This window comes from Mus caroli, unplaced genomic scaffold (genome assembly GCF_978045245.1).
Source record: "Mus caroli unplaced genomic scaffold, Mus_caroli_1 scaffold_13, whole genome shotgun sequence".
Taxonomy (NCBI): domain Eukaryota; kingdom Metazoa; phylum Chordata; class Mammalia; order Rodentia; family Muridae; genus Mus; species Mus caroli.
Window position 1 is genome coordinate 64,875,587 of NW_028227268.1, and position 136,402 is coordinate 65,011,988.

General features: G+C 46.0%; 5 protein-coding genes across 22 annotated transcripts; 2 read left to right on the plus strand and 3 right to left on the minus strand.

Annotated features, from left to right (window-relative positions):
• Nucleotides 1–9,380: 9,380 nt before the first annotated feature.
• On the minus strand, nucleotides 9,381–15,146 carry LOC110305662 (interferon-gamma-inducible GTPase 10). The gene is made up of 2 exons (XM_021177721.3): nucleotides 14,889–15,146; nucleotides 9,381–11,081 (listed from the first exon to the last, which is right to left on the minus strand). The coding sequence occupies exon 2, from the start codon at nucleotides 11,059–11,061 to the stop codon at nucleotides 9,808–9,810; it is 1,254 nt and encodes a 417-aa protein (XP_021033380.1). The 5' UTR covers nucleotides 11,062–11,081; nucleotides 14,889–15,146; the 3' UTR covers nucleotides 9,381–9,807.
• Nucleotides 15,147–19,450: 4,304 nt separating this feature from the next.
• Mrpl22 (mitochondrial ribosomal protein L22) lies at nucleotides 19,451–27,354 on the minus strand. 2 transcript variants are annotated; one of them, XM_021177598.3, is made up of 7 exons: nucleotides 27,273–27,354; nucleotides 27,144–27,192; nucleotides 25,784–25,901; nucleotides 23,643–23,708; nucleotides 22,903–22,980; nucleotides 21,773–21,842; nucleotides 19,451–19,753 (listed from the first exon to the last, which is right to left on the minus strand). In XM_021177598.3, exons 1-7 carry the CDS (start codon nucleotides 27,298–27,300, stop codon nucleotides 19,542–19,544), a joined length of 621 nt encoding a protein of 206 aa, XP_021033257.1. In that variant the 5' UTR covers nucleotides 27,301–27,354; the 3' UTR covers nucleotides 19,451–19,541. The 2 variants fall into 2 exon arrangements, with proteins under 2 accessions (XP_021033257.1, XP_029338910.1); XM_029483050.2 differs by lacking the exons at nucleotides 27,144–27,192; nucleotides 27,273–27,354 and adding an exon at nucleotides 26,932–27,118.
• Nucleotides 27,355–30,375: 3,021 nt separating this feature from the next.
• On the plus strand, nucleotides 30,376–80,812 carry Gemin5 (gem nuclear organelle associated protein 5). 11 transcript variants are annotated; one of them, XM_021175736.2, is made up of 28 exons: nucleotides 30,376–30,614; nucleotides 31,432–31,592; nucleotides 32,648–32,829; nucleotides 34,318–34,469; nucleotides 34,819–34,938; nucleotides 37,980–38,112; nucleotides 42,248–42,413; nucleotides 43,486–43,698; nucleotides 44,218–44,303; nucleotides 47,679–47,761; nucleotides 48,632–48,768; nucleotides 50,654–50,727; nucleotides 51,145–51,326; nucleotides 52,629–52,768; nucleotides 53,651–53,822; nucleotides 56,897–57,118; nucleotides 59,310–59,423; nucleotides 59,785–59,907; nucleotides 61,738–61,836; nucleotides 62,494–62,631; nucleotides 64,576–64,723; nucleotides 69,320–69,439; nucleotides 69,855–70,065; nucleotides 71,193–71,447; nucleotides 73,881–74,043; nucleotides 75,018–75,504; nucleotides 78,064–78,160; nucleotides 78,612–80,812. In XM_021175736.2, exons 1-28 carry the CDS (start codon nucleotides 30,449–30,451, stop codon nucleotides 78,777–78,779), a joined length of 4,512 nt encoding a protein of 1,503 aa, XP_021031395.1. In that variant the 5' UTR covers nucleotides 30,376–30,448; the 3' UTR covers nucleotides 78,780–80,812. The 11 variants fall into 11 exon arrangements, with proteins under 11 accessions (XP_021031395.1, XP_021031396.1, XP_021031398.1 ...); XM_021175737.2 differs by having other exon boundaries at nucleotides 78,067–78,160; XM_021175739.3 differs by having other exon boundaries at nucleotides 61,741–61,836.
• Cnot8 (CCR4-NOT transcription complex subunit 8) lies at nucleotides 73,084–96,517 on the minus strand. Of its 5 annotated transcripts, none has more exons than XM_085830000.1 (7): nucleotides 96,332–96,517; nucleotides 90,726–90,936; nucleotides 89,029–89,222; nucleotides 87,394–87,555; nucleotides 86,498–86,642; nucleotides 84,972–85,082; nucleotides 73,084–73,239 (listed from the first exon to the last, which is right to left on the minus strand). In XM_085830000.1, the coding sequence occupies exons 2-7, from the start codon at nucleotides 90,840–90,842 to the stop codon at nucleotides 73,120–73,122; spliced, it is 849 nt and encodes a 282-aa protein (XP_085686126.1). In that variant the 5' UTR covers nucleotides 90,843–90,936; nucleotides 96,332–96,517; the 3' UTR covers nucleotides 73,084–73,119. The 5 variants fall into 5 exon arrangements, with proteins under 5 accessions (XP_085686126.1, XP_021033595.1, XP_021033596.1 ...); XM_021177936.3 differs by lacking the exon at nucleotides 73,084–73,239 and adding an exon at nucleotides 81,737–82,900; XM_021177937.3 differs by lacking the exons at nucleotides 73,084–73,239; nucleotides 96,332–96,517 and adding exons at nucleotides 81,737–82,900; nucleotides 96,192–96,302.
• A 10,613-nt stretch (nucleotides 96,518–107,130) lies between these two features.
• Faxdc2 (fatty acid hydroxylase domain containing 2) lies at nucleotides 107,131–135,777 on the plus strand. 3 transcript variants are annotated; one of them, XM_085829291.1, is made up of 8 exons: nucleotides 107,131–107,384; nucleotides 126,096–126,187; nucleotides 126,468–126,571; nucleotides 128,816–128,937; nucleotides 132,902–133,107; nucleotides 133,513–133,618; nucleotides 133,898–134,064; nucleotides 135,585–135,777. In XM_085829291.1, the coding sequence occupies exons 2-8, from the start codon at nucleotides 126,117–126,119 to the stop codon at nucleotides 135,775–135,777; spliced, it is 969 nt and encodes a 322-aa protein (XP_085685417.1). In that variant the 5' UTR covers nucleotides 107,131–107,384; nucleotides 126,096–126,116. The 3 variants fall into 3 exon arrangements, with proteins under 3 accessions (XP_085685417.1, XP_021031573.2, XP_085685416.1); XM_021175914.2 differs by lacking the exon at nucleotides 107,131–107,384 and adding an exon at nucleotides 125,665–125,712; XM_085829290.1 differs by lacking the exons at nucleotides 107,131–107,384; nucleotides 132,902–133,107; nucleotides 133,513–133,618 and having other exon boundaries at nucleotides 126,117–126,187.
• The last annotated feature ends 625 nt before the right edge of the window (nucleotides 135,778–136,402 follow it).

Consider the following 136,402-nt stretch of genomic DNA (forward strand, 5'->3'; position numbering starts at 1 on the left):
GGAGTTACAGGACATTTCTCTGTATAGCCCTGACTGTCCTGGAACTCACTCTGTAGACCAGGCTGGCCTTGAGCTCAGAAATTCGCCTGCCTCTGCCTCCCAAGTGCTAGGATTAAAGGCGTGCTCCACCTCACCCACCTCAGATCTTAATATAGATGGTTGTGAGCCACCATGTGGTTGCTGGGATTTGAATTCAGAACCTTCGGAAGAGCAGTCAGTGCTTTTACCTGCTAAGCCATCTCATTTTTAAGTGTCTCTGCCACCTGTGACTTCTCTCGCTCAGAAAGTGACAGCAGGCAGCACTCTGCAAGATGCCCTTGCGCAGGAGTGTTCCTGATCGATGAACTTGGTCAATAGATGATTGACAGGCTGGGGAGATGAAGTCAGTAAGATGCTTACAGTGCACACTCAGGGACCTGAGTTCAATCCTCCAGATCCCACATCAAAAGTTAGGCGTGGTGATATGTACCTGTAACTCCAGTACAGAGATAGGCTGATGGCCAGCCAGCCTAGACTATTTGGTAAGCCCCAGTTACAGTGAGAGACTTTGCATCAATAAACAAGGTGGAGAACCTCTGAGGAAAGACAGCCAAAGTTGTCCTGTAGCCTCCATATGTGTGTGCATACACAGGTGATGATTTACAAAGAAGGTATAACAGACCCCTAGGACCAGGCTGTCTCTGTCCCTGAGACCCAAAGGTGACCGCTGTGCATGTGAACTTCCCAACGATCTCTCCTGTGTGAGGAACATTCGCCACACCAGAGGACATCAGCAGGATTGCCACTATCCACCTGTGTTCTTTTCTACCCTTTGCCTTTATAGCTGGCCTCTGCTTCCCGAATGTCACCAGAGCAAGAACAAGAAGCAGACTCCTATCCCTGCTGGGCTACAGGGAGATGTCAGTTTCGTAAGAATCTAAACAAACCAGGCACTCACGAGGCAGAGGCAGGAGGATCTCTTGAGTTCGAGGCCAGCCTGGTCTACAGATCAAGTTCCAGGACAGCTAGAGCTACATACACAAGGAAACCCTGTTTCAAAAACAAAAGAAGGAAAGAAAGAGGGAAAGAAAGAGAGAGTGAGAGAGAGAGAGAGAGAGAGAGAGAGGGAGGGAGGGAGGGAGGAAGGAAGGAAGGGAAGGAAGGAAGGAAGGGAGGAAGGGCGGGGAAAGAAGGAAGGAAGAAAAGAAGGATGGAAAGAAGAGAGAAAGGAAGGAAAGAAGAGAGGAAGGAAGGAAGGAAAGAAGGAAGGAAGGAAAGAAGGAAGAAGGGAGGGAGAGAGGAAGGGAGGGAGGAAAAAAGGGAACAATTGTGGCCCATGTTAACACCCCAATTCCTGTATATATGATTTTTTTTTAGAAACAACTAGAAGCCCTGCCCCCTCTCTTCCCCTCTCTGTTCCCCCTCAAAGCCTAAGGAAAGAATGCTGCTGTAAACAGTTACCCACACAGTTCCCTGGCACTAGGGGTTTCCATTTCCTGTTCTAAAGGTAGTGTCTGCATGAGCCAAGTGGAGTTGGTCCCCAAGTTCAGGAAGATGTTTTAGATTCTTACACTTTAATGATCCCAGCATTCCACCTTGGGAGCTATCGCCACTCAAGCATGCCTCCCATGAGTATAGCCAGTGATCTCTGGGAGGGACCCTGGCTGGCAGGGCAGCGTGTATTTATGGACTGGACACCAGATAAAAGTCCACGGCAAAGGGACTCAGCAGATGCAGCGTGTGGACACAGGATATGCAGAGCACATGTAGCCTGTTCTTGAAGAAGCCATTTACCCAGAACTCGGCTCCCAGCTGGGACAGTCTGAAGTTAGAGTTTCATCCTTGGACCAGGACTATGTACCTTCCTGGACATGGTTAACCTCATAGGAGCTATGTTTGTACATCATCTCCCCACAGAAGTACAGGAACTAGTCACCTCAAAATCCATCACCTCTTACTTGTTGCCTTCGCTCAGCAAGATGTGAAGAGGCTCGGGGGTGAATCCCTGTGTTACACACACTGAAGATCTGGCTTGTCAGCCCTACTATGTGCTCTGCTGTCCTGAGCATCGCTGACACTGTCCAGGGATGTGGGTGCTGTACCCACTCCCAGGTGTTTGCATGAAGCTACGTGCTGTGGGTCATGTGTCACACATGAAAGTAATGCACATATGCATACATGCATGTGCCTATATACAGGCAGACTTCGATAGAGCCTTCCCTTTCTGGTGGCCCATGTTAATGAAGTCACCTGTCATTTGCTTTGAAACTAAAGAAAGGATCCTGGTGTCTCTAAAAAATTGAGGTGAGGAAGGGAGGTCTTAGCTCCAGATCGGACAGATTTGGTGTCTCATTGGCATGGTTCCTACATCTGACCCCAACTCATACTCCAGTTGTCTCCCTGTGACACAGAAACGCTCTGTGGCTCTGAGGGCTCTTCTTGGGACAAATGTGGCTCTCTGCACGTCTTACCTCACAAAGTGCCAGAGTCAGGGTTCCAGTTATCATAAAGCTAGCTGCTGCCCAATTCAAAGTAAGGGAAAAGTTCATGGTGAGGTCCAAAGATGAGCTCTCCTCCTCCTCCTCCTCCTCCTCCTCCTCCTCCTCCTGCCTCTACTCTCAGATTATATAATGACCCAGATGTGTGTGCTGTAAAACTGGTGAACATGTCCCTACACCCTGACAGCCCCTTGGAGTAGTCAGCCCTATTCTCAATAATTTGGGATGTAAGTTAGCCAAAAGAAACTTGTTGTTGCTGTTGTTGAAAATAATAGGTCTGCATTTATCTACGTGCTGGTGACCAGGTGGCTTTCGGGAGCTAGAAGTCACACAGATTGGGTTAAGGGACACAGACTCTACTTCCTCCTAAGCTAAACCTCCCCTCAAACCTCAGGAATTCTCTGCCCGCCCGCATGGCCTTCATGAGTGCTAGTGTGGCATGCTGAAATGGAATTTACATTTTCAGAGGATTGTCCGGACGGCCAAAATGTAAGAGAGACAATGAGTCAGAGAAGCAAAGGCTCGGCCTCACCAGGCTGAGGCTGCTTATTGAACAGCAAGGAGCCCCAACCTTTCTGAGCGATGAATGTCAGGCAACTTTAGAGGGGCTGGGGGTGGGGTGGGGTGTGCTTAAGTTCTCTTAATCACTGAGCCATGTCCACAGCGGGGAATGGCAGCAGCTCTTCATAGTCTGTACTATCTTTAAATTTGCATATGTTTGTGTGTGTTCGTGTGCGTGTGAGCAGGTGCACACATGCCACAGTGTGTATATGGTGTTCATGATCACCTCTACCGTATTTTGAGACAGGATCTCATTGTTGTTTAACCTGTCTGTTCCCCAGGCTAGCCGGCCTTTGGTTTTTCTATGGCCTCTCCCATCTCTGCCTCTCATCTCTCAGTAGGAACTCTAGGATTACAGACAAGCACACTATTCCTTCTAAGTTTTATGTAGGTTCTGGGGTTTCAAGCTCAGGTCTGCCCACTTGTACAGCAAGTACTTTGCCCACGGAGCCATCTCTCCAGCCCTCACAATATTCTTTTAGTCCCATCTCTTGGCTTCTCCTGGTCACAGCCCCATCTTTAAATGTTCATCTACCTTTTCTGAGTGTCTTGAAAATTCACATCTGGGGTGTAGGCTCTTTATGTCATACAAGCAAAGTCTAAATTTCCACACAGGAAGTTTTTAGAAACCAATAGACCATGTTACTCTGACTGATAGATGGTACCAGGTTCCAAAACAGATTTTTCTGATCTGTGTTTGAGTTACTCACGCTGCTATCCATTCTAGTCACTTTTTGCTTGACCACATGCAAAACACTCAGTTAGAGACACTATATTTTTAAACCTTCTAAAATAATTTGGTCATGGATAGAGAGATGGCTCAGCTGTTAACATGTCTCTTGAGGAGCTCTGGAGTTGGGTTCCCAGCACCCACATCCTATAGTTTACAGCCACTTACAACTCCAGCTCCAAAGAATCCAATGGATTCTTTATTTTTAAAGATTTTATTAGCTAGGTGGTGGTGGCTCACGCCTTTAATCCCAGCACTAGGGAGGCAGAGGCAGGCAGATTTCTGAATTCGAGGCCAGCCTGGTCTACAAAGTGAGTTCCAGGACAGCCAGGGCTATACAGAGAAACCCTGTCTCAAAAAAACAAACAAACAAAAAAACAAACAAACAAAAAAACAATTTGCTAATAAAAGTGTTCAAGATAAAACAATGGCCCCTTTAAAAGTGAATAATACAAGCTTCCGAACAGGAACAACAACAACAACAACAACATCAAAAGACAACAAACCAACCCACAAACAAGGGCTTTCTGGTGTGCTCTGCTATCCTGTTTGCCTTTGTAAACCTGTTCTGCCATCGAGCATTGAAATCTCACCATGACTCAGGCTCTTAGTCCCTGCTATACAAATAGAGTCATGTTTCCCAAACTAAGGGGCAATCACTTTTTCTTTCTCTTGGGAAATAAGGGCTTAGTATGTAACACTAACCTCAGGCTGCTACTATGTGTGTATTTCACAGCAGAAAAAAATGTATCTCCCAAACTAGTCTGCAATTGTGACAGTTATCTATTCTTTCTTCATTCCCCCTCCCCTCCCCCCACAGTAAAGCCTGGACCACCCACATGCACTGTGGGTCAGGAAGGGTGAGCACAGGGGTGAAGGACAGTTGCCTAGCTACCAACAGGTGCATCCACTTGGAACACATTCCTTGCAAAGCATGTGCTATTTGTCCACAGCCTTCTTATAACTACTCTCAATCCAGTATCTTAGTTCCAGAGATCTAGAGGTGCTTTGCAGCCCTGTGAACAGTAATCAGCAACTCACCCTCCACCTTTGTCCCTCTAGTGTCCTGCTATCGCTTTGGGTGGTCCTTATCTTCCTGTAGGTTTGGTTTTGGTTTTGTGTTATGGCAGCTGTTCATTATTGAGGCTATGTGATTATGAATTATCCACATATGTTCCATTGTAGGTCTAGCTGCCCAGAAGTCCCAAGTTTGGGTCCTCCTCTAAGTCTTAGGGAGGGTGTCAAAAATCACAAAAACAGTTTTCTTTTCCTGGAAATGCTGGTGCTGCCCAGAAAGAAGCTAAAGCTTGCCAGCTTGGTTTCCTTTTTGATGTTTGTGACTGTGAGTCTCAACCAGCCAGCTCCTTCCTGACAGAAAGGCACAAGCCAGAGACTATTCCAGGGCTTTCTTCCAACCTCATTTCAGAAAAGCACACTCATGCTGACCCACTCATGCTTTTCTGAGATGGACATATCTTTGGGATATTTGTGGAGCCCTGTGCAGCAGTGGCCACTTCAAGAGGCTCAGCATTTTCCACTGTCAGGGTGATATTTTTAAATTTTGGATCAGAGGGTGCCAGAAGGTTTTTTTGGTTGGTTGGTTGGTTTTTTTTATTTTGTTTTTGGTTTTGTTTTCCTTTCCTCTTTTATGGATTTGGCCAGTGAGAACCCTTTGAAGGCCAAAGAGAAGGCTCAGGGTACAAAGATGATGGACAGATCCCTGGCTCAGGGTAAAAGCTGCCAAGCCTGGGGACCTGAGTTCAATTCCTGGGTCCCACAGAGAAAACAAACAAACAAACCCCAACAATTCCACAAAGTTGTTCTCTGACAAGTGCGTGGTGGCTTGTGCTCCCTACAGGGAGAGAAAAATAAATGAATAAAATGTAATAAAAAATACAAAAAAGTGGAAAAGAAAACCCTTGGGACCTGCAGGGAGAAAGGGTGGCATAATGTGCTTAGAGCACTGGGGGAGACATGATCGGACAGGCCCGGAGTCAAGCCGCCATCTTTCCATAGAGCCTGGCTCTGAAGATGCTTGCTGTTTTGCTAGAAAGTTAAAGGACTATTTAGATTGTTCAGGAGGCTTACAAAGCCTCACATGAAAAACCAGGCAGTGTTCACTGTAGACTGCTGGGTTGAAGACTCTGTATGTTTGTCATAGCTAATCACAAAGCAAATACCATGCGTTGAGATTAATATGACTCCACCCCTAAGGACTCCCTCCCCTGAGGAACCCTAGCACTGAAGACCTCTCCCCTGGGTACCCCATGTCTGAGAACCCTCCCACCTGGTGACCTCACCCTTGAGAACCTCACTCACCCCATGAATCCAAGGACCCCACTCCTGAATACCTCATCCCTGAGAACCTCCAACTCTGAGTTCCTGGGTGACCCCATTCCTGGTGACCTTACCGCTGAGGATCTACCTCCATTTGTGGTGACCTCACCCTGTCAACCCCCACCTCTGGTGACCCATACTACCAAGAACTCCAACAGAAAGCTAACACGAAGGCAAAGAATCACAATTCTAGACCCACTTCCTTTTTCTTGAACTTTATTGAGGCATAATTGACATAAAAAAAATTACAGGATTTGGTGGATACACACCTAAGTTTGTTCTTTAAGCTTTGCAAAATGCTAATATTTTAATTGCATCTCTTTTTCTGCAAAGTTATCATTGGTGGAATCCTTAGGGGTGGGACCCTCCGGGCGAGGGTTCATCAGGGGTGGGAGGCCTTGGGGTAGGGTCATCTAGACCTCAACAGACAGTATGTGACCAGCTATGGAAACCACACAGAGTCATGAACCCAAAGAACGTAAACTGAACAAACAGTGCATGGCTCTCCACAAAGGGTGGGACGATTAGGTCTCAAACCTGTGACCAATGGCTAAGTGAAGCGTACCTATTTAACATCTCAAAGTGAGCCTGGCTGCCAGGTTCTCCCAGCATCCCTTAGTCCATACTGGTTTCATGGTATAGCTGCCGTTCCCTATATACCCCAACTGCTAACCCAGTCTTTTTGTCTACCCTTTACCTTCCTGGCCTTTTGGTCTCCTGGTCTCCTGACTCTCCCCTCCCCCTCTCCTCCCAGCTCAGGGTCCTGTTCACTCTGGACTCTCCTAGATGTCCCTGCCTGGCTCTGCTCTCCCTCGCGTCTACAGTTAACCTTCTCCTCTACCATACCTAGGAGCAGCCATGGCTTGCTTTGTTTCTTTCTTTCTTTCTTTCTTTCTTTCTTTCTTTCTTTTTTTCTCCCCCATTCAGGGGTCTGAATGGTCTAAATTATTGATGGAAATTTCATACAAAGAAAAACCTCCCTTTGCCAGGGTAGTGGCAGCTTTTACTCCAACACCCAGGAGGCAAAGGCAGGCCTGTGAGTTCAAGGCTACATAGTGAGTTCCAGCGTTGGGTAGCCAGGGCTACACAATGAGACCCTATCTGAGAGAGAGAGAGAGAGAGAGAGAGAGAGAGAGAGAGAGAGAGAGAGAGAGAGAGAGAGAGAGAATATCTCCCTTCAACTTTAAAAACTTTTTTTTAATTTTATGAGTGCTCTAGCTGCATGCCAGAAGAGGGTACCAAGTCCCACTACAGATGGTTGTGAACCACCATGTGGTGGCTGGGAACTGAACTTAGGACCTCTGGAAGAGCAACCAGTGCTCTTAACCTCTGAGCCATCTCCCCAGCCCTTCCCTCCATCTTTTATTTTAGAGTGTAATCTGTATGAGCAAGGCATACTGAACACTCGTGACAGTGAGCAGTGCACACCGATTCCCTGAACACTCGTGACAGTGAGGAGTGCACACCGATTCCCTGAACACTCACGACAGTGAGCAGTGCACACCGATTCCCTGAACACTCGTGACAGTGAGCAGTGCACACCGATTCCCTCTCTCACAGTTTTCTTACTGTATCTCAGAGTTAACCATGCTGTCTTAGCTTTACTATGGCATCACTGGTTTTATCTCATGGTTTGGTTTCCCCACACTTGTCACACGCAAATCAGCCCCATGTTCGTTTGTTTAGCAGAAACAGTCTTAAGCTGTGTCCCACTTCCCTTGGCACAGCCCCAGCTGTGCCATGTGTTCAGTAAAATCTAGCATTTATTCTGTTCCTCTGTGCAGCACTATAACTCTACTTAAAAATAACTGAATTGTATTCTTTTTTTTTTTTTTTTTTTTGGTTTTTCGAGACAGGGTTTCTCTGTGTAGTCGTGGCTGTCCTGGAACTCACTCTGTAGACCAGGCTGGCCTCGAACTCAGAAATCCGCCTGCCTCTGCCTCCCGAGTGCTGGGATTAAAGGCTTGCGCCACCACTGCCCAGCCTGAATTGTATTCTTTAGGATATGTATGAAAATATGCTTTCATCTTGAGTTGACGTAGATCAGCAGTGACTCACTGGGTGCATTGTGTCTACATCTAGGGGTTTGCATCTAGGAAGGAGTCTACCGAGACATAGGTGCTATCCCTCATCTTCTGTCTGGTTGTCAGGCAACAGCTTGGGTGCCCCACCCCTATCAAGGAATGTTTGAATTGTTTATAGGCTTGTCCATGGTTTTTTTTGTTTGTTTGTTTGTTTGTTTTGTTTTGTTTTTTTGGTTTTTCGAGACAGGGTTTCTCTGTATAGCCTTGGCTGTCCTGGAACTCACTCTGTAGACCAGGCTGGCCTCGAACTCAGAAATCTGCCTGCCTCTGCCTCCTGAGTGCTGGGATTAAAGGCGTGAGCCACCACACCCAGCTCTTGTCCGTGTTTCTTAAGGATTTGTTTTCATGTTTAATTATGAGTCTGTGTGTCTGTGTGGGGTTATGTGCTTGTGAGTGCAAATGCCCTTGGTGGCCAGAAGAGGGCATCAGACCCCACACCACCTCTACCCCCACCCCAACCCCCCGGAGCTGGAGTTATAAGAGATTGTGAGTTGTCTGGCATGGGCGCTGAGAACCAAACTCTAGTCCTATATGAGGATAGTATGTGCTCTTAAACCTCTGAGCCGTCTCTCCAAGCCCTAGACACAATCAATCTTAAAAAGTCCCACAGCTGATAACCCAAAACCTAATATACCTGTTTGCACTGTCTGGCAATGTTTAAAGAGTGTCAAAGAGTAACTGCATGTGTAATTTCCTCCGAGGTCACACCACTTGCCCACATCACAGGCTATGTCATGATTTTGTGTTGACACCAACACTGCATCACAGAAACTGCTGATCTACAATCTCACATGCAAATTCAACTTCCCGAAAGTGGCATGGCTGCTAATTTACAACTCAGCCTTTGGATGGAAGACTGAGAATCTTTGTACATGATTAAGGAAATCCTGTATTTTTGGGTGAGGACTATCTCGTCGACCACTAGTTTCTTTCCTCTAATTTCCTCCCGTCATGATCCATGCACGAAGCATTGTCTGTTAACGTGTGAGGATTCTCCAGTGTGCAAACCTCAGACTGCTTCCCTGTCTTGGGTAATGGCACCTCTGCAGAAGTGTTGCAGCAAATACTGTGACTCAGGTGATGGGTCCTCACTGTTTTCTGTTACACTCTGTTATACGAACCATATATATGAAAACTGTAAATGATATCATCAGCCTGGGAGTGTTCTCAGCAGAGCAGCACAAAATCAAGTCATGTGGTGGATATATGTATTTTTCAAAAAAAAAAATCTTCCAAGTATGGTAGTGTATACCTTCAATCCCAGCACTCAAGAGGCAGAGGCAGAGGAAGGAGGATTTCTGTGTGAGTTCAAGGCCAGCCTGGTCTACTTCTGTAGAGAAGGAGATCCAAGAGAGCCATAGTAAGACCCTGTCTAAAAACAGTCATTTCTGAAAACTCCTTGCCCAGAGAGTTCACACTAGCACATTGTACAAGACTCCTGTTAGGAGGGACATAATGCTGATCCCTCTATTTCCCCCAAGAGTCACAAAGCCTATGAGATACCACAGCCTGACCAGGGTGCTTCAGGAATGCCCTCAGTCGTCTCTCCAGCATCCTGAAGACACTAAAGTCACCTAAGTCCCAAGCCAGCTGCCTCACTCTCTCCATCTTTAGAACCTTACTCAGAGTCCACACTGTCCTGCAAAAAGACTTTTTTCTTAAGTAGAACTTTAGCATCCTCTGTCACTGTGTCAAGAAAATAATTTTGCATATAGTAACTCTTTCTAAAGTAAAGGCCAGTGGCTACGAGTCCGCCGGTGACGGCAAAAATTTTCTCCATGGTTTTCACCAGCTTTTCCGCCACAGATTCATTCGGCTCACTTGACAGCAAATGGGGTGACTTAATGGTGGACTCCAGCTCTTCCACAGACATGGACCACTCCTTGGCCATGTTTTCCAGTGACTTGTCATCCAGCCCAAAGCAAGCCCTGTAGTGCGTCAGGATCTTCTCAAGTTCCTCAATGTCGTCATGGAAGAATGACATCATGGGGATGGTGGCCGACGCTCCAGCCTTCAGAGCCTCCAGCCAAATTGTCTGTTTCAGGACATCTCTCCTGCGATCAATAGCAGGCTCGGTAATGGTAGGGAGGCACTGCACGAAGATGTGGCGCTTGTGTGCTGGCAGCTCTTCCAAAAGGGTGGACTCCAGGCTAGGAAAATCAAACTGTGCTACGTCAAAGCTGGAGACTAAGAAGACACGAGTAGAGGCTGCCTTAGCACTCTGCAGATTCTTTACACAGTCACTTCGGATCACCTCCAGGGTTTTCTCCCTATTGTAGGAACTGGGCTTAGCTTTCTTCTCACTCCACAAATCACCGTCAATTTTGGTCCGAACAAAGTAGAACTTCTTTTTCATTTTTTTGATTGCTTCAGCCAGCTGGGCTTCATTCTCTCTAAAGCGAGTAGATGAGATGATCAGAAAAAAGTCATACTCCTGGAACTTCATTTCCTTCAGATATTTTTCTGGTTTGAAGGTAGTTGTCCCGACCCCAGGGAGATCCCAGATGGTCACGTTAGGGAACTTAGGGTGGGTGTATTTCTTCCTGTCCTTGGTTGTCTCCACCGCTCCACTCTCAGCTGACTCACTTTCCTCATGTCCTATTCCCCGAAGGGCATTAATGAACGTGGACTTCCCTGCCCCTGTCTCCCCTGTCACAGCGATGTTCAGGGGGGCTTTCTCGATGTCTGTCAAGGCAGCATTGATTATAGAAATCACCTTCTGGATGTCTCCTTCTTGGATACGTGACTGAATTGAATCGATGGTCTCCTCAGAAATGATTTTGCTTTCCATCTTGAAATTCTTGAAGAATTCATTAAAGCTGGAGGCCATATTGTGAGCCTTTGCATCGGGTTTAGAAGAAGACTGACCCATGGTTGTGGGCACACAGGACACTGGAGGGAAGGCAGAAGTGGGAAAGAAGGTCAAAGGTTAGGACATCACAGAAGCGCTCAACTCTGCAGGTGGGGCAAAAGCTGATCTCTAGGCCTGGGAGCATTTTTCTGCTCAGTTCACTGATATTTCTAGGACCTGGCTGCTTTGTTTCCTCGAGAGATTGCTCATTAATTGCAATATTTGATTTCTCACGCCAAGCTTTCTAGACTAGATAATTTTTCATCTTTTTAAATTTTCGTTATTTTGAAAAAAGAAAAAAGAAAAATTGGGACACAGCACCATCTAATAAGCAAAAGGAGAAATGCCACCATCCTGCAGTCCATTTGTGCTGTGACAGTCTCTGACTTTGAGACAATCCTGGAGAGGGAGGGTGTAACGCAGAGGCACACAGTTTGTCTAGCTTGCACCAGGTCCTAGGTTCAATCTCCACTACCACATACACACAACAGTCATGGCTTACTACAATAAGACAGTAAGACAGTGTGGGGTTGTGGAAAAAGTACACAAATACAACAGTGTAAAATAAGAGTCCCACTGGAGAGATGACTCAGCAGCTAAGGGTGCTTGCTGCTCTTGCATGGAACCAAGTTCAATTCCCAATACCCGGATCAAGTGGCTCCGAACCACCTGTGACTACAGCTGCAGGGGATCTGACGCCCTCTTCTGGACTCTGAGGGCATCTGCACTCACATGCACACATCCCCATGAATACAAACACACATATACATAAATTAAAAAATGAAATGAATCTTAGAACTAAATCCTACTTCTTCTCTATAAAAGCCTGTAGTACCAGGACACTGACAAGATTGGGAGAAAACATTTGCAAAAGCCACAGTCACATCTAGTAAAAGATTGTGACCCAAAAATATATAAATAACTCTTGAAACTGAACAATAAAAACAACACTGGGCTGTGCTGATTCACACCTTTAATTCCAGCATTTGGGAGGCAGAAGCAGGTGAACCTCTGAATCTGAGGTTAGCCTGGTCTACAGAGTGAGTTCCAGGACAGCCAGGGCTAACCCCAGGTACACTATCTCAAATAAAAAACAAACAAAAAAAAAACAACATAAAATGGACTTTGGAAGACTACATGGCAGTTTCTTTAGCAGTAAATTAAACACAGTCAACATACAGGCTTCTTGACAGTCATATGTTTGTTCCCTCATGGACCTGCAACTGAATGTTTCCAGAGGGTTTGTACATAATTACAAACCTTGGAAGTAGCCAAAGTGCCCCTTCGGTAAGTGAATGAACTAAACAGCTATGGAGTTGCCAAGACAACCACATACGATTCAGACGTATAAGAGCTTAGCTGTTAAGCCACGAAAAGACTGAGTGGAAGACATCACCTGCAGAGACAACATGACTCCGATTCACATGTGCTGAGTGACCATCTGTATACAGCAAAATTATGGAAAAAAAATCAAGTCAGTAATGCCCCAGCTTGTAGGAGCCTAAATGAAAAGACCAGGTGGAGGGCAGTGGTAATACTTATGTGACACCATAACTGAGTGTGTGCTGAGATGCATCTCGGATGGATACAATGTGGTAGAAATTGTCATGTAGTCTTTGGACCTTGCCTGAGCACATGTCACCATTCTGGTGGGGAATCCCGGTGATGGGCGAAAGAGACCATGCACATATAGGGTGGCAGTATAAGTCACTTCCTTTTCTTTTTCCTCTGTGGAACTAAAACTTCTCTTAAAGAGTAAAATCTTAATTAAAAAGAAAAGAAAACAAAACAAACACCAAACACTAAAGTAAAGACCTTTAAACCCTTTGGGATATTTAATGAAATTCTTTTAAATTACATTTTATTTATTTTGTGTGTGTATGGGGGTGTGGTGCACATGCAGGGGTGAAATAACTTGTGAGAGTCAGTCCTCTCTCTCTACCACGTGGGGCCTGGAGACTGAATTCAAGTCATCAGGCTGTGTCCAGTGCCTTCCTCTACTGAACCATCTCATCCCTCAGTGGGATTTTCTAAGAGTTAGTCTACCTGAGCTGAGACCCCAGTCCTCACCCTGTTCCATCTTGTGTCTAAAAGAGTTCAAACACATGCCAGGAAGTCACCTAGGGGACTGACTGCTGCAGAATGTGTTGCAGGTAGAAGAGACAGTGTGAATGATACACATAGGGGGTTGAAGAGGACATTTGCCAGTCACAAAAAGAAGATTCCTCTGCCACTTTGGAACTCACATGACTTGTCAGGACACAGAAGATTTTGACATAGGACACAAGAAAAAAATCGCACACTCAGGACTAAACATAATGAATGAGATGCAAATCCTCATAGAGAGAGGGGAAATTTGCTAGATCAGGAAACCAGACCACCCAAGTCAGAGTGGGTGTTGGGGCAGAAGGTGGGCAGAAGGAAGCTGTGAGGGAGCAGGTACTTTCACTGGGGCCTCCCTGGCAGCCAATGTTACAGAAAGAGAAGAAAGGAATAGGGTAGTTTGGGGAAGAAATCATCTGAGCATGTATACAGATCCAGTTGGGTGTGTGTATGATCAGAGATGGCAAAAATTGTCCTTAACAGAACTAGAGGGGCTGGAGAGATGGCTCAGCGGTTAAGAACACTGACTGCTCTTCCGAAGGACCTGAGTTCAAATCCCAGCAACCACATAGTGGCTCACAACCATCCGTACTGAGATCTGATGCCCTCTTCTGGTGTGTCTGAAGACAGCTACAGTGTATTTACATATAATAATAAATAAATCTTTAAAACAAAACAAAACAAAACTAGAGACATCTGGCCTGTCACTGGATAGGTGAGGGAGTTGTCAGACACCATGAGTATCGATGAGTATCCAGCATGAATACCCACACGCATACTCCTGTGTGGATACACACACAGAGCAGACACACACAGAGGAGAATTCTTAGGCACCTGACGTGTGCTGACAGCATCCCACCATGTGGCAACTCTGAGTAGAAGTGCTAAGTCTTAGAAGGAGCATGTCTGGGTACAAAAAGGGTGGACCCCTAGAACCTTGTCTTCTAACTGTTGAGAGTGCATCTATCCACTGAGAAGAGGCCAGGGCAAGAGGAGACAGAATGCTGGGAATGTGTCCCACGAACCTCAAGTGTGCTTCCGTACACCGCTTCACTTCATCCCGACAACCCTGCAAGCAAAGGGTAGTGATGCTCGCTTAAAATTAAGCACTTTTGTTTTGGTGGAGTCCTAAGGGTTGAACCCATGGCCTTGTGCATGCTAAACAAGTACTCTACCACCGAGCTGCACCCCCAGTCTTCTCCACTTTAAAATTAAGGATCAAAAAAACTGAAAAGTGAAGACACCTGTAGGAGGAAGTCCTACTGTTGACTAAGTTCAGTGCTGGGATCCAAGGCTGAGGTTTGGCCCTCTGAGCTCAGAGTCCTTTGTAGAGGCCAGGGCAAGCATACAGTTTGGTGGAGAAATCAAAGTTTAGGGAGACACGAGGACTCCAGAGTTTGTGCTTAGATAATGTCCCTTGTCTTCTGAGTAAAAGGTGTTTGGATATTAGATAGATGGTGTCTGGTGTCAGGTGATCTCCAATAAAATCCCTATTCATCAACACCCCTGTCTTTTCCATAGCCTGGATATGACTGCTTCCTAAAAATATCCCATATATTCAGTTCTCTGAATGGCTTTTAGCTGTCTTCCATCCATCCTGCCTCTTAGCCTAAGCCTATGGTACCCCAACCACACCAAGCATGCCTGCAGTTCCACCCCCAGACCTACAGCCTATCATCCTGTTTGTAGACCTATATTAATTAATATATATATATATATATATATATATATATCATCTCACTCACCAGCTCCTTTGAGAAAGAGAGGTTTTTGGCAGAAGCCTTGAGTCCAGTGAAGAGCTTCCGTCTGCACCAGGCACAGTAAACGCACACAGATCTGTACAGACCGTTGTTTGCTGCTTGGAAGTCCAAGTGTGCTGCGCTGTGTGACTACCACAGAAGAGACTGTGCTGTGTATAAAGAGCTCTGAGGTTTATCACTAGCTGCTGCCCTGTCCTCACAGGAATCAAGCCAACAGAGGGAGGAGAACGCTCTAACAGTGAAGAACAGGAACTGCCAAAAACATGAAACTGAAAGCAGATTTCTGAGAACATAGAAATTTCTAGGCATAGAAACCGAAAGCCACCGAGGCCATAGGTCGCAACGGTCAGCATGCTTTTGGCATGGTATAGAAGGGAGGGTGCAGGAATCCAGGCAGGAGGATGAAATGACTGAGGAGGAGAAGTTTTTTGTTTGTTTGTTTTTTAAGATTTATTTTATTTATTATATGTAAGTACACTGTAGCTGTCTCAGACAGCTCCAGAAGAGGGCATCAGATCTCATCACGGATGGTTGTGAGCCACCATGTGGTTGCCGGGATTTGAACTGAGAACCTTTGGAAGAGCAGTCAGTGCTCTTAACCACTGAGCCATCTCTCCAGCCCAGAGGAGAAGTTTTATCTAGACCCCAGACTGTATTCATGCCATCAGAGAGCTGAGCCAGAACTCAGAGCCCACAAACCCACTCATGGCCTTGCTCCCCCTGAACAACTAGTCTCCATGGTGATAATATAATGATGTGTTTGTTACACCCCTTGACCTGGGTGCAGACTTTCCGAAAGGCTGTTTCCTAACTCACTCACTATAGGTGCCCAGCAAACCTGGAGATCCCACATAGGAAATAAAAACAAATGTTTGCTCAGACTTGTTCTGGGTACTCAGAAAGTGCTAGATTTACAGCTTTAGTTTTATTGCAAAGAGAACATATACAGCAGGTCTAGGAGGGAGCACAGAGCATCCCTCTCTTCCTCCCTGGAATCAGGGTAAGTACTCAATCCAAGAATATTGATACGTTCATCACTCACGAGGCTCCACTGAGCTTTATAATCCAGGGATTATGCCAGACTATGTCTCTAGGTTCCTTTCCCCACCCAGGTGACACTCCGTATCTGCCCACTACATACCAGTGACACACGGGTTCTCTAAATAGGAATGGGGGACAGACCCAGTCAAGTTACGTTAATCCAGAAAAAGAAATTTTTCCAATATTGAAATAAAAACAATATCACTATATTAAACACTGAACAGCCTGTTGCTGCTGTAACAATCTGGATAGTGCAAACCCGTGATGGGGCTGCAGTTAAGAAGTTCAGGAATAGGGGCTGGTGAGATGGCTCAGTGGGTAAGAGCACCCGACTGCTCTTCTGAAGGTCCAGAGTTCAAATCCCAGAAACCACATGGTGGCTCACAACCATCTGTAATGAGATCTGACTCCCTCTTCTGGTGTGTCTGAAGACAGCTACAGTGTACTTACATATAATAAATAAATAAATCTTTAAAAAAAAAAAAAAAAGAAGTTCAGGAATAGTTCCAGCAGGCTACAATCAAGGCATCTGCAGGGCTGGCCTGAGAATGTAACCCAGTAGGGAGAGTGCTTGCCTGGCATTCTTAAAGCCACTGTTCTATCCACAGCATTGCTTAAAATGGGCACAGTGGTTCATACCTGTAATCCTAGCACTTGGGAGGAAGAGGCAGGAAGACCAAGGTCAAGGTAGTTCAAGGTTAGTCTGGGCTACATAAAAATCTTCTCAATTGGTACATAAGCATTTACTTTTCTCATAGTCTATAGTCAGAAATTACCTTTTCATTCTGTAGTCCTGTGTAGTTCATATAAACTGGATTCAGATTAAATATTAAATATTATTCTGGAAGCTGGCTAGACAGCTCAGAGGGACAGGAACACAGAATTCATTTGGAACTTTTGGAACTTTTGAGAGGATCCCTAGCATTCTGTACTCCTTGCTTTCACAACTGTTAAAACTGTAGAATGATGAGAGAGAGAGAGAGAGAGAGAGAGAGAGAGAGAGAGAGAACCATCTAAAGAAAGGAAGCCAGGCATGGTGGCACACGCCTTTAATCCCAGCACTTGGGATTAAGAGGCAGATGGATTTCTGAGTTCGAGGCCAGCCTGGTCTACAAAGTGAGTTCCAGGACAGCCAGGGCTACACAGAGAAACCCTGTCTCAGAAAAAAAAAAAAAAAAGAAAAAAAAAAGGAAGGAAGTGGGCAGGGGAGGAAGAAAGAAAAAACAAAGACACCTGCTGTATTGTTTTCTAGAGGCCACAGGAGAATGTTTTTGTTTTGCTAGTTCTAGAAGCTTCTCTGACTCCTTGGTTCTCTTCAAAGCCAGGAAAACTGCCTATCTCTGAGCAACCCCTCAGTGACTATGCCTCCCTGCGGTTTTTCCTTCTGCCTCCCTCTTCCGGTTTAAGAACTATGAAAAACAGGACAACTCTCCTAACGCAGTGCACTTTATTATCGCTGACAGGTTTACATCCCCTGTGTGACCCTGCACATTCCTAGGGCATTTGGTATTCTGGGGATGAGGATACACAGGTCTTTTGAAGGAAGGGCGTATTGCATTATCCCGACTACTGCAAACACAGGATGTTCACATAGATGCATGCTGGCAAACTTGCAGACAAAATGGGCAAACCCTTCAACAAAAGTAACTTTGAAATCATAAAACAAAACAAAGCAAAGCTCACCCTTTACCAAGGAAGCTTCGGACGTCACCCAGGCCAGGCAGTTTCTCGGAGAGCCTCAGAGCCGGTCAGCCCACCATGGAGCCTTTCTGAAAGCTCCAGCACTGGTTCTCATCTACCCCTGGGCTACTGGCATTTCTTGTTTTCCCAAAGGGATACTCACATCATCTGCTTATTTTAAACATTGGGTTTTTTGTTTTGCTTTTGAGGTAGAGTCTCACTGTGTAGCCCTGGTTAGCCTAGAACTCACTATGTAGACCAGGCTGGCCTCAGCCTCACAGAGGACCACTTGCCTCTGCCTCCTGAGTGCTGGGATTAAGGTACTCAGTGCCTCAATAGGCTGAAACTGGATTCCGTTCAGCTCCTGTGGATGTGGATCCTGCCCTTTGCTCTCGTTGGAGATTCTGCTCAGCCAGCAGCCTCTGCTGCCTGGATGCTATTAGCTAGACAGAAGCCATGTGTGGCCTCTTCTTTACCAGTGTCTTGAACTTTGTTTTTTCTTTCTCCCCATTTCTAGCTGTACTTGGGTCTTTGATCCATTCCGAGCTGCAGTTTGCAGAGGCAGAGAGATGGACATTTTATTCTTCTGTGTGTGCATACGCACACCCTGCCTGTCATTTCTCCTTGTTTCTTGCACCTTTGTCAAGAATATGCAGGCTGGAGAGAAAGCACAGCAGTTAAGAGCACTGGCTGCTCTTGAGGAGGACCCAGGTTCAATTCCCAGCATACACATGATAGCTGACCCCCATTTGTAACTCCAGTTCTAGGAGATTTGAAGTCCTCTTCTGGTGTCTGCAAACACTGCACATAGTGCACAGACACATATACAGACAAAACAGTCACACACATAAAATAACAACACTAAATGGAAAAAAAAAAACTGTGGTAGTTTGAATGTCTCCATAGGCTGGAGAAATGGCTCAGCGGTTAAGAGCACTGACTGCTCTTCCAAAGGTCCTGAGTTCAAATCCCAGCAACCACATGGCTCACAACCATCCGTAATGAGATCTGGCGCCCTCGTCTGGAGTGTCTGAAGACTGCTACAGTGTACTTATATGTAATAAATAAATCTTAAAAAAAAAAAAGAAATAAAACAAAAGAATGTCTCCATAGGCTCATACATTACATTATTCGACCCCCAGCTAGTTGAACTGTTTTAGAAGGATTAAGAAGTGTGGCAAGGGCTGGTGAGATGGCTCAGTGGGTAAGAGCACCCGACTGCTCTTCCAAAGGTCCAGAGTTCAAATCCCAGCAACCACATGGTGGCTCACAACCATCCGTAACGAGATCTGGCGCCCTCTTCTGGAGTGTCTGAAGACAGCTACAGTGTACTTACATATAATAAATAAATAAAAAAAAATCTTTAAAAAAAAAAAAAAAAAAAAAAAAAAAAAAAAAGAAGTGTGGCAAGTTCCAGGAAAAGCCAGGGCTACCCCGAGAAATCCTGTCTCAAGAATCCAAAAGCAAACACAACAACAAAAAAAGGAAGAGCCTGGAGTTGAGGATTTTGGTTAAAGTGTCCCTAGTATGAGTAACACAGAGATTCAAGCAATCTGCATCAAAACTCCAATGCCATTTTTCAGGGAGGGAGGGAGGAATCTGAGAGTCACAGTAGTACTTTGGTAACTGATTGTTGCCAGGAGGAGAGCGCCACCTACTGTCTAGTTTTAGAATGCAGTGGTAAGGCTGCTTCAAGTCCTCTTGAAAAATCCTCTGGCCTCTGCACATGCACACCAGGATACATACTGCACACCCGCCCCACCACACACACACACACACACACACACACACAAGAAACTTTGCAGTTATACACTACACTTCAATAATTCAATGAAACAGATAAAAATCACTTGTTTTTACTTTTTAAAATAAACATAAGCTATATACACCGTGGAGCCAGGATGACCGGCACAGATCTCATAGAGTATGGATGATGGTCCGGCTGCGAAGCTGCTGAATATAGTCCTTGGCGTGGTCAACTGCTGTCTTGGGTACTTCAGGTGGGGGTGGGGGTCCTTCCACCAGCTTTACAAAATAGTGGCAATAGACCTTCTCCATGATGCCAAAGCGACCTCGGCCATGGTAACGGATGCGCTTCAGGCACTGGCCTCTGCCTGAGGTAGACTCAGCTAGAGGAAGGAAAGAGAATTATGGGAAATGCCTGCTATCCATAGGACTACATCTGTACCAGCTGATAGGTTCTGACCCATCTTTTAGTAGATCATAAGCGTGCAGGAGCTTGGTGGTTGGCTAGCACACAGTCCTCTCAAACACAAGTCTCTTGAGCACTAACCAGGAACAATGCACTGCTCTAGAGGAGGCATGGACCCACTGCCAGATTACGTTGGACAGAAAGACAGAAAATACAGTAATAGCTTCAATTAATGGAAAGTTTCATGAATCAAACAAGTCTGACTAAGGCGACACAGATAGGATGGAAGAGATGCCAAGAGGCATCCCTGAGAGCAGGTGTGGTACTGGTGCATAATCCAGGAAGCAGAGGCAGGAGAATCAGGATTTCAAAATCATCCTTAACTATACAGCAAGTTTGAGGCCAGTCTTTTTTTTTTTTTTTTTTTTTTTTGGTTTTTCCAGACAGGGTTTCTCTGTATAGCCCTAGCTGTCCTGGAACTCACTCTGTAGAACCAGGCTGCCTCTGCCTCCTGTGTGATGGAATTAAAGGCATGTGCCACATGACATTAAGCCTCAGAAATAAAAATAAAAGAGTCATCCCAGAGAGAGAGAGAGAGAAACCTGACCTGAGACCAGAATCTCCCCTATCCCTGCTCCTAATGCAAGCACGCTCGGCTTGCTTAGGCAGATGCTGGGGCACACTGACACTGAGCATGATGTGTAAGAGGCACACAAACAAGAGATGAGCATGGGGGCAGGTTACATATGGTCCTACAGGCAAAGGAAAACTCCATTCCAGCACCCAGGCAGACAAGGCAGGGATGGGACCACCAACAGCTCAGTACAGAAAGCAGTGGCCATGCAAGCCTGACAACATGAGGTTGCCCTTGGAATCCACATAAAGGTGCAAAGAGATGTGACTCCACAGAACTGCCTTCTGACCCCACCTATGGTGCACACCGTGGCCTAGGCACATGTACTACCTTGGATATTCTCCACAGTGCCCCAGTCACATGGCTGTGCGGGTGTCTATGGCATGCTGGCTCAGGTGTGTGCTCAGGATGGTGCAGCTGCCAGGTGCTCGGCCTAGTCTCAGTTTCTGAGTGTTTAAGGTTCCCACTGCCCGACCTGGCTAAGGATGTTGAATTTGTTTCCATATATTTTATATTATTCTCTTAAGAATTATGTGATTCATTTGCTCAATCGTTGATTGGATGATCCAGTGGTTTTGGTCTGCCTGTGTTTCTCTCTCTTGTGCAGACCAGCAGGTCTTTCAGCCTGATTACTAGAAGGCTCCATCTCAGTCATTCTTATGACAGAGGCACATTATAAAAACGACCTTTAAGAGCTAGAGCAATGGCTCAGAAGTTAAGAACACTGGCTGCTCTTCCAGGGGTCCTGAGTTCAATTCCCAGCAACCATGTGGTGGCTCATAGCCAACTATAATGGAGTCTGATGCCCTCTTCTGGCCTGCAGGGATACATGCAGATAGAGCACTCATACACATAAAATAAATAAGTCTTTAAAACAAAACAAAAATGACCCTGAAGGTTTACATGTGAACCTTTATTCACCTCCTTCCACTTGACAATTCATCTATCTTTTCTGTCCACCACCCCTCTGCCCCCAATAATCTATGTAACTCTAGCTGTCCTAGAACTTGCTCTGTAGACCAGACTGGCCTTGAACTCACAGAGAGCCATCTGCTTCTGTCTCCTAGGTGTTGGCACTAAAACGTGTGCCCCACGATTAAAGATAAATCTATCTTCTAGGTAACTTGTGGTCATCCACAGTTTTATGGCAGCGCGAGCCACTCTGTGTGTACTAGTCACTGGTGCGGGACTTCACACTCTCAACCCCATTCAGAACAAGCACGGAGACGCTGGCAAGTCTCCCACTCATGACACAGTGGCACTGCGGTGCTAAGGACTACAGGAGGTCCTTGCCAATGGGCAACTGGCCTAATATACAGATACCAGAGACATCCCAGGTGCTGAAGATGGAAAGAGTCTTACCTATGTGTAAGTTGGATCTGAACTCCACATTATGGTCTCTCACTGCCATGTCTTGTGCTTCTAAGAGAACCTTAAATGACAGGAGAAGCCGGCTCATATGGTGGGATTAAATATCTCTCATCTTTTGTTGTCTAAAATATACTTTTTCAAGCCTATACTTCACAATGAACTTTTATTTGTTTATTTATTTATTTATTGGTGGGTTTTGTTTTGTTTTTTGAGACAAGTTATCACTTTGTAGCTCCTGATGCTTTGGAACTCACAGAGATTGGTCTGCCTCTGTATTCCAAGAGTGCATTTGTAACTACATCCAGCCACAATGAACTTCAATTGCTGGTTGTATCAAGGAAAATGGTACAGTGAGGATTCCTTCCTCAGAATGAATTAGGAGCCATCACCATCCTGCTGAGCCTTGGAGGCTCTGTAAGGGAAGGAGGACAGCCTATACCCGTAGGCCATGCCATTAGCAAAGAACACTGAATCTGAGTCAGGGAACAGCCACATGCCTGCACATTAGTACTGCACCCAGCGAGACACTGGAGACCCTAGGGACCACCTATGAACAAACACAAGCCCACGGCCAGAGGAGAAGTATTAGAGACAGCACACTTCCATGTTTCCTGGGTGGATGCCAAGGCTTCCTCTACGTAATTACTCACATTTAATCCTAAGCTCTCACTGTCGGCTCCCCAACCCTCAGAAAGGACTCTTTAAAACAGCAAAAACAAAAAAAACAAAACAAGACCATACCAAGTCTGGAATGGAAGTGCAGCTTATTGGTAGAGTTCCTCCCTGGCATACACTAGGCCCTGAGTTTTATCTTCAGTATCACCCTCAAAATAAGCCCCGAATCATGTTTTTTTAAAAGATTTCCAATCACTCCACCAACAATTTAAAACAAAACAACAACAAAAAAAAGTGTCTGGTGCAGGTAAAGGCTCCTGAGGAAACCCATGTGAAGAATGAAAAGCACCCATTCTCAGGAAGAACAAGGGATGTGAGAGACTTAATTAAACCAGGAACAGCAGGTCCTCATCTTATAAAAATACATGTGTACAGTAATTTCAGGAATCTAGGATTTAGGCTTAAAGATGACTGCATGCCCACCCCTCCCAACCATCAAGTCTTACCTCTTTAATGATCTGAGCCCCCTTTTTATCATTGAATTCCAGCTGCGCCAAAGCCTGATCAATGGACATGCCTCGTATCTAAAGAGGGACAAATGAATGAACAAACTCAAAAGCAATATTCACGGGGGCTGGCGAGATGGCTCAGTGGGTAGGAGAACTGACTGCTCTTCTGAGGGTCCTGAGTTCAATTCCCAGCAACCGCATGGTGGCTCACAACCACCCGTAATGAGATCTGAGTTAAACCCAAGCAAAATAGAAAAAAAAGAGGTTTGAACTGGATCCTGCCTCTTGGTTATAACCAAACTTAAGAGCTGCAAGATAAAACCAACAGCTTATGTGTAACACTTTCAGAACTATTAAGGCAGACATGACGGAGAGACAGGCTTACAGCAACCACACTCCTCCACCTTTCATGAGATAAATGATCCTGTATCTGCTGCATTCCTGCTCCTCACTAAGAATACACAAGAACCAACAGGATCCTGAGGTTAAACCTCTTTGTACAGATAAGTAAGCAAGTGTCCTGGGTTCTCTCTCCCTTCTTCACCAAGATAAACACTTAACCTACCGTGTCAGGATATGTTTAATTGTCTCTCTTGATAACCTGCCGGTCACTGACCATACAGTGACACTCCCTACTCCTTGGGGAGACTGGGATAATAATCATTCCTATTCCAGTCCTCAGGACGAAGCCACAGCTTCTTTCACTGTGTATCACGTGGGTAGGCATGTTAGCTTACCATCTTTGCCAGGTACCACATCTTGTCCTTGCTGTATTTTATTTGTCTCCGACAATGGTAAATTTCCTTGCGAGTAGGAAAAAAAGAAAAACATTGTTACAGCAGGTTCATTGAAGTGACAGTGGCACAGCCACTAGTACCCATACTCTATACCCAATGACAAAACTATTGTCACAGGAAATAAAACAAAATACTACAAAGATTCTAGGGAGTCTTTAGACAAATTTGCCTTTTTTCAATGTCTCATTATGTTAAAAAAAAAAGATTAGTAAGAAAGAAACAGAAACTATGATCTTTTCAAATTTACATACATTATATGTATGCATGTTTTGTCTGCATACATGTGCATCAGTGCATACCTGGTGCCCGTGGAGGTTAGAAGGCACTAGTTCCCCTGAAACTGGAGTTACATATGTGTGCTGAGAATTGAACTCGGCCCTCTGCAAGAACAAGTGTTCTTAACCACTGAGCGACCTCTCCAGCCCTTAAACTATAATTTTTTGACCAAGTAGATATTGAATAATTCACAAGTCACAAAGCGCTTTTTAGTAGGTTCAGTTGGGAGAGGAACCATCTTATAATCCTTTCGGAAACTGAAACTGACAAACCATGTGGCTTCTTCAAGACCTAAAACCCTGTGAGCAGGGGGAGCAGCCAGGCACGGGAGGGACCCAGAGACAGCATGGGCGCCTCCCGAGGTGGTCTGAATGAAAATGGCTGACAGGGAGTGGCATTATTTGAAAGGACTGGGCCACGATATGGCCTTGTTAGAGTGCCCTGTGGCCTTGGTGGAGGAAGTGTGTCAATGCAGGTGGCCTTTGAGGCTTCAGAAGCTCAGGTCAGGCCCAGTACTTCTTTCTCTCTCTGCTGTCTGCTGATCTGGATGGAGAACTCTCAGCTTCCTCTTCCACACCATGTCTGCCCGCATGCCACCACGCTGCCCACCATGGCAATAATGGACTAAACCTCTGAACCGTAAGCCAGCCCCAATTAAATATTTTCTTTTATAAGAGGTGTCATGGTCATGGTGTCTCTTCACAGCCATAGAAACCCTAAGACATTCCCAAAGTTCTCCAAAGACTCTAAAAGTCCACCTTCTTCCCACTATTTGCCCTCCTACCAGGCTGTCCTGTGTCCTGGAACTCACTCTGTTGACCAGACTGGCCTCGAATTCAGAAATCCACCTGCCTCTGCCTCCCAAGTGCTGGGATGCCTTTTTTTTAATTGATGGTTGAAGTTGTAACTCAGTTGTAAGAACGTTTCCCTGGCTTTGAGCCATGGCACTGCATACACAACATGTAGTAGTGCTCACGTGTAATTCCCGAACCTTATAGCAGATGCATGCCTCCACAAATTCACTTAAAGCTGGACTTTGCTTTACATGTCACTAGAATAATCTCTGACAGTCTGAAGTATGCAACACAATAATTTTATCGCTGAGCAGCTAATAAGAAGATACATCTTTGGTAGGCATCCAATGATTCAATACAAACCTGAAGTTTAAAGGTTTGCACATTATAGAAAGAAACAAAACTGTAATTGTGCCTAAATTCAAACACACAATGGTTAAAACAACATTTTCCAACTCATTATGCTTCCATCATCTGGGTATGCTGGCACACAACTTTAATCCCAGCACTCTGGATGCAGAGGCAGGCAGGTCTCTGTGACTTTGGGGGCAGCCTGGTCCATATAGTGAGAACAACCAGGGATACATGGATTCTGTCTCAAAAAAGCCCGATGATGATGATGATGATGACAACGACGATGACGACATTACCAACAAGCCTCACGTAGTCAAAATCAGCATCTCAAACCCTTACGTCAGTTTAGGAGGCTAGGTAAAGGCAATCTGGTACAGTTAGGTCAGTTAATTAGAACATGTAAATTACTTCACAAAGCCCCTTTAACCCGGAGAAAAACCTCACTGCTTGGCACATAAGAACACAAGTACTGATCAAGCAGGGCGTGGTGGTGCACACCGTCAATCCCAGCACTTGGGAGGCAGAGGCAAGCAGGGTTTTGTGAGTTCAAAACCAGCTTGGGCTAAGTGTTGAATTCAAAACCAGCATAAGACCTGACTCAAAAGAAATTAAAAATAGTTTTAAAAACTAGGGGATTACTTCTCCCTACAAACTTACTGCTGGTCTCCGAGGTTCGCCAGGCAGTTGAGGTGGGTAAACAATTTTATTCTTCTTCTCCCATTTTCGAGAAATGTCAAGAGAAGCACTCGTGTGGATGCACGACGGCGGTAAAACCCTGAAAGGAAGGAAGCCCATAAGACAACAGAAACTTGGACCTCTCTACAGTTCCGGGAGCCACGTCACCACCACCCTGACAACTTCAGGCTCTCAGTCAGAAGTTCATTAACAGAATGCGTTATCCAGACACTACAGAGCTGGCTCATCTCCCCTCCAGATACACCTGCAATCTCTAGGCCTTCAAACTTTCTTCTCCAGTTTGAATCACGGGTATTTACATTTCTACATAGTTAAAGCCAGCGGCACACTGTCACTTCACTGGGCCTTGGTTTTCATGTATGTAAGAAAGAGGAAAGAGGCAATGTCTCTAAGGCCTCTAACATCATTTTATATCATCACTCACAGCAGGGTGACAGAACCATAAGCTGCTCAACTCTGACTTCAATCTTTCTAAGAAGCCATTAGGATAAACTATTTAACAAGATTTTGTGAGCGTGAGGTACCTACTGTCTGCCATCCCTTAAGAACTGCCTTGCATTTCTCAAAACCTCAATACAGATTTGGCAATCAATATGGTGTCTGGCAAATTAAATATGCCATGAATTAACAGTGGCAAAGTTTCATGAATACTTACAGGTTTTATGAATACTCAGGACTGAAATGGGTTTTAAACAGAATCAAACAACTATAATTATATTAAGTCAAAATATTGCTCCAAAGAAGCGATTCATTTGCAAGTACTATATATGTAATCGAAACTTCGGATGTACCCTACGGATCCATGCCAGTGCTAACTCAACTGCATAGGGTTGCTTGTGTCCTAGCACGACAGCGCATGGCCTAGGATCCCAGCCTCTGACTGGTAAGCAGAAGCCAGACTGACTTATGGCGAGAGACTCAAACAAACAAACAAACAAAAGGCTTTCTCGAGAGGCTCCAGAATGTTCTGCAGAGCAAAAGGCTCAAACTCCAGTTGCTGAGAAACAACAGCGAACGAATGTACAATGTCAGGCAAGCCTCGAGTCTCCAAACAGTCCTTGCCTACGGCAAGTGAATAAAGAAATAGCCAGGAAAGTTTGTTGGTATACCACACAAGGTCGAAGAGTCGAATCGTGCCTACGGAATAGGAAGAGGCTGGTCAGAAAACACCGAGAGGAGCCCCGGGAGGCAACAGTCTCTACGGGGTTCCGGGTCGGGCCGCCCTCCACCTAAGGCCGAAAGTACTGCCTGGCACACAAGTGCACTGTGATCGATGCAGACCAGGCGCAGCCTGCTAGGATCTTCGTGGCAGGACTCTTACCGCAGCGTCTGCGTTGCCCAGATCCTCAGGTTAGGTAGCCGCAGTGCACCTGCAACGTGAATACGAGCTGTCAACTTCGATTCTCTTTATCTCCTCCTTCCCAAATTCTAAGAAAGACTCAAGCCTTACCCAACTCTCGCAGTAGTGCGGCCGCCATGCTGAGCCCTACGGAAGCCTCCGGGTTCAAACGCCGACTATACGCATGCGCAGTCCGAGACCGGCTTCCCGGACCCGAAAAGTCAGAGTGCGTTGTCATGGAGACCAGGAATGCGTCGTCCTTGTGAAAAGTCTGGTCAGAGCAGTCTTTCTTTGGAGTGAAAGACCTCATAAAGACTGAAAATCAGAAAAACTGTGACCTCACCTCATAACAGCCTGAAAAGGGCAGGGGAACCTTTTAATCCTAAATATTTAAGGCCAAAGATAGAAGAAAGACCACTGATCCAAATCATAATGGCCAAGTTAATTAAAGCAAGCAATTAATTAAAGCAAGCTTTTTTTATTTGCATACAGGAACTGCCTTCCCCTAAAGCAACGTTTGAGAAGGCAGCCTCGGACGTGAGGTAGACAAGGTTTCTATAGCTCAGGGGTTGGGTGTTTCCAAATGGATTTGCTAGGTGGAGGTTACAGGAGCAGAACTAGAACAGGAGCAGACTAATAAGTTAGTCCCATAAACAGAAACAGACTAGTAAATTGGTCATAACCACCTCCTGAAAGAAAGTTATGATCACAAGGTGGTCCTAAGAAGGTAGTCATAAAAACCTTTTTTTGTTTGTTTGTTTTGTTTTTTGTTTTTTGTTTTTTGAGACAGGGTTTCTCTATGTAGCCCTGGCTGTCCTGGAACTCACTTTGTAGACCAGGCTGGCCTTGAACTCAGAAATCCACCTGCCTCTGCCTCCCGAATGCTGGGATTAAAGGCTTCCGGCCATAAAAACCTTTTGAAACAAAGGTAGGGTTAACAAGATGGTTTTGAAACAAAGACACAGTTGCCATTTTCTGGAACCCACAGAACCATGTATAGTTAAGATTACAGGTGTGGCATAGCCCAATCAGTGAGAAAGGGAGGTTTAATCATAAACAGGAATGAATCTAGTTTGCCTCTACTATAAGATAGCTTTTAAGCCTAAGATGGAGGCAGGCTGGTTCATCAAACTCTGTCTTCAGTGGGCCTCAGGGTTCTTGTTAAAAATGACTGTAACATCAGCATGTGGGAGACTGGTGTTAAAGAACCACGGTGATACACAAGCTGGGCTCTGTCTCAGAGAAAAGGAGCCTGGCGTAGCGCCACATGCTTGTAATCCCAGCGTATGAGAGGCTGAAGCAGGAAGATCTCCACCAGTTTGATTGTCACCCTGGGCTGCAAATTCCAGGCCACTCAGAACTACACAGTGAGACTCTATCTCAAAGGAAAAGAAAGAGGAAGGAAAGATCACTCTACTTACACAAATTTGTGAACATTACTGAGAAAACTCTTTCAGAAACCAAATTGCCTGGCATAGGGGCCCACACATTTAATCCTAGCACTCAGGAGGGCAGAAGCAGGTAGATCTCTGTGAACTCAACACAGTCTGGTCTACAGAGCAAGTGCCAGGCTAGTCAGAGCTGTATAATGAGATCCTGTCTCAAAAAAAAAAAAAAAAAAAAAAGGCCAATGGGATGGGGTGTCATCGAGATGGTCCAGCTGACAAGCTGAAGTCAGTCAGTCTCTAGGCCCCATATCATGGAAAGAGAGCACCAACTCATCGACCTCTGACCTCCATACACACATTGTGAAATATGAGCACGCACACACACACGCTAAATAAATAATAAAGACTAAGAGACGAGCTAATGCATTTGTATGCTCCTGGCAAAACTAGTGATCAATGTGGAGCCTGGTAACCCTGAATTTAGTGCCCTTAGGCTATGCTAGCATAGGTAAGGGCTCTCTATTAATGATAGCCATTGCAAGTTTCCATATGCCACATTCAGGAAGGGCTAACAGCAGTACAGAAGTGCAGTCGAATCTGAGCAAGTTGCTTGGGTTTGAGTTGTAAGCAGAGTCCACTTCTTTTTTCCCTCCACACCACTAACCAGTTCTCACAGCATAGGCGCTCCATCAAGCAGGAGGCGGGATGTCAAACCTCTGCTCTTTCATCTTTGAATACCCCAGTGCCCGGAATCAGGAATCAGAATACCCCCCAACTACAGAGTCTCTTCCTGTCCTTTCTGCTTCCTGACTCATTTCATTTATATTGACAGGCTCTCACACTATAGCCCAGGCTGCCTGGCTTGGAGCACATGGCAATCCTCCTGCCTGAGTGCTGAGCCAGAACTCAGATTCATTCTTATAGTATTTCAGCTAAATACACTCTTGCAACTGTCTTTAAAACACCTCCCAAAAACTGGCAAAGTAAGCTGCTATGTAGCATTTTAAAAACAAAAAACAAAAAAATCCAAAGCCCGGCGGTGGTGGCGCACGCCTTTAATCCCAGCACTTGGGAGGCAGGGGCAGGTGGATTTCTTTAGTTCGAGGCCAGCCTGGTCTACAAAGTGAGTTCCAGGACAGTCAGGGCTATACAGAGAAACCCTGTCTCAAAAACAAACAAACAAACAAACAAACAAACAAAAAAACTTGCCGGGCGTGGTGGCGCACGCCTTTAATCCCAGCACTCCGGAGGCGGAGGCAGAGGCAGAGGCAGGCAGATTTCTGAGTTCGAGGCCAGCCTGGTTTACAAAGTGAGTTCCAGGATAGCCAGGGCTATACAGAGAAACCCTGTCTCGAAACTCGCCCCCCCCCCCAAAAAAAAAAAACAAAAACAAAACAACTTAATTGGGATACTGAACTGCCTTGTCCAATCTGTCCCAGATGTTTCTCACTTAATAATACTTGCCTTGCTGGATTGGACAAAATAAGGAGCTTTAGTTAAATACAGGTATATATGGAGGTAAATGAACACAAATGCATTAGCTCATCTCTTAGTCAACCTTGAGGTTGGTAGAAACAGGGTATTGCACATCATGTTGGTCTTTATTATTTATTTATCGCGTGCGCGCGCGCGCGTGTGTGTGTGTGTGTGTGTGCTCAGTGGCTGGTTGGCGGGTTCCATAGGTCTAAATCCTTAATTAAGGAAAATACGTAACCTCAGGACCTGGAATTTAGTCCCAGGCGGCACACGGGAGCGAGAGGCGCGGGTTGGGCCTCAACGCGCTCCGTAGCGCCCGCCTCCAGGGGCGGGGTTTAACTCGATCCCGCCCCCTCCCGCTCCACGCCGCGGTTGCGAACCACCGTACCGGAGCTCCTCCGCTGAGCTTGGGCAGCCGCGGAGATGAAGCCGGAGCCGCGGACGCTGCCGCCGTCCCCCAACTGGTACTGCTCACGCTGCAGCGACGCGGCGCCCGGAGGCATCTTTGGCTTCGCTGCGCGGACCTCCGTCTTCCTCGTCCGCGTGGGCCCGGGTGCGGGCGCGAGCCCAGGGGCGCCCCCGTTTCGAGGTGAGCCCCTCACGGGTCGGCGCAGTCCTTCCTGCCGCCCTCTTGGGGGAGTTCTGTAAGTCGCTGGGTCCGGCGGCGCGTGCACGTGGCCCCTCACGCTTGGAGGGACTGACCCAGCCTAGACCCGGCGTTTAGGGTGCTCCTGGCCTTCCTACTTGGCCAAGGCCCTGCCGGCCCCTAGTACGCCCCCTGGGGTGGGGGCTGTTCTCCCTTCTCTGCTCCCGCTGGGCAATTACTTGACGTTGAGGTCTGTAAGGTGAGTGGGGAGAGTCTGAATTGGCGCCAGAGGCGATGAAGCCTGTCTGACTTCCAGCTACTTGGGAGGCTGAGGCTGGAGGATTGCCGCGCGTTCATAGCCTAGGCTATGTAAAATGAGTTCCAGGCCAACCAATGGCTCCATAGCAAGATTCTAACTCAAAAGAAAACGAAACAAATACAAACCAAGGATTGATTTTTTTTTTCCTTGCGTTAAGAAATGCCAACTTATTGTATTCCTTTTGACCTATGGCAAAATTAAGTAAATATGGCTTTCACGTTCACCGGTGAGCCAGGACTGGACCTCAACCTGTAAACCTGGCTCGACAAAGGACGTGAGCATTGCTTTATAGATGAGAATACTGAGATTGAAAGAAAATGAACCCGAAGAAAGCCCCTAACTAAGTACAGGCATCACTGACACCCAGCGTTCCTGTCATTCGTCTGTAGATGTTTCTGTTCCATGTGTGTTAAATGTTTATCTGCTTGTTGTTTATCTAGCAACATGCAGTCTAACTGTCTGGATAGTGCTTTAGTTAACCAAGTCTGGTTTTGCTTGCAGTGGTAGGAGAGTTGGTGGGACACACTGAAAGAGTATCTGGTTTCACTTTTTCTCATCACCCTGGACAATACAACCTCTGTGCCACCAGCTCAGACGATGGGACTGTGAAGGTTTGGGATGTAGAGACCAGGACTGTAGTGACAGAACACACACTCCATCAGGTAATGTGCATCCTGAGGCCTCAGATTGTTTTAACATCTCATCCTTATGGAGGAGTGCTACTCATTTTTGTTGGTTACTTAGATATGTTGGAAAGTCTCTCAAGTCCTTTTTTTTTTTTTTTTTTTTTTTTAAAGATGCATGTTTTGTTTAGAAAGTAGAGTTTCTGGTAGCGGCTGTAACTTGGCTAGGTAGAGAGCCTGGCTAGCATACTCAAAGCCCTGGGCTCAGTCCCCAGAACTGCGTAAATGGACATGGTGGTGCACACCTGTAATCATAGCACTTGGAAAGTGGAGGCAAAAAGATAGTCATTCTCATATATATATATGAGATGTTTCCAATGTATGTCTGCACACCAAAGGGGGGCATTCAGATCCCATTATAGACCGTTTAAAATTACCGTGAGAGCTCTGGGAATCGAACCTGGGACCTCTTGATAAGTCACCACTGAGCTGTTCTCCAGCCCGTTGAGCAGTTTAATCTCCATGAAAGTAAGAGAGAATTGGCTCCACAGAGCCTTCTGCCTTCCACATGCTCGGCTGTGGCACATGCTCTCCCAACACAGTAAATAGAAAATGTAGGGGCTGGAGAGATGGTTCATCCATTAAGAGTGCCTCCTACTGTCCCAAAGAACCCAAGTTGGGTTCCCATCACCCTTGTGGGTTGGCTCATAACCAGCTCCAGATCCAGGGAATCCATTCACCTCTTCTGGCCTGCATAGACACACACGTGGCTTTGCACACATGAGTAAAAAGTGTGTGTGTGTGTGTGTCTGTGCACGTCCAGGTCAGTATCCCCAGGCATGGTGGTGCATAGCTGCAATTCTAGAATTCTAGTACTCAGGAGACAGGCAAGAGGATTGCCTTGAGTTCCAGGCCAAAATTACAAAGTATATTTTGGTCTCAAAACCACATAAAAAGCTTTAACTTTAGATTTATATATTGTTATGCAGGTAGCTATAGCATATTTCTTAAGTACCTGTAATGTGCGTAGCATTAGGCTGGTTTACAGCCTGACACTGACAAATGAGACTCATCTGGCTCTGCTTTGTTTGAAGCATACAATATCAGCACTGCATTGGTCTCCGACAGTTAAGGACTTAATAGTCTCTGGGGATGAAAAAGGAGTTGTTTTCTGTTACTGGCTTAACAGAAATGACAGCCAGCACCTCTTCACAGAGCCCAGGACCATATTCTGTCTGACGTGTTCACCTCATCACGAAAATCTGGTAGCCATTGGGTGAGTACCGAGTACTGTGCTGTCTGCTGGTGGTTTGGCTTAATCTATGATCCTGCTTTTCTTTCCTCTTGCCTGTGTGCCTCAGACCTCAGAGGAAGACAGCAGCCCAGGGTGTCATATGTTCCTGTGAGCTCTAGTTCCAGACTTTGCTCTGCTCCCCATATTTCTATGACACTGTGTTTTCTTCTTTCTTTATGTCTAAATTTTCAAGCCACCCTTCAAAAGTTAGAAGTGCCTTCTTTCTCTCTTGTCTGACTTAGACTATCTTTGGATGTGGTGTTAACTGTAGAGTGTCAGGTGACTCTGCTTTATGTACCTCACAAATAGGACAAAGAAAGCCAGCTTCATGATACCCTTTATGAAGCCTTTGGATGTACAAAATAGTTTGTGTCTGACTTGGGAACATTTATGAAGAAAGGCTAGAGGTGCTAGATTATAACTCAGAAACATTGGCTACCACTAGGAAATCAAAGCAGAAATTTGGTAGGAGTAAACATAAGCTATTTTTCTTAAGCTAAGTATAAAATACTTTAAGGTTTTTTGGTTGGTTGTCTTTTTACCATGTATAGTTATTTTGCTTGCATATGTGTTTTGTGTACCATGTGTTTGCAGTGCCCTAGGAGACCTGAAGAGGGCACCAGATCCTCAGGGACTGGAGTGACAGATGGTTGTGAGCCACCTTGTGAATACTGGGACTTTGGTTCCTCTAGAAGAGCAGCTAGGGCTCTTAAGGGCTGAACTGTCTCTCTAGCTCCCAATAGATACTTTTTAACGTGTGCAAAATAATTCACTTTTTAAAAAGCTATTAGAATCTATGGGTTTCTGCTGAATTCATAGATTGACACTTAGGTACAGTTTAACGGTTCTTGTTAAGTTCGTAGTTGGAAAGCAGTATCATTTGTGGAGCTAAGGATGTGGCTCCTCCGGCAGAGGGCTTCTCTAGCACATACAAAGGCCTGCACTCAGTCCCAGGTACTGTATAAAGCAAATATGTTGGTTCATGCTGTGATCTCAGCCCTTGGGAGGTGAATGAAGTTCATTATCACTCTTGGTGCATAGTAGGTGTGCGGCCAATCTGTGATGTGTAAAGCTGTCGCAAAAAAAGTTTATCAGTTAACTGTTTTCATTGCTAAAATCTTTTCCCCTTTCAGGGCAGCAGCAATGCAGACAAGCTGTAAACTTAGTGGGTACTGGGAGGAGTGGGTAGAGAAGAGGAGGAAAGCCTTGTCTTTTGAGTTAGGGTCTGCCTTGGAAGTCTGTAAACAGCTGTAAAAAGAGGTGGGGCGTGGTGGAAAGGGAGTCTCCAGAGAAAGAGTAGTCTAGAGTCTCAGGGTAAGCATATGTGGGATTTGACCTGGTATCTAAACAGGCAGAAAAGAAAAAAGAAAGTTCTATGATACTGTGCTGCTTGGGTTAGAACTCAGACAGGTGAGAGGCTTGGCAGTGTCAATCTACAGGTTCCTGAAATGTTTCTAACTTATTTTTCAGCTACAAAGATGGCATAGTGGTTATCATTGACATCAGTAAAAAGGGAGAAGTTATTCACAGACTTCGAGGCCACGATGATGAAATCCACTCCATAGCCTGGTGTCCTCTGCCTGGTGAAGACTGCTTATCCATCAACCAAGAGGAAAACTTGGGTAAGATGATGGAAGGAGAGCTCTGCTCTTTCCAGACCTAAAGAACTAAGTGTTGAGTTGCAGCTTCTGAATTATACTTAGACCCTGAGCCTCACAGAGCAAACTAGGAAACGGGGAGGAGCTGACTTTGCAGAGTTACTTTGTAACCACAAGTGCATGTTCGTGTAAATTAAAAATAAGCAGTTACTAGCTGCTCTTCCAGAGGTCCTGAGTTCAATTCCCAGCAGCCACGTGGTGGTGCACAGCCATCTGTTAAGGGGTCTGATCCCCTCTTCTAGTGTGCATGAAGACAGAGCATTCATATATATATATATATCTTTAAAAAATAAAATCTCTATCTCTTTCCTAGAAGAACCTGACATTCCCAATGGGAAGCTTATAGCAGAAACCCCCATCACAAAAGGCTGCTACTTAGCCACAGGAAGCAAAGATCAGACCATTCGAATCTGGAGCTGTTCCCGAGGCCGGGGTAAGGTTGATGCCTAGAGGTTATCCTGCTTTCTTTTCTGTTGCTATGGTAACACAACTTGGAGGGACTAAGAGTGATTGCAGGTTAGTTATAGGTTCTGGTCCATCATTTTATTACTTTTTTTTAAGAATTGATTTGCTTTTATGTGTATACATGTTTTTGCATAGACATATGTCTGTGTGCTATGTGTGTGCTCAGGGAGGCCAGAAAAAGGCACTGGCTTCTCTAGGAGCTGGAGTTATAAACTGTTCTTGGTCACCATGTTGGTGCTAGAGAGCAACAAGTCCTCCTAACTGGTGAGCTGTTTTCTTCCACTGCTCTGCAACCCATTCTTCAGAGGAGTCAGAATGAATCGGGCTGTCTCTTCCACAGTGAGGAGCAGAGAGGAGAGGATTGCTGCCCACCTCTGCTCAGCTTTCTCTACGCTTAGCAGCTCAGGACCTAAACCCCCGAATGAACAGCACCACCCATCTGCAGGCTGTGCTCCAGCTCCTTTCTGCTGCTCTGATAAAACACAGACCAAAAGAAACTTGGGGGTGGGGGTGTTGTTTCAGCTTCTAAATTACAGTCTGTCACTGAGGGAAGTCAAGGTGGGACCTTGATGCAGAAACCGTCCAATGGAGGAATGCCATGTGCTGCCTTACTCCCTGGCTCAGCTGGCTTTTTTTGGATAGCCTGGGACTGCCTACACAAGAAATGATACATCCCATAGTGGGCTGGACCCTCTTTACAAATTGACAGTCACCCACAGTCATACTCAGAGGCCAAACTAATCTAGATAATCCCTCACTGAGGTTGTCTTTCCAAGTTTCCTGTTTTGTCACAGTGTCTCTTCAGTGGCAAATTCTGTACTGTTGCAGTAGAATTATCTGTTTGTTTTGTTTCATCTCGTTTCAAGAATATCATCTAGCTAAAATCTTGCTTGCCAGAAAGTTGCTGTCCCTTATAACCTGTTTAGACCTCTCTGTTCTGGACACCTGGCCTTTGTGTCTGTTTTCTGGTGCCTTCTAGAGGGCAAGAACCCCGGCTTTGCTGAAAGAGCCTTCCCTGCCTGGCGTGCAGAGTAAGGCTGTCCTAGATCTTGCTATGTAGATAGACCAAGCTGGCCTCAAACTCACAGAGATCACGTGAGAGCAAGATCTTTACTGTAAGAATACGAATAATGAGCTTTCCTTGAGTGTTAAGAATGGAAAAACAAGCCGGGTGTGGTGGCGCATGCCTTTAATCCCAGCACTCGGGAGGCAGAGGCAGGCGGATTTCTGAGTTTGAGGCCAGCCTGGTCTACGAAGTGAGTGCCAGGACAGCCAGGGCTACACAGAGAAACCCTGTCTTGAAAAACCAAAAAAAAAAAGGAAAAACGGTGATACAGACTCAGTGTGCGCACTGAGCCCATGAACAAACTGGCTATGTTACATTGTCTTCAAATTTTTATTTAGCACTGTGAGGTAGGGACTTTGTGTGCATGAAGGCACACATCACCCTTATGTGAGTTCTGGGGATCAGACTCATCTGTGTGGCAAGCACTTTGTCTAGAGCCATCTCGCCAGGCCCATCACTTGGTTCAAATTAGGCTAAACATCCCTCTTCCCCCACAAGACACCTGCCTGAGAACCCGTGAACACAATAGCTGTCCACAGTAGTCTTGTGTTCTTGTACAGCAGACCTGCTGGACAGTACTGAGAGTACTGAGGGGTCTCTGTACTCCACTTGGAGTCTCCCGAATCACATCTCTGAACTTGGACCCTGGCGTGTATGTGTTGGTTTGTTTTGTTTGAGACAGGGTTTCTCTGTGAAGTCTTGGCTGTCCTGGAACTTGTTTTGTAGATCAGATGTTCCTGAATCTGCCTCCTGAGTGCTGGAATTAAAGGTGTGCTCCACCATACACTACTGGCATGTATGTTTTTAAAGCTGTGCTTGTGGTTCTGATGGCCAGTACAGATGATTGGGTCAGTGCTGGTGAAGGTTTCACAGGGGTTTCATATCAGATGTCCTACACAACAGTTATTTACATTATGGTTTATAACTGCAAAATAGCAGTTATGAAGTAGCAACAAAATAATTTTATGGTTATGAGTCATGACATGAGGAACTATATTAAAGAGTTGCAGCACTAGGAAGATTGAGAACCACTGAACTAGGAATAAGAGTTAACTAGGAGAATTCCACTATCCTGGAGTTATTGAAAAGTCTCAGGTTAGGTTCTCATTCTAATTAGGAACTCAATCCCCACACAAAGATACTAGCATGTGTGCATGTTCATGCACAAACAACCTTTGCAGGCCAAATAACCTTTGGTGACATTACTTAGGCACCATTTACAGACAAGATTTGGAACTTGACAAGCCAGCTAAGCTGGGAACCCTGTTTCGCCACCCTCGCAGCTGGACAAGCATTTTTTTTTTTTTACTGTGCCTGGTTTTGAATATGGGTTTTGAGGATCAAACTCAAATCTTAATGCTTGCAAGGCAAGCATTTTACGGGCTGATCTGTCTCCTAAGCCTGTCCCAGATAAAGGTACAACTTTTCAAGTTTCAAAGGGTTTCTCTGTGTGGTCCTGGCTGTCCTGGCACTCACTTTGTAGACCAGGCTGTCCTCGAACTCAGAAATCCGCCTGCCTCTGCCGACATGTTCTTTCTTGTGTGTGCACATGTATGTAGAGGTGATGTTGCATGTCTTCCTTGGTTCTTCATGTTTGTTTTTTCTCTCAGCCTTGTCTTGTGAGACAGGTCTTAACTGAACTTGCTGCTCAGAGATGAGGCTAGATCAGCAACTGGTCAGCAGCTCCAGGGATCTGCCTGTGTCTGTAATGAGGTGATAGGTGTACCCCACTGCACCAGGCTGCTGCTTCTTTTTCAGTGGGTGCTAGGGGCCTAAGCTGAGGTGTGCATGCTTGCATGGCAAGCAGTTTCATCACTCTAGCCCCCAAGATTTTACTGTTAATTAGCCAAACAGTTTGTAAACCATAGAATTGAGGGTTGCTGGGAGGGGCACGCTACTATTTCCCTGTTCTGAGAGCAGATCGACTTTCCTCTAATCTACAGGTGTAATGGTTTTGAAATTGCCCTTCCTGAAGAGAAGAAGTGGGGGTGTGGACCCAACAGTTAAAGAACGGCTTTGGTTGACACTTCATTGGCCTAAGAACCAACCAACACAGCTGGTATCCAGTTGTTTTGGGTAAGTGTTGGGGTCATACTCTTTCATAAATACTGTTTTCCTGTTGAGATCCAAAATTCTAGGCTTGTGTGTTCAGAAAATACAGAAATAACCAAGATTTATGTTATCATTGTTATTCTTTCTTTCTTTCTTTCTTCCTTCCTTCCTTCCTTCCTTCCTTTCTTTTAATTCTTCATAATGTCTTTTTTTTATATTTTCTTTATTTACAGTTCAATTGTTATCCCCTTTCCCGTTTTCCCCTATGAAAACCCCCATCCCCTCCTCCCTCCCCCTGCTCACTGCTACCCAACCCACCCACTTCTGCTTCCTGGCCCTGGCATTCCCTTACACTGGGGCATAGAGCCTTCATAGGTCAAAGGGCCTTTCCTCCCATTGATGTCTGACTAGGCCATCCTCTGCTGCATATGCAGCTGGAGCCATGAGTCCTACCATTGTGTGCTCTTTGGTTGGTGGTTTAGTCCCAGGAAGCTCTTTGGGGGCAGGGGGGGTTACTGGCTAGTTCATATTGTTGTTCCTCCTATGGGGCTGCAAACTCCTTCAGCTCCCTGGATCCTTTCTCTAGCTCCTTCATTGGGGACCCTATGCTCAGTCCAATGGATAGCTGTGAGCATCCACTTCTGTATTTGTGAGGCACTAGCAGAGCCTCTCAGGAGACCGATATATCAGGCTCCTGTCAGCAAGCACTTGTTGGCATCCACAACAGTGTCTGGGTTTGGAAATTCTAAAAGGAATGGATCCCCAGGTGAGTCAGTCTCTGGATGGTCATTTCTTCAGTCTCTACTCCACACTTTGTCTCTGTAACTCCTTCCATGGGTGTTTTGTTTCCCCCTTCTAAAATGGATAGAAGTATCCACACTATGGTCTTCCTTCTTCTTGAGTTTCATGTCGTTTGTGAATTGTATCTTGGGTATTCCAAGCTTCTGGGCCAATATCCACTTATCAGTGAGTACATATCATGTGTGTTCTTTTGTGATTGGGTTACCTCACTCAGGATGATGCCCTCCAGATCCATCATTTGCCTACGAATTTCATAAATTCATTGTTTTTAATAGCTGAGTCTTTCTCTCTCTCTCTCTCTCTCTCTCTCTCTCTCTCTTTCTTTTTTTTTTTTTTTTGATTTTTTTTTTTTAAAGTTGAACAAATTTTTTTGTTTGTTTGTTTTAACGATTTATTTATTTATATGTAAGTACACTGTAGCTGTCCTCAGATACTCCAGAAGAGGGCATCAGATTTCATTACGGATGGTTGTGAGTCACCATGTGGGTGCTGGGATTTGAACTCGGGACCTTCGGAAAAGCAGTCGGCGCTCTTAACCACTGAGCCATCTCGCCAGCCCCTCTCTCTCTTTCTTTCTTTCTTTCTTTCTTTCTTTCTTTCTTTCTTTCTTTCTTTCTTTCTTCCTTCCTTCCTTCCTTCCTTCCTTCCTTCCTTCCTTTCTTTCTTTCTTTCTTTCTTTCTTTCTTTCTTTCTTTCTTTCTTTCTTTCTTTCTTTCTCCCTTTCAGACAGAGCCTCAGTTATGGCACAGATGGGCCTAGAACTCAGGATCCTCCTGCCTCAGCCTCTCAAGCGCCTCACTTTGCCCAGCCATCTTACCATGATAAATGATAGATGGGAAAATTCACGAGGCCTGTGCTGTTTACTAACAAGAATGACTCCTCAGGCATCTTTATAGGCTATGCAAAGCCCCCTCCCCCACTACCACCCTTACACATGCTTGTTGAAAATCTAAGGTGGTTTAACTTGAGCTGCTCTGTAAACCAAGATTTCTACAACCTCATCCTCTGGTCCAGTTCACTGGCATGAGCCACTCATAAGCCTCACCTATAAACAAGGGCATTCAAGGGTACAGTTGAGATGCACTGTCCCCTCTTTAGGTTTTATGAGATCATCATTACAGACATGTGATTGATGACATCTGTGGCCATCGGTGACCAGCTCATCTTGACCACTCCCCTTTCTCTAAGAACTGGGACCCTAAGTCACACCCCTTCCTGCCTGGGTCGGCTGAGTGACTAGCCCACATTTTGAAACTACCTAGAGACTGCACCTACCAGCTTAACATGCAAAAAGATACTGCTGCAGAGACATGCCAGAAAAGAGCAAAGACTAAATATGTATACCACAATGTCAAGCTGCCCTGGTTGCCAGAGACATTGAGAATTTCACGGGCCAGTTCCCTGTTTTTTAAATAAGACGATACAGAAAAACACATACAAATTGCCCAGGGTGTTAGCCACATCCCTTCCTGACCACTTCTACCTCAAAAAAGATAAATCTTGAACTTTGCAAATTTTGGGTGAGTTTTATAAATTAAAGCTAAATATGAAGAGAAATGTATTTGAAAGATAGTTCATGGATATGGTAGCTCGTGCCTAAAATAACCAGTCCTCCAGAGGCTGAGGCAGGAGGATCTTGAGGCTAGCCTGGGCAACATAGTGAGTTCCAAGCCAGCCTGGTATATATCCCAAGACTCTCATCTCAAAAAAACTATTTTAAATTTAGTTTTATGTCCATTGGTGTTTTTCCTGAATTGCATGTTTGTCTTTGTGACTGGGTCAAATCCCCTGGTACTGGAGTTATAGGTGGTTATGAAGCACTGGTTATGTGGGTACTGAGAACTGAACCCCAGTCCTCTAGAAGATCAGCATTTTTCAGCCGGGCGGTGGTGGCACATGCCTTTAATCCCAGCACTTGGGAAGCAGAGGCAGGCAGATTTCTGAGTTCGAGGCCAGCCTGGTCTACAGAGTGAGTTCCATGATAGCCAGGGCTACACAGAGAAACCCTCTCTCAAAAAAAAAACAAAAAAGAAAAAAAAATTCAAAAGGTGCCCTGTACAGTGAAGTCTCAGGAATACAAGCACACAAGTCTCCTTCCCTCTGCTCCCTTCCAGAGGAAGCACAGCCTTTCCCTTCCTATAAACAAAAAGTAAAAGTGGCGTGTGTTGCAGTTTCTTTGCTTTGTTTTAAAATTTTTCAAAGATGAGGCTGGAGAAATGGCTCAGCAGTTAAGAGCACTGGCTGCTCTTCCAAAGGACCGAGGTTCAATCCCAGCAACCACATAGAAGTTTGTAACTGTCAGTAATTCCAGTTCCAGGGGATACAGCATCCTCACATAGACATATGTAGAGGCAGAGCATGCCAATACAATTTTTAAAAATCTTTTTTGAAAGACTTATTTATTTTGTTTGTTTGTTTATTGTATTTGTTTGCACATGTATACCATGGCATGTGTGTGAAGCTGAGGGGGTTGGTTCTCTATTTCTGTCATGTGGATTCCAGAGATAGGACTCAGCTTAGGCTTGGAGGCAAATGCTTTACCCACCAAGCCACACCACCAGCCCCTTTGTTTATGTGTGTGTTTGTTGGAAAAGTACATCACTATATAGTTGTGGTTATCCTGGAACTATATAGATCAGGATGGTCTCAGACTCACAGAAATCCACCTGCATCTGCCTTCCAAGTGCTGTCATCAAGGGTGTGCACCACCACATGTGGTTTAATTTGCAGGAGGGGGCTCTCACTTGGTAGTAGAGTTCTGCTTGAAAGTATAATCCTTCTGCCTCAGCCTTCCCAAGAGCTTAGTTCACACCTCCATGCTTAGCTCACATACATTTTTCTGGGTGTAGTGGTGGTGGTTGGTTTTTCAGGACAGGTTTTCTTTGTATCCCTGGAACTTGCTCTGTAGTCCAGGCTGGCCTCAATTCACAGAGATCCACTTGCCTCTTCTTCCCCAGTTCTGGGATTAGCTGGGATTAAAGGCATATGCCACCACCACCTGGCCAAAAAAAAAAAAAAATTCCTATTGAGGCACAGAGTGTGTCTATCAAGGAAGGGGGCATGCTGCAGGCCCAAGGCAGGACCAGCCCAGCAGTTGAGACCAACAGTTTAAGGTGATTGTAAATTCTGTCAGAAACTGATAGGCCCACTGTTAGATCCCTGTGGCAGATTCTGGTCTCCACGTGAGAGTGATGTGGCATTCTGCTTTCTGTCTATGAGCCTCTGGTGCTAAGAGGAGGATTTAGTTTCTCTCTTGACCCTGCTAACCTTTTGGACTTTTAGGTTTCCGGGGGAGCATTCAGCACCTTCTTCTGCTGCAGCCTGACTAGCTGGTAAGAGCTGTGCTCTGTTGTTTCAGAGGTGAGCTGCTGCTATGGGACCTCACCCAGTCATGGAGGCGGAAGTACACGCTCTTCAGCACCTCAGCAGAAGGGCACAATCATTCCAGAATTGTCTTCAATCTGTGTTCTCTGAAGACTGAAGATGGCAAGCAGCTGCTACTGTCCACATCCATGGATAGAGATGTAAGAACTGGTTCCTAGCTTTGTCCAGAGAAGTGGTGTGTCACAGTCAGGCTAGAAGCTGTCTGTCCTCATACACATCTCTGCCTTCCAGTTCAGGCCCCTGTTAGCAAGTGCACCAAGAAGGGGCTCAGCGGGGCTGTCAAAGGAGACACTTTTGGGGACAGGTCTCTAACTTAGTCTGGCTTTGAATTCCCCTTTATCTTGAACTTTTGACCCTTTTACATTCACCTTCCACGTGGTGAAGTTACAGATGCGAGCCGCTAGATGTGGTTTACACGGTCCTGGGGATTGAAGCCATGGTGCGTGGTAAGCAGGTGCTCTGCCAACTGAGCTGTGGCCGGAGCCCCTGATACAGGGCTTCAGTTTTCTCCTGCACCCTGGGCCGTGAAGTCCATGGCTTGTCAGGCAGCAATTCTTGCTATTCCTTGTGGAGGCCATGTGTATACTTCAGAGTTGTAAGAGGTAGTTAGATGTGCTATGACTCGGGGACATGGCAAGCCTGAACTCTGTAGCACTGATTGGCTAAGCAGGACGCTGAATTTATTAAACATTCCTGGAAGTAAATGTGCTCCCAGATCACTTTTTGAGACAGTGCAGATTTCTTTCCTCACAAGAGAAGCTTCTTCCAGTTCCCTCTAAAAGAATTGTTAAGTTAAATCCCATTTGAAATACTTAATTCTAGCTGGGCAGTGATGTCCTGAACCTTTGATCCCAGCACTTGGGAGGCAGAGACAGGTGGACTCCCAAGTTCAAGGACAGCCAAGGCTACACAGATAAACCCTGTCTACAAACAAACAAACAAAAAGAAATAATTCCTGGGCTGGTGAGATGGCTCAGTGGGTAAGAGCACCCGACTGCTCTTCTGAAGGTCCAGAGTTCAAATCCCAGCAACCACATGGTGGCTCACAACCATCCGTAACGAGATCTGGCGCCCTCTTCTGGAGTGTCTGAAGACAGCTACAGTGTACTTAAATAAATAAATAAATAAATAAATCTTAAAAAAAAAAAAGAAAGAAAAGAAATAATTCCTAATCCCATTTTCTTTGCTTTTTTTAATCTTTACTTTCCTTAGGTAAAATGTTGGGACATGGCCACCCTGGAGTGTTGCTGGACATTGCCTTCTCTTGGAGGTTTTGCCTACAGCCTGGCCTTTTCTCCTGTGGACGTGGGCTCCCTGGCCATAGGTGTTGGGGACGGCATGATCCGGGTGTGGAATACACTCTCCATAAAGAACAACTATGACGTGAAAAACTTCTGGCAAGGAGTCAAGTCCAAGGTCACAGCGGTAAGGGTGCTTCTGGGAGATTGTTCAGATTCTTCTTAGACACTGCCCACTTGTGTGAGTTCTCCTGGAAACCAGTGGATGTTTAAACAAGAAGGATGAACTTCTCATTGTCAAAGCTCTAACTGTTCTAGAATTTTTCTTCACAGAGTGCTATGCACTTGACTTAAATGTGTGAGGTATGTGGGATCAGCCAGGTGTGTGTGTGTGTGTGTGTGTTGAACTATGAGAATACAGTGATTTTAACTTGGTTTCTCTTTTCCTTGCTGCATTTGTGTGTCTGTCTGTCTGTCTGTCTATCAGGGGAGGCTAGTTCTTAGGTCTTAGGAGGTAGAAGGCTTGGAGGCAAGTACTTTTACCTGCTGAGCTAGCTACTAGTGGCCACACTCTGCTTACTCCTTCTTTTCCTTATTAAACACTGAGAGTTAAGTGGAAAGCAAGAACATTTCCCATGGAGCAGTGAGGGCTGCACACAACTCCTTTTGTGCTTGATGTACTCTCATCTGGAAACTTCTCTTGTAGCTATGCTGGCACCCAAACAAGGAAGGCTGCTTAGCCTTCGGGACCGATGACGGAAAAGTGGGATTGTATGACACCTGCTCCAACAAGTAAGTACGGTGACACTCCCTCAGCTTAGTGACCAGATTTAACTCAGAGATCACAAACCTGGCACACAATCAAGTGATTCTAGAGTAAAGTCTTGGCTCTCATACTGAGGTTCAGAACTCAGAATTTTGTTTAAAAACTTTTGGAGGCACTAAAGAAGCAGCTCAGTGGTTAGAGACCTTGACTGGCATGTATAAAGTCCTTGGTTTAATATCCAAGACCTCATAAACTGGGAGACAGGGGCTCATCTGTGATTCCAGCTTTTAGGAGATAAAGGCAGATGAGGTATGGCCAGCCTGGTCTACACAAGAGATCCTGTCTATATAAGAAGGGAGGGAGGGAGGAAAGGAAAGAAAGGAGAGAAAGAGAGAGAATGTGAGAGAGAGAGAGAGAGAGAGAGAGAGAGAGAGAGAATATGAATTAGTTTTTCAGGTGATGGATGACTGTGTGGCCTGCCTGAGATAAACCAGTGGATTTTTATATAGAAGTTTCCAGTGAAGGACTAATGTAGAAACAGACCTGTGCCTTTTCTGTTTTATCTGTGGTTGTTGAGATCTCAAGTGACTCAGATGTAGGGCTAAGGATAAAGTTGACTGGTAGAGTATGTGCATACACCAAAAAATACAAAATCAAGCTTGGGCAGTGTGAAGATGAGGTTGAGGCAGGTGGGTGTTGTGCATTTCCAAATCCTAATGCGTTTTCTAAACCTCATCTTATACCTGTCTAACTGTTCACTTTTGGCCTGGAATGCCTCTCCTGATGCCAGTTTTTCTACTGCCTGCAAGTTACTGAGCAAGGTGCCTCATCTCTCTGTAATCCTTTTAGCACAGGAGCCTGGCTGCTGAATTGTGGAAGAGCCCTGAGCTCAAGTGTGATATGCTATATATGTCGTGGAATGTCTTAGTGTTTATGAAGAGTATAAAACAGGGCTAGGGAGATGGCTTAGGAGTTAAGAGCACTGGCTGCTCTTCCAGAGGACCCAGGCTCTAGTCTCTGCACCCACATGGTGGCTATTGCTGTCTAGATCTTTCCAGAGGATCTGATGCCCTCTTCTGACCTCCATGGGCACCAGGCACACATTTGGTATACAAATGTACATGGATGTAAAATACCCATGTACCTAAAATTAAAATAAAATAAAATAAAATAAAATAAAAAAGGAAATGGCTTATAAGGAATCTTAGAGTTATTTTGCCTTGAAACAAGGTCTCATCCAAGCTTGTCTTGACCTAACTCTGTAGCAGAGACTGGGCCTTCTGAGCCTTCTGCCTCCACTCTTCAAGTGCTAGGGTTACAGGCATGCATCACCTTATATATGTTTTTACTTTAGTGAGTTGATGTATACTAAGTCAAATACCACTTTTTTCTGTGATTTTTGATTTTTGGAGAGAGTTTCCCTGTGTAGCCCTGGTTGTTTTAGAACTCACTCTGCCCAGGCTGGTCTTGAACTCACAGAGATCTGCCTGCCTCTGCCTCCCAAATTCTTTTTCTTTTTGAAGTAGCATCTTACTAGGTATCCCTGGCTGAACTCATAGGGATCGTGTCTGGTCTCTTTTGATCTTTTTTGACTGTGGCGTCTAATGAGTTGTAGGTTATATTTGGGGTTGTACTGGACGGAGCTGCCCGGGTTACAGGTTAGACTTGCTTGCTTAGCATGGCAGCCCCTTGCCACCATGGCTGAAAGTAGTTGAAATTACATGCATTTAGAAATACAGGTCTTCGTTTATACTGGCGACGTTTCACATCACAAGAGCAATATGCTCAGGGCTCAGGTTGCCCCTTTTTAAAAGTGGAAGTGGGATGGATTTAGTATCCATGGCATAGGAAGAAGCAGGATGCAGACCTCAGTGTGTAAATAAAAACTTGTAGGAACTCATCTGTGCTCACTGACTGCATCCTGCTCACTGCTTCCACACCACTGCAACACCCTGGATGATTGGCAGACCACATGGCTGCAAAGCCTGACCTGCTGTCCCCTTATGAAAAGGATATGAGAGCCATTTCTATTGCAGGGCTGCCCTTTTTGCATGTCCTCCCTACCTCTGCCATACCTCTGTCTCTTTTCTTTGTCTTATGACACATGACCACGGCAACTTACAAAAGAAAGTTTAATTTGGGATTCACAGTTCCAGAGGGTAAATTCATGACTGGCATGACAGCAGGCAGTCAGGCATGGCCCTGGAACAGTAACTGAGAGCTTACATCTTGATCCACAAGCATGAGGCAGAGAGAGCTGACTGGGTATGGTGCTGGCTTTTGAAACCTCAAAGCCTCACCCCCAGTGACACACCTACATCAAGGCCTCTAGATAGTTCCACATAGAATTCAAATATAGTAACCTATGGGACTCTCATTCAGACCACCATAAGGCCTCATGGATGCTAATCATCCAAGTCGAATCCTCAGGTCTATATGCAATGCTTTAAGTATTTGTGTAGAACCTACGTCTGCTTACCTATTTTCTCCCTTTTGCTTAAAAGCTATTTCAAAGGGATATGTAACTAAACAAAATTGTGTTAATTTAAGTAGGACTAAATCACCCCATAGGCTGACTAGTCAACCTACTCCTAGTTAAGTTATGTGTCAGGATGGAAGATGTCACTGTTAGATGGTCAGGATGGTTTATTTTGGGTTTTTTGAGCCAAAGAGATTAGTAGTTTCTCAGAATGTTCTAAATATGTCCAATACTTCAGTCAGTAGCATAGCTCTGTCAGCCACAGTTCTGGAGTTCTAAATTCATACCTAGACTGTGATCAACACTAAAAGTCACAACAGTGCTGTCTTTCCCCAAGAAGTCAATCCACCTTGACACCCCCTAAGAGCAAGACACCCCTAAAACACAGTAAAAAGCTCTAGTTGTCTGTCCGTCCTCAGGTTTTATGCAGTGTAATGCTGGCTATTGGCTTGGTGGTACATACCTCTAATCCCAGCATTCAGGAGACAGGCAAGTGGACCTCTGTGACTTCCAGGATAGCCAGATCTACATAGCGAGACCTTGTCTCAGAAAGAGGGAGGGGTGCCAACAGCAGAGCCTGGAGGTAAAGTGGCCTCTCTTCAGCCTGAGGTTGTGTGACTGCAGCTGTCACAGCCTCTGTACTCCTTCAGAGCTACAGAAATGCCAAATATCTGACATTGTTTGCTATGGGCTATTTAAACAGACAGAAGAGAAAAATCATCCTAGCTGGAACTTGTTTTAATAGTAGGCATTATTACATGGTAAGTTAAGTGCTTGCTTTTTAGAACTATTTGGGACAAAGGTCAAGTGTTTTTTTCTCTAATACAAACAACCACATTTATAGTAAGGACCTTTCAAAGGAAGATGGTCTGTTTTCTAGTGGGCCTCTTTCTTCAGATCATCCTGTTTTCCCCATCCACAGACCTCCACAGATTTCAAGCACGTATCATAAGAAGACCGTGTATAGGTTGGCTTGGGGGCCACCAGTCCCCCCCATGTCACTTGGTAAGTAAGTGTATGCGTCATTCTTAACACACACTAGTGTATTTTTCCACTTTAATTCTAGAGTCTGAAAGGTGAGGTCATAGATGTTCTAGTATAGTCACTGTGCGTGCGCTTGTGTAGTCTATGAGAGTAGCAGATGTGGAGGATCATGATGGCTAAAGGAAAGCCTTGACTCCTGCCTCCCTCGACTCTGAAGTATTGCTCTTTGAACCGAGTCTTTCACTGTGCAGAATAACCTTAGATTGGGTGCTGGCCTCAGATTGCTAAGGTCTGTATCTTTCTCTTCTGTAGCCCTGCCTTTCCTCATTTTCCCACCCTAGCCACTGCTTCTTTCCGTAAAGTAGTATGTCCTTTTTATCTTTAAAATGAGTCAGAAGTTTCCACGTTTTTTCTTACTTTGCTGAAGTGGCTGGATTCCATAGCACTAGCTTTATGCAGAGAGTAGAGAGTTGCCCTGCAAATTGAAGGATAGCTCTACAACCAAGGGCTATGCCTTGAGACCTCTCCTTGGTCATGGGAAGTTCTGAACTCTGTGTTTGTACAAACAGTAGGAATCATTTCTGGAAGAAAAACGACTTTGTCATTTGAGACCATGACATTTCCTCTGGTCACATCTTTAGTGTCACTGCTCTTGAATGTCAGAAAGCCTTTACAGTGAACGCAATATCTCAGATGATAACGATAGGTTTTCTTCTGCCCGTGCTGTCTAGATTGGTAGGAGGGTGGCTTTGTCCAGCATGCTGGATCACTTCCCACACTAAGGCCTTCTTTGTGTTCACAGTTTGATTAGCACAGCCATGCTAATGATGTAGCTGTGGAGGCAGGTGTGCTGGTAAAATGAGAAACTTCAGTCGAGGTTTTCTTTCATAGGAGGGGAAGGAGACAGGCCTTCCCTCACCTTGTACAGCTGTGGAGGGGAAGGCGTTGTGCTACAGCATAACCCCTGGAAGCTCAGTGGAGAGGCCTTCGACATCAACAAACTCGTGAGGGACACCAACTCCATTAGAGTAAGTCCTAGTGGTTGAAGTCTACTCAGCCTCCTTTGGTTGTCTGTCTTACTCAAGGCCATCTGTACCGAAGCCTGTCATGCTTGGCCAGGCTTGTCAGTTGATGAGGTTATTGGTGAGTGTGTGCGTTGCCTGCTATCCCTTACAAGTCCTTTTCACTGAGTAAAGCAGAGGACTAAGTGGAGGAGAGCAGCTAAACTGCCATGGTAATGATAAAAACCTTCCATAGCCTCACTGTAGGCAGGCGTCTTCTCTGTTTTGTTTTTACATGTTTCTTTTTGAGACAGGGTTCACCATATGTAGTCACGGATGGCATGGAACGCACTATGTAGACCAGCTGGCCTCAAAATCAGAGCTGCACCTGCCTTTGCTTCCTAAGGGCTGGGAGTAAAGATAAGCCTTGGAAGCTGAGCGCTCGACTGACTGTGACTATGTGGTTGTGCTCCGGCCTCATCTGCACTTTTCTTTTGAAGCCCAGGCTGGCTTCAGATTCCTGATCCTCCTCCTCCTCCTCAGCCTCCCAAGTGCTGGAATTACAGGGCTGTGCATACACTCAGTCACACATGTAGACCAATACAGAAAACTCTCTTGGGTCTTCTGCCTAGATCGCACTGAATCACATTTGTTTTAACTTTGTGTCAATGGATTTGCATGACGCAACTAGGTTTGTTCTTTCTCCCTGCCCGCCCCCAGGATCTAATGTAACTCAGACTAGCTTCAAGTTTGGTTCCTAGTTCCACATCCCAAATGCTACCATTATTAGAGTTGTACACCACGTTGCCTGGCGTCTACAACTGTCCTGAAGTTAGATCATAAATGTTGAGGGTTTGTAGGTTTTGGGGTGTTTGTTTGTTTGTTTTGAGATTTTATTTATTTTATGTATGTGAGTACACAGTAGCTGTCTTCAGACACACCAGAAGAGGGCATGGGATCCCAATACAGATGGTTGTGAGCCACCATGTGGTTGCTAGGAATTGAACTCAGGACCTCTGGAAGAATAGTTTGTGCTCTTAACCGCTGAGCCATCTTTCTAACCCCACGTTGAGATTTCTTTACCCTTGAAAAAGATCAGCTTTAATTGCTGTTTATCATTTTTGTATAATTACCATAAGGTAACATAATCATAAATCATATTTAATTATATTCTTTCATTTTCTTCAATGTTGTTCATATATTAATGGTGATGAACAAATTTCCTGTCCTGACACTATTTTAGTTGAGTGGCAGCTGAATTTCTATATCAGAGTTCAGTTAAGGATTCTATGCAGAAAATAACAAATTTTGAATCTCTTTACATAAATGGTTTGAAGACGCTCTGAGCATAGGTGGAGTAGACAAAAGAAACCAATAAGAAAGTAGGCTGATGAGGCCAGGGAGGTAGCTCAGCAGGTGAAGCGCTTGCCATCCCACCTAACCACCTGAGCGTGCGCACACACACACACACAGACACACACACACACAGAGGCAAGGGCATGCATCCATGCTTGTGAACAGCATATACACATAGACATAATTAAAATAATATTAAGAAAAAGCAAACAAGCAAGCAAGGTCCTAACAGGACCCTGAGGAACCACTGATCTGCTTGTGAGCAGTGGAAGAGTGAGCAGGTGCTGGCGAGTGTGCCCTTTGCTGAGGGACTGTCGAGGTAGAAGGGATCCTTTTGGTTTGCTTTCTTCTACAAGGTTGAAGGCTGCAGACAGTACTTCCGTTTAAGAAACTGTAGTCAGATACTTGTTGTCGGTAACTTTTGTCTAGAAAAGTGCCCTTCGTAAGTAGAGCATGTTTTAACTCCAGGGATTGTCTTTTTCCTTGTGATGTCATTGTAAGATGAAGAGTGAGAAGAGAATGCTTATACCAGTGCCTGGCTTGGTTTGCTTTCTAGTACAAGCTGCCCGTGCACACAGAGATCAGCTGGAAAGGAGATGGCAAAGTCCTGGCTCTTGGGAATGAAGATGGGTGAGTGCATCCTTTAGAAAAAGCTCTTTGATTGCAGCATTCCCTGACTGGCCAAGGCTTTCTGTAGTACCCAGTTGTAGCCCTGTTGGTAGGAGTCATTGTGGATATCCTCAGCTGATCTGGACTCTGCATTTTTGGGAAGACAGAATTGTTCGAATATTTACAGCTCAATGGCAGTGTTTCCCTACCCTGCTGGCTAATGGAGCCTGAGTATTGTTCGTTTGTTACTATAGTTGTAGTCCTTCAGACATTAGTTCATAATTCCCTCACCCACACCTCCTCCCTTAGCACCTCTGCCAGGGATAGTGTGTCCCATGCTTTCTATCTGACCTTCCTGGGCTGGGAGAAGGGGCGGGACATTAGCACAAATTATAACTTGATGAGCCATTGTTCTCGTCCTACTGTGTCTTGTTCCAGATCAATAGAAATATTCCAAGTCCCCAACTTGAGGCTGCTGTGCACCATCCAGCAGCACCACAAGCTTGTGAACGCCATAGTCTGGCACCATGAGCATGGCAGCCGTCCAGAGCTGAGTTGTCTCCTTGCTTCTGGCTCCAACAATGCAGTCATCTACGTGCACAACCTGAAAGCAGTCCTAGGTAAGACTGACTTCTAGGCTGGGATGATGTAGGAGTTTTGAGCCAGGCTCGTGTTGCCCAGGCTGGCCTCCTGTAGCCTTAAGCACTAGCCTCCTGCCTGTGCCTTCTGAGTGCTGGTTTGCATCTTGTACTTCATGTCCAACTATAATTGCAGTCCTGTGCCCGGGGAAAGAACCTTTAAATGTAGATATAGAGACTTCACAGATCGGTTGGGTTTTCTTGTTCTTTGTTGTTATTAAATTTTATTTATTTAATCTATGTATATGAGTGCTCTGCTGTATGTACACCTGCATGCCAGCAGAGAGCATCGATCCCTTTATTAAGCTGTCCTGAGGATGCTGGAAATTGAACTCAGGACCTCAGGAAGAGCAGCCTTTACTCCTAACCACTGTGCCATCTCTCCAGTTCCCTCACCCCGTCCCCTTTTTTAAGATGAGGTAATCTGTCACCAGCAGAGCAGACCATATTACCAAGAAATGTCAGATTCTTTTCAGGTAAAGGAATTGATGGTAACTGGAAACAAGAATAGTTGTTTAGTTGTTGTTCTTGCTGTTTTATCTAGTATTTTCTCATGAGTGGCTCCAGATAATCTCTTACTATCTAAAATCCTGTGTGAATGTAATTATGTACAGGACAGGTTGCTTTAGAGTCAGTGCTTTTGTGTAGCACATTTCCTATGGTGGCCTGCATGTCAGATGTCAGTGAGCTGCATTCATCTTTAACAGTTCTTTAATTTTGAGCTTATAATGCAGTTATGTCATTTCCTCCTCCTTCCCTCTCTCCAAACCCTTCTGTGTACAGACCTTGCTCTCTTTCAAATCTTGGGCTATTTGTTTTTTAATTATTGTTGCACATACATATTCCTAAATATGTAAGTGTTACCTGCCCAATCTGTAGTGTTGCTTGTATGTTTATGTTTTCAGGGCTGATGACTTGATGTTGGATTACCGGTTGATGTGTTCTTCCCTGGGGAAGACTGTGTCTCCCTCTCAGTATTTCTAAGTTGCATGTAGTTCTTTGTCTTGTGTAGGCATCATGAGCCTTCTCCCTTCTACATTAGTGTGCCTAGTGGTGTCGTCTTTGTTCAGGTCATGGTTGGGCAGCCATATTGATGAGACCTCATGGTCTTTTAAAGGAGACACAATCTCACAGCAAATTCCCTGATCCTGTGGCTCTTATAATCTAGTGAGTTGAGAATTCTTGGTCATTGAGAAAGACTAAAGCCTTGCCTCCTGTCATGTTCTGTCTTCCTATGCACCCTTCCTGTGGCTGTTGTTGTGACTTCTCCCCCTTTCCCTTCAGAAAGCAATCCTGAGTCTCCAGTAACCATCACAGAGCCCTACCGGACCCTCTCGGGGCACACAGCCAAGATTACCAGTCTGGCATGGAGCCCACATCATGATGGAAGGCTGGTATCTGCTTGCTACGATGGCACAGCTCAGGTACTGTATGTCCTTGATCCAGGATCCTTCACTGCGTAGTGTAATTTAATCTCCCCTTCCCTGTTTGGGATTGTTTTCATTCCCCTTCTGTTGTCTGTAGAAAGAGGAGCTGGAAGACCTTGTAGTTCCGCCATATATTTTGCCTTACAGTCAGTGTGCTGACTTCTGATTACTCTCAGTAGACACAAGTAGCCCAAAAAGTCTCTTTAAGCCAAACCAACACAAAGATTTCAGTTAACTGTAGGCACTCTTTTTGTTTGGGCCTTTGCTTCAGGGTCTTGCTGTGTAAGGTAGGCTGTGCTAAAACTCTTGGTATTTTGTATTGTTTTGGTTTTTTAAAATTACATTTATTTTATAGGTATGTGCATGCATGAGTGTGGGGTTGGGGGTGTGGAGATGAAGACAAAGACGGAGACAGAGATAGAAACAGTACAAGTCTGTTTGCATGCTGGAGGGGTGGAGGGGCCAGGAAAACTTGTGGGTGTTGGTCTTCTCCTCTCATCATGTAGGTCCTGGGGATTGAACACAAGTTATCAGACTTTTGCAGCAAGTGTCTTTTCCACTGAACTGTCTCATGATCCTATGCTCAGAGCTTTAAGCCTCTTGCTTCAACTATCCAATGCTGGGATTGTAGGTGTGGGCCACGGGGCCAGCTCCCCAGGACAAATACCAACACAGTTCTGGTTTGAGATAATGTGGTCCACAGAGCAGCAGTGGATCATTTCCATAGGAATGCCTCTCATACATGCTCCTCCCCTGGGAGCTGGTGTTGTCACATGAATGCCTTAGCCTATTATGAGTGTATTTGTAACTGAGCAGATAATGTCACAGAACAATAGAATAACCAGCAATTGTCCATTCTGTCCACTGCTGTGGTTTTAGGTGTGGGATGCCCTCCGGGAAGAACCTTTGTTCAATTTCCGAGGACATCGAGGCCGGCTGCTATGTGTCGCGTGGTCCCCAGTGGATCCAGAATGCATCTACTCAGGTGCAGATGACTTCTGTGTCTATAGGTGGCTGACTTCCATGCAGGACCATTCCCGGCCTCCTCAAGGTTGGTTTAGAAGAAGTTGGAGAGCCTACACACTGTTGTTTCTGATTTTCTTTTCCTCTGCTTTAGTAATTGTTCTGAACCCACCTAGCATCTGTAGGCTGGGTCTGTAACCTACAGGCCAAGGATAGCACTGCCAGATTGTAACAAGTATGGCTGAACTCTTCCAGGGTTGTCAGGCAAAGAAAAGATGCACTCAGAGAACTGAGTCACATCAAAGTATGGGGATCAACTTAAAAGGGACCTTGCTAAACAGACAGACAGTTGACTGGGGGTGGGGGGCAGCAAGATGTCTGACAATGGATGGGGGAGTTGGTCAGGATGCTAAAGGAACAAAACTGATGAATGAAACACACACACAGGATTTATTAGAGTGTTTTACAAGCTGTGGTCTGGACAGTCTGACAACAGTTGACTCCTGATGGAAAGGCCAAAGATCTAGTAGCTATTCAGTGCACAAGACTGCTCAGCAGTTGCAAATCTAGTGCTGGAGTCTGGAAAGACTCCTAGAAAGCGGCTGGTCTTCAGTCTGTGTTGGATCCTAAAGAAGTAGGTTCTGATGCTGACAGGAGTGAGGACAAGTGGTCAAAAAGCAAAGGTTTTCTATGTCCTTTTATATAGGCCTGGAGGTGTGGCCCAGGTGTGGCTGGGTCTTCTGATTTCAAGTCCAATCCAGAAAATCTCTCACAAACCTCAGCATAGTGCCATGTGCCTTTAATCTCAGCACCTGGGAGGCAGAAGCAAGAGGATCTTTCCTCTTCAAGGCCAGCCTGCTCTACATAGCAAACTCCAGGACAGTCCTCTTTCAAAAAATTAAAAGAAGATAAGAGAAAATTGCTCACAGATGTGGCCCCACTTGTTGGATTTTAGTTGATTGCATGTGTGGTCAGGTTGGCTATCATAGGGTAAAGGGACTTAATTGCCAAGCAGGCCTGTAAGCCTAAGCTCAGCCTCTAGGACCCATATAAAGATGGAAAGAGGAACTGACTCCAGGGTCGACCTTTACTTTCATAGGCATGTTGTGGCATGCCTGGTGATCACGAATGCTCCGACTCATACTAATTAATATGTATATATTAATAACTTCATTATTTATATATTATTCTTATATATTACATATACACACGTATGTATTAGTTTCTTGTTAGTTCTCTCTATATGATGGATGGATGGATGGATGGATGGATGGATGGATGGATGGGGTAGGTGGGTAGATAGATAGATGATAACACCAATGGTGTCCATGAGATGGTACCACGTGTTTCCTTGGGATTACTTATAGGAACAGAAGTGACTCCAAGACAACTGAATTTCCAAAGTCCACCCCAACGTAGGTAACAGCTTACAAAAGATGAGAACCTGGAACACACTGCACACACAACCTGTAGTCAGCTCAACAGATTGGAAAGTGACCTTGCCAAATGACTATTCTAACCCTCCTCCAGATAGCGAAGCTAGCTTCTGCTTTTTCTAAGCAGTGGTCTTAATCCCAAAGTCTTGGCAGCCTGGCTTGTCTGAGTCTTTGCAACACAGCTTCTCTTCCTCTGAGGGGGACTCTCCGCTTTTATTGCTTTCTCTGGCAGGGAGGGACCTCCGTGAATCCTGCCAGTTTCAGGGACTTCTGAAGCTTTTCTGAGTTATTTGCATTCCTGCTTAAAGAGCATTCCTGCAGAATGGAGTGTTTGACTCTCAGAGGAAACTGTTACACAGCATTTTGGGTATAAAAGTGTACTTGCTGCTAAGCCTGACGACTTAAATTTGAACCCCAGGACCCACATAGTATGAGAGAAGGAAAGAGATAAGTCCCATAAGCTGTCCTCTGATTGATAGCTCACTCTCTCTCTCTCTCCCTCCCTCCCTTCCTCCCTCCCCCCTCTCTCCCCCTCCCCCTCTCTCTGTCAGACACACAATCATATAAATATAATGTTTCTAATTTACATGTAAATTTCACAAATTTACAAAACTAAGTGTAAATTTTATGAATATAATTTTTTTAATTTAAAATAAACTAACTGATGTTTGACACATCTCCCTACCATAAACAACTAAAAACAGGAGATGAAGAAATATATCTCAAATGATAACACTTCCCATCCTCTTAGAGTCTGGTAAAAGAATACTCAGATTAGCTTTGTCTGTGGTCAGAACTGGACACAGCTCAAATGCTAATGAACATATGAGCATAAGTAGCCATAAGAAAGAAGTTGTAGGCTGGAGGGACAGCTGAGTACAGAGCATGTCATGTGTCCAAGGCCTGGTTCAGCACTCCCAGAACAGACAAAGAACAGCTACTGATTGATCCATGCATCAGGTTGATGAGTTTGTGACAAACTACAGTGGACAGAAGCAGCCAGGGTCAGGGGACTGCACAGAATACCTACAACAGGTGACATTCAAACTGGTGACAGATTAGCAGGAACCTGGAGCATTTATAAGACAGGTGGAGAGTCTTGGGGTCAAGGGGACACTTCATATCTGGTTTGTGGTGGGAGTGCTGAGTTACACTGCTATGAATCTGTCAAAAGCAGTTGAAATATGATAAAAATGACTAAGCAAACAATAAAGGCTTTAAGGAAGAAAGAGGGTCGTACTAAATGCTGCAAACTAGTAAGTGCCAGGTGTGTGAGAATCATAGTCTTCAGGTTCCAGAATCACAAGGAAGTCTAATACTTCTGGAGTTTATAGGCCTCTCCTGAGAACCAGTTCTGTCCAACAGTGCATTCCAGCCAGGGAATCACAAGTGCCCCCTGGTTGGGATAGAACCAGTCAAGAAGCTGGAACCAGAAGTGTGGTAATAGACAGCAGACACTGTCAGGATACCCTCATTATATGATTAAAATAACCACAAAAATGCATGTACTGACTCCCAGGTATCCCATGAAGAGTGGGAAGACATGAGTAGAATGGATGGGTTCCCAGGCTTGAGCTGTGGTGGAGGACGCAGCTGTCTTCAGGTGCAGTGCAGGAAGGTGTGTGAGCCTGTCAGAAGAGTGCTGTGGGCTCCGGACGAGCTCGCCAGGATGCTTCTGATCCACAGTGTATTTTATCTGTTTTTAACTTTATTGTGTTCTTTGTAGGGAAAAAATGTATTGAACTAGAGAAAAAACGGCTTTCTCAATTTAAGCCAAAGCTTAAAAAGAAGAAAAAACCTACCTTGCGACTGCCTGTAAAGCAAGATTCATCCGTTGGCAATGAAGATGAGAGTGTAAAGGAGAACTCGGGACCTGCTGAGAACGGCTTGTCGGACCAGGACGGTGAGGAGGAAGCCCAGGAGCCAGAGCTGCCTCCCTCTCCTGTAGGTAGGTGCTTAGGAAACACTGTCCGTGCTGGTGTCTTCATACAGCAAGTCCTTCCTCAGTCGTGCAGCCTCTGTGTCAAATGAACCTTTGCAAACTGTGTTGGCATTGTTTAAAGAAAGGGAGTGTTGATTTTTAAGATTCATTTTTGTTTCACGTGTATGAGTGTTGCCTGAATCTATGTCTGTGTACCACAAGAGTACAGTACCCATAGAAGCCAGGAGAGAGCATTGGGTCCCTTAGAAGTGGAATTATGGACAGGTGTGAGCTGCCACATGGGTGCTAGGAACTGAACACAGGTTCTTTGCAAAAGGAGCCAGTGCTTTTAATTTCTGAGCCATCTCTCCATCTCTTTAAAAGGTTAAATCTCTAAACACCTCTTTGAAGTGTTACAGATGTAGTGGATGGTTGTTCTCTTACTAGTGAAAACCTAAGAAGGATGTCTTAGTCACTGTTCTGTTGCCATGATAAGAAAACATGACCAAGCAAGTGTTACAAAATAAAGTGTTAGTTGGGAGCTTGCTTATAAATTCAGAGGCTTAGTCCAGTATCTTCATGGCAGGGAGCATGGCAGCACTCCTGGCTCTGGAGCAGTAGCTGAGAGCTATATCCTGATCCAAAGACTATGAGAGAGATTGGGCCTGCCATGGGCATTTGAAGCCTCAAAGCCTATCCGACTGGCATACTTCCTCCAACAAGGCCACCCCTGTATGAGCCTATTTGGCCATTCTTATTCAAACCGTCATAAAGGATCAGTTCTTTATGTCAGTTCAACAATGTCATTTGTCGTGGAATGCATGTGTCACTAGCTTTCAGATTGTAATGTTTTACATGTTCGAAGAGACATGACTGTTATCTTAGGTTTTTACTTCTGGGAAGAGACACCATGACCAAGGCAACTCTTATAAGGACAACATTTAATCGGGACTGGCTTACAGGTTCAGAGGTTCAGTCCATTATCATCAAGGCAGGAACATGGTAGTAGCATCCAGGCTGGCATGGTGTAGGAGGGAGCTGAGAGTTCTACATCTTCATCTGAAGGCAGCTAGAAGAGTGGCTTCTTGACAGCAAGGAGGAGGGTCTTATAGCCATGCCCATAGCAACACACGTACTCCAGCAAGGCCACACCTCCTAATAGTGCCGCTCCCAGGGCCAAGCGTATACAAACTGCCACAGCTGTTTATAGATAAAGTAGCTCTTTTGTTTTCTTACTATCTTAAGTTTAGAGGTCCAAACTTTCTTTTTTTTTTTTTTTTTTTTTTTTAAGATTTATTTATTTATTATATGTAAGTACACTGTAGCTGTCTTCAGACACTCCAGAAGAGGGCGCCAGATCTCGTTGCGGATGGTTGTGAGCCACCATGTGGTTGCTGGGATTTGAACTCTGGACCTTCGGAAGAGCAGTCGGGTGCTCTTACCCACTGAGCCATCTCACCAGCCCGGTCCAAACTTTCTTAGCCCAAACTGTTATCTTGTGTTTACACCTGTTAAAATGAGTGATTAAATACCAGAGACTATAATCTGATTTATTCTGAATTCTGATATTTTCATGTGCCAGGACTGAAATAACCAAAGCAGAGGTGTCTCTAACCTCCATTCCAGATTGTGGCTGGTGGGTAGACTAAGAACTTACCATGTTTATATGTTATGCTTATCAACATGCTTTTATCTTGAGGGATGGTGAGATAGCCACTGGGAAAGTGCATGCCACACAGTCCTGGGATTGATCTTGGAACACCCATGGAAGGTGGAAGGAGAGCCCTGACTCCAAAGCATTGTCCTGACCTCCACATACAGGAACACATATTGTCATAATAATTTTAAATGCCGTTGTATCATATAAGGGTTAAACAAAATATCCTTTGCCTTCATAGGTCAGAAAACAGTCTGTGTGCTGGGGATTGTGACTGTCACATGCACCTGCTCTTCTCTCTTAGGGGAAACTTTTCCTGTTTGTGCAGTGAAAGATAAGTTATCTGACAAGTAGCTTGACATGTGAGCAGTTTCCAAATCAACGTCCGTCCGGGTGATAGGTTTAGACATTCCTGAATCATAGTCGGTCTGTGAAGCCCAGGCTGGCCTCCAATGGTAGCTCCCCTGCCTTAGTCTCCAGAATGCTGAGGTTACAGCTGTGGGTCTCCGTCTCAACTGCCTTTCTTGACTCAAACCTTTTGTTTTTTCTCTCTTGATATAGTTTGTGGAGAACCTGTTTCCTGTACTGACATTTCCTCAGGCTTTGAAAAGTCAAAAGTCACTGTTAGTAGTAAAGCCACCTCACTGAAAAAGGAGCCACCTAAAGAGAAGCCAGGTCAGTATCTTCTGTGAGCACATTTTACTGAACATTCTTAAGTCCTGTGCTCAGGAGAGCCTTTGCAGAAGCGTGGAACGTTCTGATTCTGGCTCTGATTCTGTTGTTGGGCATCATTTCATTTTTTATTTTTTTCTCACATTTCTGAGCACTTGAAATGTCTTACAGTTGTTGATAGCACTTGTTAACGTTAGTGAAGGCATTTGGCATGTTTTATGAACGCATACCTGCCAGTGTGGTATAAAAGCTGTCTGGGAGTGAAGCTTGCTCCCTCCGCAGGCTGCACCCTCGCTGCCCACATCTGTAGTACTTGAATCTGTCTGACCTATTGTTCTGATAGTGTGCTGTTGGTGCATTTCAGAAGCCTTGCTCAAGAAGAGGAAGGCTCGCTCCATGCTCCCTTTGAGCACCAGCTTAGACCACAGGTCCAAAGAGGAGCTCCATCGAGACTGCTTGGTGCTAGCAACTGCAACACATGCCAAAGGTACCGAGCCTGCCCCTTGTGCTTGCACATGCTCAGTTGATAGTGGTGCTATGTGATAAGAAAGCAGGCCGGGCGTGGTGGCGCACGCCTTTAATCCCAGCACTCGGGAGGCAGAGACAGGCAGATTTCTGAGTTCGAGGCCAGCCTGGTCTACAAAGTGAGTGCCAGGACAGCCAGGGCTACACAGAGAAACCCTGTCTCGAAAAACCAAAAAAAAAAAAAAAGAAAGCAAGCGCCGGGCGTGGTGGCGCACGCCTTTAATCCCAGCACTCCGGAGGCAGAGGCAGGTGGATTTCTGAGTTCAAGGCCAGCCTGGTCTACAAAGTGAGCTCCAGGACAGCCAGGGCTACACAGAGAAACCCTGTCTTGAAAAGCAAAAAAAAAAAAAAAAAAAAAAAAAGAAGAAAGCAGGCAAATGTCTAAGATTGCCACTGCCTGGGCTTTTCTCCCGGCCTTCCCTATCCTTGGCCTCCCCGCCCCCTGTCATAGCCCTGTCTTGCCCTCAATGCGTCCATCACCCAGATACCTTTGTGCCACATTCAGCCAGGCATCTACACATCTCGGTGTAAATCTGCTTTCCACTCTTCCTTACCAATGTCTTAGGTTTAAGAAAAGAAAAGGTGTTTTCTCCCTGGAAATGCCCCATAATGTGGCAGTCACTGTCAAGTGTCTTGCCTTGGATTTACTTTTCAAATGATGCTTGGTTTGGTTTATGCCACAGCCCATTGTTTTGGTATCTGAGCAACTTAGGGTTTTTGTTTTGAATTCTGTTGAAAAAAAGAGCACAATAGAACACAAGTCAAAGAATCCAAAGGGCGGAGCAGGCGGTGGTGGCGCACGCCTTTAATCCCAGCACTTGGGAGGCAGAGGCAGGCAGATTTCTGAGTTAGAGGACAGCCAGGGCTATACAGGGAAACCCTGTCTCGAAAAAACAAAAACAAAAAAAAAGAATCCAAAGAAAGTGAGTCCTGTGCTCCTCCGCAGCCTACTGCTGTTTTCTCCCCCCCCCCCTTTTTTTTTTATAGGTATGGCCTGGTTTTGAGTTTTGAGGTGGCTTAGGGAGTCCTTGGATAACAATAGTTGAACTCAATTGTAAATTAGGGTTTTGTTTTGTTTTGTTTAAATAGTCTCAGAGTGGATACTCTTAAGTAGAGCCCAGAGCCTTCACATGCTAGAAAGTCCTCCACCATTGAGTCACACAGACATAATTGACTGTTTTTAAAGGGTAGAGAGTGAGTACTGAATCCTTTTGTGATAGGTCTCAGGGAAGTCTTCATTTTTATTTATTTTTTTTTTAAGAAACCCTCCTGCCGGGCGGTGGTGGCGCACGCCTTTAATCCCAGCACTTGGGAGGCAGAGTCAGGCGGATTTCTGAGTTCGAGGCCAGCCTGGTCTACAAAGTGAGTTCCAGGACAGCCAGGGCTATACAGAGAAACCCTGTCTCGAAAAACCAAAAAAAAAAAGAAACCCTCCTGTTTCTGTCTGCTTAGCACTGGGATTAAAGGTGTGCAATAGCTTGCCTGGCTTCTACGGAAATCTTGGGACACTGTTTAATTTGGATTTATTTCTTAAAACAGTATTTTTAAGATATGTTGAGTTTGCAGTCCTCGTTTAGTATTTTTCTCTCAAACCTTTGTTAACCCAGACTACAAAACAGCATTGTCTCGTTGGGGTTTGCCCAAGCTGAGTTTTAAAGGCTTCAACCTTTCTGTAACTAGCAGGTCTCTTGGGTATAGTAATGAGTAAGGTGAAGCAGATGTTGAGGCATGTATCAAGAAGTTATTAGCCATGTTAGCACTTCCTGTATTGACTTTTTTCGTTTTAAATTAGCAGAACTAAATGAAGATGTGTCTGCCGACCTTGAGGAACGATTCCACTTGGGCCTTTTCACAGACAGGGCTACTCTGTACAGGATGATGGAAACAGAAGGTGAGACCTGCCCAATCTTCTTAGCCCTGTCTGTTTTCATTCTCCCTAAGTTTGACCCATGGCTCTGTGTGGCTGCCAGTGCATACATTGCCATGCCATTCAGTTGGATCTGTTTACAAACATGTTGCCATCTTGACTACACCCATATGTCTTTATGTGGTCATCCCATTCGTATGTGTTGGTTCATTCCTGGAATCCCAGCCCTCTAAAGGCTAAGCAGGAGCGCGGCAATATTGAGGCCATCCACTGTGACCATCCATTGAGTTCTAGGGCAGCCTAAGCTATGAGGAGATTTTGTCTGAAAAAAGGAAAAAGTCAGGTGGTGGTAGCACAGAATTTTAATTCCAGCACTTCAAAGGCAGAGGCAGGTGGATCTCTGTGAGTTCAGGGCCAGCCTAATCTACATATAAATTCCAGGGCTACACAGAGAAACCCTGTCTTTTTTTTCCTGGGGAAAAAAAGAAGAAGAAGAAAAGCCAGGGAGCAGGGGGTGGCTCAGCAGGTGAAAGTGCAGTCCTCAGAACAACACTTAGCTGAAATCTGAAAAGTCATTCTGGTGGAGCATCCTCATCAGGAAGTGACTGGATACTTCTCTGCCAATGTGACTTTTGCTTATAAAGATCAACATAGCTTTTAAATATTGTCTCTTCTAAACAGGGAAAGGTCACTTGGAAAGTGGCCACCCCGAGCTTTTTCACCAGCTCATGCTTTGGAAAGGAGATCTGAAGGGTGTTCTCCAGGCTGCAGCAGAGAGAGGCGAGCTGACAGACAGTCTCGTGGCTGTGGCACCAGTAGGTATGTGCTTCTTAAGTGTGTCACCTCCAGGATGTCCCCATTAAAGACATTTGAGTGGTGTTATGGTGGCACACAGCCGCAGTGCCAGCAGCTTCGAGGCTGGGGCAGAGGAATCACCAAGCCAAGGCCAAAAACAGAAGATGACTTGGCAGCACTTGCCTTAAGCTTAGTCTCGCACAGATGGATGGTTCTACATAAGCTGGCCCTGCAGTAGTGGCAAAGGCTCAGGACACGTGTCCATTGTGTACAGTCTAGACGGAAGATCTCTCAGTGCTCTGTAAAATAGGAGCTTCATTTTGCTTATAGTTCTAGAGGCTAGGGTGCTAGAGCCTGCATTGCTCAGCAGTGGCCAGGGCCTCCTGGTCAGCTGCATCACAGTGTTCAGATGTAGGTAAGAGAGACTGTTTGATAAGACAAGCATCTGAGACCAGAATTGGGACAGGCTGGCCTTGTGGGTGAGGCAGATTGAGCCAAGTCTTACTCTTTTTCTAACAGCTCATGGGAATTAGTTGACTCCACATATTAGCAGTAGTCAGTCTATTCAGGAACACTGCTGTTTTTTAATTAATGTCCACCAGTCTCTAGATTCTGGAGATTCCTCTAGCCCATAAGCCATTGATGGAGAAACTACATATTGATGGATAACTGGTCCACATATGACAAATTTGCAAACGTTTAAAACCTTTGTCCCAGCAGTTTTAATGATAGAAAATAAACTACACTCAGCTCACACTCATTGACATAACAAAAGCCTGTAAGAACTTACATGTCCATAAGTAAGGAACCTGTCAAGTGGTGTAGACAGAGTAGAAACCCTTACAGACCACCAAAGACTGAGGCAGCCTTGTACACTGACCATGAGTGACCTCTAGAGTAGAAGACAAGAATAAAGATGGCATTCACAGATGCAGCTCGCATGAGCCTGAGAGCACTGCTATGTTCTATGAACCATTCGGTTAGGATGACTAAAGGTGACCCCAAGAAACCAAAGGGCAGCATGTCTGTTTATGTCTTCCTAAGAAAACGCTGGACATCCTGGTTGGCTTTGCAGTTTTCTTAGAAGTGCTGTGAGAGGTGAAAGACAAAGTTGGGCAAAGAGAAATCTAAGTTTGATGAAATGATGAAGGCAGATGAAGTACACAGTGATTAGGAAATGAAGAATTATGACCCAGCTCAAGGAAGCAAGGAGAAAAAAAAATTCCCCTAATTTCCTTAAAATAAGACCGTCATTCCTTCATCACAAATACTGGCATCCCCATTGGAAATGTAGTGGAAAAAAAAAAAAAGGCTGGGTATCAGCTGTACATGGTATTGCACACTAAACCCAGTGGCTTCCTGTAAGTTCCAGGCTGGCTGGAGGTATGTAATGAGACCCTGTCTCAAAAGAATAAACAGCTGGTGAGAGGTGGCAGCAGAAAGTGTCCTGTCCCCAAGGCAGCAAAAGCTCATGTGGGTAAGGGAAGAGGTAGAAGAGAGGGTGTGTGTGTGTGAATCTGTCTTGTTGTGACTAACTGCCTTAGAGTAGGAGCAACATGATTGTGTACACATCTCTGATAGCTGTGGGGTGGGGCTGTTGATGCTGTGATGAACAGCTAAGTGGACCACACTAAACCAGTGTATAGTGGTCTTAGGAACCCAGCCAGAAGCTCTCTCTGGACAGCAAGCACCCTCAGGAGAAGGTGTGCGTGATCACCCTGTCTCATTGTAATTTTCTACTCCCACCCAGACACCTTCCCTGAACCTCTTATATGACAGAGTCAAAGAAACTTCCTGTTTCAGCATATGGGTGTGGGGAGGGAGGTGGAGCAAAAGTGCCACGGAGGCATTTGAAGTCATTCCTGATTATTCTGCCTACTGGAGTGACTAAAACAAGGCATTTTAAACTCAAGTTTACCTCCTTTTCTGCAAGCCTCACCCCTTGATTTCCTTCTTTTATTTTTTTAGCGGGCTACAGTGTATGGCTGTGGGCTGTGGAAGCCTTTGCCAAGCAGCTGTGTTTCCAGGACCAGTACGTCAAGGCTGCCTCTTATCTGCTATCCATCCACAAAGTGTACGAAGCTGTGGAACTTCTCAAGTCAAACCATCTCTACAGGTCTGTGCCTTTTGGGCCTCAAGCAGCATCCAATGTACTGGGATCTAAAATGTTGACCAAGTAATGAGGACAGAGAAGACAGCATAAAACTAGTTGGGGTCTGATGACTCACAAGAAGAGCTCCCTTAAAGATTTTCTTAATGCATATGTAAAGGGTGTGTGCACATGACCAAGGGTGCCCACAGAGGCCGCAGGCAGTGGGTGTCCCTAGAGCTGAAGTTACAGGAGTTATGAGCGAGCTCCCTGGCATGCCAGGAACCAACCTTAGGTCTTGTTCAGGAGAGCAGGAAGTGCTCCTGACTGCTGAGCAGTTTCTTTGGTCCTCTCTTTAACTTTTTTTTATTATTATTTAAGAAAAATTCAACATAGCTGTCTTAGCATTTCTATTGCTGTAATAAACACTGTGACCAAAAGCAACTTGGGGAAGAAAGGGTGAGTCTCAGTGCTGAGGGAAGTCAGGGGAGGACTCACAGCAGGAACCTAGAGGTGGGAACTGAAGCAGTAGCCATGGAAGAACACTGTTTCCTTCCTTCCTCCTTTTTGGCTTCTTCAGTTTGTCTTCTTTCATAGCCCAGGAGCACCTGCCCAGGGATGGCATGAGCCCAGTGGGCCAGGCTCTCCTATATCAATCATTTATCAAGACAGCCCCCCAGACTTGCCTTCAGGCCAGCTTTTCTCTCAATTGAAATGTTGAATTGATAAAAACCAACCAGCGCAGTTCTCAGTTTAGATGAAGGATCCTACTTTTTTTTGTTCTGTTTTTGGGGTAACAGGTGTAACACTTGTATGAAGGTCAGCCACAGTTGAAAAAGACCGCTCTAGACAGCTACATAACCTAGACCCTTAGTTCTCTCTGTCACCATGTCTGCCATTAAGTGGAGGTATTTGAATCAGTGATATTTAATTTGCTGTGGTTGGGTCAAAATCTGTACGCCTTGATGTTTATGTCCTGTATGGAAATTAAGCCCTGGTTCAGCCTTCCAGTGCCATGCTCCGAGAAATCAGAATCAGATTCAAAATATATTTACAAGTACCTTGGCCATATAGCTAGGCTCTTCTCTGACTAGATAGAACTTAAAATATCCCATTTATTCTAGCCTCCATCCTGCCACATGGCTGGTTACCTGTGCTGAGGTACCATTTTCCCATCTCCTGACATCTTCCCAACTAATCTCCCGCCTGGCTCTCTCCCTGAATCCTTTCTCTCTACCAGATAGATGTCCCACCTCTAATTACTGCCTAAGCCGTAGGCTTTTTAATTGACAGTTCATTTTATCCATACAATACACAAAATAGTCTCTCTACAATTCCCCCTTTTAGTCCAATAAAGTCTCCTTTTCTTTCAAATATAAATTAATACAATCATAACAATTTTGAAACAGTTATGAGAACTATAAGGTTTGAGGTACACTCAGAAAGCCCAGTCTTATATTTGGGAACTCAGGAGAGAGTATTATCAACCCTAGCCTGCTGAGTTCATAGGTCTGTATCTAACTTACTATCTATCTAATTTCTATCCTAATTTTAATTTTTTTTTTTTTTTTTTTTTGCATTTTGCCGGGGATAGTTTTTTTGTTTGTTTCCTAAAGATGTTTTCTTTTTGGAAATGACAAACATGTTTTTAGAGAAAGATCCTGTTTTCTCAAAACACCTTTGAAGGTTTTAAAAATCTTTTCATATCCAGTCACATTGAGACTTTTAAGAACTTCAATTTTTTTATTTGTAATAAAAATTTACAACTTTTATTTTTTAAAAAATCATTTAGCTCATATATAATAGCACTCCATGTCCCCACACTTCCACTTGTCTAATGCTATGTCCAGTGGTGTGAAGACCGACACTAACTAGGCCCAGGTCACTGGCACTCCCCTAATTTTAATATTTAATCGTAAGACTATAACTATCTAGTCTTCAACCCCATCAGAGACCTGAGAAGAAATAAATATTACTTTAGTATGTAGGATGTGCAGGAACACAGCTTCCATAACAATTATAGAAAGGGCAGAGACAGCTATTTTGACTTCCTAGCTGTATCTTCTGAAACGTGTGTGAAATGTTTGTGGCTCTGTCGTCTGTGTGTATGTCTGCACCACAAGGATGCCTGGTGCTTAAAGAGACTGTAAGGTGCCATTGGTCTCATGGAGCTGGAGCGACGGGTGATTGTGAGCCTCTGTGAGGGTGCTAGGAATTGAACCCAGATCCTCTGGAAAGCAGTGCTCGTAACCTTTCTTCCAGCCCCTCTTCCTTTTTTGTTTTGAATATGTTCTACTGGTGATAATTCCCAAAACCTTCTTCTGTTTATGAAAGCATATAATTTTACATTTACCTTTTAAAACATATTTATTTTTATTTCTTTTTTTTGTTGTTGTTTTGTTTGTTTTTTTTTTTTAAAGATTTATTTATTTATTACATGTAAGTACACTGTAGCTGTCTTCAGACACTCCAGAAGAGGGCGCCAGATCTCGTTACGGATGGTTGTGAGCCACTATGTGGTTGCTGGGATTAGAACTCTGGACCTTCGGAAGAGCAGTCGGGTGCTCTTACCCACTGAGCCAGCCCTATTTTTATTTCAAATGCATTGGTGTTTGCCTGCATGTAAGTCTGTGTGAGGGTGTCCAGTACCTTAGAACTTGAGTTACTGATGGCTGAGATCTGCCATTGGTTGTTGGGAATTGAACTCAGGTCCTCTGGAAGAGCAGCCAGTGCTCTTAGCTGCTGAGCCATCTCTCCAGCCCCTCACTTCATCTTAAGATATCTTTTCCAAGTTTACAATGTGAGATTGTTTTGAGTTGTGGTGGTCCACACTTTCAGCGCAGCATGAGGAGGAGTGTTGGCTGTGGTGGTGCACACATGTGGTTCAGCATCTTGAGGAAGCAGAACCTACAAGGATCTTGCACTGCACGTTTTCTTGCTACTGTTTTTAACTTCACTTTTGTATTTATGTAACCCAAGCTAGCCCTGAAACTCCTTAGTTCTCCCGGTGCATAAATTGCAGGTGCACACTCCGTTTCAGGTGTCTTTTTGTCTGTACTGCATGAGAACATGGGGTTTTCTCTAGTTGGGCCTTTCCCTGTCACAGATTCTCAGTAATGTGATAATGTGAGCTGGTCCTTTTGTTTATCTTGTCTGCTGCGTTTTGTTGTGGTTCACCTTGACCTTTCTGGAGATAGAGAAAAAGTCTAACAGTGCTAGCCTCAGATCTGTGGCCATGTTGTCTTCTGGAATACTGGGATTGTACACCTTCCCTTCAGAAGTCCATACTGAGCAGGGCGGTGGTGGCGCACGCCTTTAATCCCAGCACTTGGGAGGCAGAGGCAGGTGGATTTCTGAGTTCTAGGACAGCCAGGGCTACACAGAGAAACCCTGTCTCGGAAAAAAAAAGAAAAAAAAAGGAAGAAGTCCATACTGGAGACTGCTGTGGGTCTCCTACCTCCTGACTTCTCTGTGGCAGACCTGTTTCGTGAACAAGTCTCGCAAGCTCTGGGCCTCACTCAGCTCCCAGCCTCTGGTGGTTCTTTGTTCAGCTTTTCAGAGTTTCCAGCCTGGCTGAGACCCAGCAGATCCACAAGCAGAGACTTGGCCACCTCTGTCTCAATAGCCTTTTTCTGTGCTACTACATGGTTTTGGATTAAAGGATTGGGCTTAGAAATAAAAGCCCCAGGAAGTTCAGAGAGGTTCCTGCCTCTTTCTCCCGAGTGAAGTTAGGATTAAAGGTGTGTGCTGCTAAGTACTCAGCACCCAAGTAGGGTTTTCTTGTTGGTTTTGGTTTCTCGAGACAGGGTTCTCTGTGTAGCCCTGGCTGTCCTGGAACTCACTCTGTAGACCAGGCTAGCCTTGAACTCAGAAATCCGCCTCACTCTGCCTCTCGAGTGCTGGGATTAAAGGCCACCACTGCCCGGCCATGGAAGTGCTTTTTAAGAAATGAGTTTTCATGAAGAAAGCATCTAGCTAAGGCTGGAGAAATGGTGGGGAAGGTTGGTAAGAATGTTTGCTCTGTGGGCAGGAGACATTTGGGTCCCAGCACCCAGTGAAAAGCTGGGTGGCTGCCTGCACTTGTGACACCAGTGTCCGCAAGTGAGCATAAAAGGATCCCAGGGGCTCACTGACCAGCCAGCCTCGCTGGTTCAGTAATGGCCCGTCTAAAGGAGTGAGGAGGTGCAGTGGGTAAGGGCTCTGTCTGCCCAGCCTGTGGCCCCATGCTGAGGAAAGCCCTACAGAACCGACTCCTGCAGGTTGTCTGACCTCTGCACTCAATCTAAAAGGGTGAAGAGTAATAGAAGCGGGTACCCAGCATCTTCTGTGACCTCCATGTGTGTGTACACAGGCACCTCCACTCACATGCACCGCACATGCTCAGATAGTAAAAGTCAAAAGCACTCTTTACAGGTTTCCCCAGAGATGACTGGCATGGTTTAGAATAAAGCCAGAGAAAAAAACCATTCTTGCCATTTTGTGATTGTGAGGGCTAAGGGCTGTTGAGGGAGTTAGTGAGACTAATTATTTGGCTGCCTCACTGGGCATTTACTGTTTGTATTGGTGTTGGTACAATTGTGGAGGAGCCCTTGAAGATTGGTTAACATGCCTGTTTTTCTACAGAGAAGCTATTGCAGTTGCCAAGGCTCGGCTGCGCCCTGAGGACCCCGTTCTGAAGGACCTATACCTCAGCTGGGGGTCCATCCTGGAGAGAGATGGCCACTATGCGATTGCAGCCAAGTGGTAAGCAGAGAGAGGTCAAGGCCAACTTAGTATCTGCCAGGAACACAACAGAAGGAAAGACTTGAGTATAGAAATGGGCACCGTGACTGGAAATGTAAAAGGAAAGGTTCAAAGCCTAACTGCATCCCCTGGTGACATCATTGCCACAGGCACTCAGGAGACCTCAGTGGCAGACTTGGAGCTCACGCCGGTTCCCATTAATCAGATGAGCAGATGGTGGCCTGGCCTGAGTCTTCTGTTCGGGTCAGTCTGCACCTGTAGTTTTTTACAGTGCACAAGTCAACAGCACGTGGCAATCGTGGTCTCACAGAGACAGTCAGAGCAGGGCCACCAGAGGGTACTCACATAAACACTGGAGGCGCTAGAATGTGGGGAGGCAGTTATGGCTGGTGACTGGGTTTCATTCTTGCCACAGCTACTTAGGAGCCACTTCCGCCTATGATGCAGCCAAAGTTCTGGCCAGAAAGGGAGATGCAGCCTCACTTAGAACAGCTGCAGAGCTGGCTGCCATAGCAGGAGAACATGAGCTGGCTGCATCCCTAGCTCTTAGATGTGCCCAAGAGCTGCTTCTGGTGAAGAACTGGGTGGGTGCACAAGAAGCATTGGAACTGCATGAAAGCCTGCAGGTCAGTCTCTGGAGTCTGAGGATGGGAGGGGCCCCGGGTTACTCTCTGGACAAACAAGTCCCCAGTAGACAAACTTCCAGTTCAGGAAGTATCCAAAAGCCATAATGGCTATTCTATCCCACCAAAATACTACAGCTTGTACATTACCATGTTTGGGGTGAGAGATAGCCCAGTATTCACAGTGATTCCCACTACTTACAAGTTTGTACAAATCGTCTGAACAGCCACTGGCCTGCCCAGCACCTGGACAGTGCCTAGGGTGTCTGCATTAGTATTGTCTTCCTATGGGGAGAGTAGTTGGCCTCTGACTGGAAGATCATGGTGGGTAACAGACATATGTGGTTTCTGAAGAGCTTTATTTCAGTGTGCCTAGAAATGACTCAGGCTGAGATGTGTGATACCTCAGGGGTATCACATTTCCCTGGCACAGGCAGAACCCAGGCTCCATTCCCAGCACTTCAGATACTAATGGCAGTTTAATGAGTTAGCAAGCCCTGAACAGCAGGTTGTTCAGACTCCCACTGCCACCACTGAGTTGTCTGACACGTGAGAACTGAGGTCTAGTCTGTATGCCAGGCTTACCGTAAATGTATTTTACAGCCCGGGGTGGCCTCAAACTCAAAATCTTACTGCCTCAGCTTCTCTGGGGTTGGCTTTCCAGCTGTGAACATCAAAGCCAGTTCTGACATGGACTATTTAAGCTCCTTTTTCCCTAGCACAGGAATAAGACCTAAAAACAGTACCCAGCTGAGTGCTTAGACCAATGAAGATATAGATAGGTAGTTAGCGTCCTTTAGAATTGGAAGATAGTGCCACTGGGAACTAATACAATGACCAAATCTAGTCCATCATTTGTCTACAGCTAAGAAAACCTGATGGTATAGGACAGGGGGTTAGACCTGGATGTGGCTTCCAGGATAGAGATTGTGGGTATCATTAAGGCTCCTGTGTTAGAAACAGTTTCCTGAATGAGAAAGGCACCTGCAGGGCTGCTGCATTTCTCCTTTGGTATGACTCAGTGGCAGGCTTGCCAGGAGGCTTGGACCCATCACGTGCAGACTGTAAGCTCTTTCGAGCTGTGCCATGCATGTTTTCCTGTGTCACACCTCTTTGTCGCTGTATCCCAGGGCCAGAGACTGGTCTTCTGCCTCCTTGAACTTCTATGCCGGCACCTGGAGGAAAAACAGCCTCTAGAGGTCAGAGGCCCCTCTTCCATTTACCACCAGTGGGCCACAGGTTCTGAGGGAACCTTGGTGCAGAGAGTAACTGGTGTGTGGCGCAGCGCCTTCAGTGTGGACACCCCGGAACAGTGTCGGGCCGCCTTACAGAAGCTGCAGGATGTCAAGTACCCATCAGCAACAAGTAACACTCCCTTCAGACAGGTGCGCCATATTCCCAACCTCACCGGGAGCCATGTAGTGTAGATGCTCTTCATCTCTCGGAAAAATCAGTAGAATAATTTGTACCTCAAAAAGGACAAGGCAGTCCTTGGGGAGACCCCACAGATGAAAGCCTTGAGCTGTGTATTCATTTGGGGCTCTATTTGTTTAAAATACAAGAAAATTTGGGGCTAAAGTGATGGCTCAGTGGTTTAGAGCACTTCTGCTCTTGCAGAAGATCCAAGTTGGGTTATCAGCACCCATACACAGTTAACGAACGTCTATAATTCCAGTTCTAGGGGATCCAACACTCTCTTCTATCCTACCTGGGCACCAGGCACACACATCATGTACCGTGCATACAAACAAAATACTACCTTCTTTTTGTTCTCCTCCTTAGCTACTGTTTCCCCACACACCCACTCCCCAGAGAGTGCCTGCCTCCAAAGTCATCTCTACCCATGCAGAGATGTCAGGATGATGAACTAGACCGCTGAGTTCATCTTGTGAAAAGTCAGTTTGTTGACTTTTTAATTTTTAAATTAAAGACATTGTACGCAGGGCGGTGGTGGCACACACCTTTAATCCCAGCACTCGGGAGGCAGAAGCAGGCGGATTTCTGAGTTCAAGGCCAGCCTGGTCTACAGAGTTGAGTTCCAGGACAGCCAGGTCTACACAGAGAAACCCTGTCTCAAAAAAACAAAAAAAAAAAAACAAAAAAAAAGACATTGTACTCTTAAGTAAGGAGACTTTCTCAAATGAATACAACACAGAAACAGCTTTGGCAGTTTCCTACAAAGATCCATCCTCCTGTCCAGGCAACCCAGTGACTGGGTGGTTCACAAGAAATAAAATCAAGAGGCCAATCAGAGACCTACATATAAATATTTGCACATGTTTTGTCCACAACAGCCAAACTGAACAGCCACGTGACTGAAGAACAGACTTCTGGTGTGCATTATCAGTAAGCCCCAGAAATATTCTGACAGTCCCAAGTCCCAATAGACTGTGAATTGACAGAAATGTTCTGTGCCTACCTTTTCCTGGTAGCTATAAACTTGCCAGAATGTTTCAAACTGCATACCCTAAGGGCTGGAGAGATGGTGCAGTTAGGTAGTCTCTGCTTTGAGAGAGGCTGTGTTTAATCCCTAACAGGGCAGCTTACACCTGTGTTGCAGCTTTAGAGAAGCAAGTAGACCCCAAGGGCTTGCTCTTAGGCCAGTGCATTCAAACACGTGAGCTTCTGGTTCAGAGAGAACTCTGTCTCAAAAGATAAAATGGGAGCCAGGTGGTAGTGATGGCTTTCACCAGGCCTTTAATCCCAGCACTCGGGAGGCAGAGGCAGGCAGATTTCTGAGTTTGAGACCAGCCTGGTCTACAAAGTGAGTTCCAGGACAGCCAGGGCTATACAGAGAAACCCTGTTTCGAAAAACCAAAAAAAAAGAAAAGAAACCCTGTCTTAAAAAAAGAAAAACTGTTGCGGCCTGCCCGCAGTCCACAACACGAACAGTTCAACTGAGAATGGCAGTTCGAACGGAAAAGAGAGGAATCTAGACGGGGCGGAAGAATGAATGGAGCCAAGACAACATACATTCTGTTCAAGGCTCAATTTTACTATTTTCAGACATTCAGTTATAAAGGAAGGGGGAGGGAACCCAACTTCCCGCCAAGTAACTCAGGGTCCAGTAGCAGGACGAACACGTGTGTGCCTCCAGGCAGCAAGGGCAGGTTCCAGCAGTGGGCGTGGCAGGACGAATGAGCCGGTAGCTCCACCCTTGAGCAAGCAGGTTCCAGGCTGGGGGAAGGGAGGCCACAAAAAACAAAACAAAACCATAAAATGGAGAGGGATCAGGAAAGACACCTGACACTGTACCTCTGCCCTCTGTGCTAAAATGAATTGGTATCAATAATAGGATTGTTGATTCTCTGTTTTCTTTTGTTTTGTTTTGAGATGGGTTCTCATGTAGTCCAGGCTGGCCAGGAACTACTTATGTAGCTGAGCATGACCCTAAAGTCCTGGTCCCCAGTGCTAAGACTGTAGATGTGCATCGCCATAGCAACTATATGTGATGCTGGGACTTGAGCCAGGGCCATGTATGAGGCAGGCACTCTGCCACGCAAGCATTCCCACACCACTCCACCATTCTGTTTCTCTAAGTATATAAGTTTTTAGATCCAGAAACTTGAGACGAGCCTGTGATCCTGCCTCTGCCCATTTCCTTTGCCTTCACTTTTGATTTTATTAAGCAGGGGTGTCAGCAGATTACCTCAGCATGCTCAGACTTTACCAGCAGAGGGTGATGGGTGGGAGATGAAGGCTTTCCAGAGATAGATGTGTGATTGGTTTCTAGTGCAGTTCCTAGCTATGGGACAAGGCTTGTCAAGTCTGCTACAGGAGGGCATTAGCAGGTGAATGAGATTCTGGCCTCTTTCCAGCTGCTGCTTCATGTCTGCCATGACCTGACCTTGGCAATGCTGAGCCAACAGGCTGCTGCCTGGGAGGAGGTAGTGCCTGCTCTGCTGCAGGCTGTGGTTCGGAGCTATACCTCAGGGAACTTCACCCTCATGCAGGAAATCTACTCAGCCTTTCTCCCAAGTGGTAAGTAACACACACACACACCTCTCCCTGATGTCCTCCCATTATAGCACAATATAACCTCAAATTGGACTGGACTGGACAATGTCTTTAAAAGGCAGTGATGCTGTGGCAGGAGGATCACTACAGATTCTGAGCTGTGTAGGAAGTTCCATGTTTCCTGAGGTTACAAAGTAAGACAAAAAGAAAGCCAAAGTGTTTGCACTGGGTTCTTTGCCTGGCTCTGCTCTCTCTTAAAGCTCAGTTGGAGAGGTAAAGAAACAGAGCTGAAAAAACAAAACAAAACAAAAAGCTGGTGTGGTTGCGCACGCCTTTAATCCCAACACTCTCAGAGGTAGAGGCAGGGAGATTTCTGAGTTCAAGGCCAGCCTGGTTGGTCTACAAAGTGAGTTCCAGGACAGCCAGGGCTACACAGAGAAACCCTGCGGGGGTTGGGGGGAGAGGCACCTGAAAAAAAAGAAAGAAACAGCTGGCATGTAGTACATGTATCCTATCAGCCCAACATGATGGGGGTCAGAGGGTGGGGTGTGGGGGAAGGGAGTTAGATAGATCAGCACTTCAGGGTAAGTTTAAGCACAGCCCAAACTCCATGAGATCCCGTTCAACCCATTACCACCACAGGAGGAGGGGAGGGTGCATGGGGCTAGGCATTCCTTAACTTTGTGATTAGACCCTGTAATTAATCTCAAGTTTTAGAGCACAGTATGGTTCACACCCCATCCCCATCAGTGCAGCCCTGGAGCGCTTAGTAAAACAGTGCATTTCTGCTGTGCTAGGAGTGACGCCATCTAAGGCCATGATGGCATTGTCCCAAGGCAGAGGGAAGGGATTAGTTCCTTTGACTTTGGGCAAAAGGACATAATCCCAAGAGTCACATCACTGTCCCATTTTCTTGGGTAACATTATATAAGGGTGAGAAGCCAGGTTTCTCACAGATAAAGAAATGCATACCATATCCCAAGGTCCTTTTCTTCCAGGCTGTGACCACCTCCGAGACAAACTGAGTGACCTCTCTCCTGCCATGACAGCTTTCAAAAGCTTAGAGGCCTTTTGTGTTTATGGGCAACTCTATGAAGTCTGGTGGTCGCTCTGTGGGCCTGGCTCTGAATCAAGCGTCTGGGTGTTGTCAGCTGAAAGCACGGTCTCTGATAAACAGAGCAAGCCAGAGGACAGTGCCGGTGCGGAGGGCAAGGAGCAGCCTGCGGGCCTGGGCCCGAGGCTCAGTGCAGAGAGTGAGCGTTTGCTGAGTGCCTGCAAGGAGCTTTTCTCAGAACAGCATGCCAGCCTGCAGACCTCCCAGAGGACTGTAGCCGAAGTCCAAGAGACACTGGCAGAAATGATCCGCCAGCACCAAAAGAGTCAGCTCTGCAAGGCCACAACAAATGGTCCCAGCAGAGATGAGCCCAGCAGAGATGAGCCCAGCCAGGAAGCAGAGCGGGCTCCTTCTCAGCCTCCGAGCCCAAAGTAAGTTTAGGTCCGGGACCATGATTGCATGTTGTCCACATAAGTATGTGATACCATTGAGTAGGCCTCTGGGAAGCAGCAGACCTGGGTCAGACAGCTAATTCCAGCCCTTCCAAAGCCTCTCAGTGCTCTGCAGATGAGATTACAGGGCGGGGCTTTTATCCTGACTACACTTCCCCAGGCTAAAACCCAGAAAACACCGTAAATTCAGCAAACCTACAGAGGTTATATTAACTTTAATCTGTTGATTATAATTGAGGATACCTGCTCTTTTAGGCGATCTGAGTTCGGTTCCCAGCACCCATGTGGGGACCTCACAACTGCCTGTGACATTAGCTCCAAAAGACCCAGCACCCTTTTCTGACCTCCTGGCACTTGCTACTATACGCACATACCCAGTCAGAGACATGTGCATACATATAAATACTATGTCTTCAAAAGTGAAAAACCTGCGCCTGTAATTTCAGCACTCCAGAGTTAGAGGCAGGAGCTTCAGGGGTAATTCAAGGTCACAAGTGGCCACTTAGGAAATGTGGGTCTCCAAAGGAATTAGAAAAGAAGTCTCTTGTAACTTAGAGATCCTAGGGAGCTGTAGGCAGTTGAGGTTTGCTTTTTATTTATGTATAAGACAAGATCTTTCCCTGTGGCAGCCCTTCTTTCTACCTCGGCCTCCCAAGTGCCGAGGTAGAGATGTAACCCACCACGCCCAGCCAGTTTTGCTGCTACAAACAAACGCTGTAAAGCCTTCAGGTTGGCTCCTACCTTTTGCTCACAGGATCCCATTCCTGGCTGTCTTTCCTCTAAAGCCCTATGTTCTGTGTTTCAAGTAGAAAGCGACAAACTACATCTTCATGGATATGCATCTCATCCCATTTTGTTGCCTTCTCTTGATCTCTGTATTTATGAGTTAAAGTTGCTCAGACATAACAAGTAGCTGGATTCAAGAAAGTACAGAGGATGGGAAAAGAACAGACAGATGACCAGTGAGCCCAGGAAGACAGTCACTGTCACTTGCCAGCTGGAACAAAGCAAGACACGGTGAAAGACTGGGTATATGGCTGAATAAGGAGAGTCTGCCCCCAGCATGCAGGAAGCCCTAGATTCCATCACCAGCTTCACACAGAAAAAAAATGGGCATGGTGGTGCACGCCTGTAATCCCAGCACTGTTGGGGTTGGGTCAAGGTAGCAAGAGAATCAGGAGTGTAAGGTCATCCTTGGTTGCATAGTGCAGTTCAGAGCCAGCCTACTAAACGGAAACTGCAGTGAAATAGCACTCATTCCCAGGGTGCTGTGGCTGCCGCCAAGAGCAGTGCAGCACAGTTTGAACCCTTGGACTCGGTGAGAACACTGAGCAGTTCCTTGGGAATTAGACAGTGAGACCCTCCAGGAGATCTAACCGTTCTACTCATATGTCAAAGACTTGCAACAGGACAGCCTCACATTTGAAAACACTCTGGGCTACACAGCAAAATGCTATCTAAATAAATACAGGGATGATGAAATAATTGAAATCCCACTATTTGTATAAGCATCTGGCACACTGTGCATGATAGCATTGAAATGGGGAAGCAGCCCAGTATGTTTCACTCAATGGAATACTACTTAGTGTTTAGAAGGAAATGCATCATGGTATATACTCTAAGGGAAACCTTAATGATGATTCCATGGTACAGGAAGTGTGGGCTGCCAGGAAACAGCGAGAGCAGAGACAGCATTACCATGGAAGGACGAGTCCCAGTCTCACAAGAGCTCTGGTCTTGAGCAAGTGTAGTAGTGAAGGCCTTTAGTTCCAGAACTCAGAGGCTAATCTGATTAACAAATCAAGTACCAGGCCAGCCAGGGTCACACACTGAGCCACTGACCCCCCTTAATCCTCACCCCCAAAAAGTTCTAGTCTTGGGTGGTAGTGACAGCAGCCCAACACAGTGCACGGTGGTATGTATGTTTTAGTGCTTGAGATGGTTTTAAGTATTATTTTATTATAATGAAAACAGTGGGCACTGGGCAAGTTGCTTGGTGGGTAAAGGCACTTGCCACCAAGCCTGATGAACTTAGACCTACATATGAAAAGAATAAACCATTTCCCAAAGCTTGTCTTCTGACCTCCACCTATACATGCTATAGCGTACAAGTACAACCATGACTGCACAGATAGACATACAGTAAACAAGATTTGATTATTTTATATGCATTGGTGTCTTGCCTGCATAAATGTCTGTGAGGGTGTCAGATTCTGGCGCTAAAACAGTTATGAGCTGGCCAGGCGTGGTGGCACACGCCTTTAATCCCAGCACTCGGGAGGCAGAGACAGGCAGATTTCTGAGTTCGAGGCCAGCCAGGGCTACACAGAGAAACCCTGTCTCAGGAAAAAAAAAACAGTTGTGAGCTGCCATGTGTGTACTGGGATTTGAACCCAGGTCACCTGGAAGAACAGTCAGTGCTCTTAATCACTGAGCCATCTCTCCAGCCCCCAAAAGATTTTTTTAATTGAAACATCTGGGGTAGTAGAAAGTGAGGTAGCCGCTCTATGTGACTTCAGTCTCTTGTTACTGTTACAGCAGAGAAGAAGGAAATGCACCAGTGTCTCTCCCTGAATTAACCAGAAAGCTCACAGAGGCGAGGGAGAGAATAGCGGAGTTTCCAGAGAGTGTGAAGGTGAGGGGATTTGAGTCATCTACATCTACTGCAATTGCATGTATGCTGGTACACATCTTTAATCCCAGCACTCCGGAGGCAGAGGCAAGCGGATCTCTGCTGAGACAGTAGTTACCTTTGCCTCTGCTTCCCTAAAATGATTTGTAAAAATAGCAGTACTAACCACATAGAAGGCTTACAGTTCAGTCTTGGGGAGAACCAAACAAGAGTTACACATGGTTGAGGGGTAAAACATTCAACTTGGATGTTAGCTGTGCCTGTGCGCAGCACTCAGGGAGGGTCAGCACTTGCCTGTGGCATGGTCCTGGGAGCAGTGGTGTGTGGGGGTTGGGCTGGGGCACTGTCACCCAGGAGGATATGCCACTAGACAGCCAGTTTCACCCATAGCCATATCCATAGAATTGTCAGTGTGTGCCTCTACAGACGCTTATCTGTCCTGTCATTTTTATAGGCCTGGCCCTTTCCAGATGTACTGGAGTGCTGTCTCGTCTTGCTTCACATTGGGTCCCAGTGTCCTGGCGCTGTGGACCCTGAGACACAGCAACAGGCCCAGAAGCTCCTTCAAAAGTATGGGCACACTCGAGCTTACAGAAGACACTGCCAGAGTCGACACACGTGAGCTTCCAGAGGCCATAAAGCTGTGTCACACGACCCACGACAGCTTCACCTCGGTCGTGGCTCACCAGGCCTTCACCCTGACCTTCAATGGAAGGATGCTGTGATCCAACTGACAGATGAGGGTGAAGTTTGAATCCATTCACAATGGAGCCTGCCTGGTACCTTTCAAGTGGCTTCCTGGAGTGGAGGGAAAAGCCAGCAGGGTCACTAAGAACTAACCCTGCCAAGACTGTCTCAAGCCTTACGTGGTTTCCCCAAAGAGAAGCCTTTGTATTCACCCAAAGTCTGTCCACCCCAGATGCAGCTGCCTTTATAAATCCTCACCATCAGAAATGTCTCGTTCTGTGGGAGGTACACTCGACAAATACCTATCACTGTTGGAGTTTGGGGTTCTTAATTATATTGTTAGCTGGGCCTGCCCACCTCAAAGACTAAAGGAATTAGCCTTGGAACATTAGGTTATTTTATTCTTTATGGAGTTGTTTACATGGACAAGTAGCAAAAGCTTTCCCAGAACAGAGCTAGTGAGGCTGGCTGTTTTCCTCCAGGCTGTGTGACTGGTGGTGGTCAGACAGCTCAGGAAAAAAATCACTCTTAGTGGTTTGTGTAATCTTTTGGGGTCATAGAACCCTTTTTTGAGAATTGACTTAACACAGCCTAGAGAACAATGCGTCTTCCTTTTGTGTGTGCCTCCCAGGACAGTAGGCTCCTACCTTGCACCGTGCAGCCCTAAGTACTATCTACTCACCAGTCCTGGGCTGGACTTCCAACAAGGAAGGTCCAAGACCTGTGCCTCCATTGTCACTGGTTTCTGGAACAGGAGAAGCAGGTGTGCTCAGGCCGGGTGGGAAGAGCATGCCTCCCTCCTCTTTCTCCCTAAGGTCCATTGTAAAGGCTTCATCTTTGGGCAGCAAATTTTCCCAACTGGAAATCCTTGGGACACACATCTTGAGATACTTGTGCATATCTAGCTTTGGGGTCTAAAAAATGCTAAGTCCCCCAAAAGAAAATACTGTCCAGATGAGGGTGAAACTTGAATCCACTCACACAATAGATCCTGCCTGGTGCCTCCCAAGTGGCTTCCTGTAGTGGAGGGAAAAGCCAGTGGGGTCACTAGACCCCTGCCAAGACTGTCTCAAGCCTTACATGTGAACTCAAGGAAGATGCATTGGTCTGAAAGGCAAGAGTCTTGACAAAGCTATGAGTGGGCATGACTATATGGAAGGCTGGATAACTCCCAAGTAGCTTCATCTATAGGGAACGTTGGTTCCCTCCACTTAAAAGAGCAGTTGGTAAGCTACAAACTCAGCTTTGTGGTTTGCTGAAACAAGTACCTGTTGGGAGTAATCCTGCACACTGCATGCCTCTTTCTTCTGAGGAAAACTCAGAGGCATGAGGGATTCAAATTCAAGTCCAGCCTAGGTGATAGTCAATAGATTCCTAGTCAATAATCTAAGAGACTAGAGAGATGGCTTGGGTTAAGAGCACTGGCTGTACTTCCACAGGATCTGGGTAGTTTTAGCCCCACAAGAAACCTAAAGTAAAACTACCCAATGGGAAAATTAAAATGGCAACTGTTTTCCTCTTATCTGCTCTTTTCAATAATGTATATCAACTTGCTAGTACTTGAATATTGTCATTTCTGTATCCCTAGTTATAAGAACCAAAAGACCCTGAGAAGCAAAGGCATTCACTCAAGGTTCTAGCGGGAAATGTTACTCCTGTGTGTGTGTTTGGGGGAGGGGGGTTAACCTTTCTAAGGTAATTTGGTCTAGACCTCCATTCCAGTTACCCACACCACCACCTCGTAGCACTGTCCATCTCATGCCCTGGATCTGTTCTCAACATCTCCTTACCCCTCCCTCTGCCAGTGAGTGCGTTCCTTTCCTGTCAGCGTCTTACCCCGTGTGGATTCTGGCCCAGCTGCTGCCACCTTGACTGACTTACTCATCCCTTAACCTCAGCTGGATTTTTTTTTTCACCAAAAAACCACTCCCAATCCCTAGACCTTAAACTCAATGAGTTTATACAATTCAGACTGTATTTGTGTAAAATCATTTACTGTCTGGCAACAAGGTAGGCGTCTCTGTGTTCACCCTAGCACCTACTAGAGTGTAGTTAATGGAAGTTCATTAGCTGAATAAACTAGGAAACTAAGGGACTTAGTTGGAAATTTGGAAACATGGGGCTCACATATGCCAGCATTGGCTAAAAGGCTTAAGGTTGATACCCAGCCTTGCAAACAGGTATCCAAAGTCAGCAGGACACAGGCTGACTGCGCATGAAAGCTGTTCTCTTCATTCTCCCCTAGCACCTACCCCTTGCATGGCTGTGTGCTCAAGTGACAATACTTGCCAGTTCTCACAGACCTGTGCCCTTCCTCCAGCACCTCACTCTATGTAATACACAGTCCCTCTCTTCAACTGGGCACTCTATGAGAAAAGCTGTTTTTTAATCCAAGGTTTGAGTCCCTGTGTAAGACCCAGCAGCACACCAGGGCACCTTTACTGAGAACCACTCTGCTGCCAGCCAGAATTCTAGATTTGTTGAGTGTGGTGGTAGAGGCCTACACTGCTTGCCATTCAGGAGGATGGCTTGGTGGTCAGGGCTGGCCTAGGGAACAAGACCCTGACTCAAACTCTAGAAGGGCCCCACGACTTACATTTTTGTGCCAACAGAAAAGGCTGGTGGGGAAGCTAAATCAGGAAGTCTTAAGTTCAGTGTTAGCTGCAGAATCCCACTAACTATAATGCACTATATGTGAGTAGCCAGGGGGAATACGATTAGCGCTACTCTACTGTCCTAGTAAGGCCCAACAGCTAGCAGGGTGTGAAGTGAATAGTTAGTTGTGAATTACATGTGTGCTCCCTCAATACCTTCCAGGGCTCTTAGGTGAACCAATCCTGCCCGATCGAGGTCAGTCAGATTCTAGCTAGCAAAGACCACACTTCATGCCAATGGTTAAAAAGCAATCTTTATTTTACAAAATTAAAAACATAAATAATATTTACAAGCATCTTAAATACCAGCTTTAATACTTGACATTTTGTCATTTCAAATTCAGTTTCCCACAAGCTTTTAAAAGGTAAGACCATTCCTGCCTAAGTGAGCTGCTGCTGTCTGTCTCTGCCTTCCAAATAAGTTTTTACTTCTTACAATTGTCCTTTCTTTCTGTAGTCGTTTAAAAAGCAGTGTGCTTCCTAAATGCCTAACTTAAGCACAGTCAACAGACTTCCAAGCACAGCTGTGGGGTGGAGGACTCGATGGGTTCTGAGGAGAATCCCTTTACTGTCCTACTCAGTCACTCCTGGGTCTTCCTAAGACTCCACCTCTTGAGAGCTCAGACTCCTTAAATACAGCCGGGGAAATGGAGGCTAAGAGCACAGCTGACAGATCACCCTGCTGAGAACACCGTGGACTTGGAGCATGATCTACTTAGTCTAGGGAAGTTCATCATCCGAAAACCAAGGTGAGGCTCGGAGGGCAGCCTAACAACAGGGAAGGAGACAGAACTGTCTCCAGATTTCAGCACGGGCCATCAATTACTGTATCATCAGGACTGCTCTGTCCTGAAGAAGCACAAATAAGGCAAAACAGCCCACTGGCACAGACCTGCTTCCCAAGAACATACACCTTGTTCTCTGGCAGCCACAGCTCATCTGAGCAACTTCATCAGAGCAGCAAAGCCAAAAGAAGAAGAATGACAACATGTAAGAGTCACAGACATTTTACTGGTTTGTTTCAGACATCCTGGAGATTTAAAAAAAGTGTCCATGGAGCCATGGATGCTGGTGGCAGGAGGCAGCAGAGGGGTGTGGGCTAGGACTAGGAAGACTTGTTTACAAATTCAGAGCAAACCCCCTCCTGGATCTAAAATAAAGGCATCTTTAAACAAAAACCCAAAGTCTCTGCTTGGAGCAGATGCAGGTCAGTGGCTGGGCAGGCGGCACAGGCGGCATGGTGCACGCACCATCACTGCTGCATGTTGTTGATCATGGCCAAGATGCTCATCTTCTCCTGGGCACAGTCCACATCCTCATTCTGCTTCTGGGCTACCCCTGTGCCCAGGCCATAGAGGCGCCCACAATACTTGGCATCGTCAATACTGTCCTCAAAGAATAGCTGCAGAACAGGATAAAACCAGCTGAGAATGGAGCCAAGAGTCATGCCAGCTCCCAGCTTCTCATGCCCTGACACACAGCACATTGGACAGTAACAACAAAGATACCAAACATCCCCCTCATAGAAGTTTTCTGCTCCATGATTCCACATCCCGGCTCTGCATCCAAAACTGACTTGGGATTCTTATGACTTGCCAGTGCTGAAGCCCTGGACTGCTACTGTGCGGAGTCACAACCCTGCCAAGCAAGGCAGTGAGTGACTAAGGACTCAGGCATGCCAAGTCAGCTCCATTCCATCATGGTTCCTCAGTCATGAAGTCCTGCAAGCCAGGTGTGCTGGCACACGTGTAATCCAGCACCCGAGAAGCTGAGGCAGGAGGGGACCAGGCACTCAGCAAGCAACTCCACCTTACTATCACTGGGCAGGAGCTACACAGTGCAATCACAAGATGCTGAGCACAGCCCTGGCCACAAGTGCCACCTCTGTCAAGTATAGCAAACATCTCCAAGCCATTAACAAAGGAGCCAGTTGGCAAGGACCAGCCTAATACACTTGCTACTCTTTAGATCTAAAATGTCCCTAGAAGTCCATGTGTTAAAGGCTTAGCACCAACTGGTAGGTTTACTGGAAAATGGTAAAACCTTGAGGTTGGGGCCACAACTCAGCCTCTTCCTGTTTCCAAACCACTAAAGGATGAACAGTCACTATGCTTTCACGAGCCATAACAGAGCCAGCCAACCACTGGCTAAGCTGTCTCAAGTTAGAAACCTAAATAAACTGGTCCTTTGAACCTGGCCTCACATATTTTGTTAAAGCCACAGAAAACTAGTTAATTAAACACTGGAAATACCAGCCAGGCAGTGCAGTTCACAGCTATAATCCCAGCCCTGAGGCAAGGAGAGAGCCATGGATTCAAGGACAAGCACAAACCTTTAATTCTGTACTCAAGAGGCTGAGCAGGAGAGCAGGCAGATCTCCAGACTGAGTTTAAAGCTAGCCACGGCTACACAGTGAGACCCTGTCTAAAAATATCAAGTGCCATTTTCTCCATCCTAAAATTAGACCCATACCATGTCTCACTCCTTTTTATCAACATTCATTCCTTAAAAATATCAGCCAGGTGGTGGTGGCACACTCCTTTAATCCCAGCACTCAAAAGGCAGAGGCAGGCGAATTTCTGAGTTCGAGGCCATCCTGGTCTACAAAGTGAGTTCCAGGACAGCCAGGGCTATACAGAGAAACCCTGTCTCAAAAAAACAAAAAACAACAACAACAACAAAAAAAAATCTTTCCAACAGTGGTAGCTCATGCTTTGATCTCAACACTCCAGAGGCAGACAGACAGGTGGAGCTTTCAGTTAAAGGCTAGCCTGGGCTACACAGAGAAACCATGTCTGGAAAAATACATATAAATAAGCAAACAACTAAATAATTAAATAAAACTAAAAGAAAAATATCAACAATAGTAATTTTTCTATTTTTTCCCCCTATCCTGGAATTTGATCTGTAGACCAGGCTGGCCTTGAACTCAGAGATCAGCCTGCCTCTGCCTTCCGAGTACTGGGCTCAAACTTGTACACCACCACCACCCAGCTTTCATTATAATTTTTCAAAGTGTTTTCCTCTTAAAATATATATTAAAACTTAAAAGAGTACATAAATAAGCTAAAAGAAGAGCGGGAGAGATGGCTCAGTAGCTAAGAGCACTGACTGCTCTTCCAGAGGTGCTGAGTTCAATTCCCAGCAACCACAAGGTGGCTCACAACCATCTGTAATAGGATCTGAGGCCCTTTTCTGGTGTGTCTGAAGACAGTGTATACATATATAAGATAAATCTTAAAAAAATCAACCTAAAAGAGAATTCACTTTTCCTTAGAGAAATAATATACAGTAATTAACAGAACTCAGCCTCCGTGGATAGACTAACAAATAACATTCCTACTGTAGAAAGCAGAAGAAAATAAAGGGGACACCGTCTGGAAACTCAGGCCTCACACACTCAAGGGACCCCACACCTGGAAGCTGTCATCTCAGAGACCCTCACACTCAAGGGCCTCACACTGCGCTATTACCTCTTTCATCCTGAAGAAAGCCATCCCCGTCAGCAGAGAGTCTGAGCCTGCTTGATGCTGCCTTCCGATCCTCTGCAGATCCAACTGATCAGCCACCTCCTGAAGGCCTCCCTAAGGGACAGAAAACTGGGGTGTCACATACCAACACTATTCTCCTGGACTCAGCTAAGTCTACTCATGAACATTTAGCAGTGGGACAGGCCATTCATCTAACAGGCTTCAATAGCCATTTTTCAGACCTTCACTCTTATTCTTCCCAAACAGTACCCTGCTGCATGCTCTGTGTGCATGCAGAGAAGAGAGACAACCTTCACGAGTCAGCTCTATCATATCGCAGATCAAACTCGGGGCCATTAAGGTTAGCAGCCCATATCTTTACCCACTGAGCCACCTCACAGGACCAACTTGAACTTTTTAAGAATTAAAAATCTCACTGGGGGGGGAGTGTATTGGGGACTTTTTGGATAGCATTGGAAATGTAATTGAGGAAATTACCTAATAAAAAAAAATAAAAAAAAAGAGCCGGGCGTGGTGGCGCACGCCTTTAATCCCAGCACTCGGGAGGCAGAGGCAGGTGGATTTCTGAGTTCGAGGCCAGCCTGGTCTACAAAGTGAGTGCCAGGACAGCCAGGGCTACACAGAGAAACCCTGTCTCGAAAAAACCAAAAAAAAAAAAAAAAAAAAAAAAAATCTCACAATAGTATCAACCAACCAGAGCTCCCAGGGACTAAACCACCAACCAAGGAATACACATAGAGGGACACACGGCTCCAGCCACATATGTAGCCGAGGATGGCCTTGTCAGGCATCAATGGGAGGAGAGGCCATTGGTCCTATGAAGGTTTGATAGATGCCCCAGTGTATGGGAATTGAGGGCAGGGAGGCAGGAGTGGGGGGAGGGAGGTAACACCCTCATAGAAGCAGGAGGAAGGAGGATGGGATAGGGGGTTTCTGCAGGGGAGAGGGGAAGATCAAAAGGGGGGATAATGCCGGGCATGGTGGCTCACTCCTTTAATCCCAGCACTCAAAAGGCAGAGGCAGGCGGATTTCTGAGTTCGAGGCCAGCCGGGTCTACAGAGTGAGTTCCAAGACAGCCAGGGCTTCACAGAGAAACCCTGTCTCAAAAAACCAAAAAAAAAAAAAAAAAGAGGATAACATTTGAAATGTAAATAAAATATCCAATAAAAATTAATGAAAAAATTTTTTAAATCCCTCAGAGGGATTTTTAATGTGGAACAGTCGTCACAACATACTGCACATGGCTTCATGTCACCAACTACTCTGTCAGGTTCTCAAGCCTAAGAGGAAGGCAGCCAGTCTCAGGATGCAAGAAATAGGGCTTTTCTGGTGCCAGAGTCACCAACAAAGTCAGCTAAAGAGAGAGCCAGCTCGAGTAACATCCTCCTTAGATAAGTCTGGCACCTGGCAGGCCTCAAGAAAGCATAGTGAATGCATTAATGCAAAACAAATCTGAGTGTGGGAGTCTGCTTGTTCATTGCCTGTATTAGGAAAACACTGTCTGTTACCTTCAGATTTTTGCAGCTCTTCATCAGGTATTTCACATCGTAAATGGACGGGAAGAAAAGATTCAGGATGTGAAAGAACTCGTGTTCTTCTTCCGGCAGTCGAGAATCTGTTAGCAGCTTTACCATGTAGCCAAAATCATAACCACTAAAGGAGGAGTGAAGCAGATGTCTGAAAGCAGCCTCAGTCCAGCCTTAAACCACCACCTCAGGCTAGGGGCTGGGCCTTTCAGAGAACACTGAGTTCTCAACTTTACATTCAGTGAGGAAATTTACATAAGGAAAGTTACTATGAGAAACACACAAGAACCTGAGAGTTTGTGTGAATTTGATTAATCAAAACTCAAAAGTAAAGCCGTAAGAGCACAGGAGAAGGATCACCTAAAGAGAAATTTTGAGTCAGAGTTCCAATCCCAGTACCCAGGTCGGACAGCTCACAAATGCCTGTAAGTCTACCTGCAATGGCCCAGTATCTTCTTTTGGCTCCCTAGGTACTCACACACATACCTATACATACCACACACACACACACACACACCCTTTAAAAATAAACACCTTCCAAAAAGTATTTAAAGAATATCTGTATTTGAGGACATTTCAAAGGACAATCCACACCAGGCTGAAAATAAACAAGCCCACAGCAGCCTCCATCCACCTGGAAGACAGCACTGCACAGCCACTAAAGCACTGCAGGTCAAGTGATGCAAAGACCATGTGTGTGCTCACGTGCTCCCCAAACACTACACAGGAACACCAACACCACCTCCAACTTCGCACTGCTGCTTCCAAAAAGCCAGGAGGACTCAAATCAACAAGAATTTAGTTCCTCCCCAGTGCAGCCTACAGTCAGAAGGGGAAAGCTATGCTGAAGAGACAGGCCACAGTTCCCATGGACTGACCTGTGAAATGAAAGCCACTTGACATTGTCACAGAGAACCACTCCCGATGTCATAAGCAGCTCTGCAAAGTGCAGTGTATCGATCCCTTCCTCCTCGTGTTTCTGGAACTGCAACCCTGAGTTTGCAAGCAGATCTATGGAATCCTGGGAGTACATATCCTCTCTGAAAAACAAGGTGTCACTATGAGCTGGCGGCAGTGAGACCAAAGCAGAAGAGATGTTATGGTTAGCTTATGATTCGGAAACACAGAACTCCTGAAACACTCCAAAAACCAACAGATTTATTTCCTAATTACCGAAAACCTATATTCTCTCGCTTAAATTTTTGTTTTACGTAAATGAATGAGTTAAACAATTGTGAGCCGAGCTCTGGGAATTGAGCTCAGATCTTTTGGAGGGGCAGCCAGTGTCCTAACCATTGAGCCACACAATTTTTATGCTGTTTTTAATTTTTTTTAAATATTAATTTATGTATATGGGTGTTTGTCTGTGTGTATGTCTGCACACCAGAAGAGGGCATTCAGACCCATCACAGACAGCCAGTGGCCACGTGGCTGCTGGGAACTGAACTCAGGAGCTCTGGAAGAACAGCCTGTGCTTTTAACCACTCAACTATCATCTATGCGGCCTTTCTTTTTTTTAATTTTTAATCATATTTACACTTCTTTATATTATTTACAGTAGAATTTAACAAAACAAACTTGAGACAGAACTAACCCTGAAGTTTATTTATAAAACAAACAAAAGGCAGGGCTGGAGAGGAGGCTCAGCACTACAAGTTCTTGCTGCCGTGGCAAAAGACCCAGGGTCAGCTCCCAACCATCCATACTACCAGTCCCAGGGATCTGCTAACTGCTGTGGACATCAGGCACATACATGATAGACAGATATACATGCAGGCAAAACATTAATACACAAAATAACAGTTAAGGCAAGGCATGGTGGCGCACGCCTTTAATCCCAGCTCTCGGGAGGCAGAGGCAGGCAGATTTCTGAGTTCAAGGCCAGCCTCGTCTACAAAGTGAGTTCCAGGACAGCCAGGGCTACACAGAGAAATCCTGTCTCGAAACACACACACACACACCCCCCACACACACACACACACACAAAACCAGTTAAAAATCTTGGGCTAGGGGCTGGAGAGCTGGCTCAGTGGTTAAAAGCACCGACTGCTCTTCCAGAGGTCCTGAGTTCAATTCCCAGCAACCACACAGTGGCTCACAACCATCTGTACAGGGATCTGATGCCCTCTTCTGGTGTGTCTGAAGACAGCTACAGTGTACTCACATACATAAAATAAATAAATCTTTTTAAAAAAGAAAAAAGAGCCGGGCGTGGTGGCTCATGCCTTTAATCCCAGCACTTGGGAGGCAGAGGCAGGCGGATCTCTGAGTTCCAGCCTGGTCTACAGAGTGAGTTCCAGGACAGCCAGGGCTACACAGAGAAACCCTGTCTTGAAAAACCAAAAAAAAAAAAAAAAAAGATAACAAGTTTCAGGACAGTCAGAGCAACATAACAGAGAGAGACCATGTCTCCTCCCACCTCAATCCCCAAAACCACATGATGTAAAGCTTATAGCAACCAGCCCACTCAACTCAGCCGTCCAGTAACACTGAGGGTCTCCCGAGACACTCACGTCAGGTTGAACTTGAAGTTGAACTGCCACGTGTTGATTCCAGACGGGTACTCCCCCTTCTCGTTGGTGAACGTAAGGCCCAGCTGGATGATTTTAAGAAGATCAACATTGCACCGCAGAAGCTGATACTGGTAATCTATGGAGCTTCGAAATTCACCGATCGGCCGTACAACAACACCTGGGAACTCTGTGTCCTAGGAACAAAAGCCTCTCACCATTAAGCCTCACCAAGCAGTGGTGCTCAGCAACTCATGAGCAAAATTGCTCTTCAGTTTACAGAAGCCCAAGATAAGCTTCCAAGGTCTAGATCACAACAGTACACAAGACAGGTGAATGGGTAACTAGAGGGAGATGTGGTCAGGTAGGAACTTTTTTCACTTATTCATTTACTTCATGTGCATTGGTGTTGTACCTGCATGTGTGTCTGTATGAGGGTGTCAAATCCCCTGGAAGTGGAGTTACAGACAGTTGTGAGCTGTCATGTGAGTGCTGTGAATTGAACCATGGTCCTCTGGAAGAACAAGTGCTCTCGACTGCTGAGCCATCTCTCTAGCCTTCAGATAGGACCTTCCAATATGAGTTAAATACAAATACAGCCAAGTAGATGTGGTGGCTCACGGGGGCTTTGCTCCTTCCCATCAGCTTCTTGGTGTGACGTATACTTGAAAGAGAAGCCCGCCCGGCTGATGGCCTGCTGTTCAGAGCTCCCACCTTGGTCTCATGTTTTTATGAAGAACAAATGCAGCCTTCCTCTTTTCTGAGTGACTATTTCACTGCCGTGTGTACATAAAACCCTTTTATACCCTTGTAAAGCTAAGACTGGCCTATACTCATTGATCTTGAACTCCTGACCCCACACCCTCACCCCCAGTGTTTAGGATGACAGGATCTTAACCTGCTGGGAGAGCTTGTAAGGCTAGTGCCTCTAATGGACAGAGGAGTGAAAGCAGGGTTTGAATACAGACAGTGGCAAGCTCCAAGCCTGGAGTAAAACAGAACACCTGCGTGCTCAGGGGCTGGTCTAAGAAGAGTGCCACCTAACCCACCATTGGGCAGGAAAATAAACCACACAGTACCAGTCCTTCCCACTTTACCCAAAGACACCAGATCTGCAATGTGACATCTCCTGCCTTTTTTGTGCTAGCAATAAAATGTTTGAATATTTTGAAAACATAGGCTGGGCATGTTGGTACATGCCTATCTTCCTAGCACTTGGGAGATAGAGGCAGGAGGATCAGAAAGTCAAGTCGTCCTCTTGAAATATGCCTGTGTTACATGAAACCCTGTCTCCAAGTTTTAAAAAATTAATAAGTACCACATGCTCAAATTCCCATGTGTGAGGAGATATATCCAAGGGGCTGAGGTAGGTCAGAAGCTAGAGCACTTCCCAGCACCACACATACTGGGCACAATGGGGTAACCATAGCTCAGCACCAAGAAGGCAGAAGCAGGAGGATAAGCACAAGGCCTGTCTGGACTACCCAGCAAGTGCTGGGCTAGCCAGGGCTTACATATCCAGATCCTACCTAAATAAACAAAAATAAACATATAAAAGACTTTCTATCAGAGGAACACATTACAAAACCTGTGTCAGAAGCTGTGCCCTCCTCAGAGACACTAGCTGCCTTGACTCACAAAAGCAATTAGGTTTCCATCAGTCTAACCTTCCCTGGCTTTGGTGGGGAGGGCCTACTCACCATAGCGATATAGCTGTAGCTGAGGACAATCTCACGGATCTTCCGCATCTCTTCCTCAAGATTGCTGGCCCACACCTCACAGATGACCTGACTGTTTTCTACAAGTGCCGCAGGCATCCTGAAGGCACCTGAGGAGCCACCGTGAGCCAACTATGTAAAAGAACAAACAAGCCTCCTTCTGTTTGATTTAATTGTCCACACTGGATCCAATCTAGATATAAAGACAGTTTGAAATCACATTAAGTTTACACGGTGGTATAAGATATCAACAAATCAAACACATTAAAATTGTATTTTAGTCAGATACAGTGACCCAGACACATGATCCTAACACTCAGGAGGCCAAGGTAGAAGGAGGGAGAGTTTAAGACCAGTGTGGACTATTTACTGAGTCCATTTAAGGTCAACCAGGGCTACCTAGCAAGACCCTATCTGAAAACACACACAACCAGAGTTTTACCCTAACTTCATTAACAGTCAGTGCATTCAGCATCCACTACCTATGGAGTGCTTACACTTGCCTTTGTCAAGTTTGTTCTCTCTTGATACAAAGAAAACCCTACCTGTTGACCTGAATCCTTAACATGACATTAAAAATGGCAAGTTACGGGGCTAGAGAGGTGGTGCAGCGGTTAAGAGCACCAATGCTCTTCCAGAGGTCCTAAGTTCAATTCCCAGCAACCACATGGTGGCTCACAACCATCTGTAATGGGATCTGATGCCCTCTCCTGGTGTGTCTGAACACAGCAACACCGTACTCATATACATCAAATAAATAAATAAATCTTTAAAAAAAAAAAAAAAAGGCAAGTTACGCTGGACAGGGGTGGTTTTGATTTTATATATACCATGTGCATGCAGTGCAGAACGCCCAAAGGCAGGCATCAGATCCTCTGGAACTGTACTTAGAGATGGCTGTAACTACCATATGGTGCTAAGAACCAAACCTAGGTTTTCTGCAAGAGCAGAAACTGGTCCAGACTGCTGAGCCATCTCTGCAGCCCTGTGATGTCTACTTTTTTTACTCATAATAAATAAGTTAGGCAGTAAAGCCCACAATAAGAACAGAGGGTGGTAGGGCTGACGAAATGACTCAGCGGTTAAAAGCACTGGTGCTCTAATAAAGGATCCAGAGTCAGTTCCTAGTACCCAGATGGTGGCTTACATCCAACCATGATTCTAGTAGTTCCAGGGGTCTGATGCCCTCTTCTGGCCTCAACAAGCACCAAACAGATACATGGTACACACAGCCGTTCTGCAGGCAAAACATTTATACACATAAAGTAAAATAATAAAAAAAAAGAAGAGGCCAGTAAAAGTAATTCAAACGGGAGCAGAATGGCCGACGGTGTACAGCACAGGAAGTACTGGGCCGGTCAAATTCAACACCACCAGAGCACTTGTCACTACAGCAAACCAACGCAAAAGGCTCAGTTATTAACAGAACAGAAAAGGCATAGATAGAGCTCATGCTTAACAGCCTAAGGCTTGATCCTTGACTCCAAAACACACACACACACACACACAACTAAACACAAACAGGAGGCCAGTGTAGCAATCTAAGGAGACCCTGGGAAGAGGGACGCATAATGGTGTAAGAGCTTCCTTGTAAGGCAAACCCCACTGCATGGCTCCTCAACACAGTCAGTATGTAGCAGTGAGCTCCAGTGCACAGGGGCAAACACTTGCAGCAACAGTAAATGAACATGAGGGGTTTCCGAAGACCAGCGCATGGGAAATCAATCCTTGTTTCCCAGCTTTGGAACTGACATACAGTAGAGACTCCAGAAGACAATGAGGCTCATTCTCAATGCTGTCTCGTCTACTTCTCCTTAAGAGACCATTCATTCACTCACGGCAGACTACTCTTCAGATACTCCCCTGAAACTGAAAGCTGTGTGGTGGCTCTCACATACACACACCTGTGGAGCTGCCACACAACCCATTTCTTCCCGTTTTTCTTTTATGAATAAAGGCTTGCAAGTGAACTAATAGAGAACAGGGAAGATGCTTGTTCACAATGAATGCGCAGTAAATTCAGCTTCCTGACAACTGAGAAAATGTTTGTCAAGAGTTCTCCAGGCTGTCCTTGGAACTTGTAAAGCTGCCCTTCTCCGCCCCCAAGCACTGCACCCATCAACACCAGCAGCTTCACCTAGCTCTTGAGGTTACCTCGCATGTCCAGTTACTGAAACAGAGACACAATCTGGTTTCCCTAAGCAAGCCGAAAACTACATAGCAGGTAAGTGGGCACCATTCCTGGACTTCCAAAAGATGTTTCCATTAAAACAAGAAGGGGCCGGGCATGGTGGCGCACGCCTTTAATCCCAGCACTCGGGAGGCAGAGGCAGGTGGATTTCTGAGTTCGAGGCCAGCCTGGTCTACAAAGTGAGTTCCAGGACAGCCAGGGCTATCAGAGAAACCCTGTCTTGAAAAAAAACAAAAAACAAAAACAAAAAAAAAACAAGAAGGGACACAGGCATAAAGAAACAAACTGCCTAAAGCTATTTAAGAGAGAGTTTGTTTCAGGAAGCCAACCACTTTCAAAGCTACTGTTACATTATCAGGTAAAGTGGAGCTACATAGGAGCAGACACTGGCAAAGACACAGGAGCCATTCCTACAGCAAACTTTTCCCTAGCCAATCCGTGGGGATATGATTGGCAGATTCCAGAATGGAAAAGGCAGTTCTTTTCCAATGAAGAGATACTAAGAGAGTGATGGCTTATGCCTCCGGTGGCCATCCTGTGCTAAGACTTAAAAAGTCCCAGACTGGACTGGGGAAAGGCTCAGCGGTTTAAGAGCACTGATGGCCCTTCCAGAGGTCCTGAGTTCAAATCCCAGCAACCACATGGTGGCTCACAACCACCTGTAATGAGATCTGATACCCTCTTCTGGTGTGTCTGAAGACAATGTACTTATATATAATAAATAAATCTTAAAGGGGGGGAGGGGAGGCTGGAGAGATGGCTCAGCAGTTAAGAGCACCACCGGCTGCTCTTCCAGAGGACCCAGGTTCAATTCCTAGTACCCACATGTTAACTCACAACCATCTGTAACTCCAGCTCCTCGGCCTCCAAGGGCACCAGGCACACACATGGTACACATACATATTGACAAAATACCCATACATATAAATACATAAAAAAGAAAGAAAGAAGCCGGGCGTGGTGGCGCACGCCTTTAACCCCAGCACTTGGGAGGCAGAGGCAGGTGGATTTCTGAGTTTGAGGCAGGCCTGGTCTACAGAGTGAGTTCCAGGAGAGCCAGGGCTACACAGGAAAATCCTGTCTCGAAAAAAAAAAAGAAGAAGAAGAAGGAGGAGGAGGAGGAGGAGGAGGAGGAGGAGGAGGAGAGATCATTCCAGATCAGCCTCAGCTTTGGACTCTATCATCAGACAGATCCACAAGGGATCCTTCCCAGGCATATGAGAGAGACCATAACTGAATGCACATTTAACTGAAGAGCAAGTGAACTTCCTGGGCATTCTGGCCACAGGGAAGAGAAAACAGCAACTCAACACAGACTAACGACCTCCCTCCACTTTCCACCCAAGAAGCTCAGGCTCCAAGATGCCTTCTCTTCATCACCCTCTCATGCCCATACCTCAGAATGAGTCTATGTTTTCAAGTACAGTTATTTGTGTAACAACAGCGCCTGGGGTAACCTCATTACTGAGGTTTCAACCAGAAGAACAATAATGAATTTCACAACTCAAAGAAAAAACTGACATCCTGATTTATATATACTGAGAAGATAGCAGTCCCACACTCGGGAGGCTGAGAAAGGAGAATCCCCAGGAACTTAAGGCCAGTCTGGGCTACAATCAGAGAAGACCCTACTTTTATTACATTGTTCCATTTTGTCCTTTGAGACAGGGTTGGAGAGATGGCTCAGTGATTAAGAGCACTGACTATTCTTCCAGGCAACCTGGGTTCAAATCCCAGTACACACATGGCAGCTCACAACTGTCTTTTTTTTTCTTTTTTTCTTTTTTTTCCAAGACAGGGTTTCTCTGTGTAGCCCTGGCTGTCCTGGAACTCACTCTGTAGACCATGTAGACCAGGCTGGCCTCGAACTCAGAAATCTGCCTGCCTCTGCCTCCCGAGTACTGGGATTTAAGGCGTGCTCCACCATGCCTGGCCTTGAGACAGGTTTTTCTATGTAGCCCTGGCTGTGCCGGAATGTACACCAAACTGTCCTTGGACTCAGAGATCTAACTGCCTCAACCTCCAAGTTCTGGGATTAGAGGCGTGCAGCACCATAGCCAGCTGAGACCCTGTTTTTAGAGGGAAAGAAAGCAAACTAAACCGACCAGGGAGGCAGGTTGGAGGTATGCAACCAGCACTTGCTGCCAAGCCGAGAACAACTTAAGTTTTGAGCCCCAGACTCACTTGATGGAAGAGAAGAACATAAACCCCAAATATGACTTCCACATGGGCAACTTGGCACATGTGTACACACAATAAATAATAACAATAATAATAATAGCTTAAAGAAGAATGGGCTGGAGTGATGGCTTAACAGTTGAGAGCACTTGCTGCTCTTCCAGAAGACCAGAGTTTGGTTTCCAGCACCCACGTGAATTGGCTCACAAATGCCTGTAACTCCAGCCCCTGAGAATGTTGACGCCTTTTCGGCCTATTTTTTCCACCAACACAACTCGTGATATTAATTACAAATTCATACATTAATAAACATTAAACCCTAAAAAATTATCCTTCAAAATTCTTCAGGAAGGTTCGGAGGTTGGCGCTGCATTCTTCTTTAAAGATTTATTTTTATGAGTATGAGGGGGAGAGGGTTGAGTGTATCAACAGCTGTGCGATCTCTCCAACCCCTTAAATGAAAATTTTGATCCCATGCAATGTTTGCCTCACAGGCTGGCTTTAAAACTCGATCCCCAAACCAGCTATATTTGAAACTACAAAGGGAAAGGTGTTCTCACACACACACAAACACACACTACCCTGTGTTCTCCCACACACACAGACACAAAAACACTGACACGCAGACACACACACACCCTAGGCTGCCAAGCAATCTGTTGTGACCGCTCCTGATTATACAAACTTGGGAGCAGGGTGTCTGTGCACCCAGGTGGGCTCAAGAGCGAGGAGTGCGAACGCACGAAACCATGCTCTCCCTGCCAGCCGCGCAGACAGCTCCACTGAGTGTCTCCTGCTCGTCGTCTGCTTTTGTTTGCGCCAGAGCGTCTGGAAGACAATCAGCTTCACTTCCCTGTTCCAGAAAACTAAACAAAAGGCTTTAGCCCTGCAAGACGGGCGCAAGAGGAAGCAGCGGCCCGTTAGAAGAAATGGCAACAGGTCCCCTCTGGAGCGTTCCAGGCCACAGCCCTGGACTCAGACGGCACCCCATCCAGCTTGCTGGCTCCCCGACGGCGGCCCTGCCACGCAAAGCTGCAGCACCCCAAGAGCCAAGCAGAGCGGCCTCTTGCCTCCCCCACCATTCCTTAGGCCTCTAGGCTGGACTCCGGAGACCGAGAGCCCCGTAGCCTCTGTGCCTCAGTGTTCCCGTGTGTAGGATGGGTCGCCACGGAGGCACTTCCGCCTCCTGCTCCTACCGTGAACAACCTAGCCTGCTTACCCTGGCTGGCGGCCCCGCCGAGTGCGGGCGGCAGCGGCCCTTGACCCCGAGCTCTCCTCCCTCTTGCCCCGGATCCGCTCCAGGAACCCAGCTCGACAGGGAGACGCGAGTCCCGGCGCCCAGAGCGGCCGACGATGGGCACCAAACCAGAAGGTTGCACCGCTCTACCCTTCGGCCCTCCCGACTCGCCTACTCTCCGCGTCACTCCAGGCGTGCGCGGGCCCGCCGGTCTCGGCTCCGCCCCCCGCCGTGCGCGCTCAGATACCTACGCCCCGCCTCTTTGCGCAAGCGCAGAGCGAGAAAGTTGGGTTGGCGGAGGGCGCGTGCGCAAAACAAGGTTTGCCCTGAGGCCTCAGACGGTGTCTAGCTGCGTAAACTGGGTCCCCGCCTAGGTTCTGGAGTATCCTGAGTCGCACCTCGGGAAAGGACGGGATCTAGAACTGGCCCCACTTCCTAACATCAGAGCGTTTTACGACTATTGGTTGGAGGTGATGATGCAGGGCACATGGAGTGTCCTGACCCTCGATTACTGTAACCTGAACCCCTCATTCACAGACCATCTATTCACAGAACCCCTTCTGGATGACCATTAGGTGGGGGTGGGAGAGCGCCACCAAACCGAGGCATGAATGAGGTCAGCTGAGCACTGCCTCCCAGGACCTGGACGGCCTAAGCAGCGCTGCGCCGGGGACTGTGCTGTCCGCTGTTTCCCTGGTATCACTGTGGGTCAGTGCAGAGAGAGAGGGGCCAGTCAGGGAGAGGAGAGGGTTCGCTGGCAGCGAGGCCATGCTGGGATGCATTGCCACCTCGTGCTTTCCCACAGACAAGAAGACTAAGATCTCCGAGGAGCGCCTCCCCCCTCCCCTGGTGCCTCCTCTCCTAGGGGCCGTAGGTAAGCATACAGCAGGTGTCCCCCTTCTGACATCCCGTCTCCCAGTCACTCTGTCCTTTTCATTTTAAACTTTTATTCCAGAAGAAATCCCAAAAATAGGACTTACTGACTAAATAAGAGCTAGCCTTTCAAACTGTGAAATCGCACAGCCAGCTTCTGGGGTAACGATGTCAGGGACAGTTTCTGAAGCCCAGCCTTTGTTGTTTCTCTCCAGGATCTGTAAATAGAGACACAAGATTGTGATGAGGATGAAACCCTAGACAAAGCAACAACCATCCCCACAAAGAACCAGGCCTGGGCAGTCAGTAACTGTAGCTGCGGTGGAATCCCTGCAACAATGTTGATGGGACTGGCTGCAGGGCTGGCCTCTTTTGAGGTGTTCAGGTTGTCTAGGCTAGCTAGACACTGCCTTCCCTCAGTCTGTTCAGTGCCTGTCCTTGCTCTGTTCTGTGATTCGATTCAGGAGAGGGTGGACCTAGCATGTGCTAGTCATGTGAGAAGCATGGGATTTGGGGGGGGGGGGTTCTTGCCACCAATAGGCCTGGTGTGCTCTGAAAGAGTTGAACAGGAAACACCTGGCTTCCCCCACACACCCTTCACCTAGAGTTTCTCACAGACACTAATTGTATTTCAGGAGGGACTGGAGTGGAGTGTCTACACTTTAAACAATGGCTTTCAAACTGCAAACAAGAGAAACTAAAGTTTGAACACATTTCTTCAATTGGAAAAGCATAGTTTTGAAAATACAGAGAAGCATGGTTATAACATGGATCTTTTTAAGAGCTGAATGGTACCTCTCCATGGGCAGCCTGGATTCCTAAATATTTGGTTTTGGACGCTGGGACAAGGGACTGGGGTGCATATTTTACACCAAAGCAGACCTAGCCTCCAGGTTCTCCCAGCATCCCTCAGTCCCTACCTGGCATACCCTGCCTCCAACCCTGAACTTTCCAGCCAAGGGGCTGGGCTGCCCTTCCCCAGAGGCTCCTCCCTATATAATCCAGACATTTTGGTATCTCTCTTTCTCCTCCTCCTTCTTCTCCTCCTTTTCCTTCTCCCCCTCCTACTCCTCCTTCCCTCTTTCTCCTCTCTCTCTCTGCCATTGCCCCTTTCTCTCTATCTCCCTCCCCTATTGCCCCTCTCTCCCCATGATGACTAACCTGGCCTTGGTCCTTGGGCCCACCGGAGAGCAGGTTCCCAATAAATCTACCTTTAATCTAATCGGATTTAAATTGGCTCATTTCACCAGCGGCAGAAAAATAACCTATCACTATTGTTCCCCCCCCCCCTCAGTTCTAGACAAAGGTATGCCTTGAAAAAAAAAAAAAAAAAAGTTCAGAAGGAACTGGAGAGCAGTTAAAGAGCACTGGCTGCTCTTCCAAAGGTCCTGAGTTCGATTCCCAGCAACCACACGGTGGCTCACAACCATCTGTAATGGGATCTGATGCCTTCTTCTGGTGTGTCTGAAGACAGCAACACTGTACTTATATATAAATAAACAAATAAATAAATCTTAAGGAAAAGCACATTATACGTAAGAAAATAATATCTAAAATACATTTGAGTTTGAAGTATTTGGGATATAAACATATAAATATATTCAGATTAGTAATAAGTAATTATTAGTAATAAGAAATAAGTGCCTAAATTTACAAACCCTGAAATGCTATAAACCTATGGATTAACTGATTGCTTCCCACAACCCCCCGCTTGTCACTCCAGGTAGACCACTTTATATTACTCAGCCCTTCATTGGAGCCAGTACTTAGAAGATGGTTTTGACCACAGGATGATTAAAAGTTGGTCAGAGAAGTGATGGTTTAACAAACAGGCACAAGTCTTTGATCCCAGCACTCAGGAGGTAGAGGCAGGTAAATCTCAGTGAGTTTGAGGCTAGCTAGGTCTACAGAACAAGGTCCAGGACAGCTGGGGCTACACAAAGAAACCCTGCCTCAAACAAACAAACAAACAAACAAACAAAAAGGTAGTTCATGCCTATTATCCCAGATCTGAAGAAGCCAAAGCCAGAGCATTGCCAAAAGCCCCAGGCTAGCCAGGACTCTACAGGAGATAATGTTTCAAAATAGATAGGGTTTTTTTTTTTTTTTTTTTTTTTTTTTTTTTTTTTTTTGGTTTTTTCGAGACAGGGTTTCTCCGTGTAGCCCTGGCTGTCCTGGAACTCCCTCTGTAGATCAGGCTGGCCTCGAACTCAAATCCGCCTGCCTCTGCCTCCCGAGTGCTGGGATTAAAGGCGTGCGCCACCACCGCCCCGCTTGATAGTTACTTTTTTAAAGTAAATATAAAGACAGGGGGCTGGTGAGATGGCTCAGTGGGTAAGAGCACCCGACTGCTCTTCCAAAGGTCCAGAGTTCAAATCCCAGCAACCACATGGTGGCTAACAACCATCCGTAACGAGATCTGGCGCCCCCTTCTGGAGTGTCTGAAGATAGCTACAGTGTACTTACATATAATAAATAAATAAATCTTAAAATATATATATATATATATATATAAAGACAGGTTAAAGATCAGTGAGATGGTTTGGTGGAGAAAGGCCTAACTGTGTCAAACCCCCAAGACTCATGATGTCCACACACAAGTACTACTGAAAAAATTAAAAGCGATAGGTGTGGGTGTGTGCCTTTCATCCCAGTGAGTTTCAGGATTCCCAGCTCTGCTATGCAGAGAAACACTGTCTCAAAAAAAAAAAGCTGGTACCCTGCTTTCACTTTCTGGTTTCTTTGTCTTAGATTTGGATCAGATTTCTATAGAACTGCACATGGAAGTGTTTATAATTTAAGGAGTGTCTGCCCTAGGCAGAGACCAACCAGATCATGCCTCCCTGCTTCATCATTTTTTTTTTTTTCCCGAGACAGGGTTTCTCTGTATAGTCCTGGCTGTCCTGGAACTCACTCTGTAGACCAGGCTGGCCTCAAACTCAGAAATCTGCCTGCCTCTGCCTCCCGAGTGCTGGGATTAAAGGCGTGCGCCACCACGCCCGGCTTCCCTGCTTCATTTTATAGACCTCGCCTCTAGACAAAGACCGACCAGGCCAGCCTTCACCCAGCCTGCCTCATTATACAGGCCTCTCACCCAGACCCAGTCCTCTATTTAAACCTGAAGTTCATGTCAGTGCCCCCAAAGATGGCAGAAAATTTTACCTCCCACATTCCCGAAATGGCTAGTTCAAGGAAACCCCTTTTAGCTTTGAGATACATGCCGTATTTCTTTCTAAATATTTGAGCATTTTAATTGCAGCTGAAAAGGGGGCAGGGGGAAACTGCTGTGTAAGGATTTCAGGGTTTTTGTGTAGTGATGATGGAGGCTGAACCCAGGGCCTTACCAGCAAACGCTTTGTCTCTGAGTCCCAGCACTGGTCCCTAGTTCACTCTTGGTAACCAATAACCTATATTAAATCTGTTTTTATCTGTATTAGATGTTCTTTTTCCTTCATAATCTACTAAAGTAACATTTCAAATCTTATACTATTCAGAGACCTTTAGACTTAAAACAAAATAGGCATGCCAGGTGTGGTGGCGCACGCCTTTAATCCCAGCACTCGGGAGGCAGAGGCAGGTGGATTTCTGAGTTCGAGGCCAGCCTGGTCTACAAAGTGAGTGCCAGGACAGCCAGGGCTACACAGAGAAACCCTGTCTCGAAAAACCAAAAAAAAATAAAAATAAAAAAAATAAATAAAACAAAATAGGCAAAATCTGATAATACTTGTCTGTGTCACAGCACTCGGGAGGCAGAGGCAGGAGGATGGTCACATGCTCAGGGTCAGACATTATATAATACTGTATCTCAAAAGAAGGAAATGACTTCCGGTGTTCAACAGATGCATCCTCTGATTTCACAGAATGGAATAGACAGCCTGATTAAAGTGGCTTGTCTCCCAGGGGCTTCTGACTCCTCACCCAAGACAAAGGGCTCTTCAGGAGGCTCTGATCATGGATCCACGGTGACACTGATTAATAAAATGGAGTCTGATGAACGAGGAAACAGGCATTCAAGTACAAAATGGCACCATGTAGCACAGACCTTTAATGTCAACACTCCGGGGTGAAGGGGGCAGAGATAGAAGGATCTCTGTGAGTTTGTAGTCAGCCTGGTCTACGTAGCAAGTCGTAGGCCACAGGGTGAGACAGTGGTGGCACACGCCTTTAATCCCAGCACTTGGGAGGCAGAGGCAGGCAGATTTCTGAGTTCAAGGCCAGCCTGGTCTACAGAGTGAGTTCCAGGACAGCCAGGGCTACACAGAGAAATCCTGTCTCGAAAAACCAAGAGAGAGAGAGAGATCAGCTGATGAATGGTATACCCAGAAAGTAGAGACAGAAGGTTCATACTTCAAGGCCATCTTTGGCTACACACTGATTTCTAGGCCAGTCTGGACTACATGAGATTTTGTCTCAAACAAACAAACAAAAAATAAAATATGAGCCGGGCGTGGTGGCGCACGCCTTTAATCCCAGCACTCGGGAGGCAGAGGCAGGCGGATTTCTGAGTTCGAGGCCAGCTTGGTCTACAAAGTGAGTTCCAGGACAGCCAGAGCTACACAGAGAAACCCTGTCTCAAAAAACCACAAAAAAAATAAATAAAATAAAATAAAATAAAATATGATTTGCTGTGATAGCTCTCACAGAGGAGCTCAGTGAGATGACACAGAGGAATCTACTGGTGTGGGAACGGGGTTATAGGCAGGGAGTCGCATAGGCAGGGAAGAAGGCCCCCTGAGGAAGTGGAAGTTAAACAGAAAGGAGAGAAATGAGAAGTTGGGCAAATTCATCTCAAGGAAAAGCTAGGAAATAAAATTTTCATGACGAGGTAATAGAAAGCCCGGTACCTGCAGAGAGGTGACCCAGGACGCCGCAGAGGTACAGGACAAGAAGAGACAGACCTAGGAGACTGTCTTCCAGTGCACTGGGGAACCCTGGAGTTCTCACTCAGAGTGAAGTGATTTAGATTCAGGGTGAGGGACAAGGTTCTGATTCTGTCTCTCATAGCACAGGCTAGCCTCAAAAGTGAACTCCTGCTCCTTCTGCCACATGCTGGGGTTACAGCTGTGCACCACCACACACAGCTTTCTACCGATAGAAAGACAAACCATTTGAATTCTACTAATTTGGTAGAAAAAGGCAGCTGGTTTCTCCCATAGGGTAATAGGCTCCTGCAGGTGACTGACTGAAAACTAAGGCCATTGTGAAAATATTTGTACTGTGAAGAGAAGATAGCACAAAGAAAGTTGGTCTCAGTCTACACAGTAGAAATCCAGACCAATGGAAAGAGCTAGGCAAGAGGGAAACCCACTGGGCTCTTGTCACCTCTGAAACACTCCTGACCCTCTGTGCATGCAGCAAACCCAGACTCCAATATTGTAACCAAATAAAAAAAATTTTTTTACAGAACTTTTAAAAATTATGTATATTTGTGTGTGTCCCTATGAATGTGTGTCCCTATAGAGGCCAGAGGTATTGCATCCCTGGCCTTACAGAGCATTGTTTGTGACTGGCTAGACATAGGTGCCATGGCTTGTAGAAGAACAGGATGGGCTTGTGCTCTGTCTCCAGCTCCTTATTTATTTATGAGGGCTCTATCTGCATGAACACCTACATGCCAGTGCCAGAAGAGGACATCAGATCCCATTACAGATGGTTGTGAGCCACCATGTGGTTGCTGGGAATTGAACTCAGGACCTCTGGAAGAGCAGCAGCCAGTGCTCTTAATCGCTGAGCCATCATTCCAGGCCCTGATTTATTTTTATTATTTTTATTTTATTTTTTAAAGATTTTTTTTTTGAGACAGGTTTTCTTTGTATAGCCCTGGCTGTCCTGGAACTCACTCTGTAGACCAGGCTGGCCTCGAACTCAGAAATCTGCCTGCCTCTGCCTCCCGAGTGCTGGGATTAAAGGTGTGCACCACCATGCCCAGCTTTTATTTTATTATATATAAGTACACTGTAGCTGTCTTCAGACATACCAGAAGAGGGCGTCAGATCTCATTACAGGTGGTTGTGAGTCACCAAGTGGTTGCTGAGAATTGAACTCGGGACCTCTGGAAGAGCAGTCAGTGCTCTTAACCACTGAGCCATCTCTCCAGCCCCCTGATTTATTTTTAAATGAGCAGCATTAAGAACCTTGCTTTGGGGCTCCAGTTCTAAGAGATCCAACACCCTCGCACAGACTATGTACAAGCGAAACACCAAACATGCACAAAGAATAACATATATAAAAAAAAAAGAACTGCTTTTTGAACTGTGATATTCTATAATGGTCTAGTAGTGGGACCCCCAAGGGCTTCAGAATTTCACAGAAGTTTCCAACCACAGAAAGAACCAGAGGCCATAAGAGTGGGTCAGGAGAGGACCCAGAATAAGTTTAGGTGGTGCTGGAACTCGGGGCCTCTGGCATGGTAGATGGGTACCCTACCCACTGAACAACACTGTCAGCACATTATCTGATCAGTACAAACAATAGGCTCATTATGTAAACATCTAAGAAATGGAAGAAAGTATATTGGTGTCTCTCAAAGATGAGGAAAGCCCTGAACAAGTCATACCAGACCATATAGTTAATTTTTAGCCAAGCATTAAATGCCTTACCGAGCCCTGACCTAATGCCACAAAGTAGTCCAAGAAAAATCTGACTAAAACATGGTCTTTGGTTGGTCAAATAAAGTGTGACGCATCTATACATTAGCTATTTGAGACAGTGTCACTGGGTAGCCCTGGCTGCCCTCCAGGCTTTAGTCTTCCTCCCTCTCCTGGAAGCTGGGGTCACTACACCCAGCAAACACAGCGACTCTTCAGTGCGCTATCTGGGAAACTCCACACATTCAAACATTAAGAAATCCAAGTGTAATCCCAGCACTCAGGTAGGATGAGGCAAGAGGACCAGGGTTAAGGGCATCCTCTACAGATGGAGTTCCAGGCCAGTCTGGGTTACCTGAGGTCCTATCTCAGTCAGTCAGCAGAGGCTGAAGAGATTGCTCAACGTTTTCTGCTTTTGGCAAGTTCAGTTCATAGCCATTTGTAACTCGAGCTCTCTGCAGACCTCTCTATATACCCACGTGTATACATTCCCACACACATATACACATAATAAAAGATGCATTTATTTGTTTTGTTTTGTTTTTTTTAAGACAGTTTCTCTGTGTAGATCTTGCTCTGTATACCAAGCTGGCCTCAAACCACAGAGGTCAGCTTGCCTCTGCTTCCAAAGTGCTGGGATTAAAGGTGTGCACCACCACCACCTGGCTAATAAAAAATATTTTCCAAGCAGGATTGAAAAATAAATAATAGGGCTGGTGAGATGGCTCAGTGGGTAAGAGCACCCGACTTCTCTTCCAAAGGTCCAGAGTTCAAATCCCAGCAACCACATGGTGGCTAACAACCATCCGTAATGAGATCTGGCGCCCTCTTCTGGAGTGTCTGAAGACAGCTACAGTGTACTTACATATAATAAATAAATAAATCTTAAAAAATAAATAAATAAATAAATAATAGAACTGGTAAGATGGCTCAGCAGTTAAGAGCACTGACTGTTCTTCCAGAGGTCCTGAGTTCAATTCCCAGCAACCACATGGGGACTCACAAACATCTATAATGAGATCTGACGCCCTCTTCCGGTGTATCTGAAGACATAAAATAAATAAATCTTTTGAAATGAATAATAAAGAACAGGGAAAGCATGCTCTGCTTCTGAAACATTTTGTAGAGTCCAGGCCTAACACACACAAAGCCACCTTCCACCCCAGCTCCAAAGAAACCAATTCTGGCACATGCCTGTGATCTCACCATTGTTGTTGGTAGAGCTCAGGAGAATCAAGAACTCAAGGTCATCTTGATGCACAATAAGTCAAAGCCCAGCCTGGGCTACAGGATGACCTCTCTCTCAGAAAACTGAGGAATGGAGCTGGAGAGACAGATGGCTCAGGGATTAAGAATGCTTGCTGCTCTTTGAGAGGACGAGAGAATTTGGTTCCCAGAATCCACATGGAGTGGCTCACAATTGCCTTTAATTCCAACATCAGGGATCTGATGCCCTCTTCCAGGCTCCAAGGCACTGCAGTCATGGGGCATACATACACACACACACACACACACACTGAGAGAGAGAGAGAGAGAGAGAGAGAGAAAGAGAGAGAGAGAGGCAGAGATAGAGTTCTAAATATATCCTGACATTGTAGCACAAACCTTAAATCCCAGACCTTGGGAGGTAGAGGCCAGAGGATTTCTGCAAGCTTTTGATCAGCCTGATCTACATAGCAAGTTCCAGAGCAGCTCAGGCTACAGCAGATGAATGGGGGAGGGAGATGAGAGAAGTCTCTTCAGGGCACTTCCCCATGCAATATAAGACTTAGGAGAGCCGGGCGTGGTGGCGCACGCCTTTAATCCCAGCACTTGGGAGGCAGAGGCCAGCCTGGTCTACAAAGTGAGTTCCAGGACAGCCAGGGCTATACAGGAGAAACCCTGTCTCGAAAAACCAAAAAAAAAAAAAAAAAAAGACTTAGGAGTTTGTGGGAACTGATAGGAAGTCCCAGAACACAGAATTTACTTCAACATGGAGTCGGTAACAAAGAGCATGGAGTAGCCAGGTATTATAAATTTATAAATTGAGAATGTGGGCTGGAGAGATGGCTCAGCGGTTAAGAGCACTAACTGTTCTTCTGAAGGTCCTGAGTTCAAATCCCAGCAACCACATGGTGACTCACAACCATCTGTAACGAGATCTGACACACTCTTCTGGAGTGTCTGAAGACAGCTACAGTGTACTTACATATAATAAATAAATCTTAAAAAAAATAAATTGAGAAAGTGAGGTCACAGCACAGACAGTCTCTCCCAGAGAGAGCTGATGGGAGGCTAATCCCTTCAGGCTGTGGATCTAGCCTTTTGAAGAGTGACTGCCTATCATAGAGTGGCTGGCATGTCCTCTAATAGCTCTCTCTTTTAAAGTAATTTGTAGGCAGGCATTGTAACGCATGCCTGTGACCCCAAAGTTCCCAGCCAGCTGAGGTGGGAGGATCAGGAGTTCAAGGCCAACTCTGATGTCTTTGTGAGTTTGAGGCCAGTCTGGAGTGCATAAGGCACTCTCTTAAAAAGAAGAAGCAGCGCCGGGCGTGGTGGCGCACGCCTTTAATCCCAGCACTCGGGAGGCAGAGGCAGGCGGATTTCTGAGTTCGAGGCCAGCCTGGTCTACAAAGTGAGCTCCAGGACAGCCAGAGCTATAAAGAGAAACCCTGTCTCAAAAAACCAAAAAAAAAAAAAAAAAAAAGAAGAAGCAATGGGGCTTGAGAAATCACTCAGAGGTTACAAGCACTTGTTGCTCTTGGAGAAGACTCAATTCCATTCCCAGCATCCACATGGGGCAGCTCAAAACAGCCTGTAAATCCAGTTGTGGAAATCAGAGGGTCAGAATCTGTGGCCTCCCGGGGTACCTGCAGTTAAGTGGTGCACACACAGACAAGCAGTTACACACACACACACACACACACACACAATGTAAAGAGACTAGAGGTGAGTGAGCAGCTCACATCTTTAATCCCAGCACTCGGGAGGAAACAGGCAAGGGAATCTCTGAGTTCTGGGGCAGCCCAGTCTAAAGACCTTGTCTCATCTATCCCTAAAAAATGAAAATTTAAAAGTTTAAATACATGCCCTATATTTTTTAAAAGAGGGGGGGGGGAGGAACGAAGGTAAACTGAGCCAGTCAATCCTCTAGTCTTTTTATCAGCATGGACAAAGTGTGCCATTGCTCACCGCCCACGTCTTCATCCAGGTTTCCTGCTTGTTAACATTTTCTAAAATCAGAGAAGACAAAGGGAAAAAGAAAGTTCAATGGGAGCAGAATCCGAGGCCATGCCCTGTTTCTCAGCTTTTGAGCTGTCCTCTCTCATTAAGGACGTGTCCTTCCAAAAGAAAGGCATTCTGTTTCCAGCCCACACAGACCTAAACTTTTTCTCATCACGTGCCTGGTCAGAGCCAGTCGGCAGCCCTGTAAGGCGATCACCAGGGACAGCCTCCAGACCCACCCGAGTGAGCTGGGTGACTGGGAGGTTAGCCTGCAGACTTACAGCTATGCATCAGCCACAAAACACAGAAACACCCCAGGCTGGACCTGTGACTTGGAGACAGGGACGCTTGGGAACAGCCCCTCTGCAGAGGTGAGCAGAGGACTGTTGGGAGGCGGCTATTTGAGGAGGCCAGGCAGGATATATCTAAGTCCCCCTTGGCCATCAGTCTGCCCTCTCCCCTCCTCCGCAGGTGAAGTGTGCCTGGACTTTCCCCTACCTGTTCCTCAAGGAGCCAGCACCACCTGCCGGGTGTCTGCACCTTCTGTCTCCTCCATAATGTTGCTTCTCTCCAAACTGACACAGTTCTAATGAACTGGGTCCACTTCTAAAGCCCTTGGATGGAATGGTTCCCAAAGGGGAAGTGAAACTGGAAGAGATGGCTGGGAGGCAACTCATCCTAGGACTGGGATGAACTGCCACATTCTTAAGTCTCTGGAAGGGCATGCGGGCTGGGAGCTGGGACAACATACAATGGCTTCAGGTTTCAGACCATCAGTGTGCCCAGTTGTCCTAGAAGGTCACCCACCAAAGCTAGCAGTGAAGTGGTTTTGCTGGGTGGCCTCTACCCTAGAGGCCGTTGGTGCTTACGATGGCCAAGAGAAGATGCTGAGGTGTGTGGGATGCTGTCAGTTTTGTTTGTAATTCCAAACAGACAGATGTCTCTGGCTATAAGGCAGAGAGATCAAGTCAATTTGATAAAATAAATGCAAGGAGGGTGTCCTTCTGCCTCTACCAAGCAAGTCACTAGCAGGAAGGAATGACAGACAAGTGTTCAGTCACAGGCTCTCAGCACATTCTGGAAGGAAAACAAAACAAAACACACAATACTTTTCTTGTTTTGGGGCTCTGTATTTATTTATTCAGCAAGCACTTCCTGAATGTGGGCTACATGCCCAGCTTGTGTTTGATGATTTAATACCACTGTAAACACAACAGGCGTGCACTGTGATTTGTTTGTTTGTTTGTTTGTTTGTTTGTTTGTTTGTTTTTCAAGACAGGGTTTTTCTGTGTAGCCCTGGCTGTCCTGAAACTCACTCTGTAGACCAGACTGGCCTCGAACTCAGAAATCCGCCTGCCTCTGCCTCCCAAGTGCTGGGATTAAAGGTGTGTGCCACCATTGCGCACTGTGATTTTTTAAAAAAAATTTTTTTTACAAGGGATATAACCCAGGGCCTTCCCAGTGCAAGTCCTGTGCTTTCCCAACAAGCTACACCCATCTGTCTTGTTTTTGTTTAACTTTGAGACAAGATTTTGCCAAGTTGTCCAGGATGACTGTCAACTTGTCACATCCTGCTTCAGCATCCAAAGTAGCTGGGATTTCAGAAGAGCACAACCACACCCAGCTACCAGAAGCTCTTAAAGGATTGCAGCACCATGGGGAAGGGTCACTGCCCAAGGGCAGTCTCACCTCCTGGGGAGCCCTTCATCTCATTCAGCATCAGTATGAGCCCCTTTCCTTCTGCCTCTTTTTAAACCAGGGCCACTGATGCCCTTGTGAGCCTTCTGCAGAAGTGCTCATCTGGACTGCTGCTCCTGAGGCTGGTGGGCTCTTCTCCTAAGATGCAAACAGCCTGTGCAGATGCTAGGGGTGGGCAGAGTGTCATGATAGCTGCTGACTCTCATCTCCTAGCTTGATTTAGGTATAGGCCCACAGAGCGACCACCAGACTTCATACAGTTGCCCATAAATACAAAAGGCCTCGAAGCTTTTGAAAGCTGCTATGGTAGGAGATGGATCACCCAGTTTGTCTTGTAGGTAATCACAGCCTGGAAGAAAAGGACCTTGGGATATGGTATGCATCTTTATCTGTGAGAAACCTGGCTTCTCACCCTTATATTCTGTCACCCAAGAAAAAGAGACAGTGATGTGACTCTTGGGATTATGTCCTTTTACCCAAAGTCAAAGGAACTTATCCCTTCCCTGTGCCTTGGGACAATGCCATCATGGCCTTAGATGGCATCACTCCTAGCACAGCAGAAATGTATTGTTTTACTAAGCGCTTGAAACAAAATGTTAAGACACCTGGCTTCTGCCAGAGGCCTTTAGAGTTTAGAGTGAGTCATTTAAAAACATTATTTCTATAACAATGTGTGTATAGGTATACATGCCTGCTTGCGGGCAGGTCACTGTTACACCAGAAGAGAGCATCAGATCCCATTACAGATGGTTGTGAGTCACCATGTGGTTGCTGGGAATTGAACTCAGGACCTCTGGAAGAGCAGTCAGTGCTCTTAACCAATGAGCCATCTCTGCAGTCCTGTCTTACTATTCCTTTAAGACAGGATATCCACTCTAACTGGAAGCCAGTCTAGCTACTAGCAAGCCATGATCATGTTTCTGTCTGCCACAGCATAAAGCTTATTGGCCATGCCTGGATTTTCATGTGGCTTCTAGGGATTTGAACCTCTTGCTTAAGCTAGCCTGAAACTTTTCCAGTTCTCCCACTTCAGCCTCCTCGTGCTGAGACTGCAGACATGAAGCAATAAATGCCCACAAGTTGGTTGAGACTGCTTTTTGTTTGTTTGTTTGTTTGTTTGTTTGTTTTTGTCCTATAAGAGTAAGTTATTAGGCCAGGTGTGTTGGCAAACACCTATGATCCCAGCTTTCAGGATGCAAGTATGAGGTCATCCTGGGCGACACAGAGAGACCCTGTGGCAAAGACAAAGCAAGCTGGTCGTGGTACGACTCATCCTCTACTCACCTATGGCCCTGACGCTGAGTGGAGGCAGAGGAGTTGGTACAAAATAAGTAAGTCAGGGCTGGAGAGACAGCTCAGTGGGTCAGAGCACTCGCTGCCCTTGCAGAGGAGCTGGGCTTTACAGCACAGGGCAGCTCACAACTATAATTCCAGCTTCACTGGAATCCAACACTCTCTCCTGGCCTCCACAGACACTGTATTTACATATTAAAACAACCACACACCCGTGCACATACACATGCATAAAGAATTAAAAACAAAGCTAGGGGCTGGAGAGATGGCTCAGCGGTTAAGAGTGCCAACTGCTCTTCCAAAGGTCGTGAGTTCAAATCCCAGCAACCACATGGTGGCTCACAACCATCCGTAACGAGATATGACTCCCTCTTCTGGTGTGTCTGAAGACAGCTACAGTGTACTTACATATAATAAATAAATAAATCTTTAATAAATAAATAAATAAATCTTAAAAAAAAAAGAATTGAGAAACCATCAGCTACAAGCCAAGTTCAAAGTCAACTAGTGTGACAAGACACCCAGACTCTAAAAAATAAAAAAAAAAAATAAAATAAAATAAATAAATAAAGATAAAAATAAAGTTAGGCATGGTGGTGCATGCTTCTTTAATCTCAGCACTCGGGAGGAAGAGGCAGGCAGATCCCTAAGGTTGAAGCCAGCCTAGACTACAGTTCCAGGATGGCCAGGGCTACACAGAAAAATCCTGTCTCGGGGCTAGTGAGATGGCTCAGTGGGTAAGAGCACCCGACAGCTCTTAGCTCTTCCGAAGGTCCGGAGTTCAAATCCCAGCAACCACATGGTGGCTCACAACCATCTGTAATGATCTGACACCCTCTTCTGGAGTGTCTGAAGACAACGACAGTGTACTTACATATAATAAATAAATAAACAAATAAATAAATCTAAAAAAAAAAAAAGAAAAAGAAAAATCCTGTCTCAAAACCAACCAACCAATCAACCAAACAAACTTTTAAAAACATCATTAAAATAATATAAGATGGGGGGCTGGTGAGATGGCTCAGCGGGTAAGAGCACTGACTGCTCTTTCGAAGGTCCCGAGTTCAAATCCCAGCAACCACATGGTGGCTCACAACCATCTGTAATGAGATCTGATGCCCTCTTCTGGTGTGTCTGAAAACAGCTACAGTGTACTCACATATAATAAATAAATCTTTAAAAAAAATAATAATATAAGATGTTACAAAGAAGTAAAACTTAGCTGGGTGTGGTGGCGCACGCCTTTAATCCCAGCACTCGGGAGGCAGAGGCAGGCGGATTTCTGAGTTCGAGGCCAGCCTGGTCTACAAAGTGAGCTCCAGGACAGCCAGGGCTACACAGAGAAACCCTGTCTCGAAAAAAAATTATATATATATATAAACATAGGATCAGAGGTGAGGAGGATACAGAGGATACAACATCTGTCCCAATGTTAATTCTACCAAGCTATCTATACACTTGAGAGGTCTTCAAATTAGAGTATGTGAGCCACCATGTGGTTGCTGGGATTTGAACTCAGGACCTTCAGAAGAGCACTTGGTACTCTTAACCACTGAGCCATCTCTCCAGCCCCTCGAGTTTATTTATTTATTTATTTATTTATTTATTTATTTATTATATGTAAGTACACTGTAGCTGTCTTCAGACACTCCAGAAGAGGGCGCCAGATCTCATTACGGATGGTTGTGAGCCACCATGTGGTTGCTGGGATTTGAACTCTGGACCTTTGGAAGAGCAGTCGGGTGCTCTTACCCACTGAGCCATCTCACCAGCCCCTCAAGTATGTTTCTTAATCTCTTTCTTCACATTTAAAAGTTCTCATTGTAGTGATATAATAAAACATTTTAATATAAATAATACCCATCACAAAAGGACAATACACATACATAAGCCATGGTGAGAAGAAACTACCAAAAAAAAGAAAAAAGAAAAGAAAAGAAAACTACCAAACTAGACCACTCTGTGGGCAGAATGAAAGATTTATTGGGGCTCAGTCTGGGGCAGACAGAAGAGCAAAATGGTCCTAAGGCAAGCAGATTTTATATATGTCAGTCGGCAGGTTGGGGATCTGAGCTGGTACAGGCTGTCCAGATCTGGATCCCTTGCCTAAGACAGTTGACCTTTGGAGGAAGGATAGGGAGGTTCCTGAATGAATGAATAAGTGGTTCCTAGCAAACAAGGACCCCTTAAGAATTCTATTTTTCTAGCAAACTGAACCCTCCCTTTAGGCTTGTCTACCCAATGACAATCCTTCTGTTTAGCCAGCCAGGGTCCTTCTGTTTAGGTCAGTGTCCTCGGCACTGTCATTTGGGAAGGTAGACAGTTGGACCTGACAGGATATTCATCTTCCACAGAGAACACCCAGGAACCTTGAATCTCAAAGAAAATCTGGAAAAATTGGTCCACAGACAACCTCAATATGATACTGTCTCCATTCCACCCACCCTCAGCCTGTTCCTCTATCCTACATTTAGATTTTTGTTTTGTTTTGTTTTTGAAACAGGGTTTCTCTGTGTATCCCTGGCTGTCCTGGAACTCACTCTATAGGCCAGACTAGCCTTGAACTCAGATATCTGCCTGCCTCTGCCTCCCTAGTGTTAGAATTAAAGGTATGTGCCACCACTACCCAACTAATATGTAGATTCCTAAGGTGTAATTTATCTAAATTAGGTTTGATTGGGTTTTTTGTTTGTTGAAATAAGCCAGCACAGCTCCTACCATCTGCTTTCCACAGATCAATGCTGAAAAGTATTAAATTTGACAGCGCAAGCCAAGTTCCCTTTAAGGGAGAATCAGTTCATCATAATACCAGAGAGCTTAGGTTTGTTTGTTTGTTTGTTTGTTTGGGTTTTTTCTTTTTTTGGTTTTTTTCGAGACAGGGTTTCTCTGTATAGCCCTGGCTTTCCTGGAACTCACTCTGTAGACCAGGCTGGCCTCGAACTCAGAAATCTGCCTGCCTCTGCCTCCCAAGTGCTGGGATTAAAGGCCTGCGCCACCACACCCAGCCCTATTTATTTATTTTTTAACGTGTGCTTGGGCTTGTCCATGAAATGTGGGTGTGCATGAGAGCAGTGTCCGGTGCAGATCTCATCCTCTACCTTATCCGACACAGGGTTTCTCTTGTCATTCACAACTGTATGTATGCTCCAGGATAGCTGCAGTTGTATCTGGCTTTTACCTGGCTCTTCCTGCCTGTTTCCTGAGTGCTGGGATTAGAGACATTTGCCACCACACCCACTTTATGCAATACAAGCGATGGAAACCAGGGTTTCTGGCACTGGTTCCTCGAGCTACATCTGCAGCCCTGATTTGCAACATTGCTCAGACAAAATGATGACTATGCCAGAGAATCATGTGTTTGCTAGTATAACACACTTTAGTGCATGGTTCATGGCCAGCAGGTGATCTCCCTCAGAGCATCCGGTCTGTGACACTCGTTCCTGCCTTCATGCTAACCTGTACTTTGTCAGACAATATGAGCACCAGATTCAAGTTCTGCCACTCAATCTCTGTAGAACTTGAGTCAAACTTGGATCATCCCAGGACCTCTTATTTGATCCCTAGTCCATGTGATTTCCATGAAAAGAATTCGGATGATATGCACCGGCCTACAGAAGACAAAATTAACAGTAAAGCAAGACACTCTGGAGGAAGACAGAGTAGACTTGAACACTTTAAAGATGGAGAATAGACAATGCCAGAGAGAACACTGTGCCAGTGGACATCTTTAGGGGGTGCTTTATCTCTCTCTCTCTCTCTCTCTCTCTCTCTCTCTCTCTCTCTCTCTCTCCCTCTCTATTAAAGATTTATTTATGTTATGCATGAGAGTGCTCTATCTGCATGTACACCTGCAGGCCAGAATGGAGCATCAGAACTCACTATAGTGTTGTGAGCCATCATGGGGTTGCTGGGAATTGAACTCAGGACCGCTAGAAAAGCCGCCTGTGCTCTTTACTGCCATCTCTCTAGCCTCTTATCCTATTTCTTAAATTCCTTAGACAAGGCCTCTTCCAGGTGATTGACAGATCGGATTAACTCTTAAGGCAAAGAACAAGAATATTTGTTCCTTCACAGGAAGCTGCTGGCTAGATGATAATGTTGGGATCTTTCTCTTTTATTAATCCACTTATTTAGTGTGTATATGAGTGTCGGTGCGTGAATGTGTGTGTGTTGGGGGTCAGAGGGATAGGAATTGGTTCTCTCAGTTCAGCTTGCTTTGAGGCAAGCTCTCTCTTTTCTTTCTGTTATTGAACTTCCTGCTGAGTCTCCTATCTCTGCCCCTCATCTTCCCTCCAAATGCTGAGATTAAAGATTGGAGCCATCACGGTGGTTTCTTATTTTCACGTGGCTTTCATCAAACTCAGGTTTGAGCCTGCCTAGGGAATGCTGACCCCCTGAGCTGTCTCCTGGTCTGAGCTGTCTCCTGAGTCAGGAGCTTTTAGGCACTATCAAATGCCTCCTGTCCACGCAGGAGCTCGTGTCCACGCAGGGGCAAAGGTCAGGGTCCTGCTGTTTCAGGTGGAATCCACCCGGCAGACCTCTATGATAGTGTTCTCTTACCAGCTACCACACATGTACATCAGAACAAGGGCAGCCTAAGATGCGTTCCAGCTCTTAGATTAGGGAGACCTCTAAAGGTAGGGGGTAGGGGGGCTGGAGAGATGACTCAGCAGGTAAGGCCTCTAGCTGCACTTCCTTGTGCAGGAGCTCAGCAGCTCAGTTTCCATTACCCTCTTCAGGTGGCTCACAACCTCCTGTAACTTAAAGTTTCAGAGGATCTGATGTCCTCTTCTGGCCTCTAAGGGCACACACGGACACAACACATACACACATACTGAATTTTCAGACAGTGCTTCCCTACGTAGTCCCAGCTGGCCTGGAGCTCAGAGATGCATGCTGAGGCCTCCTGAGTGCTGCGATTAAAGGCAGACGCGCATCACCATACTTAGCCCAATTTTAATTTTTTTTTTTTTTTGAGACAGAGTTTCTCTGTGTAGCCCTGACTGTCCCAGACCTCACTCTGTACACCAGCTTGGCCTCAAATTCAGAGATCCTTCTGCCTCTGCCTCCTGAGAGCTGGGATTAAAGGTGTGTGCCATCACTGCTGGTAAAAAAAACATTAAAGGTAGAGAAAAATAATTTAGCCTTCAAAGAGGAAAGAAAGAAACATATTTTAAAAAGTGATCTTTTGCTGGGTGGTGGTGGCGCACGCCTTTAATCCCAGCACTTGGGAGGCAGAGGCAGGTGGATTTCTGAGTTCGAGGCCAGCCTGGTCTACAGAGTGAGTTCCAGGACAGCCAGAGCTATACAGAGAAACCCTGTCTCGAAAAAACCAAAACCAAAAAAAAAAAAAAAAGTGATCTTTTGGGGGACTGGAGAGATGGCTCAGTGGTTAAGAGCACTGACTGCTTTTCCAGAGGTCCTGAGTTCAAATCCCAGCAACTATATGTTGGCTCACAACCATCTGTGATGGGATCTGATACCCTCTTCTGGTGTGTCTGAAGACAGCTACAGTGTGCTCACATACATGAGATAAATAAATCTTTTTTAAAAAGAAAAATATAATTTAAAAAAGTGATCTTTTTGGCAATGTACCCCTTTAATCCTAGCACTTAGGAAACAGAGGCAGGAGGATCTCTGTGACTTCCAGGCCAGACAGAACTACATGGTTAGATCCTATATTTTAAAAAAACAGAATGGGTATAGAACTATCATTTTACGTATTTATAAATGTTACTAATTACCCTTGTCAAAATTACTAATTTGTACTGCTCTGTTGGCGAACAATGTGAGGCCATTTCTGTGTTTGAGGATCCTCTGCCTCCCTCCTCCTCTTGGGAGCACTCTCTGTGAAAACTTTGTCTACGCCAGGCAGGGAGGGGCTCAGGAGGCAAAATGCTTGACATACTTACCCTGACCTACCCCTCATCTTTGGGGATTCTGGTACCTCATGACCATCTCCAGAGACAGTTCATGGGCGTGTTATCATAACTCAAAGACAAACAGCACCTGGGGAATCCTCTTCAGCTCTCAAGAAATCACAGGTCAACAGATACACTTACTACTCACCGAGGCCGGGGCCTTCCCTTTGGCCTACAGTCGTATCTGGAGCAGAACCTAGGTAAGTTCCTAATCCCTTGATTTCAACAGCACCCAGTTCTCACAGCTCAGCCCTGCCTCTTAAATGGCCATGGCTGTGACAGGTCCAGGGTTGGGGTCTCATAGATCAACAGTATCCCAGAGAGTTGGCTCCTATCTAACTGTACCGTAAATGTTGTGATAACCTCTCCCCCGATCTGTCTCCTGGACTTTCCCCACACTCTTAGAACCTTGAGTCCTCTCAACTGATGGTTTCGACTTTGTTAGATTCTGTCCGTGAGAAGCCTTGGTGCTGGTTTCTGGGTGGGTTTATGTCACCAAACACAATGGTCTCCAGGTCCATCCATCCTTAGGACTTTTCTGGCCATTCTTTGTGTGGCCCAGTGCTATTCTGTTAGGTACCCCAGTTCTGATTTGTCCATTTGTTGTTGGTGAACAATTAAGTTGCCCCTTCCTCCCTCCCTTGTGATGTGATAATGAAGATTAAATTCAGGAAATTCGGGGCCTCCTAAGCAGGGGAAATGCTCTATCATTGAGCAACCCTGCACACCTCTCTTTATTTAAAAAAAAAAAAAGCCGGGCGTGGTGGCGCACGCCTTTAATCCCAGCACTTGGGAGGCAGAGGCAGGCGGATTTCTGAGTTCGAGGCCAGCCTGGTCTACAGAGTGAGTTCCAGGACAGCCAGGGCTATACAGAGAAACCCTGTCTTGAAAAACTAAAAAAAAAAAAAAAAAAAGACAGTTGGTTTTTTTTTTTTTCTAGACTAAAATCATTTTATTTTAACTCACAAATAAAACATCATACAGCTGGCTCAAGGAAGCCAAATATAGACAGCCCAACTCCACAAATTTCAGTGAACCTCAGAGCAGACAGGGCCCTCCCTGACCATTTAAACAATGGAGCTGTTAAGGACCAGAGGGTTCGTTCAGGTTTACACTTCCACTGCCCATCAGGTTCCTTTTTTTTTTTTGACACAGATTTTCTCTGAGTAACCCTGGCTGTTCTGAAACTCTGTAGACCAGGCTGGCTTCAAACTCAGAAATCCGCCTGCCCCTGCTGGAATTAAAGGCGTGCGCCACCACCTCCCAGCTGCCCATCAGGTTCTTAACCTGAAGGATCTAGCTCCTCAGAGCCTAGTTCCATTTCTCCATTTCTCCAGCTCTCATTTCTTAGGTTAACCCTGCGTTCAAAAGTCTACACTGCATTACCTAACCCCGGCAGAAGGCCCTGTGTGGGTGTGACTGTGTGGCCCCAGGACAAGTCCACAGCCATATGACTGCAACAGCTGCCATCCGGCCATACATCAGGGGAACCACCTGGGAAGAGAAGCTTTGGTTTCTGTGTGTCATCCTGAGTGTTCAATTGCTCAGCATCTGAATATTCTAAATTGTCAAAAGGATGTACTCACGTATGTGTATGACGTATGTAAGTGTGTCTGCACTCTGTGCCCCAGGGCATGAACTCACAAGTGCAGGTGTGCACATGTGCGCACCCATCAGGGGCCACAAGGCTTTAAATTCCTTGGAGCTGGGGTTACAGGTCTTTGGGGGATACCTGGTTCATTATATGCCTTCCAGGATCAAAACTCTAGGCTTCATGATTGTGCCATAAGCACTCTAACCACTGAGCTATCTCTCCAGCCCCTTCCCCTGCCCCCTTTTAATTATTCTTTATTTTGAGGCAGACATTGCTAAATATCCAAGTGTCTTTCACGTAGCTGGGATTCCCAGGTATGCAACACTATATTGACATCTACTCCGTTTCTCAGCAATTGTAAGCAGCAATTCAGTGGCCATGAGAGTATAGATATCCCAGGGTTCTGACATCATTAAATATACCCATTGGCTAATGCTGGATCACCTACCCCCCTGTGAATTCCAAATGCTGGGATTAAAGGCACAGCCTTCACACCTGATTGGTAGCTCCTTTATCTCTTCTGAGAAGTCCCATTTTATTTTATTTTTATTAGCATGCATGCAAAATTAGCATAGTTTCATTCACAATAAAATTTGCTGTTGTCCATCCTTCTCCCCCACCCCCTTCTTTCTCTTGCACCCCACAGCCTCCTTTCTGCCTCTTGTGCTCTGTGTTTCTCTGGTCCAGCTTCCTCTCTGGTGATCTCCTATCTGGTTCCAGGGCCTATGCCCACTCTCACATCCACACACACTCATGTGTAGGCATCCAAAGTTATAAGTGGCATCTGAGAGAATGTGCCCTTTCTCTCTGAGGCTGGATCACCTCGTGGTAAACCTTTCCAAATTCATCCATCTTTCTGCAAACTTCATAATTTCACTTTTTTTTTTCTTTAGGGCTGAACAACATTCCATCATGTGTAAGTACCATATTTTCATTATACAATCCGTGTTCTAGGTGTTGTGAATAAAGTAGCCATGAACATGGTCGTATAAGCATCTCTATGGCAGAGTTTGGTGGTTTGAATGCGAACAGTCCCCATGGGCTGGTATATTTGAAAGCTTGGTCCCCAGTCAGTGGAACTGTTTGGGAAGGATTAGGAGGCGTGGCCTTGTTGGAGGAGGCATGTCTCGGGGGGGGGGGCAATTTGCAGATCACATGTAAGCACTCAGATACTTCTCCAGCACTGACCCTGCCTGCCTTCTGCCACAGTCCCTCTCATAGTGATCCTGAATTAACCCCTCTGAAACTGTAAGCAAGCCCCCAAATTAAATATTTTATTTTAAAAGTTGCCTTGGGGGCCGGGCGTGGTGGAGGACGCCTTTAATCCCAGCATTTGGGAGGCAGAGGCAGGCAAATTTCTGAGTTTGAGGCAAGCCTGGTCTACAGAGTGAGTTCCAGGACAGCCAGGGCTACACAGAGAAACCTGCCTTAAAAAAACAAAAACAAACAAAAAAAGTTGCCTTGGTCTCCTCACAATAGTAGAATATAGAACCCTGTGGGTATATGCCAGGACAGCTGACTGGGTCATAGGCTCTTTCCATTTGGCTTTGTTTTGTTTGTTTGCTGGGATTAAAGGTGTGCATCAGCTGTGGTGAGAGGTCTATGTATAATGTCTGAGATATGTCGGTGCTGATTTCAGGGATGGCTGGGCTAGTCTCAATCCCTCTGTGAGTGTGCTGGGATCTCCTTCGCCTGGGTCTTTGCCAGCACTTATTATCTTTCAGATAAGAGACAGGCTTGCTAGATGTGGAACACACGGAGTCCCATCGCAGGGGAGATGCAAGCAGAAGAATTGGACTTCAAGGTCATCCTCAGCCACCATGATGAGGCTGAGATGACATAAGACAGGTCTCAAAGGCAAAAACAAGGAGCCGCTCTTCTTCTTCTTCTTTTTTTTTTTTTTTTTTGGTTTGAGACAGGGTTTCTCTGTGTAGCCCTAGCTGTCCTGGAACTCACTCTGTAGACCAGGCTGGCCTCAAACTCAGAAATCTGCCTGCCTCTGCCTCCCAAATGCTGGGATTAAAAGCGTGCGCCACCACTGCCTGGCAGGAGCCACTCTTCTAACATGAAGTGAAATACTATAATTTGTTTACTGATTCCCGCTTAAACTATTAAAAGTAAAGTGTATTTATTCTTTTACAGTTCCATATAGTGTCTTGGTCACACCCATCCACAAGTTCCTCCATTCATCTTTCTATTTGCTGTGAAGGGTTTTTTTTTTTTTAATATTTTACTTATGTGTATGTGTGTGCATGTGTGTGTGTGTGTGTGTGCATGTGTGTGTCAGTGCCCCTGTGGAGCTGGAGCTCACAGCAGTTATGATCCATGTGCTGTGGCACCAGGAACCAAACTAGTCCGCTGCACAAGCAGTGTTTGCTTTTTTTTTTTCAAAGATTTAATTTATTTATTTTATGTATATGAGTACACTGTAGCTGTACAGATGGTTGTGAGCTATCATTCGGTTGCTGGGAATTGAACACAGGACCTCTGCTTGCTCCGGCCCCACTTGCTCCAGGCCAAAGATTCATTTATTATTATATGTAAGTACAACATTGCTGTCTTCAGACACACCAGAAGAGGGCATCAGATCTCATTACAGATGGTTGTGAGCCAGCATGTGGTTGCTTGGATTTGAACGCAGGACCTTCAGAAGAGCAGTCGGTGCTCTTACCTGCTGAGCCATCTCTCCAGCCCCAGTATTTGCTTTTAATCAATGGGCCGCCTATCTCTCCTACTTCTTTTGACTGTCTTAAATTACATTTTATTCATTTCCTTATTTGGTGTGAGGGAATAGAGAGATAGAGATAGATAGCGTGAAAGTGTGCGCTGTTAGAGTCCCGAGATCAACTTTTAGAAGTCCATTCTTTTCTTGCACTATGTGGGTATGGATGATGACTGAACTTGGGTAGTCAGAGCCATCTCTCCTTTAGACCCTTGAACTTGCAATGGTCTTCCCTCCTCTGCTTCCTGAGACGTAGGAGCCACCACGTTTGGCTCATATGCCAGTTTTTATATACAGGGTTTCACATACAGGATTATGTTAGAGATAAAAAATCTGAAGATGTGCAATGGAGGCATGCATGTGGAAAACATCCGCTCACATAGAACAAATCAAAACAGTATAGAAAGAAGCACAATGGAGGCTCACGTGCAGTGCACACACTGTGTGTATAGGGAAACACCTGTACACGTAAAGCAAGCTTAAAAATAATATAAAGAAGTGCAAAGGAAAGCAAGCTTAAAAATAATACAAAGAGGGGCTGGAGAGATGGCTCAGTGGTTAAGAGCACTGACTGCTCTTCCAGAGGTCCTGAGTTCAAATCTTAAAATTATACTTATAATATATATTTATAATAATATAATTGTACTTATAATAGTATGTAAATATATTATAATTGTACTTATAATAGTAAGTAAATATAATATAATTGTACTTATAATAAATATGTTATACTTATAATAATATAATTGTACTTATAATAAATAAATCTTTAAAAAATAATAATAATACAAAGAAGTGAAAAGGAATCTTGATTTAATTCCCAGCTTCACGTTATCCAACGGGAACAGGAGGGTTAAAGTAGGATTGTCCAGGGCTGAGGCGACTGTCGACGCAGGTGAAAACACTTCCTACAGAAGCATGAGGACCTGAATGTGAACCCCCAGAACTCATGGGCAAGCAGGTGCATTGATATGAATCTGTCACTCCAGCACCTGAGATGGAGGCAGAGACAGGAGGACACAGCACAGTGGGGAACAGAGACTGCGTCTCAAGGTGGAAGGTTCAAAGGAACGCTGAGGTTGTCCTCTGACCTCACACATGCACCCACACTCACAGACACACCAAGGACACTAAACAAACAAACAAAAAAAAACTGGAGGGGCTGGCACAACGGCTCAACAGTTAAGAGCATTGGCTCTTCTTGCAGAGGACCTGGGTTTGGTTCCCAGCACCCACATGGCAGCTCACAATGATCCCTAGCTCCAGTTCCAGGGGTCCTTATACCCTCTTCTGAACTACATGGGCGTCAAGCACGCACATGGTACATATACTAACATGTATGCAAAACATACATGCACATAAAATAAATAAATCTAAAAAAAAAAAAAAAAACCAAAATAACAAAACCCCTGAATTTCAGTTGCACTCCATGGAAAGCTTCCAGAGAGGAGAACTGTGTCCCAGCCTCAATGGAACTGATCTGTATCCTGAGAGTATGCTGCATCTCCATGGAAACAGATGATGGCAAGAAGGACTATCTTTGATGGCAGTCGCCACATTCCCACAGCTGAATCAAAATACAGAGGTCTCCTATAGCTCAGGCTAACTACTCAGCCATGACTACAGCCCTTTAAATCTGATTAAAGCCCAGCCTCCCTTGTATACACTGAAACCCAGTCTGGGTCACTTGAGATGGTATACACATAGGGAATCCCAGTACTTTGTAGGCTGTATCCAGAGATTCTCAAGTTTGAAGCAATCCATCTAGGAGGAAACAGATCACTGTGAGCCTGGAGACTCGTGCCTCAGGACAAGGAGAACTTGGGCATTCAAGGACTTCCTGTCTTCCTCAGCAGTTTCTTAGTTCAGGTCCACCAGTTCCGTTAATTTATTATCACTGTTATCTTTAGAAGATTTGTTTTCGACTGGGCGTGGTGGCGCACACCTTTAATCCCAGCACTTGGGAGGCAGAGGCAGGTGGATTTCTGAGTTCGAGGCCAGCCTGGTCTACAAAGTGAGTTTCAGGACAGCCAAGGCTATACAGAGAAAAAAAAAAAAGTTCAAGGCTCAGCCATGTCTCCACCCCAGTTTTTAAGTTTTGAGACAGGATTTTACTATGTTTCCAGGCTGGCTTGGAATTCACTATGGAGACCAGACTTGATACTGACCCTCAAGTGTTGGGGTGACGAGAACACATCACTAGACTTCTACATTGGGTTTTTTGAAGCTGATTTTGGAAAGTGAGGGCATATGCACCTGAACTGAAAGTTTTCCTTCAGGTTCCTACCTCCAGAGGTTGCCTCAGCCCCCTGAACAGTGAGTTCTTCAGGAAAGTCTCCAGAAGGTGTGGAGGACTCTGGAAGGTCAAAGGCCACTTCTCACAGGCGAAGATAATGGTGTTGATTAGATAGTGAAGAATTTGGGGGAAGACTTTGACTTGTAAGGGAGGTTCCCTGTGTGGCCCTAGAAGCTTAAAGAACAAACCCTCCAAAAATATCCCAGCCTCTTCCCCATCCTGACCATGTTGGTCACTTCATACCACGTAACAGCACCAGAGAGAAAACCGTGAACCAGGGTTATGCTGCCAGCAACCATCCTGCATATGTGTAGATACCAGACACCACCCCCAACTCACCCCACCCAGCCCCACCAACTGGAAGTCTTTGCTTTGATATCTGGACATTTGGCTCCTCGACCCATGACAGCCAACAGGCTCAGCCCTCACATCCTGACCCTCCTCTCACCTCCCTCCCCCCCCCACCACACTTTTTCAGATCCCTGAAGAGCAAGAGTCCTGGTGGTCTGTGAAAGGAGTTTCTCTGACCTTAAGGATATGGAGCAAGGTGGAATCACAAGGACTTCTCAGGTGAACAAGGATAAAACAAACAAACAAGTGGTGATTTAAAGGAAAATGCTTGGGCTGGAGACGTGGTTCTGAAGGCCACGTGCTCCCCGAGTATGAGAGCCTGGATTGGGCTCCCAGCACTTGGGAGGTGAAGGCAGAAGGATCAGAAAGTCAAAGTCAAGTTTAATGCCGGCTTTAGCTGCTAAAACTCAGCCTCAAAACACAAAGTTCACAAACCCTTTCTAAGCCACGTAATGGGCAGATGCATCTGCCTCAGGCTTGGATCGAGGCTCCAGTTCTGGAGTGGTCACTAAAGAGAGTCCCAGGGGCTTCCTTGAGGTATAGATTATGACTCTGCCAGGTCCCACTACCAGCTCCTTCATCCCTGTCTGTCAGCTTCACTGAAGAACTTCTCAAGGGGCAAGGGCAACCAGGCCCAGCAGCCTCCCCCACCCCAGGCATCCTGCACACCATCTTCTGTCATAAGCTGCCCCATCTGCAACCCTAGGTCGAGCTGGGATCCAGATGCCTTGGGTCTTGCCTACTGTGGGGTCATTCACAGTGAGTTTCAACTGCTTCCAAACACCAAACGACAGGAACTCTCTCACTTCTCCAGTCTCAGCAATCTGCAGGTGGGCCAGAGAAGTAGCTGCTCAACACCCATCTAGAGCAGAGCAAGAGAAACCAAGCATGACGTCTAAAAGAATGCAGCTAAGTATCATCGTCAGAAAGGGAAAAATCCGCTGGAGAGATGGCTCAGCAGTTAAGAGCACTGACTGCTCTTCCAGAGGTCCTGAGTTCAATTCCCAGCAACCACACGGTGGCTCACAACCATCTGTAATGGAATCTGACGCCCTCTTCTGGTGTGTCTGAAGACAGCTACAGAGTACTCGTCATATATATAACATAAAGGATAAAAATCTGAGAGAGAGGGCTGGTGAGATGGCTCAGTGGGTAAGAGCACCCGACTGCTCTTCCGAAGGTCCAGAGTTCAAATCCCAGCAACCACATGGTGGCTCACAACCATCTGTAACGAGATCTGGCGCCCTCTTCTGGAGTGTCTGAAGACAGCTACAGTGTACTTACATATAATAAATAAATCTTAAAAAAATATATATTAAAAATCTGAGAGAGAGAGGGAGAGAGAGAGAGACAGAGAGACAGAGAGAGAAACGGAGAGAGAGAGAGAGAGAGAGAGAAAGAGAGAGAGAGATTAGAAGTTGGATCCTGGTCCCAGCTCTCCACTTTCTTTTCTTTTCTTTTTTCTTTTTTTTTTTAAGATTTATTTATTTATTATATGTAAGTACACTGTAGCTATCTTCAGACACACAGGAAGAGGGCATCAGATCTCATTACGGATGGTTGTGATCCACCATGTGGTTGCTGGAATTTGAACTCAGGACCTTCGGAAGAGCAGTCAGTGCTCTTAACCGATGAGCCATCTCTCCAGCCCCCAACTCTCCACTTTCTATCCTAAGGAGGTGACAAAAGTCTTCCTTTGTCTACGCTCCTTCTGCTCTTTATGCTCCTTCTGTTTGTCCTACTTTGGGCTAGGAGACCTGAAATCCCTGGAGCAGGATATGGCCCCAGGCGACACGGTGAGCTCTGGGTTAATGGTGGGTTGGTCTGGGCTGGTCTGCAGATCTTGTAAATCAGACAATGCCAAGAGTGCATATCAGAGATAAAGATAAGGAAAAAGAATTAAGAGAATTGCTACCTAGTTCTCAGTTACAGTTTGTGTGTGTGTGTGTCTGTCTGTCTGTCTGTCTGTCTACAGCTGAAGTGTTGTGTTGTCGCCAGTCACTTTTCACCTTATTATTATGTAGCTTGGTTGCCTCCCAGTGTTGTAATAAAAAATTAAAGGCACACACCACCATGTTAGACTATTCATTCACCTTAGTCTTTGAGACAGGATCTCTTACTGAACCTGGAGTTTTCTGATTTAGCTCCACTGGCTGACTCGCCAATGAGCCCCAGGCATCATTTTGTCTCTATCCCAGGACTGGACGATAGCCATGTACCAGCACACCTGAATCCAAATAAATAAAAAGGATTCAAAGTGTCTTCCTCTGAACAACTTGTCTCCCTGACTCCTGAGTTACAGGAGTCTAGGTGACAGGCATCTGGGCCCTGAGGGCTCTGCAGTAGCGTGCCCTAGTTGTCCTAGCTGTGATACCTCCCCAAGAACTGTGGCTCTAAGAGCCATCAGAGGCACTTATGTACTCCTAACTGAATAGAGTAGAAGCAGCAAGAAGTGCTGTAAAGAAGAGCGGGGTGAGTTGGAAACTGAACCTCTGTCCCCTGCAAGAGCAACCAGTGCTCTCAACTGCTGAGCCTTCTCTCTCGCCCCACATCACTTCTGTATGAAGCTCTGCCTTCTGCGTAGGGAGACCTCACACTCTTCTCTACCTCTTTCCTCACCCTTCCTTTCTGCATTTCCCTAGCTATTTGCTGCTAATTTGTTTCCCCAGTATAAATTTTAGGATCCGTTTGTCTGGTGCCAGCCTTGACTTCCTCCCCTCTCCCCTTTTTAGCTGCATGTGGTAAAGACTCCCAAACCTGTACTTTTATCTTCCAGATGGCAGGACACATGGAAAATCCAAGAGGCCATGAGAAGTCCAACCAGGTAAACACCTGCCATCCCACTGTGCTGGTTAGGAGTCCATACTCTCCTGTTCCCCTTTGTTCTTGGAGACATGGTCTGTCTACACGGCCTTAGCTTTCCTGGAACTCACTATGTAGAGCAGGCTGGCTTAGAACTCACCCCTTTGCCAAGAGGTCCAATGACACACACATGGCACAGCTGTTAAAAGCCTTTCCTATCCATCGCCATCTGGGCAGCAACATTGCTCAACAATTTTGCTGTGGTTGGGACAATCCTCTTCCCTCCCCCAACCTAGAGTCTGGTCTTCATAAGCACACCCAGATAGAAGCCAAGAACCTCGGTAGGGAAGGACCTTCCTGCTCCGAGCAGGAGTCTGACTGGCCTGACGTTCTCAGCTCTTACAGGAGGGACACATCTGGGGCTCTATGAGGAACACAACGCTCATCCAGGGCTCTGGGCTGCTCCTGCTGTTGGTCTTCTGGAACTCAGTCACATGGTGAGTGGGTTCCCTCCAGACCTATGGGGTGAGAGGCGCTGCGGCATGAAAGAGCTGCCTTCTCGGGCTTCTCCCAGAATCTTTGTTGTTGTTGTTGTTGTTTTGTTTTTCGAGGCAGGGTTTCTCTATGTAGCCCTGGCTGTCCTGGAACTCACTCTGTTGACCAGACTGGCCCCGAACTCAGAAATTCGCCTGCCTCTGCCTCCTGAGTGCTGGGATTAAAGGTGTGCGCCACCACTGCCTGGTCTCTCCCAGAATCTTGAATGATTTTCCTTCCAAGGCATCTTCAAAGATTTTGGGATGCTTCCGGCTACTTTTGCCAGACCCAGTGGGAGAATCTGCTGTCTACGTTTGAAGGCTATGAGTGGATCCTGTACCATATAGGTGAGGTTCCAGCCAGAGGGCTGTGTTGGGGTCCATATTTGTTCTTTTCCCACACCATTTATTATTATTATTATTATTATTATTATTATTATATGTCATGTGCATGTGAAGGGCAGGCATAAGCTTACTATAGCATGCATGTGGTGGCCAGAGGACAACATGCAGAAGTTGGTTCTCTCCTTCCACCATGTGGTCCTGGGAATTGAACTCAGGCTGCCAGGCTTGGCTGCAAGCACCTTGACCTACTGCTCTATGCTATGGGACCAATCTGCTCTTTGTAGTTTTGCTTTTTTTTTTTTTTTCAAGACAGGTTCTTATTATGTAGTCCTGGCTACCCTGGAACTCAGAGATCGTCCTATCTCTGCCTCTTTGACTTAGGATTATAGCATGCACCACTACTTGCCCAACCTGCTGGGTTTTTATTGAATACTTGTATCCATCTTGCCACATGAGCAAGGGTTTAATATTTCAATTTGCCAAGTCTTTCCTGTCACATGAAAGACTTCTCATCTCCAACTAGCAGACAGTTAGGCTTCTCTAAATGTTTCCTTGTATTGGAAAAATACTATTCATATACTTTATGGGTATGTGTCCCTGCGCTTATGTCTGTGCACCATGTTCATACAGGAGCTGGGAGGTCAGAAGAGGGTATTGTTTTCCCTGAAACTAGAGTTACAAATGGTTGTGAACCACCACGTGGGGCTGGGAATCAACCCCAGGTCTCTGAAAGAGCAGTCAATGGTCTCAGCTGCTGAGCATTCTCTCTCTAGCCCTTAGGTTTTCTTGTGTTTTTTAATCTGTATTTTTATTTATTTATTTATTTATTTAGAGGCAGGGTTTCTCTGTGTAGGGTTTTTTTTTTTTTTTTTTTGAGACAGGGTTTCTCTGTATAGTTCTGGCTGTCCTGGAACTCACTTTGTAGACCAGACTGGCCTCAAACTCAGAAATTCGCCTGCCTCTGCCTCCCAAGTGCTGGAATTACAGGTGTGCAGCACCGCCACACCATTTTATTATTATTAATTCCTCAGAATTTTCAATCCAATAAGAGGTCACTGTGCAGTTAGTTAACACCACTGTGACCCTTGAGTGACTGCCATAGGTCATCCAAGGACATGGAAGCAGGATGTGATACAAAGAGCCAAATGAAGTGTATCTCCTTAGGTATTTTCTTTTTATTATTATTATTGTTGTTATTGCTGTTTGTTTGTTTTTTCGAGACAGGGTTTCTCTGTGTAGCCCTGGCTGTCCTGGCACTCACTTTGTAGACCAGGCTGGCCTCAAACTCAGAAATTCGCTTGCCTCTGCCAACCAAGTGCTGGGATTAAAGGCGTGCACCACCATGCCCAGCTTCTGTTTTCCTTCTTACTGGTATAAAACTTCCTGTATCTCAGGATGTCCAAGAATGGGCTGTGTGGCTGAGATGACCATTAAATGTCTGAGTCTCCTGCCTCTGCTCAGTATTTTCTAAGATGTTTTCTGGAGTATGGGCACTGGGAAGTGACAGACGGGGTGGTCAGGTGCTGTCAGCAGCCAAGTAGGAACACTTGTGAGAGGAAAGGGAAGTGTTACCACTCACTACTTGTGCTGAGAGGGTCCATGGGCAACACCTGTTATCCCAGCAGGTGGCTGAGGCAGGAGGATTGCCATGAGTCTGGTGGTCGATCTAGACTATTCATTGAGTTTCAAACTGGCCTGGGAGAGAGTGAGACCCTGTCTCAAAACAAGTCAAAAACTACCCCAAACCTCAGGTATGGTGGTACATACCTTTAATCCCAGGATTTGAGAGGCAGAGGCAGTGGGCAATATAGCGTGAGTTCAAGGCAGCCTGGTCTACATAGCCAGCCAGGACTACACACACACACACACACACACACACACACACATATGGAGGGTAGAAGGGGGACAAAGACAGACAGCTGGGTGGTGGTGGCACATGCCTTTAGTCCCAGCACTTGGGAGGCAGAGGGAGGCAGACTCCTGAGTTCGAGGCCAGCCTGGTCTACAGAGTGAGTTCCAGGACAGTCAGGGATACACAGAGAAACTCTGTCTTGGAAAAAAAAAAACAAAAAACAAACAAATAAGACAGAGACAGACAGACAGATAAGACAGGACAAATACAGACACTTAGTGACTTGTCCAGGACTTGAAACAGTGAGTCACCAGATCCATGCACCTGTTCGTTCCTTCCTGGTGAGCCACTGTGGAGCCTGAGGCTTCTGTGAGTCCCTCTGCTCTCTGCCTCAGGTGTTATCCTCGTGCCGGGGCTGTGCTTCTGGGGCTTCAGTGGCCTTCTACTGCTGGTGGACACAACAGAAAAACCCACCTTCATCTCCCGCTACCGCATCCAACATGGCAAGAATGAGCCGGTAAGTGACACTGCATTTCTTAGTGCTAGGAAGGCAGGGACCAACATCAGGGCAAGTCAAAGACTTATCATTAAAGTGATCGGAGGTGACCTGAATTCAGAAGGTAAGAGAAGGGAGCCAGGGGTATATGAGGTTGGTTGAGAGCTTGTCTATCCCAAAAAAGCCCTGGGTTCCATCTCTAACGAACATGTGAGGGTGCGCAGCTGTAATCTAAGCACTCTGCAAGTGGAGGCAGGAGGATTAGAAGTTCAAGGTTATCCTTGGCTGCACAGGAAGTTTGAATGTAGCCTGGGCTACATGAGGCCCTGTCTAAAAGAAGGGACCAGAGATGGTTCAGCAGGTATGGGCAATTGCAGCCAAGTCGAAAGACCTGAGTTTGATCCCCAGAACCCACACAGTAGAAACTCTACTCTGATCTCCAGATGCACACCAGGGCACAAAGGTAAGGAACCTTCACACACACACACACACACACACACACACACACACACACACACACCGGGGCGGGGAGGAGAGAATAAAAATAAAAGAAAAAAAGAAATTAAAAGGCTATTCAGCCAGTGGCCAGTCTAGAACAATGTATGTACTGACTGGCCTCCAGATTCCCACCCCAGGCTGCCCCATGACAGATCAGGAAGAGAAATAACTGCCTCAGCCTGGACTTGGCTGTCTCAGGGACAGCAGCATGTTATCGATAGCACTGAGACCACGGATCTGAAACCAGACATCCTCTGTCCCAAGGGAAGCACCCCCACTGTGCCAGGTGTAGTTATGTTTAGCAGAGCTCTCCCTCTCTCTCTCTCTCTCTCTCTCTCTCACACACACACACACACACACACACACACACACACACACTCTCCACCCCCCACCCCCCACAGGGTTCTCTGTAGCACTGGTTGTTGTAGAACTCATTCTGTAGACCAGGCTGGCCCGAACTCACAGAGATCCATCTGCCTCTGCTCCCCAGTGCTGGCTGGGGTTAAAGGAGAATGCCCTTAGTCACCCAGTGTAACCAGTAGTGTGTGCCGTCAGGACAACCCAGTAAGGCAGGCACAGGGCTGGCTTCTGAGCAGCCCCATGTGCTTACTCGTAGGGATTGAATCAGCACAGTGCAGCCTGAACTTGCCTTCCTCTGACAACCTGCAGAGACAACCTTCCCTTACACAACAGGGCAGAGGCTGATTCTGAAAACAAGCTATTCTATAACCCCACCCAAACCCTCTCCTGACAATCAGCTCCAAACCTGCCCTGGTGCCTGCATGAGTCACCTCTGCTCTCAAAGCTGTCAGCCTAGCCTGGCACAAAGGCAGAATGGGGAAAAAAGGAGTCCTGATGGAGTCCTCTGAGATGATCCTCTCCTGAGATGACAGCTACCAGTTGGGAGGGCTTCCTCCTGCCTACCCTGAAAGAACACAGACTGGAGGTCTTTATGTCAGTGTTTGGCCTGTAAGACCTTTTTCATCTGCAGACTTGCTGTCTCCAAAGCAGCCACCATTGACTAAATGCTTTCATCATCAAGTTGATAGTGTGATGATCATCATGGTTCAGACGAGCCTTTGCCGTGGTCCCAGAGATAGACTAGAGATGGGATAGACTAGAATCTCTTCTTTCTTCTCTTCTCCCACCCCAAACAGGGTCTCATTTACCCCAGGATGGTCTCTAACTTGCTATATAGTTGAGGATGACCTTGAACTCCCCATCTTCCTTCCACGTCACACTGGGTTGGGAATCATAACCCCAGCTTCAAGGATATCAAGAAGGCACCCTACCCACTGAGCTATGTCCCAGTCCCACCCTGGAGCTTTCTAGCTCCAGAGTACCTACAAATCCTCGCCAGGCCTCAGCTCTGATTATCATGTGTTACCTTAGAAACCTTTTGATGACTAGGGAGCAGTAGGCTGTGTTGGGGCCTCTCCTAGAAGCCAAGGTCTAGAGGTGAGTGACCAGTTCAAGTTTTAACTTTCCAGGCCACAGAGGCAGAGCTTAGCCCATGTTAACTCCAAGGCTAGCAACCTGTGCTTCAGACTGAGGACACAGGAAGGACCCTGGGACCACCTAGTCCCTGGCTAGCTATAGGACGTGCTGACTTCAGAAGGATCCCATGATCTCACTACAGTGGATGCTGATGTGCTCTGGCATTCTTTGGATCCTAGCCTGCCCACATAGCCACTCTCCCATCTCCTTGCCTGTGCACTCCTCTCCTCTCTCAACACCTCCTTTCTGACCTGGCCCCTACCACACTGAGGAAATGAAAGCAAGACCCACCCACGGCTCTCAACGCTCAGCTCTGCTCTGGGGCTCATGCTCCGTTATTCCTTTAGGTCCTCCACATCTGTACCTGCCACCTCTGCTGGTCCCTGTCCTCCTACTCCAGGGAATGGCCTCAGCTTCTTCTTCCCTCTTTCTTACATCCCCTCTCTCCCATAATACAGCTTCTCTTTACATTATCACATAAATGCTCTAATGGTTCCATCTCTAAACAACAAAACACAAACTTTAGCTGGGTGTGGTGGCACACACCCGGAAGAGGATTGGTCTGAAGGACTGCAAGAGGTCCTTCCTTCCTTCCTTCCTTCCTTCCTTCCTTCCTTCCTTCCTTCCTTCCTTCCTTCCTTCCTTCCTTCCTTCCCTTCTCTTCTCTCTCTCCCTTCCTTCCTTCCTTTTTAAAAGATTTAGTTATTTATTTTATGTATATGAGTACACTGTGGCTGACTTCAGATACACCAGAAGAGGGCATCAGATCCCATTACAAATGGTTGTGAGCCACCATGTGGTTGCTGGGAATTGAACTCAGAGCCTCTGGAAGAGCAGTCAGTACTTTTAACCGCTGAGCCAGCTCTCCAGCCCCCAGGATATTGTTTCTTTAGATGGGTATTTTGCCTGCATGTATGTCTGTATACAAAATATATGCAGCACCCACAGAGTCGAGAAGATATCAAGTTGACAGTTGTGAGCTGAGAATCAAACTGGGTTCCCTGGGAAAAGCCAGTTTTCTTTACCACAGTCATCTCTCTACCCAAGATGGTTTCAAAAACTGAAACTAAAACCAACCTTTGTCCCCACTTAACACAGGTACACACTACCACCAGCCATTATGCTCCCTTTTAAGGCAAAGCTCTCTGACAGAGCCATCTATATAGTCTCCCAGAGCTGTCTATACTGTCTCAGAGCCGTCTATGCAGCTTCTTAAAACAGTCTGTCCTTGTTCCAAACACTTAACAGTAAGGAAGTTTTAAACATACAGACAAATGTAGGACAAATATGTAAGACTCATCTATATACTATTTCAGATTCATCCATTTACTCTATAATCTGCACCTTTTTCCTGTACTCTTCCAAGTTTGAGACATTGGAGAAGTACTGTTGTTTCTAAGTCTCTTTCCCATAAGGCTGTTGGCTTCCTTTCTGTTTCTGTAGACCATACCAGTGGCCTAATTTTCAGGCCATATATTCCTGGCAGGTATCTTGTAGCCACAAGGGCACGAGGTGGAGCCCAAAGGTTGACAATCCAAAGAGACTAGCCTTTCCTCCTGGGAGAAGTTTGTCATCTGTTCAGCCTCACTGGATTGGCCCCAAGCAGAGGAAGCTGAGGAAGCTGAGGCCTGCTCATGCTGGCCTCAAATCCATGGAGAGGCTTTGCTCTCTTCGCAAGCCTAGGGCAGGCCAGCCTGCTCTCAGGTCACACAGACCTCTTCTGGAATCCTCTAAGATGACTGAGCCAATCATCGCTGAATATGCTTCTGAATTTAACTGGTATTTGTTTCTTTGTCTGCGTAAAAGCACTGTGGGCCAGAACTAGGCAGTGATAGACCCTGGCCCACAGAACCTATGCTCTGCTGGGGACATTGCCAAGGACAGGACAGGGCTTTATTGCCAGCCCCAGCCTGAGGACTACCCTAGTCACTCGTAGAAACCCACCCTGAGCAGGTCATGTGCCCCTCCCTGTCCTTCTGTCCCCTGGCAGGTAGACCCTGTGAAGTTGCGTCAGGCTCTCCGCACAGTTTTCTTCAACCAGAACTTCATCTCGATTCCTATGCTGGTCATCTATTATCCCTTCTTGAAGTGGAGGAGAGACCCGTGCTCCCGAGAGCTGCCTACCTTCCACTGGTTCCTGGTGGAGATGGCCTGTTTCACCCTTTTACAGGAAATCTTGTTCTACTACGTACATCGGTGAGCTCCCTACAGACACAGTCAGCCCCACCTTGGGACAGCTCCCTGGTCAGCACAGGCCACTGAACTGTGGTCTCTGTTCTCAAGTCCCACCCAACAATTTCCAGAGACACAACTGATTCTCCAACTTGACACAATGCCCAGGGATAGAATATCCGTATGTATGGGAGAGCGGGCCAGTTCCCATCCATTTCCTGCTGGTCCTTTCTGGGCATCAGTTTGCTTCACCACTGGAGCTGGCCAGCAATGCTAAACCAGCCTAATCACTCACAATGAGACTAGAGGGCAAGGAGTAGCTGCCAGCACCTTGGATGGATGGGGACCACATTCCCACTCTCGCTTTCTTGATCATCCACTTGGGATGGAGGGAAAAGGGGAGTTGACAGTTATCAATTATCTTTCCAGGCTCTTTCACCACCCAATGTTGTACAAGAAAACTCACAAGAAACATCATGAATGGACGGCACCCATTGGCGTGGTCTCAATCTATGCCGACCCTTTAGAACACGTGGTAAATACAGCCCCTGAAGCTCCAGAAGTAGAGGCCGGTGTTTCCCTGCCCTGTTACTTTCTTCTCACTGAATAGCTGCCATTCCTTGGCTGTGCCAGGTGCCTAGTGTGCATTATCATATTCTCCCAATTACATTTTTTATGCCTGATTCAGCTCAAGAGGAAGGTGAAGCTAAGAGAGCGTGTCCCATTACAAACCAAGGCAGTCTCCCTGCAGCATCATGCAGGGCAGAGTGAACGCACAGCTGGGTCCCTCCATCTGGAATCCTTTTTCTTGCAGTTTGCCAACATGTTGCCAGTTTTGGTGGGTCCTCTAGCAATGGGCTCTCACTTGTCCTCCATCACTGTGTGGTTATCCATGGTTCTCATCACCAGCATAATCAACCACACTGGCTACCACCTGCCCTTCCTGCCTTCGCCTGAGTTCCATGAGTACCACCATCTCAAGTAAGCTAACAGCATCCTTGCTCAAGTGTCTCAGGAGACAGTGGTATCTCTCTGAAACTGAGCCAGTCAGGGGAGGCATCTGGCTACAGGAAAGATGCTGCCTAGACAGGGCCACCTTGATCTTTTCTTTGTTTCCCCTGACACCGGGTTCTCCCTGCAGTTGGGGATTCTAATCTTTATTTGGGATCTGGACCTTCTGGATCTTGGGAGCCTTGAGTCTTCTCCTCCATGTGCATAAAAACCTGGCACACTGAACCATCTTCTTAGTTGAGACAGGGTTTCTCTATGTAGTTCTGGCTGTTAATGTAGACCCCGCTGGCCTCAAATTCAAGATATCTGCTTGCCTCTGCCTCCTGAGTGCTGGTAAATGTGCCACACCGCAATTGGCCTTATTCAGGCTTTTCATGGGTCAGCAGGCATACTTAGAACACAGGTTCTTGGGTCCCATTCCAAACTCACCAGTTGAAATACCTGTAGAACACAGCCTGGGGTCCTGCCTCCTAATGTCTTTTGATACAGGGAGCCGAGCCCCTCAGCCTACTTGAACAAGCCTAGGTCTGCACACCAGAATCACACAGTAAAAGTAAAAGCAGGTAGGGAGATCACAGAGAGAGGGTTCAGCAGTTGAAGCTTGCTGCATAAGGGCATGGTAGCAGGCCTTTAATCCCAGGACTTAGTTTGGTGTGAGGTTAACCTGGTCTGGGAGACCAGCCAGGCCTATACAGTGAGATCTCAGCACTCATGTCAGCCTTGCTCACCAACAGCCTCAGCACAGAGGAGACAGGATAGCTGGTGCTTACTGGCTACTAGCTTAGCCAAAAAGGTGACCTCTGGGTTCAGGAAGAAAGAGGAGTGTAGCAGTGGTGGAGGACATTGATGCTCCAGTCTGATCTGTTTGTAGTCATCACTCACACAGAAAGAGGGCTGGTAGGTACCTGCCTAGCATGTGCAAGGTCCAGGGCTCAATCTTCCAGTTGAAAAATTATCACACATAGTGGCTCACAATTTTAAAAACCATCACTGGGAGCCGGGCATGGTGGCGCACCCCCTTGATCCCAGCACTTGGGAGGCAGAGGCAGGCGGATTTCTGAGTTCAAGGCCAGCCTGGTCTACAGAGTAAGTTCCAGAACAGCCAGGGCTACACAGAGAAACCCCAAATCACTGGGGAAGCTGAGGCAGAAGTAGTGCCAACAATCTTTTCCGTGCTGATTCTGCTCAAGAGGACGATGAAGCTAAGTGAGCGCGGTCCATTACAAAACAGGGTGGTCTCCCAATAACATTGTGCAGGGTAGACTAAACACCCAGCTGGGTTCCGAACCAGCTATATGTAGCGAGTTTTAGTTCAGTTTGGCTAAACTGTCTTAAAACCCTTAAGCCACCATCAAATGGAACCCTTCAGGACATCTCTACTGGTACAGGTGGGCACCACGGTGGTGCTATATGTGGGAAGGGGGGGGGTAAGAAATGAGGGCAACTCAGAGCTTCCCACCAGTGTTAGCTGGTTCATTTCCTTCCTTCAGGTCTAACCAGTGCTATGGGGTACTGGGGTTGATGGACCACCTTCATGGAACTGATACCTTGTTTAAGCAGACCAAGGCTTATGAGAGGCATGTCATCCTGCTGGGCTTCACCCCACTCTCAGAAAGCATTCCTGATTCTCCAAAGAAGACAAGCAGTGCACTTGGACCATCTGGCCTCTTCCCTCATCAGTAGACAGCCTGGGGGCCATGCCCGTCCTTAACAATTTGCCTCCCAGGGCTAGAGAGATGGCTTAGTGGTTAAGAGCACTGACTGCTCTTCCAAAGGTCCTGAGTTCAATCCTCAGCAACCACATGGTGGCTCACAATCATCTGTGATGGGATCTGATGCCCTCTTCTGGTGTGTCTTAAGACAGCTATAGTGTACTCATGTATATTAAATAAATCTTAAACAAGACAAAAAAACAATTTGCCTCCCTTGGCCACCATACTTGGCCATGATAGGATCCCAGCTTCCCCAAACATATTTCTCGCATCACTTAGGACTTAGTATTTAGGATGGAGGCCAGCCAGGCAAGACAAGTCAGTAACAGCCAGGGTGAACCCCCTAGTCCTCTACTCCACTCCCCTGTGGTCTAGGCAGGATACTGGGGTGGCTGTTGCCAAGGTCCCTGGAATAGTCACAGGCTAGATGTGCTGACATGCTAGATGTGGTCCCTGCTTCCCACCAAAGAAGCTTGGCTTACTTTTTCCATCCACAAACACAAGTCCCTTTAGAAGGAACATGGACAGACGACAGGGGCCTGTTATTATGACATGCACCCCAAATCCTGTGTCTTACCCTGTGTGTAAACTGGGGC

Excerpts from the sequence above, each read along its gene's own strand:
- LOC110305662 (XM_021177721.3), bottom strand. The coding sequence starts at position 11,061 with ATGGGTCAGTCTTCTTCTAAACCCGATGCAAAGGCTCACAATATGGCC.
- Mrpl22 (XM_021177598.3), bottom strand. The coding sequence starts at position 27,300 with ATGGCGGCCGCACTACTGCGAGAGTTGG. Across the intron at positions 25,902-27,143 it reads TGGGCAACGCAGACGCTGCG|GGTTTTACCGCCGTCGTGCA; the intron begins GTAAGAGTCCTG and ends CCTTCCTTTCAG. Across the intron at positions 22,981-23,642 it reads TGTGGTACCTGGCAAAGATG|ATACGAGGCATGTCCATTGA; the intron begins GTAAGCTAACAT and ends GTCCCTCTTTAG.
- Gemin5 (XM_029483775.2), top strand. The coding sequence starts at position 30,449 with ATGAAGCCGGAGCCGCGGACGCTGCCGCCGTCCCCCAACTGGTACTGC. Across the intron at positions 34,470-34,818 it reads CAACCAAGAGGAAAACTTGG|AAGAACCTGACATTCCCAAT; the intron begins GTAAGATGATGG and ends TCTCTTTCCTAG. Across the intron at positions 51,327-52,628 it reads CAACCTGAAAGCAGTCCTAG|AAAGCAATCCTGAGTCTCCA; the intron begins GTAAGACTGACT and ends CTTTCCCTTCAG.
- Cnot8 (XM_021177936.3), bottom strand. The coding sequence starts at position 90,842 with ATGCCTGCGGCACTTGTAGAAAACAGTCAGGTCATCTGTGAGGTGTGG. Across the intron at positions 85,083-86,497 it reads AGAGCTGCAAAAATCTGAAG|GGAGGCCTTCAGGAGGTGGC; the intron begins GTAACAGACAGT and ends TCTGTCCCTTAG. Across the intron at positions 82,901-84,971 it reads CTTTCTTCAGGATGAAAGAG|CTATTCTTTGAGGACAGTAT; the intron begins GTAATAGCGCAG and ends CCTGTTCTGCAG.
- Faxdc2 (XM_021175914.2), top strand. The coding sequence starts at position 125,665 with ATGGCAGGACACATGGAAAATCCAAGAGGCCATGAGAAGTCCAACCAG. Across the intron at positions 125,713-126,095 it reads GCCATGAGAAGTCCAACCAG|GAGGGACACATCTGGGGCTC; the intron begins GTAAACACCTGC and ends CAGCTCTTACAG. Across the intron at positions 126,572-128,815 it reads GTGGATCCTGTACCATATAG|GTGTTATCCTCGTGCCGGGG; the intron begins GTGAGGTTCCAG and ends TCTCTGCCTCAG.